The sequence below is a fragment of the Elaeis guineensis genome, chromosome 13 (assembly GCF_000442705.2).
Source record: "Elaeis guineensis isolate ETL-2024a chromosome 13, EG11, whole genome shotgun sequence".
In the NCBI taxonomy this organism is placed as follows: domain Eukaryota; kingdom Viridiplantae; phylum Streptophyta; class Magnoliopsida; order Arecales; family Arecaceae; genus Elaeis; species Elaeis guineensis.
In genome coordinates, this window is record NC_026005.2 from 14,201,813 (window position 1) to 14,344,172 (window position 142,360).

The 142,360-nt window shown below is 38.4% G+C and overlaps 11 protein-coding genes and 3 non-coding genes across 20 annotated transcripts in view; 7 read left to right on the forward strand and 7 right to left on the reverse strand.

Moving 5' to 3' along the window:
• The first annotated feature begins 2,519 nt into the window (after positions 1-2,519).
• On the forward strand, positions 2,520-9,796 carry LOC105056451 (peroxisome biogenesis factor 10). Its single transcript, XM_010938651.4, has 11 exons — positions 2,520-2,759; positions 2,856-2,887; positions 4,651-4,740; positions 6,326-6,420; positions 6,593-6,797; positions 7,005-7,074; positions 7,249-7,327; positions 7,600-7,733; positions 8,509-8,606; positions 8,916-9,007; positions 9,370-9,796. The coding sequence occupies exons 1-11, from the start codon at positions 2,570-2,572 to the stop codon at positions 9,470-9,472; spliced, it is 1,188 nt and encodes a 395-aa protein (XP_010936953.1). The 5' UTR covers positions 2,520-2,569; the 3' UTR covers positions 9,473-9,796.
• Positions 9,797-10,614: 818 nt separating this feature from the next.
• LOC105056453 (uncharacterized protein At5g02240) lies at positions 10,615-15,917 on the reverse strand. Of its 5 annotated transcripts, none has more exons than XR_012136324.1 (10): positions 15,612-15,917; positions 14,295-14,378; positions 14,144-14,202; positions 13,389-13,484; positions 13,158-13,238; positions 12,087-12,149; positions 11,809-11,982; positions 11,492-11,609; positions 11,310-11,405; positions 10,615-11,175 (listed from the first exon to the last, which is right to left on the reverse strand). XR_012136324.1 is itself a non-coding variant. In XM_010938657.3 (9 exons), exons 1-9 carry the CDS (start codon positions 15,787-15,789, stop codon positions 11,380-11,382), a joined length of 879 nt encoding a protein of 292 aa, XP_010936959.2. In that variant the 5' UTR covers positions 15,790-15,917; the 3' UTR covers positions 10,615-11,379. The 5 variants fall into 5 exon arrangements, 3 of the variants coding, with proteins under 3 accessions (XP_010936959.2, XP_010936956.1, XP_073103913.1); XR_833850.4 differs by lacking the exon at positions 11,492-11,609 and having other exon boundaries at positions 10,615-10,879; positions 10,948-11,175; positions 15,612-15,908; XM_010938657.3 differs by having other exon boundaries at positions 10,615-11,405.
• Positions 15,918-15,926: 9 nt separating this feature from the next.
• On the forward strand, positions 15,927-21,511 carry LOC105056452 (probable small nuclear ribonucleoprotein G). Its single transcript, XM_010938652.3, has 4 exons — positions 15,927-16,137; positions 16,250-16,272; positions 19,067-19,188; positions 21,280-21,511. The coding sequence occupies exons 1-4, from the start codon at positions 16,103-16,105 to the stop codon at positions 21,337-21,339; spliced, it is 240 nt and encodes a 79-aa protein (XP_010936954.1). The 5' UTR covers positions 15,927-16,102; the 3' UTR covers positions 21,340-21,511.
• Positions 21,512-23,010: 1,499 nt separating this feature from the next.
• On the forward strand, positions 23,011-29,184 carry LOC105056456 (small ribosomal subunit protein uS3x). Its single transcript, XM_010938661.4, has 6 exons — positions 23,011-23,170; positions 23,271-23,418; positions 23,517-23,688; positions 26,917-26,971; positions 27,045-27,176; positions 28,744-29,184. The coding sequence occupies exons 1-6, from the start codon at positions 23,141-23,143 to the stop codon at positions 28,912-28,914; spliced, it is 708 nt and encodes a 235-aa protein (XP_010936963.1). The 5' UTR covers positions 23,011-23,140; the 3' UTR covers positions 28,915-29,184.
• Positions 29,185-31,949: 2,765 nt separating this feature from the next.
• On the forward strand, positions 31,950-32,097 carry LOC114914766 (small nucleolar RNA snoR135). Its single transcript, XR_003802435.1, has one exon. It is a non-coding gene; the product is annotated as a small nucleolar RNA snoR135 (small nucleolar RNA).
• Positions 32,098-32,391: 294 nt separating this feature from the next.
• On the forward strand, positions 32,392-32,543 carry LOC114914767 (small nucleolar RNA snoR135). Its single transcript, XR_003802436.1, has one exon. It is a non-coding gene; the product is annotated as a small nucleolar RNA snoR135 (small nucleolar RNA).
• Positions 32,544-34,566: 2,023 nt separating this feature from the next.
• LOC105056457 (uncharacterized) lies at positions 34,567-35,295 on the reverse strand. Its single transcript, XM_010938662.4, has one exon. The coding sequence runs from the start codon at positions 35,096-35,098 to the stop codon at positions 34,736-34,738; it is 363 nt and encodes a 120-aa protein (XP_010936964.1). The 5' UTR covers positions 35,099-35,295; the 3' UTR covers positions 34,567-34,735.
• A 1,033-nt stretch (positions 35,296-36,328) lies between these two features.
• Positions 36,329-42,584, reverse strand: LOC105056458 (transcription initiation factor IIE subunit beta). The gene is made up of 5 exons (XM_073247814.1): positions 42,417-42,584; positions 41,153-41,413; positions 38,493-38,624; positions 37,650-37,766; positions 36,329-36,819 (listed from the first exon to the last, which is right to left on the reverse strand). Exons 2-5 carry the CDS (start codon positions 41,411-41,413, stop codon positions 36,475-36,477), a joined length of 855 nt encoding a protein of 284 aa, XP_073103915.1. The 5' UTR covers positions 42,417-42,584; the 3' UTR covers positions 36,329-36,474.
• Positions 42,585-63,754: 21,170 nt separating this feature from the next.
• Positions 63,755-63,827, reverse strand: TRNAA-AGC (transfer RNA alanine (anticodon AGC)). Its single transcript has one exon. It is a non-coding gene; the product is annotated as a tRNA-Ala (tRNA).
• A 15,489-nt stretch (positions 63,828-79,316) lies between these two features.
• On the forward strand, positions 79,317-80,772 carry LOC105056459 (protein BIG GRAIN 1-like). Its single transcript, XM_010938664.4, has one exon. The coding sequence runs from the start codon at positions 79,514-79,516 to the stop codon at positions 80,612-80,614; it is 1,101 nt and encodes a 366-aa protein (XP_010936966.1). The 5' UTR covers positions 79,317-79,513; the 3' UTR covers positions 80,615-80,772.
• Positions 80,773-93,187: 12,415 nt separating this feature from the next.
• On the reverse strand, positions 93,188-103,025 carry LOC105056460 (omega-amidase, chloroplastic). Its single transcript, XM_010938665.2, has 10 exons — positions 102,708-103,025; positions 102,512-102,628; positions 99,990-100,214; positions 99,448-99,541; positions 97,810-97,884; positions 95,842-95,920; positions 94,685-94,700; positions 94,122-94,202; positions 93,835-93,917; positions 93,188-93,509 (listed from the first exon to the last, which is right to left on the reverse strand). The coding sequence occupies exons 1-10, from the start codon at positions 102,960-102,962 to the stop codon at positions 93,431-93,433; spliced, it is 1,104 nt and encodes a 367-aa protein (XP_010936967.1). The 5' UTR covers positions 102,963-103,025; the 3' UTR covers positions 93,188-93,430.
• An 824-nt stretch (positions 103,026-103,849) lies between these two features.
• On the reverse strand, positions 103,850-106,377 carry LOC105056499 (uncharacterized). 2 transcript variants are annotated; one of them, XM_019854464.3, is made up of 4 exons: positions 105,912-106,377; positions 105,097-105,359; positions 104,714-104,899; positions 103,850-104,532 (listed from the first exon to the last, which is right to left on the reverse strand). In XM_019854464.3, exons 1-4 carry the CDS (start codon positions 106,324-106,326, stop codon positions 104,167-104,169), a joined length of 1,230 nt encoding a protein of 409 aa, XP_019710023.1. In that variant the 5' UTR covers positions 106,327-106,377; the 3' UTR covers positions 103,850-104,166. The 2 variants fall into 2 exon arrangements, with proteins under 2 accessions (XP_019710023.1, XP_010937019.2); XM_010938717.4 differs by having other exon boundaries at positions 104,714-104,905; positions 105,912-106,376.
• A 7,901-nt stretch (positions 106,378-114,278) lies between these two features.
• Positions 114,279-116,432, reverse strand: LOC140853087 (uncharacterized). Its single transcript, XM_073247191.1, has 3 exons — positions 116,016-116,432; positions 114,884-115,383; positions 114,279-114,825 (listed from the first exon to the last, which is right to left on the reverse strand). Exons 1-3 carry the CDS (start codon positions 116,430-116,432, stop codon positions 114,279-114,281), a joined length of 1,464 nt encoding a protein of 487 aa, XP_073103292.1.
• A 21,669-nt stretch (positions 116,433-138,101) lies between these two features.
• Positions 138,102-142,360, forward strand: part of LOC105056461 (uncharacterized) — a 12,603-nt gene continuing 8,344 nt past the window's right edge. The window contains exons 1-4 of one of the 2 annotated variants that reach the window (XM_010938666.4): positions 138,102-138,468; positions 140,665-140,708; positions 141,472-141,604; positions 141,711-141,843. In XM_010938666.4, the coding sequence (XP_010936968.1) occupies positions 138,294-138,468; positions 140,665-140,708; positions 141,472-141,604; positions 141,711-141,843 (485 nt within the window). In that variant the 5' untranslated portion in view covers positions 138,102-138,293. The remainder of the gene's footprint in view (positions 138,469-140,664; positions 140,709-141,471; positions 141,605-141,710; positions 141,844-142,360) is intronic. The other variant, XM_010938668.4, reaches the window with a different exon arrangement.

Consider the following 142,360-nt stretch of genomic DNA (forward strand, 5'->3'; position numbering starts at 1 on the left):
TCGGTGGGGGGTGACAGAGGTATTCCTCTCCCTCAATCTTCATCTGAATCTATATACAGGGAATAGAAAGAGAAGTGTAGGAGTCATATCTGCTGCCGTAATTACTCGACTTTGGACTCCGTTAGCAAGATGAAGCTCCTTTGTTGGTTGTTGGCCGACTCGATTCAGTCGGAGCTCCATTTTTTCTTTGTTTTTTTTTCTAACCTTTTCTTTCTATTTGATGCCAGTCAGTAGCATCTTCATCTGTGCGAATATATTTATACATGCACTCCAGAAGTTCTGCATAAGTCTGAGAGCGAGTCTTATCCAGAGAGGAAAAAAATTCGGATCTTCTCAGATTTTCTTTCATGGCTGAGATGGTCATATCCTCATTAAGGTCCCGGATCTCAAGTGTGGTGGTGTTGAAATGTGTCACAAAGTCTCTCAATGTCTCTTCTTCATCCTGCTTGATGGAGAAGAGACTGTCGGATGTTTGTAGCATCTTTCGGTTGGTGCTAAAATGGGTCACAAATGACTGTTCGAGCTGCTCAAAGAAGTTTATGCTCTCCGATTGGAGTCCGAAATATGAGGCTCGAGCAACCTTCCGAATGTTAGCCGAAAACTCAATACAGAAGAAGGTGTCGGTTGCTCCCTGGATCATCATTAGAGCCTTGTAGCTCTCTATATGGTCAATCGAATCGGTGGAGCTATCATATGGCTCAATTTGTGGCATATTGAATCAAGATGGAATCGGCTCATCTAAGATATGTTGAGAAAGAGGCTGAATGATATGGAAGCCAAGGTCATTGGAGGACTCTTAGCCATCCACTTGAAGTTAGACGAGTTGGCGGTCGATTTTCTTAAACTTGTGCTCATAGTCATCGAGTCGTTGTTGCTGTGAGAACCCAGAGGTAGAGTCCTCTGAAGAACTCGAAGATCGGGAAGTTGAGGGTGCGCATGGCCTTTTCCCCTTCTTAATGCTATGTCGGCGTGAAAGAGAAGGAAATCGCTATGAATGGCGGACGACATGATGAGAGTGCCAGAAAGGTGCTGGCTCGACATGGTGAGAGTGTCAAGACGGTCGTCATTTAAATGATGGAGAAAAAGATCATCGTAGAGTACGACGACTGTGTGCCTAATGGCACTGTATGCGCTACTAGCTCCTCTGCCACCGGTTGTTGCTACTACTGTTGTGTCTGATGCTGTTGGAGGCTGTGGACTACTTCTGTCAGCATTTTCATCTACTGCATTAATGCAGCAAGTTGTTGAGTTTGGACATTCGTAATGATGATTGGATGCGAAGAACTGGGCTCTGCCACTGATGGTGGAGGAAGATCTTTTCGACAGGAAGACTGCCTGGCGGAGCTTATGAAATTTTGAGCTCTTGTCTTTGCCATTGTTGGATTTGATATTTTTTCCTTCCTGACGTACTAATCTGTTGCGGTCAATCTCCTGTTGCATCTAGCTCCGACGAAGAGCAACCTACAAAAGAAGTCCATAGACCAAAATTGTGTTCGATGGGGACCTTCCGATGCTTAAGTCAATGAAAAATAGTAAACAACAGATAAAATATTCAAAGTGACAGAGTGTTAGCCCAAAAGTATCTTTTCAAAGCTGTTTCTTTACCTCCATTTTATAGATAATCTATTGGTAAATAATTATAACAGTTAGACGCGTGGATCCCACTTATTCTGGTACTATATGATCATGGGATGGACAGTTAAGATCCTCTGATGATCATGGTATATGGCCATTATGCACTTTTCGTGCTGGCGGTTTCTGATATATCGATTTTATGTCGGTAGTCTGAATGCGCCAACTGTATGTCGACAATTGTAGAAATCCGAATGACCATCAGTTGGTGATTTTGATATACCGACTTACCATCGATTATGAAGTCGGTTGAGTCGTTATATTTGAATTATATCTGTCAGAGAAGTTGATTGAGAGTTGTCGACTGTCAGTCAGCTTACTGATTGATAGTCAGTGCTCTGTATCTATTAGACCGATTGAAAATCAGATGATGTATTGTAATTGAATAAGAACTCATCTTGCAGTATAGCTTTGATGGTCCCTCATTTATAACCAGATAGATAGTCGGTTGATCGGCTATGAATCCAAAAAGTAGATTCAATTGTCCTAACATATATTATTCATAGTGAGGAAAGGTTGGAGTCCAACCATTAATAATTGGTCCTCAAACTCAATAGTGTTGCCCCTTGCGTGCAGAAGGATGAAAAAGAAAATAAATTTATTCATCCCTTTTTTTGTACGCATGACGACGACGACGACGACGACAAGGGGGATAAAAAAAAAATGATAAATAAAAAATAATGGAAAAAGAGAGCGCGAGAAAAGCGCACACCCATCACATGTGAGGAATTACCATGGGACCGGATGACTGAACCGGTTCGTTAACCGGCACCGACTGTCCGGTTCATTTGGGCCCATCGAGCAAATCGCTTACGCCGGTCCGGTTCATAGACGGTGAGTCGGTGACCCAATCTCCTGCACCCAAGAAGCCTATTTCCTTCCCCTGGACTCGCGGCGACCAACCCAAGAGGCCACAAAGCGCGAGGGGGCAGAGACCATGAAGACAGCGCCCAGCGAAGGTGGCGCCGACGGCGAGGCGGGCCCCAGCTCCCGGCCACCCCCTCCGGTGGCGGAGAGGCGGTTCCCTGCCGCGGCGCAGCCCGAGATCATGAGGGCCGCAGAGAAGGACGATCACTACGCCGCCTTTGTCCATGACGCCTGCCGTGACGCCTTCCGACACCTTTTTGGTCAGTGTACACCACCCCAAAGTTTCCAATTTTACGTCTTCTTTTCTAAATTTATGAGTTGTTGATGCTGAACTCTCTGGTTGCTGTCTTATATAGGTACCAGGATGGCTGTTGCTTACCAGAGTGAGGTTAGTTTCCTGAAGTATACCCTATTTTTGTCTTTTTTTAACAAATTGGATTCAATAATTTTAGTAATTAATTGCATATAAGAGGAGAAGGCAAGAGAAATGCAGGATCGAGTAAACGCTGCAAAATCCAGTCGAGGAACATTGTAAAAGATCGTTTTTCCATCGTATTTATTCGTTTTCTTTTAATTAGATCGGTTTGGATATTTTCTTGCACCAATATGGCATTTTTACTGGAAAAAAGATTTTTTTTTTTTTTTTGGTTAGTTGGACCATTCAGTATTGATTTAAACCATTTGGAAGGGTTGAGATCTTTTGTGACTTTCTTCAAATGGTTGAATTGCGCGGACAGAAGCTCCATTTGGGGTAGTAAATGATATCAGGTTCAAGTTTGTGAATTAAACTGGATAAAATAATTTCATAGCAGTAAGAAGTGTTATATGTTGATTGTCCTGGAAATCATCTTTGAAGGGCTTTATTAGAATTGTCTTTTAAATTGAGCTGCCAAAGCATGTTGGGACCTGCAGGAGTAGTTGCATGGTCATGAATGCCTATATTGTCAGCTCATCTGGAGGTCCAACAGGGTGGTGACACTGTGCAGGCTTATTATCTTCTTTAATATTAATATAAGTCTGTGTAGTAGCTTGATTGCTACTTGTTCTAAGAGATCTTTCAGGAGATCCTTTTGGGTGACAACATTGTCCTAATCAACTGTTAATTTCAGTTCATCTGCCCCTTTATAGCTGTAGTGACAGCCATCCTCAACCTCCATCCTCATTCTCCAAGTTGTACACTTGCTCAGAAATTTCCGAGTAATAATAATGGTTATCTCACTTAAGTTAACACTGGTCTTCCTACTTTGGCATATGGTTTTTCAACTCACGAGGTAAATTTGCCGACTTAATGCCATTGAGCTTATGTGCACCAGTTTGTGCTGGCTTTGCTAGCTAGGTTTGATCAAGCTTCAAGCCCATGCCATGTTTACAAAGATCTGCTTAGGTGTTGAGTGACTCTTGCTCCATGTTGTTGATATTAGGCCTGGATTTCTTGTACCTCTCCAATGCTTTTCCAATGAATTTTTAGCTATTTACCTTCAGATTTCATGATTACATATGAGAGGTCATTCTTCTTATTATCAGCTCTTTATCTTATGTTGAACCTCTTGACACATCAATGAAAAGAATAATGTAGAGCTACGCCATTCTAGGGGAGTCAGTAGATAACAAATCTCTGCAACACTATAGTTCCTGTTTGTTCCACGTGCCTAATACTTCATATAGTTTCAAATTTTTTCAGAATTCTGTAGAGTAGTACTCTAGCAAGCTGTTGATCTTTCTTGGCCTTCCCAGGCTCTTCATCTCTCTCATACCTCAGATAAAGCTTCATTCTTTGATGTTGTTTATATGCATTTATGTAAGCCTTGCACTCAGCCAAGCTATGACACTTGAAAAGTTATTGAGTTGCTTTAAAGCTCATAATATGCTAACTTATCTAGCTTGCGTTGAAAGAAAAATGTCCCCATATTAGTACTTATGAATGCCTTCCATTTTCTATAGGCTTGGTGCTTACATTAGTAAACTTCTTTCAACCAATGAAAGTTAATTTCTTGAAGTGTGTAGATTTTTTTTGCTGATCATGATATTTTCTTTATTTTTTCATTTCTTTTCCTGATTTCATGAATCTTCTGTTCCCCCTTGTCATTTGTATTTTGTTTTTTGTTGTCATCGTTTTATGTGATGCTAATATTAGTCGTTAATGTATTGCAGATAAAGCTGTTAGGCCAGACACTTTATTATCTACTAACAACGGGTGCAGGGCAGCAAACTCTGGGAGAAGAATATTGTGATATATCTCAGGTTTATGACCAGCTTCCTGCTATTTATAATCATTGGACCCTTTTTTTGAGCTACATTATGACAAGGAAATTGGACAAATCACTTCTAGTTCTAATTCCACTTGGTTGTAAAAGTTCAACCATATGATTGGTCTACTTTTTTCTTTTAGCAGTGTCATTATGAAAGAAATTCTCTAAACTTGAAGGCCTTGGTGTGCTCTGTGTCTGTCAGTCTTTCTGTTTTTAGTAGTCTATCAATTTCATAATTATCTAGGTTTACCTTTAATTGATAATAGAAAGGGCAACTGGACTCAGCCAACTTGATGATGCAGGAGCAACTTCTTATTGGGGTTCTAGAATTCTGCTACTTTGAGTACAACTAAGGTTCTTTATGTCTTGGATTAGAGTTAATTTTATTAGAATTATTTCCTAGAATTTTTATGGTTCAAAGGATTCAACCAGAGTCATTTTTTGAAATTTAATTTCAACTAAGCCTAAGATGTGTAAGAAGTTCTAGACATTGTTGCATTTTCTTTTAAAGTAGCTGAATGACAGGTTCAGGAGTTCCCCAATTCATCTTAGTGACATATATTGACTTAGTTTGATGGAATTACTGCATGGGACTGAGAGGTGCAATTATTTATTTATTTTTTTTAAAACTTTATCATTGTGTCTTGTTGGATGGTTGAGTTTCTTTCTTTCTTTTTTTTAGTTGTTGGTTTTACTTGTTGTAAGGATAAGAACTCTTCATAAAACTCCACAAAAGCGTGATTTGCACATTCAATAGATGATCTTGAAAGAGTTGTCAAGTTTACTGGTCAGACTTCATTTGCTTGGTTAGTGTTGGTCTGGCCATATTCTCAGTTTCATCAAGGCATTACTAAAAGAATGGCACAACTCTGATTCTTGTAGAGGAAGGGGGATGCAAAACCTTTTTTTGATTTTTCTGTCAATTTAGTATTTAACATCAGATAACAATATTGTTCCAATCTTGGAAAGAGTTCTCTGTAGCTATCGTGATGAACAAATGAGTATCATATCAAAGTGTCTAAATTTAAGATTGGATTACAATAATCCATGATAATAGTTCGTCTAATTTGAAAAACCCTTTTACATTACATTATCTCTTGAATTTTTTTTGAAGTTATCCATGATGATTGGAAATGCCTTCAGTCTTTTGTGCGAAAAAAAGCATTAATGTCTAAGACCATGAAGGTGCGAAATAGGATAAATAAGATGGATATCATTAAAAGACTCCAAAGCTTATTTTAAGTTTTTTTTATTATTCTTGTTTGATTATAATTAGGATTATTTAGGTACTAGATTAGACGTAAGGTGTATGTAAAGGGTTTGAATAGGTTCAGATAAAAATTTAGTTTTTTTTGTCAAATCAATTTTTGGTTTTTGTTAAGGTTAGAAAGGTTTATTCTTGCACTTTATTATCCAAATACCAAACAGAGCTCATTGTAATATTGTAAAATATATACTATTTACTTAAGACAAAAGCAGGTGTCAAAAAAAATATTAGCTGTTGCTCTCACAAAAAGATCCATCTGTGGATTATGTTTTTGATGTTATTTATATTCTGAAATAATTGGGTCATTCAGGTTGCAAGTTCACATGGGCTTCCACCAACACCTGCAAGACGTGCCCTTTTCATTGTATATGAGACCATAATTCCTTATCTTGCAGAAAGAATCAGGTTTGCTGTTCTCCTCTTACATAGTTTTAAATATCCATTGTACTTGGATGAGTATGGCATCCTTGATGCTGTTAAGCTTTCTGGATTGTACGTTACTCTTGAGTATGGTGTCCTTCGTGCTGTCAAGCTTTCTGGCAAACATGTTTTCCACTAATGCATTACTACTTAGCAGTTCAAGGATGGCTGCTCGTGGTATTATCCTCGCTGACTCTCAGTTTGGGGAGTTGTATGGAAGTGACCATCCTAGAAGGAACCAAGTCCAATCTTCTGATGCTGCTGAGAGCTCTAATTCCACAAGTGTATCTATATCTGCTCTGTCAAAGTTCAGAGAGAGGCTCCATGGTTTGTGGTTGCAGGCTGTTCAGAAATGGCCTACGGTATTTGAGTTTTTTCTCTGAATATTCTGCTGATATTCATATGCCATTTGCATCTTTAGTGCAAAGTCCACTTGGTTTTCCATTAGGCTAAATTTCATTTTTTTTTTAACTTTATTTGCATAGTTTTCTGTTTTTCTTTAACTATGGCTGTAGATTCACTTAAGTATTCTACCATAAGCTCAGTTCTCGTGCTTTGATGTTACCTAGGTTCTTCCATATGCTCGTGAGATTTTACAATTGGCTTTCCGCACCAACCTTATGTTCTTTTACTTTGAAGGTGATATTACAATTACTCTGCCTAATTAAATTCAGTTTTTATGAACGTAAAGTTCTTTCAATATAATAGCACTTGACCTGTTTATCTGATTTTAAGTCTACTATATGCTCTTATCATATGTTTTATGTAGAACAACTTTCACATGGTTAATTATATAAGTGCATTGTATTGCAGGGTTGTATTATCATATATCAAAACGTGCAGCAGGCATCCGTTATGTATTTATTGGAAAGCCGTTAAATCAAAGGCCTCGGTATTCAGACATAATTTTCTGCATCATATCTTTTACTATACAAGAAACATTGGCAATTTGGAATAACTTTGTGAGCTTAAGAGACTAGTTGGCCTTTGTTGGGCGTTAGAAGTCCTTGCTTGGTTTTTTATTTGTTATCTACTGTGTTAGTTTAAAGTAGGCAAATCATGTCTTTTCCTTGTGAATTTCCTTATAACAGAGTTGGAATTTTTGAATAAATGCTACTGGTTAAGTTGTATGTATCACATTATTTTCTCACCTTGCCTCTGCAGATACCAAATTTTGGGTGTGTTCCTTTTGATCCAGCTTTGTATACTTGGTGCTGAAGGACTGCGCAGAAGTAATTTATCTTCAATAACTAGTTCTGTTCATCAGACATCACCTGGGGGCCACCATTCTTCTACAGGTTCTACAATTGTACACACTACTTACATATTTTGCTCAAGTAGCTCAGTTTGTGAGTATAATGAATTGAAAGGGGAACCAGCCTGGTGTCTTGAGGGTTTGCGTCAATTTAATTAAATTGATGTTTAGAAGATAGTGCAAAATAATGCCTTAAAAATGAGGTTTCATCAGTGCATCAAGGGATGAAGAATGTACTTGATGACAATAATGGTAAGTACTTGGGGGAATGTGGTCATGTGGATCTGAATATTGCTTAAGAAAACATCATTTAATTAATATTGTCCAGCAGAGACATGGAAAGAGATTTAGAGGCTTTCTAAAGCATGGTAGGTTTATCGAGGGTCTGATGCAACAGCTGGAAAATTTGGAAGATCGAGGGCTAGAACGGGAACAGGCAAAAGCCATTTTTGTTTGTTCTGCAGTAGTGAAGCAAGCATGTCCTAGAGTTTGGGTTCACTTGTAGCTTCTGTTAAACTACATTTTTTTCTGTGAGAAATCTATGAACCATTTTTTTTCTTTTGGTTATTAAGCCCTCGATAACTGCTTGTTCTTCATGTCTTCAAAACTATTGAGTGGTTATTTCTCCTGTAATGAACACTCCATTCTTCATGCTCTATGGGATATCAAAAGCCTGGTATTCTATCAATGTTGGTTGAAGGATAATAAAACTATCAATAGACAGAATAAATTAGCAAGTTGAGGCTCATTACCTTTTTTTCTTGTTGATTTTATGTGATAGCTTATTGCTGCCTTTTCTCCATATTCATGGTCTGCAGGTCGAGGCATGCCTGTTTTAAATGAAGATGGCAACCCAGTTACTAATTATAGCCCTGATAAAGGCAGTTGGGCTGCTGATTCCTTGGCTGTACCTGAGGTAGTGTTTTCTCCAGCCAACTTTATTGCATCTTTTTTGTGTGTGTGTGTTTCTTCTTGGTAGCCATTTCTTGCAGACTGGAACTCAGAATAACAAAAATTTAAGCATCTAGCTGCCCCCTTAAGTGTTATCCTTTGAGCCATAACCCAGAGGATCATCCACATGTTTTGACATGTGGCTTAGATCTTCTAAGTACTGTAAAAAGTTTGTCAATAATATTTCTTTTCAACATAATTTATGCATCTGATGGCATAAAGGCATAATAGAAAACAAAGCCAATGACTGCAATTCCTTATTTTCTGGTTTCAGCCCCAAGGTTCGGGTGGCATGAGCAAATGTACCCTCTGTCTCAGTACTCGTCAGCATCCCACAGCCACACCATGCGGTCATGTCTTCTGCTGGTATAGCCTACTATACCTCAAGATAATTAATATGAGACACACTGGCACATCTTTTATATGTTTTCTTCGTTACTAGTTATATACATAATTACAATAACGTCCACACATTTCTTTACCATAAATAATGAACACATCCTTTTAGTTGAATATTGTTTTTATGACCATGCATAATCATCACATAACATCACATCAGACAGGCATACTATTTATATGTATAATTCATCAGGAATTACTTTGTATGTAGACCACTTGACCTGATATGCCCATAGTCCTATTTTCAGTTGTTAGCTATACAGCTGATACATGTCAGATGGTTCACACTCAGTATATTCCTTGATTTGTATTTTATGATCAACCTGCAGGAACTGCATTATGGAATGGTGCAATGAAAAGCCTGAATGCCCTCTCTGCCGTACTCCCATAACTCATTCAAGTTTAGTTTGTATATATCATGCTGATTTCTAGCATTCTGGTTTGATTTTTTATACGGAAACAATGGGGGAAGATATGAATCTGCACCATGACAGTTGATAAGTAAGATCGTGACCTCTTCAAACTACGTATTTCTAGAAGAAAATGTCGTAAAGCCTACTTCCATGTGAATCGATTCAAGAAACATGTAGAGAAGTCTCTTTTTGTTTTAGCTCATTGACTGAATAAAAAGAATGAGTTTTATTCAAGCTTGAAACTAAATAGCAAGGTGGCATGCATGGATAGGGAATGTTGTATTGTTTATAATCTGTTTATTTTGTTTGTATAATTGGAATGGCTGATGATAATTTTCTGACAGTGAAGTGCCCCAAGCAATTTTCGACATTATTGCACATCTAAAACATCTCAGAATTACATACCAATTAACTTGTTACGGCACAAACACCAAAAGTTAAGAAGCTCAACATCATAGAATTAGCTATCACTCTAAGGGGTTCCAGTCACATGGTGGACATGGCATATTGGCTGGGGAAGGAACCAGTGGTAACTCTTGCAGTAATTAGTGGAAAATGGCTTTAGATAATCATTTGTAGCCCCTTGATCTGCCTGTTGGTTTAGCAAAAGAAACGAGGGTATTTTCACCCTCCTGAAAAATAAAAATGTTTGGATGATGGTCAACTGACTCGACAAGTTTAAATTGATGCTGTTTGGTCTTCCAACTTCCTTCTTGTGAGAGAGAAATCATCATTCGTTCAAGACCTCATTGTCTGTAAAAGAGTATGATTAAGTCGGAATCAAGCAACATTTCTAAAATTTTGGTGGGCACATGTCAATCAACCTATCACAAGGGAAGAAAAAAGGGCTAAAAATGTTCCTACGAAGAACAGTGTGCCCAGGCATTATTTATTTATCAGTCCAGTCCGAAAAAACTAATCCAATTATAAACATTATCTTCCAGACTCAGTATTTTTATTATCATCAAGTATCCCGTGGCGTTCCTCAAGTCAAAATATTTATTTCAAGTAGAGATGGTTTACCGTTGACCTCGTACTTGCATGGGACCTTATTTAATACTGTTACATGGTTTTAAGATAAAAGAAAGTAAAAACCAAAACAAATTTGAAAGAAAAGTATGAACCATCATGTAATTATAATTGGATTCGATGAATGATCAATTGGCCTTCAAAAGCATCTGTCACTACTTTCATTCCTATCACAAATAAAACTGATAGTCATACCACTTATTTACATCAGAATGATCAATTCCGAAAAAATATTCAACCTTACACCAATCAGCTGGTACCAGACGTGATCTCAAAGATGAGAAGTCCTGAATTATACAGAGAGAAACTTTGGCGAGATAAATGTTGATCCCCATGGTTCCATGGAAGAACAAGCAATCTATTTGTCATCATCCAGCTTCTTTTCGCATGGGTCTATCTGTAAAGGATATGTTTTCTTGAAACATAAAGTTAACAGGAGTTACTAAATTAGTCTAGCAATATTACCATTTGCTGTCTTGATTTTCAGAGATATCATACAATGGCCTCGTAAAGCAAAGTCACATCACTTCTTAAATGAACAATTTGCACTTGGTTGAGAACCTGCAGGTGCCAAGGCTGAGAAAGAATGCCTTATGGATTCATGTTGGGTGGTCATTGTAACTCTTCAGTGCTCTTAATCAGTGCTGCAAACCATTCTTTCCAGTCTGGAACCTTTTCTTCCCCATTTACCACCTATACATGTAAACAGTATACACATTAGTTGAGAATTAACCTTGTATTTAATGCGAGTGTCCATGTTTTGACTTCTTTGACAGTTCCACTTGGTATTTTTACAGGAAATGCTTGTGCAGTCTAATCCAGCGGACCTCAAAAACTAGTCCTCTCTGAGGAACTGCATCAAGTGCCTCCACGCAAATAACTGCTGCATCCTCTTTACTAAGTTTTCCTTTTGCTGCCACACCCTGAACAGTATAAAACACAAAAGAAAATATCCAATATCAAAAAAGAGAAATGACTTATTCCTATGAGAATATCAAACTGTGGCTACCTGTCTCATTAATCCACTGTGTCAAAATAAAATCAGAAGTATCCTGTAGTGATGACTTCTCTCTCTCTCTCTCTCTTTGTGGGGGGGTGGGGAGGGCACATGCATTGGATGAAAATAACTGAAAATAATTAAACATGTTGACTATGTATTATCTATTTCATAATTGCATAGCTTTGTAACGAAGGCAATCATATGTTTTACACGCTGTTCAAGTGCTGTCAATTCCACACCAATAATAAAACAGGTATACTTTCCTATCTTCTTGATTTCCTTGAACTGTTCTAGTTATGCATGTAGTTATCTTAAATTTCTAGTACCTCTCCGAAGCTGAAACCTTGCATGCCACCCGGAGTATTTTGCAGCAAGCCAGCTCTTATTATAGTGTATGGGATGCCTGATGCAATCACCATTTCTTCATCCTTCTCTGCCAACTTCCTGAGCTTGCCATTCATGATAGCTTGAAGTCCACTACTACCTCTATATACAGCCAACTGCAACCTAATTAAAACTCATATAGCAAGATGGATGTTGCCGCCAACCATGAATAGGCCCATCTTTCGCATGGAATGAATAGAAGCATGGGAAAAGTAAGCACCTGAGATAGAAGCACGATGTGCTGCACACCCTTCATTTGCCCTATGTCAGAAAAGAAGCCATCCTGTGGAAACATAAACAGAATATAGTTGACTTCACAAATTTTAGTGGTATTCCTAGAGATGCATCAAGAATACGTTTTATTGATTTTTTTTGTTTCTCTAGCTCGCAGATACCATTAAATTACCCCTTATACCACAAGCACATTTTATGTTTGATAAGATAGAATAGAGTTTTGCAAAATGGTTAGAGAAAATTCTTATATAAAACCCCGATCAAGAACCTGTTAGTATAATAATGGCTGAATTAAGCAATCTGCAAACATACTAGCAACGAAGAGTGAATATAATGTTAAAAGAAATGCATGGCAGCCAAGATTTGAAGAACTGTTGAATCGGCTGGTTCAGGATGTACTGACCAAACTGGTCAGTTACTGACACGATTTATCCATCAATTCGATACTAATTCCTACCACGATGTTCGAAGCTCCTTTGGCTTTATCTCTCCCCTCATGATGCATTTGAGGCTTTGTTTGACACTTCTCTCTTGCTCTTTACTGGATTGGAAGCTTGAAGCCCTCTCTCTTCCTCTCTCACCACCTCCTCCAACCTCTTTGAAGTGTTGTTCGATGCTCCATCCCCATTCAAAACCCTAAGTCCCTGTTGCAGGGGTGGTGGAAGATCTAGGTAAATCTCTCCCTCCCTCCCTCTTGGCCCCCATCACTGGATCCGGAGCTCTCAAAGCTCTCCATAGGCCTCGACCTCTCTCTCTCCCCCTCACTCTTGTCCTCCTTCTCCTTCTTCCTCTTCCCCCCCTCCCTCTCCCTCTCTCTCTTCCCCTTTCCTTCTTCTCCCTCTCTCTCTCTCACTCTCTCTCCACCTATTTCAATATATTGGGAATGGCATGGTATGGACCTGTACCATACTAAACTGGTCGGCGACCAGTAGAGCCCCACTACCAATTCGGTAGACCTTTTATGGCAGAAATGCCCAAGAAAGTGAACAAATTACCATATTAATCATGTGAGAAGAACAGTGCAAGATCAATATCATATGGAGTTGAACATACATACATTTGAAGGGCAAATTATGGCACGAACACCTCTCAAAGCTTTTGTAAGAAAGGACCGATCATTTATATCCCCAGCCATTGGCTACATGTATATGAAGCAGAACAAAGTTTGAAGACTGAAGTTAGGTAACATGAAACACATTTAACAATGATAGAACAAGCCTGTAACACAAGTGACATTGGACAATTTTCATACAATATATTCAGGTATCATGAGGCAGGGGCTGCTCACCTCTACATAACCTCCGAATGCATCTACTGCAGCTTGCTTATCCTTGACTAATGCTTTTACCCGGGCCCGCTTAAGAATCAGTGATAATATTACCATCTGTATGAGGCATACAGTAAGTCTAAGGCTTCATCATTTATTAGTAGGAGGACAAAAGGCTAGATATTCATAATATGATACATTCCTAATGGTTCTGAAATTTGATAATGCTAAACTACACATAATTTAAAGAGTAATCAAATTAAATTATCACCAAGGAAAAAACTGATGTGCTCATCAAATTTCAACTGTTTTAATCTTATAAGTTCCAAGAAGGATTTGTAGAATCTGTTATGAGAGTCATCAAATGGCCAAGAACTAAATATGCAATCGAGGTGTGGATTAGTTGTATTAAAGATAGTGGTCATATGAAATTTATCAATGGGAGAGAGATCTAAATGCTTCTTTCGACAAATGAGATGCTAATATGAAGATGCTAACTTTTAAAAGTGCTATCCTAGGTATTACTATCACTCCAATGTTTGACATGCTCCCTATGGCTGTTGGATGGTGATGTGAAATATAAAACAATTTGACATACTGTCAAAGAACAAGCTCAATAGTCTAAGGATTTCTAAAAGCTAATCCAGATCAAAAACTACTTCAGATTTGTTTTCTTTTCAGTGAGAGTGAGAAGCATCTCTCAAGTCATAAGGATAGTGAGATGTATCATCACAGAGATGCAGAGACAAAATTTCAGTTGAAGTCGACTTACCTACCTGGCCAATTTCGCTTTCTCCATCAGTCACCAGAACTGCATCTCGGACTTCTTCAATTTCTGTTCTTCAGCAAGGGGAAAAACAAGAAGGAATCATCAGAACTCTTTGAGTGACAAAAGGGTGTCCCTGATACCCGTGATTGTAGTATTACCTGAAGATTCATTCTCAACTTCGAGACCTCCATCTTTTGGAAGTCGATCAGGTGCTCCATACCATTTCCTCAATTTAGGCCCACCTACATATTAAGGTCCCTAATTCAATGTAGTCTTTTGAGATTATAGGCACTTGTGTCTCATCTTGAAAGGAAAACTAAACATTAAACACCAAACTTGAAGTCAGTGTAAATGTATCTGGATAATTAAAGCGGTTGGTTGTATATTAGCAAAACAACGTAATATATTGTTTAGTACAATGCAAACCTTAATAAAGCACATGAATGAACAAGTAGAGCTATATAGATTAAAGTAAGGTTTAAAACATTGCAACATCTCTGGGGCCGAAATGGGGATTTGTGGTAGAATTTAAGCCATGATAATAACTAAAACGTCCCATCATGGATCAGAAAAGCAGAATGTACCCTCTTATTTCCTTAATGACATGGTTAATGGGCTTTCCCATCTTTTAGAATCCAAAAGAAGCAAAATTGCATGCACTCGAAATTATCAGAAGATGGCCTGCTTGCCATTCCAGCACACCCACAAATACAACTGATGGTGATAGCATTCACAAACTTTTGGATGCATCCATCTAGTGAGCAATCGTCTTCTAAATATCGTCTACCTAGTTTAGCAAAATCACCTATAACCACTTCATTAAGGGCTTGGTTGGCATCATTTTGTTATTATTTTTTTGTTTCTCTACAAACGAGCGAAATATCACATGGAGATTGATGTTTAAGATAGCATTTGTAAACGCTTCTGCTATCCGTTTCTTTTATTTCCACACTTTTTTGAAAGCAACAGACCTTTGCTTCCAAAAGCTCTGAAGATTTTACAGAAAAGTTGGAAAAACCAAAAGGGCTTCATCACACAAGTTGTTCAGCCTAATTCATTTTTCTTCTAGGGATTTTGAAAACGAAAACAGGAAATAAAATCGACATCAAATGGGCCCTAAAGATTTCACACTAGAAAGAAACTCTTTTGATATCATCACCGCTACATATCATCCCTGTGCAGCTTATGAGCATAACCATTCATGATTAAATAAGTAATTAAGGCGATCCATCCACAGTACGTGTAGCAAACATTCACTGTGCCAAGAATTGATCCTCAATTAAGCAAAAAAGAGACTTTTCTTTTGATAAAAACAAAGAAAAGAGACCTAATAGCAAGAAAGGTTGTCATTTTGGAGACCACTAATGTAACTCAACAAAGTTGTTAATCTTATTGCCCTAAAACACGGTTAAACAACGATTCGCCTACTCAAAAAATACCTAAGATCTGAATCAGAAGCAGAGCTGTTTGCTTACCTTCAATGTAGTCGAGGATTCGATCGGTGAAGCTGGTCTCCTTCTTCTTGGAGGAGTAACAGCGGACGAGAGGCCTCCGAATCGAGAAGAAGAGGCGCCCGGCTTCTAAGCGAGACGGAGATAGGGAAGGGGGAAGAGAGAGGGCGGCGAGAGGAGCCGAAGAGAGGCGAAGAGCCATCGGAAGTGGTGGAGAACAGAGAGCGCGTTGTGGAATAGATAGGAGATTGGATTCTTCCCGGGGATAAGGCGGGGACGTGGAGAGAGAATAGTTTAATTGATGTTCCTAAATTGCCTCTACCTTCCGGTCTAAGCCGGTTCAGGTAAGAACCTGAGCGGACTCGAGGGGTTCTGCCCCCCCCCGCCTCTATATTAGGGATGTGAGCTGGTTAGCGCCGAGTTTTGCTAGGGTTTAGGTACAGTGAGAGAGAGGTCGGAGATCTTTCCGAAACCTTAGACGATTCCAGCTCCTTTCTCTCTGAAATCCCGCCGACATGAGTAGATCTGGCCAGCCTCCTGATCTCAAGAAGTGAGTCTCTCGCTCTGTTTGGGTTTTCCTTTTCCTCTTTCTTTGATCTGTTTTCCCCTTGTATCAATTTTGATGTTCCTTTTTTTTTTTTGATTCTTGAACGGGATGACAGGTATATGGACAAGAAGCTTCAGAGTGAGTTATTTAATGGATCAATGCTTCTTTTTTAGAGTTTTTTTCAGCTTCTAATGCATGATTACTTATTCTTTCTTTTTTCGTTTTACTATGTCATGTTTTATCTATACTTATGGGCCTTCAACTAGCATGGATTTGTTTTTCTTTAAAATATAAAGTGGGTGATGTAGCTTGAATCTCTACAATCAGTATATTTGTGGAAGATATTGTTTTTGTTAGGCAAAATAGCTTTTGTATTCTCATTTTCGCTTGTATGTGATTGGATTCTTGTTTCTTAAAGTTTTAACATAGGGGATTGGAACTTGAATTGCCATATGCACTGAAACAGGTTGATATGCACTAGTTTTTCTGCATAAGGATGTCCTTAGGAGAAAGTGCATCTGTATTTATGGTAAAGAATACCAGTATGCAAGATGGATTCCTTGTCTGTGAGTTAGTGTTGAATGCCCATTGCAAGAAGTGGTGATTGGTCTGCCCATTTTTGACTAATTTAACTGGTTTGGTATATGAACCAACAACACTGCCTGTGATTATGATCAGTTGATCTTAATTGTGTTATCTCTTAGTTGTTTTAATTAAGAGAAGAAGGAAATGGCAATTACGAGAACCTTGGCAGCTTGTTGGACATCAGCAAGTTTACGATTATATCAACAAGCTCATGATTGAGCTACTTGCGCATGCTGTGTGTAATATTGTTGTTTAATTTACTATGTTTTTTTTTTAAATTGTCTATTGGGAATAGTGGCCCTAGATGAAGAATACCTCTTAAAAGCTATGGATTGATATCCAAATGAAGTTTTAGTCATAGTTACTCTGATAGGGCTTTTCCCTTGCTCTGTTTTGTGATGTTAAACATAGTATGTTTATTTCTAGATGAACTTACTAAAATTTCTTAATAAATAGTGACATGCAAAAGCTTTTGCCTCTGGAGTACGATTCAGTGGGCTATAAGGTTGCTTGGTGATAATTAATTTTTGTTTTTTCAAAGTGCTTATGACTCTATTTTTAGTTTTGCTTGCTCTTTCCTTTTCCTGTTTCATTTTGACCATTGAAAACGGTGGCCCTAAATGAGGAATCTTCTTAAAAGCTATGGATTATGTCCAAATGAAGCTGTTGTCATAGTTACTCCGATAGGGCTTTTTTCTCTGTTTTTTCTCTTTTTATGTTAAAAGTGGGATGCTCATTTCTACATAAACTAAAGTGTAATTTCTGACAGATTTTCTTTCATTCAAGAACTTTTGCCTCTGGAATATGGTTGATTGTGCTAGAGTTGTTAATTGATTCGCAATGTGGTCATGGTTCTATAGTTGATATCCACTCGATGCTGTCTTTCATTTTTTTTTTTTTGAAGTTCAATATGGGAAAGAGTGACCCTAGATGAGGAATACCTCTTGAAAGCTATGGATTTATTTCCAAATGAAGCTTTTGTCATAGTTACTCTGATAGGCTCTCTTTCTTTTCTTTTCTTTTTTTCGTTTTTTTTTTTTTTTTGGGGGGGGGGGGTTGTTTGATCTTCATTTAATGATAAAAATAATTTCTAAAATTTTTCTCAATGTTTTTGTTCCATGCAAAAATCATTGCCGCGGAGTACTATATTGATTGGGCCAAGAGTTGTTTATTGATAATTAATTTTTAATTGCCATGCTTTTTTCTCCTGCCTCTTCTGACTTGTGGCTGAAGAAAGCTAGGAATTAGTATATTTCTGTGTCTCAAATAAGAGCAGGATGTGAAGTAATGAAACAATAATGGGGAGAGTAAGAATTTCCTATCTGTATGGGTGATTGCTGCATGGAAATAACTGATGCTATTACTGTCTGTGCATCTGTGCATTTGCATCTTGTTTCTGTTTTCTTTTCCCCACATTGAAACCCACAAAAAACTACCTTATGTATGTGTTGGTTATGATCCATTGTGATTGCATTTATTCCTCTTCCAATTGGTTTTGATTCCTCCTTTTACTATATTAGTTGGCTTTTCAATTTGGTGGTGGATAAGATTGTCGACCTCAAGAAATTGCAAGCCCTTATAAAGAAAAGATAAAATTAATTGATTGTGTGGTGTTGTCTTTCACTTTATCAAATGTTGCTTAAGGTACGATGGATGCAATTTAAAAGCATTAGACTTCTAGAAAGATTGATGTTTTTTCTTGGTTGTAGTGGAAGCAGGTGAAGGTAAATGAGGGAGGGGCTGGATGTATATTTTTCAGCCTATGTAGCAACTTAGCATGGTCCACCCTCTCTGTCATTTTGTCATTTCTGGTTTTTCTGGGATTTGCAGTATCCGTATAGAGAATTACCAACTATCTGATGTTTGATTTCATGGAAGCATGCAGATGTGTATCTGTATGTTATCTATTGTACTTCATCCAGTCTGTGATAGTTTTAAACTGATTTGTGTTTCTTAGAGTCTCCAACTCTCGGAACACATCTGCATATGTAGTTTTCCATGTGCTTTGCCAGAACACGCACTTTTCTTATTCTTTTCATTTTTTTGTTCTTTAACTGTAGAATCATAATTATAATTGTTCCTTTGGTTCAAGCTAATAGTCAGATTTGCTAGAGATAGTGTCACACTGTTCTTTTCTCTCTTCATCTATGTGGCCTTGTATGGTTTTTGCATCCAGTTGTGAGGTACAATATGATGCATCTCTCTGACTGTTCATATAACTAGAACTTCTGAGTGTTCTGAAAAATGGAACTGAACATTGACCAGTAATTTGCACTGTTAGCCATCGCTCTCCACTTTACATGCCAGAATTTGTTATAACTTGAATTTGTTGAAACCATTTTTGCAGTCAAGCTGAATGCAAACCGGGTTGTTGTTGGCACGCTCCGTGGATTTGACCAATTCATGAATCTGGTGGTTGACAATACTGTGGAGGTTAATGGCAGTGAGAAGAATGATATTGGGATGGTGGTAAGTTTCTCTGTGAATCAGTCCTTAGTAGTATTTCTTATTAGAATTTAGAATAAATTACAAAAGACCCCCCTGAGAATAGGTCAAAAATACAGGTACATCTAGTAGTTTCCAGAATCTACAATTACATCTTTAATGTTTTAGTCAATCCTATAGTCTAACCCATGCCGTTAGACAGTCCGTTAGTGTTAGATGGAACCTCATTGCCACGTCATTATATATTTTTGAAATGACCAAAATAGCTTTAAATAAAAGATTAAAAAAATTCTTCCAACTTCCTCCGCCTCCTCGGCCCCCTCCGTCCTTTTTGCCTGTAGCGCCGCCACCAGCCCTCCCTCGCTCGGCCCAACTTGCTCTAGATGAGGAACGAGTGTGCCGCCAACCGCATCCACCTCTGAGTTCCTCCATGGGCACAGCGCCGTCTATGCCGACATGATCCCCTTCTTCACGATGGGCCACATGATCCCCTTGGTGGATATTGCCCGACTTTTCACCACCCGTGGTGTCAACTCCACTGTCCTCACCCTGGCCAATGCGACCCTCGTCTAGCCCACCATTGATTGTGTTGATCGTGCTGCCGCTGTCGGTCTCCCCCTCCTCTACCCCTTCCCTCTCGTCGCCTTGGGCCTCCCCCTGCCCCCCTCGAGCATCAAGAACATTAGCGCCCTCCCCCCTCCGAATGCAACAAAATTGGTGGCGCTTCTCTTCTCACCCGCCCTGATCACGATTGCCTCAGCCTCCATCAGCCTGACGCCGTCATCGCGGACACCCACTTGTCCTGGACCACTCCCATCGAACGCGACCTCGCTGTTCCCTGCCTCTCCTTCCACACCATTGGCCTCTTCTTCGTCTGCGTCATGGGTGCCCTCCACCACCTCCCCCACTTTGCCGTCGCTGCCATCATGCACAACCTCGCCGATCCTCGCCATCGGCCTCTTTCCCGTTTGCATCATGGGTGCCCTCTTCCACCACCTCCCCCACCTCGTTGTCACCTGTGACAGTGATGCCTTTCTTGAGGCAATGGTGATGGTCAGCTTTTGGCCAGTGGAGCAATGGCCGTTGACACCGTAGATGTAATAGTGGGCGCTAGAAGAGGTGATGGTGAAGGTGGCATGGCCTGTGGACAGGGTGGAGCCAATTTGGTTCTTGGTGGAGCAGGTGTCGTAGCTGGGTGGGTTATTTTGAAAAGGAAGGAAGATGTATCAAAAAAAAAAAAAAAGAAATAGAAAAAAAAGACTATTGGGGTTTTGGGATCTCACAATCCATTTGGAAGTCTCTCTCTTTTTAATTTTTCTGCTCACCTTCTTCTTTGCTCCTTCAAACCCATATCCTCACAGCCCAAGCTTACTGTAGTGGAGAAGAGAGGGAAGGAGAGTGTACCCACCCTTCAAAGCTCTTTCTTTCTTGCGGGCAGGGGTGTCTCTTTGAGCTTTTTTTTTTAGAAGGACTTTCTGCAGCTTTGAAATTAAAGATAAGAGATCATCTCTCTCTCTCTCTCTCTCTCTCTCTCTCTGCTTTTTCTCTTTCCCCCTCCCTCTCTGTTTGCTCTTAGATGAAGCCATAGCAGTTGAAGGCAATTGCAGGGGTTTGGATGGATACTGTTTTTATAATGAATGGTAAATTGGTCATTTTATATTTTTAAAATGGTTTGAATAACGCCGTTATATTTCAGGGGGTTAAATGTAGGTTTTGGGATACTTTTTTATAATGAATGGTAAATTGGTCATTTTATATTTCGGAAATGGTTTGAATAACGCCGTTATATTTTCAGGGTTTAAGTGTAGGTTTTAAAAACTAGTGGGTGGAACTGTAATAAATACAAATCTCAGGAGGTTTTTGTAGTTTATTCTAGAATTTAATAGTATTCTGCCTTGTTCTCCTGGTCATGCAACTTAACCTCAAAGGGGCACAAGGTGAATTCAGACTAATCGTTCTTGAAGAAAAGAAAAGAAAAGAAAAAAAGAGAACAAAAAGGATTCAAGGTGACATGCCCCTGTCGAGGTCCAGTGGCTTGCCTCTGCTGTGAGGTTATTCAAACTCTTAACCTGGTCTAGTGGTTTGATGATATGAACTTTCTCAAATTTTCTACAGGTTATCAGGGGAAATAGTGTGGTCATGATTGAAGCATTGGAGCCAGTCAGCAAAACATAATAACTGCGTATTGCTAATGGTTCCATATTTTGAACCAAATGGCCGAGGAATTTACGGTTTATGTACTTTAATGACTTGATGACTGTTGTCTTGTCTATTTCTATTCTGTATATTTATGCTAAAATGATCTAAATTTTACTCAATTGATATGGAAAGATGGAATTGCTGTCGATGACTAGATGCTTGTGAATGTTTGATCAGAGTTTTTGAAAACTAAATGAATGGATGGTTCTGTAAATATACAGGCGCTTTGGAGGGTTGTTTCAGGTAGCAGCCTAGTTTTCAGCATGTAGTGGATCAATTTGCTCCGCTATAACATGGCTTCATACCCAGTAAAAGGTGGACAGTTTGATCAAGGGTGGCCAAACAAAACAGGAATCAGCAAAAGGTTGATTTACTTTGTCCACGGCACATCATCTTAAACTTATGTGGGACTATCATACATTCCAAATGCCATAATGGGGTTATTTGTTTTTTCCGTTGGCACCATGACCAAGTTACAGCATCAAGTGTACATGAAATTATTTTATCTAATATACAAAAGGCAATGTTATTTTTATACAAGACTGTCCGTCCCAAACCTATGAGTTTTCCATTGTGGCTGTGTTGTAGACAAGCTACCCAAGATGTCCTCTTATTGCTCATGGTATACTTTTTCAATATGTATTTCATTGGAAGCACCTTTTTATGTCATGTGAGGATCCTTTTGCAAAATTTGTTAGAACAGAGGTGTAAATTTATATCACATTAGCCTTTCAAGTATCCTCTGATTTTCAGGTGCTTCGTTAATTGATATTTGTTTTAAGAAAAACGATCATTGAAAAGTGAGCACAAATACAACAAAGTGAACAGTTTTTTAAGGTTGTGTTTGGTTGAGGAATTAATTAGGGAAAATAGAGGAAATTTATTGGGGCAAGTTTGCAGTAACAAGGCTATCCCATGGAAGGTGAAGCTGTGAAGCAGTAAAGTTGCTGCTCCATTGTATCCTAAAGACCATAGGTTCGAAATATGTATTTTTTTTCTGGTTATAACATGAAGATCATGGGTTTAAAATATGAAAGCTACCTCTTCGCATATAGGGGTTAGGTTGCAAACATTTGGTTGGGGAGTTGGATTTTGAAATGACAATGGAAATGAGTGGTTGGTTATTATGGCTATGCCAATTCCCTTTCTATTCATTTTAATTTCAAATCCAATTCTAATTCTGATTGCGAATCAACACACCCTAAGATCTTGTATTGATGGGAGTCTTGTGCATCCAATGGTCTTTTATTTGGTTGGAAGAATAAATGGAGGAAATAAGTCACGAATTCTTGTTGGGCCGGCAAAGTTATCTTCCCCTTGTAAATATCATCAAACATAAGGTACTTATAGGTTGGTGTAATATAGCATGAGGTTTTATATGTAAAAATGTTTATATCAATAATCCTAGCATGCGGCGTGCCGGGGCGTTGTTAAACTTTAGACAAGAACGTTACAGAATTTTTATATTCTGTAGGGTTTGGTATGTAAATATATTTTTATTAATTTATCCGCAAAAAGCATTCTGGGCCTACTTAACATAGACAACTTTACTTATTAGCCCACGAGCGTATTTATTGCACATAAGTTCATTCGATAAATTATTTCGCATAATCCTGGCACATGCTATGCACGTGACCTTGTTGTTGTGATAAAAGAGTATACAGAAATTTTAGGGGGACGAACTAAGCTAGGGCTTCTGAAGAACCGAAGCCGAAGGAAGAAGCAGCCACCGATCTTAACCCGCGCCCTTTCTGTCTCTCCCCCTTGATCGGAAATCATGGCGACTCAGATGAGCAAGAAGCGAAAGGTTCTCACTTATTCTGATCGAATCCTTTCCTCTCGTTCTCGCAATCTCGAATTCCTCACCATTTTTCGATTTTTTTTTTTTTCGATTTTTCTTGTTGTAGTTCGTGGCTGATGGAGTATTCTTCGCGGAGTTGAACGAGGTGCTCACCAGAGAGCTCGCGGAGGATGGCTACTCCGGCGTCGAGGTTAGGGTCACCCCCATGAGAACCGAGATCATCATCCGGGCTACTCGGACCCAGAACGTACTCGGTAATCTTCTTTTCTTCTTGTTTTCCATTGATTTGGATTCTTTTGAGCACGAATCTAGGGTTTCCAGTTGGTAACTGGGGTTTTGGTTTGGGGTTTAGGTGAGAAGGGGAGAAGGATTAGGGAATTGACTTCAGTGGTCCAGAAAAGATTCCGTTTTCCCGAGAACAGCGTCGAGCTGTATGCTGAGAAGGTTAACAATCGGGGACTCTGTGCTATTGCGCAGGCTGAGTCGCTCCGGTACAAGCTCCTTGGAGGCCTCGCTGTTCGGAGGTCTGTGGGTCTTTTAACTTTAAAATGCACATTCTGTTGTACTTGTTTTTCGTTATTGATTAAGAAAATACATGCGTTTTCTTGTTGGTTTGGAGCTCTTTGATTCTTTGTCTTGCAATGCTTGCGGATTTATTGGATTTTGCTTGAAGTTGAACGTTGTTATTGTTAGTCATCTTTACGGCAGATCGGTTCCTTGTAGTGATGTCGTGTCTGAGGATGACTAAACTTTTGTGTTGCCCTTCCTAGTAATTTCATGTAATAAATATACTATTGTTATTCTATTGCTTTGTGCTTTGAAGAGAAATTTCTCCGAAGGTGCAATGATATGCTATCGTGGGTATGGTTTTAATGGCAACCTAAATTATCTGTGGAAAAAGACCAAACGAAATATTGTAATTGTCTTATTATCAGAAATCAAAATTAGTTCTTAGTCTTGGTTAATTTTTCAAGGACTGAAACATTAATTTCGGCATTATTGTTATTGTTGGAAGTTTGAAACCTGGCTTTTAGTTTCAGGCACTAACATTAGGACCAGGTGTCTGAAACTTATAATGAAGTGTGTACTCAGTCTTGATATTATTGAAAATTTAAATTTCAAATATGCACGTAAAGGAGAAAAAAAGCACACTTTCTGTTATTACCGTCCACATCTCCTCCAAGAATATAAAACTTTGAATTTCATGCTATTTGGAAAATCTATTTTGATTCTATTTTGTTACCAAACTAGTATGGTGATGTCAGAGATCTATGTCATCATAAGAGATCATTTGTTTGTGAAAGTTTAAGTACAATTTTCTTGCAGGTTCATAAGTATGTCTATGAGACTGATGCTGTAGAATTCTTTAAAGATTCTAGTTGCCTTTTTTCTTTATCTTTATCTTTTTTTTTTCTTTTCTTGACTTGTATAGCTTACATTGTACAATATTTTCTGGATTTATCAGAGTTTGCTTGAACTTAAAATTTGTTATTTTTTGTCATCTTTACAGCAGATCGGTTCCTTGTATTCATATTGTGTCTGAGGATGACTACATTTCTTTTGTTGCCCTTCCAAGTAACTTTATGCAATAAGTATATTCTTGATATTCCATTGCTTTGTGCTTTGAAGGGAAATTTCTCAAGAGGTGCAATGATATGCTATTGTGACGGCATTTTAATGAAAACCTGCTCATCTGTGGAAAGAGAGACCAAATGAAATGATGTTGAAGTTTATACACAAAAAAAAAAAAAAAATGCTGCTATGCTAGTGCATGGATTGTCTTATTATCAGAAGTCAAAAATTAGTTCTTTGTCTTGGTTAATTTTTCAACAGCTGGAACTATTAATGTTGCCATTATTGTTATCGTTGGAAGTTGGGAACCTGGCTTTTAGTTTGACCACTAACATTAGGACCAGGTCTTTGGAACTTAACTATAATAATGAAGTGCGGACTCATAGTCTTGATATTATTGAAAATTTAAAGTTCAAATATGCACAAGAAAAAAAAAAGGAGAAAAAGCAGGCCTTTTGTTATTGCTGTCCACAGTCCCAGCGAATTTGATACTCTTAGTCTGACTCATTTGGGAAAATATATCTTGCTTCTATTCTGTTACCAAACTAGCACGGTGATGTCAGAGATCTATTTCATTACAAGGGATGATTTGTTTGTGAAACTTTAAGTACAATTTTCTTGCATGTTTGCAAGTATGTCTATGAGTGATACTGTAGAATTCTTTAAAGATTCTAGTTGCCTTTTTTTTTTTTAATAAAAAACTTATATAGGTTTCCTGTACAATATTAGCCTGTTGGTTTATTGGAGTTTGCTTCTAAGTGTAGCTTGTTATTTTTTTGTAATCTTTACAGCAGATCAGTTCCTTGTACCGATGTTGTGTCTGAGGATGACTACATTTTTTTGTTGCCCTTCCAAGTAATTTTGTGCAATAAATATATTCTTGTTATTCTATTGCTTTGTGCTTTGGAGGGAAATTTTTCAAAAGGTGTGATCAAATGCTGTTGTGGGGTTATCTTAATGAACACCCACATTATCTGTGGAAAAAATTCTAACAGAATTTTGTGAAGCTTATACTAAAGAAAAACTGCTGCTGTGCTAGTACAAGGGTTTTCTTATTGTTAGAAGTTGAAATTAGTTCTCAGTCTTGGTTAATTTTTCAAGGACTTGGAACCAATATTGTTTGACATTATTGCTATTGTGGGAAGTTCGAAACGTTACTTTAACTTTCAAGCGGTAATGGTGGGACCAGATTTTTTGAGAACCATAATAATGAAGTGTATACTCGCAGTCTTGATATTGTTGAAAATTTAAAGTTCAAAAATGTAAGAAAAGAAATGAAAAATGCACAATTTTTGTTATTTCTATCCACGCTCCCCAGAGAATCAAATCTCTTAGTCTGACTCTACTGGGAAAATCTATTTTGTTTATATTCTGTTACCGAACTAGCATGGTGATGTCAGAGATCTATTTCGTCATGAGATAATTTGTTTGGGAAAGTTTTACGTGCAATGTTCTTGCATGTTAGTAATTATGCCTATGAAACCGATGGTGTACAATTTTTGAAGATTCTAGTTGCTTTTTTCTTGGTGCTTTGTTTTTTTTTTTTTTTTTAACTTGTATAGGTTAGCTTGTAAAATATTAGCTTTTTTTTTTTTTTTCAAAAAGAAAGTTCTATACATATATAGTGGAATGAGCTTTAATTTATATGACTGTGTGTATCATTCTTTATTATTTATTTTGTATGATGTCCCATATTCTTTATTCTTGAAAATTCTTGTGTTTCATTTTACAATTGCTGTTTGGGGCATTTTCATGTATTTCTGCTTTGCACATTTCATTATTTTACTGGTTCACTTTCATGTGTCAGTTACTCTAGGTTTACCATCCATTCGGATGGTTGAGGGTTTGTCATCTATAAAGCACATAGGTTATTCAATACCAGCTTTGTGTCAGAAGATGACGACATCAACATTGCCTTGCATACTAACAGTGCTAGCTTCATGGAATAAAACTAGCTAGCTTTCATGTGATAAGTCTGTTTTGGCAACGTGGTTACTGGTTTCTCAAGTTCTCCCCTTTCTTAAAACTTTTGTCCCATTTATCATTAACTTTTACTCTGCATTTTTTTTATCCTGTTTTTCCCATGCTCCTAACGTGGATTAGTTGTCTCAGTTGGATGGTCTTAATAATTTAGCAATAGGATTAGACTATTTTGTTTCTAATCTCCTTTTTGGTTTCAGGGCATGCTATGGTGTTCTGAGGTTTATCATGGAAAGTGGTGCCAAGGGATGTGAGGTATGTCATTATCCTTGCAAATGATTTCACTTTTTCATGAAGTTCTATGCATTAATACCTATGATTTTTCTAGGTGATTGTAAGTGGAAAGCTTAGGGCACAACGTGCTAAATCCATGAAGTTCAAGGATGGATATATGATTTCTTCTGGTCAGCCTGTTAATGAGTACATCGACTCAGCAGTGAGACATGTTCTTCTGAGACAGGTTAGCCGCTTATCTGCAAATTGTTTTCAGCCCTTTAGTTATTGGCTTAAGATTTCTCTTTACTATTTTCCCTTTTTCCAAACTGAGCAGTTCTTTGGGTTCTTTGATTGAAGATACCTAATGTTGGATGATTGGAGTTGGCATTGCTATAGATTAACATTTACCCCTGGCTTGTATCACGCTCACCTGAAAAATATTGAAGGCGGTTGGATATTCTAAACTGGTAGCATACCCAAGATTGGGGTTTTGTTGATGTTTAGGGGCCATTTGGTTGGGGGTAATCTGATATGGGAAAATAATTTTTATGCCAGATTATCATGTTTGGTATGAAAAAGGGAAGAAAGAGATAGTAAAAAAGTTGGTGGGCCCTATGCTTATTTTTCGGAGAGAGAAGATAAAACAAATACCATGGAAGGATTGGTATTTGATAAATTTCTAAGTGGCAGTAATCCATACTTGACAAAAATGTAATTAATAATATATTTGATAAATTTATATGTAATTATTAAATTTGTTCTAATGTTTTTTCAAATTCATTCAATAAAGTACTTTGGTAAAAAAATTAAGATGGAAATTGTATTATGTAATGGGTTATGTAATTATAGTCATTAAATAAAAACTAATTGGAGATGACAATGCTATCTTAGTATGAAAAAATTATTTGTTCAAGGGTATATTTGTAAATTTGATCATATTCTTCTATAGATTTACCTCCAACCAAACATAATAATTTTTTTTAATATTATTTTTTGGAGCAATTTTTCTGCCAACCAAACATAGTAAAAATTTTTTTCTTCCGCAATCATTTTCTCAGATAAAGGATTCCCAGGACTTATCAAATTACTCTGTAATCTGACATACTCCAACCAAACGGACCCTTAGTTTAATTCTTGACTTAAAACTTTCTTGAGCCCTTTTTTTACAAAGCTCTTAAATATGGAAGGTTTAGGTTGTTTCATTGTGGAGGTGGCTATAGGCTCATAACTGACTTTGGGTTTTCTTACCAAGAAGTGGACATTTCGATATTGCCAGCCTGCTGTGATCATCATGCGCGATCTCATTCTAATAATGATCATGGGCTGTTACATTTCATTATTTACTTCTGATAATAATAATTACCAACATTAATATAACCAAACGTCCTCACCCATCTGCAGCTTTCTGCTATATTGATCACCGGTTTGCACATCCCCCCCCAAAAAAAAAACACAATTTTGTCTAGTATTATATGATTTTGAGACTCTTAGGTTTATCCAATGCCTATATTTGAGTTCATAAGGCAGCTGATTCACGTAAGGGTTCTTTTTCAATGGATTTATGCCATTTAGGATTGAAGTTTACATGTTTGCTTTGTATATGCATTCTTGTGCCTAGCGTTCTACTCTTATAGCATGTGGTGGTGGTTTTTTTGCTGCGTCTTTTGGTTTGTGGCTTATGATCTCACTCAATTTGTGCTTAAAGCAATAATTTGGTAAATTATAATTCTATTGAAATTGAGAGGGAAGTTTTATCTAAGGTCTTGACTTTCGTATCTAACTTGTGGGATTCATTGATCTTCTTTTATTAGGGTGTTCTTGGGATCAAGGTCAAGATTATGCTGGACTGGGATCCAAAGGGCAAGCAGGGCCCTACAACACCTCTGCCAGATTTGGTCACCATTCACACTCCAAAGGATGAGGATGAGTATTTGAGGCCACCTGTAATGATGGCCACAGATATAGATGTCCCGGTGGCTTAAATTAGCTGTCCTATATATGGGAGCATCGGGTTTTAACTGGTCTATAAATAGTGTTTTCCTTTTTCCAAGAAGAGTTTGCATGTACTGTTAAACAGTGAGGTATAATTTCTTTCATATGTAGCAAAGGTTTTGCTTGTTTGATCTGAATTTGATCAAAGTCTCTTGTTCCACATTTTTCTAAATCTTTAGTTCAACTACAATAGCTTTTGTGGAACATTTTTCTTAAAGATTATCAGAAGAAATTGATCAGTGGCATCTATTTCCAGTTCATAGTATATCCCTTGTGATGTTCATCTCGGTTGCCCTACCATGTTTTCTGACGCTTCAGTGTCTTTGTTTGATGATGAACATTTTGCAATCAGCTGAAATATTAGTGGATTGATTGAATAATCATGATTCTGCAGTCAAATAAGGAATGATTTAATCTTATGGGAAGGACATAAAGTTCGACAATTGGTGAGGTTGAACCGTACTTAGGTGGTTAATTCTTGATTTAAAGATTTGTTTGCCATATCTCATGCTTTGTGGTCGTATCTTTGGCCCATGTCTGCTTTTTGCGACCTTTAATGCTTCAGATCAAACCATGTTAAGTTCAACAATTGGTAAGGTTGAACCGTGCTTAGGTGGTTAATTCTTGTTTTCAATATTTGTTTGTCATATCTCATGCTTTGTGTTCGTATCTTTGGCCCATGTCTGCTTTTTGTCACCTTTAATGCTTCAGATCAAACCATGTTTTAGAAGTGAAGGCATAAGCTGGATTACTGTTCTTAGACTGAGCCGATGACTTTTTCAATTTACATTGTGTGTTGGAACCTCTTACCATGACGTCAATTTGAGAACTAATACCCGGACTTCCAAGTAGTGTTGACTTACTCTTCTCAGCAAGAGGTCACTAGTTCAGTCACGTGAGTGGGGATGACCTTATTTTTCTCTTTCCTTTGTATGTTGATTTTTAGCTTCTCAGTCATATCCTTTATGCAACTTAAAAAGGTCAGAGACATTATTTTCCCTACTTTGCAAGTTCCTACAAATCTCACAGATTTCCATCTCTTTTGATGCTCAGATCATGCTTTGTGATTGCAATTAGCATCGAGGGAGTCTTCATGCCATGTACATCATAATTCTATATCATCAAAGAAGCATCAATGTTACAGTCAAAGACTCATAGCTTAGATGGTCTGTCACATGTGGTAAGCATCAATCAATGTTATAGTTAAAGGCTTATAGCTTAGGTAGGTCGGTCTTCACTACTGCATGCGTGAGATATTGTTTGTTTCAATCTGACTGTTATGGTATGAGGTCTCATATTTTTATCTTTTTAAAAGGCGCTTCATAGGAGAGAGAATGTTCCATTGCATGTAAGTTAGAGTTCTTCTTAACTCATAATCAATATGGGACTAATGATTCTCTCCTTTCTATACTATAATAGATAAAATTTGCAAAAATGCAATAGTGCCATTTGTTTAAGCACCTTTTGGCAATTTATATTGTTCAATCATTGTGTTTACGAACATTTAGCCTTATTGTTCAAGCATCATATAATTGTGAGCAACTAAATTGTTCGGTCATCATATGTTTGTGAATAACTCGATGGCATGGAGAATTTTTTTGTAGGCAATTACTTTCAATAATAGAAATTAGTTAAATTATCTTGCCGAAGCTGTTCCAATCTGATAAAACCATTTGACTTTCGCTATGGTCTTTTTTGTTTTAGCATAAATAGATGGTGTGGGAGCATACTTTATCCAAGTGGTAAGGCTGAACAGATTAAAGCAGTTCGAATCCATCATTCTTAATGAAGAAAAAATGTATCATTTTATTGGATTGAGCCGCATAGCATAATTAATAACGAAACAGATATTTAATATAGTTCAGATTTATTTAAAAAAAAAATTCTTCATAAAAATATCGATTCTTTTTAAGACGTCATCTTTTATTCTATTTTATTCATACTTGATCAGAATGTGATAGATAATGATATGATATTTTTTATATTTTATAAATAATTATTAAAAATAATATTATTGATATAGGATATCATATTAGACTTGAGTTACGATTTCTATTTACGGGCAATGAAACTGACCTCATAGTTTTAACCAAAAGCCTTACCACCATATGATGAAAAGAGAGACATCTGGGGTATTTATAAAATATCTTCCATATGGTAAGGAGGAAAGTTTACATACAACTATTGCTTTTGGAAAAATACTTTGAATTTGAGTTGCTTTGTACATTACATTTTCTCCTTTCATTTGATCTGAGAGATGTTTTTTTTTTTCCTATCAAAGAAAGACACAAAAGAAATATTTCGGAAATAGAGAAATGTCACACGAAATTGTTACCCAACAAATATGCAAACGTTCCTGGTGATGGAGAACTATGAAGAGCTCCTGGATTTTTTTTTTTTTCTTCTTTTTAGAAAGTTCAAGGACGTTCCGTTTGAATTTACCCAATGCCGTTCCTGTTCCTTCTCTTCCAGACTCGGGTCTCCAGAGTGAATTCTAAACCGGTCCGGCCCGCTTCCATGACGGCTTGGGAGTTGCGACAAGCCGGTTCGAGCAGTAGGGTCGGCCCCCTCTCCTAGCCGCGGCTCTATATATCGTCCTCCAATGGGCCGCTGGGGAACTAGGGTTTTGGATTGCAACCTTGTTTCCTCTCATGTCCTCGGTGGATGGCGGCGGAAACCTCGAATCGATGTAACGGCTGTAATCGAGTCGATTCATCGTTTACGATCGGATTCTGAGGTGACAAATTCTTCGAATGCATTATCTCCCATTTCTGATCCGATTTTTTGAAAAAAAAAATTCTCGATTTTTTTTTTTATCGCACAAATAGAATTCCAGCAACCTAATACCATTGGGAGCGAATGGATCTTTGTTTTTTTGTTTCTAATCGAATAACAATATGGTTTCTGTTTTTAGGGCTTTGGTCTTTTCTCATGAATCTTGAAAAAGAACAGTTTTTTTTGAAAAAAAACAAAAAGAAAATTCTTCCTTTCACTTCCATTCGAATCAGAATGAAAACCTCGGATTATTGCAGGATAGTGTGTATCGGTGTTATGCCCTCCTAAGATGGATTTCTTGCCGAAAGTGTTTCCTGCTACAGTAATTTCGGGGAAAATGGGCAGTTGAGTTAAACCCTAGTCTATTGGGTATCTCAACAATCATTTTCCTCATACTTTTCTTCACTGAAAAGGCTTTGAGGATAAATTTTTCCTCCCTTATTTGGCGGATTCCTTGCTTAATCGCATTTCGAGGATTTTGCTGTATTAAGTTCTATGTAGGCATACAAAGACATCTTGTTCTTTGGACAACCAAATGAGTGACCGATAAAAAAAAATGTCTATGGGATCAAACATATAGTCGAAAAGATGGAAATGAAGTTAATATTGGTGTTTATCCTATTTTTCTCTCTGCTTCCTTCTGTGGTTTTGGGACATTAATTGGACTTCGATGGATCCTCTTCGTTAGCAAAAGTGCAGGATAGTGTGTATCGGTGTTATGCTCTTCTACCATGCATTTCTTGCCGAAAGTGTTTCCTGCTACATTAAGTTTGGAGAAAATGGGCAGTTGGGTTGCGCCCTGATCCTTTTATTGGGTATCTCGACAATCATTTTCCCCATATTCTTTTTGGGAAAGGGAAGTTCAATGTCCATGTTATGAACTTTTTATCATTTTTCTTGATCTGAGTTTTCATATGAAAAAATTATCTCCAGTCCACAGTGAGCTTGATGAAATAATTATTGTGGAGATGGAATAGATTGCTTTCATGAATGTATCCTCTATATCCTCTTGCTCTTTCTTCTTCATCAGGTCAAAATTTTTTACTTAATGAAGATTCTTCATAGATTGTCTTTGATAGGCCTTTCTTAACATTAACTTTCATGTGTCAGCTACTCCTGACAATATAATTCCTTGCTGAAATGCTGCTAACTGCAAGGTTGTGTATAGGAATGCCTTCCTCTGCTAACAAGCAGTTACATTCAGCCAAAGTGCTTTCTGCTACATTTTAGAAAGATGGGCAGTTTTTTATGTTTAAGTCATGGATTCATGCAAAGGTGGTGTTTTTTCCTTTTTAAAAAAAAAGCTTGAAGTGTGCTGTAAATTCTCTGAATCAATATCAGGTGATTTTTGCAAGCTTGATGTTGTCATCAAGCATAATATTCCCACTTTGGCATTCTACCTTGATTCTCCAAGATGGAAGCATACGGTACTCAATGCTGCTTTGAGGTTGAATGAGGTTTTAAGGTTATGTTTGTGGGTTTCTGGTTAAGGTGATACTTGTAGTATGAAGTTGCTTTGTTTTTGATTCTTGCGGTAACATTTTTGCACTTAGGTTGAAATCCATGTGATTCTAGTGTGATTCTAGCTAACAATAAGCCAAAAATGTTGTTAGAAATGAAATGTGAAGTCACAAGAAACCACTGCCACATCCATGAAGAAGTTAAGGTGAGCGATGATTGATAACTGGGATCATATGATTTTGATGGAAAAGGATGGTCAGAATTTGTTCCATCTATCTGTCATACAATCTACATATTGTAGAATGTTGAAGATGTTGAAGTTGCTAATTTGTGGTGAAATCCTTGCTTTCTTTTCCCTTTTGCTGGTGGAGTACTGCTGCTCAGCAATGTCCGACTGTTTTATTTAACTTTCTTGCGGGAATCGTTATTTTGTTAGGCATTTAGGGCATTGAGCCGCTTCTGAGTCTGAACTCTGAATTGACCCAAAATTAATACGGTCCAAAGACTCCAAACAGAACTAACTGAAAGTTAACTGGCTTGGGCTTGGATTGGAAAATATGACCTGTTTGTATGGATTGGATTTGGATTTTTAGATTTTCAATCCGAATCCAAGTAGACCTTCAAAACTAGTATGCTATATATTTCGCATGCCTTCTTGAATACAAGGATTTAATTATTGTCTCATGATATATTTTGTGAATAATTCATATAGATAACGATTTCTGAACTTTAGATCTTTGATAAATTGAGGCACGATCTTTGTTTTATTGAAGTGTGGTCTTTCAAAAAATGAACTTTTTGCGGATCCTCATAGACATTCAGACTTCCAAAGCCCAGTCATTAGTTCTTGGTGGGAGGAATTTATGTGGATAACTTGATTCTTTGATTAAGAATGTTACAGTCAAAATGTAAGTATAGATCATAATCCAAGTTTATTATATTGATACAACCAATAAATGTCATGGATCAAAGGGTGTGCATTTCATCTAATAATGGACCGGTCCGATAAGAGTTCACCGCTCAAAGGGTTCGGCTTGTATCTTTCGTGTTACTCCATCAAAAGTGGACATTTCTACGAGCTTTCCTTAAGAACCCTCGACAGATACTGCTACAAATCCGGTCCCCGACGCGAAGTCTAGAATAAAATTTTCATTTACGAGTCATGCAATTGGCTGGCTACTTGCCTGCTTGGTCGGAAAAACTTTGAAAAGCGGCCTTCGCGGTCAACATTTCACGACTTGCAAAATACCCTCTCTTTTCTATATAAAAAACACTAATAAAAATAAAAACCAAAAAAAAAAATAAATGATAAAACCAAAGCAAGCTAAAAACACTTGATGTGCATCGAGAGCGACGGCTGAGAATTTCAAGGAAATAAAAGAAATTTTTAAAAAAAAGGAAGAATCTAAGAGATGAGAAACGTTAGCATTCCAATGTTCTACAAGGGCACGAAATTACAAACGGTAAAGCTCATAACGCAATGGCTTGTTCACCAGCGTTAAGAACAAACAAGAAACTGGTGATATCGCATACAATTATAATATGATTCATTTTTCGTAGCACTGTTTTTCTATTTCAGCTCCGTTTCACAGGGTCGAAGTTAGCGACGCCGATGACTGCTCCGACGAGGATGCCGAGCACAACTCCACCAGCCACAATGCTGAGCAGGAAGTTCTTGAGTGATGGTGAGACCCCTGGCTGGGCTGCCTCTGCCACGTCCGGTATCACCGTGGCTGCCGCCACCACCGCCGCTGTCAGACCGGCCACTGCCTTTTCCTTCACCGATGACGCCCGGACGCTCGCTCTAATCTTAGAAGCTGCAGCCCGGGCAGGGAGCCTCTTGAGTGGGTGGAAGAAGGCGTTGGAGCCGACAAGTGGCTTCCGGTGGTCCGCCGACGTTTGCGGTATCGCCACGGTGGCGGCGGAAATTGATGCCATCAGGAAGAGATTGCTACCTTTGTGTTATGGAAGGATGGTGAAGGAATTGGGTGTTTGATGCTTCGGTGCTGCCGATGGAGAGAGGAGAATGGAGATAGAAGGGAAGAAAGATAGGTGGGTGAAGGAGTTGAGAGCCGGGTGTCCTAGATACGACCCTACGTGGACGCATTTGGTTGTAGCTGCGGTGGATAAGGTTATCTTTATCTTGGGGAAGTGCTCGATTATTCTGTGGAATGAATCGGTTGTGAGACCCATGTTTGTGATCCATTGCATTACGTGGTTCTTTTCTTTATATGAATTTGATATTTTTTAACCTACTCCTTGTTTGTATTCTGACGATCCTTTATCGGGGGTGCATGTTTCTTTTTAAGTCCGTTTAATTAGAGTAATTTTTGAAAATTATTTATTTAAAAAAATAATTATAAAACAAATAATTTTTATTATATTTGATTGATAAAAAAATTATTCTAAAAAATAATATTAAAAGAAATTATCGATTGGAGATAAATCTATACAGAAATATAATTAAATTTATAAATATATTTTTAGATATAAAATAATTTTTTAATATTAAAATAATACTATCATCTTTAATTAATTTTTATATATTAACTATAATTACATAATTTTTTACGTAATATCATCTTTATCTTAATTTCTTTACAAAAAATATTTTTTTAATAAATTTAAAAAAATATAAAAATAAATTTAATAATTATTTATCTAATTTTATTAAAAATATTTTGTCAAGTATGGATTATTATCACTTCAAAATTTATTAAATATCAATAATATCAATACATCTTTAATATTTATTTTATCTTTTCTCTTCAAAAAATAAACATAAAATTCATCAATTTTTTTACTATCTTTTCTTTTTATTTATCAGAGATCAAACATGATAATCATCCCTCTCTTTCATTTTTCAGACCAGACATGGTAACCAAACAGACCCCTAAGAAATTTGGATGCATCGCAACTATGCAAGGCTCTAAAGGGAACACATCAGCCCTTTTTTTCTCCAGGATTTGATGCTTTGTTCTGCTGTAGTGTTTATAGGAATCAACCGTGTCATAGCCTTACTAATTTGTCTTTCTGAATTGTATAACAGCAATCAGCAACATTGGCGGTGAAAGCGATCATTAATTCCAGACAGCACAGAAACAAGGACCAGCGTATCTGATGTTCTTCACGACCAAAATAGCTGGTTTGATACCAAAGCATCAAATATATGCACCCGAGTGCAATATCACAACTCATCATTTTCAACATTCTTGTAATTACATAACCTGGTTCTTATACAAATAATAGCAGGGTCACGTGACAAGAACTTGATGGAAAAGTAAGAAGAAACTCCAAAGGAACAAATTCCTCTTTCAAGAGTCCGGAACATTCAGCTTCTCAAAGAGCTCAGGGAGATGTGCGTTGGTCAGCTTGGTCCTTCGGCTAATCTCGCGTCTCTTCTTAGGTTTGGGCTTCGAGGTGATGCCATGGACTTGGGCCATGGCCCGTCTCTTGGCTGTATTGGTCGCAGGCTTCATGCCATTCTTCTGCAGCTCCTTCTCAATATCAACCATGTCACGTGGTAATTCAATCCCCCGGAACAGCTGCTTCAGATCATCATCCACCTTTATCGTCACCTTTGGGTCATTAGGGTATACAATGTCCTCCTGCGAGTCCATGTTGGACAAAAGCCAAACTTGACCCGCTGCCTTCAAGGCCTGTAGATAGCTAAATCTTAGTTATTCTTTGAAGTTTAAAGAATCATCGCTTATCGGAACATTCTTCTGAATATTATGAGAGGTTGAACCTAATCCTGCTCAGAGGCACTGTCCAATTCAAAGAGGCGCAGCAAAAATTTCTTTTAGTACGTTGTCTCATTTAGTTACTCATCATAGAGGACAAAGTGTAACAAGGCCGGACGCTTCTTCTATTTATCTTTATGGTGAATTTCGCATAAGTTTCTGATACTAGTCAGGTTCTCAAACATCAAAATAACCAGGTTCACTAATTTGTATACCTGAGGAAATATAGAACTTGGAGAAACAAACATAAGCATAACATATGTTTCAGATGACAAAAGAAAGAAAACAATATAAAATAAAACCAAACAAGCAAAGTAAAACTGGAACAGAATTGAGATCAAGTTAACCACAGGTTGCAATATCTTCTCAATCTTTCCATACAGCTTTCTCATCTAGGAGTTCTGCTCTATAGCCAACCCATATTTGATGAAATTGCTTGGATAACAATGATGACAAAGGACTCATCCTTCTTTAGATCATCCAAATAAATAAGGACACGTAGTTTCAATCAGCACTTGAGCAAAACGATCAAAACCATAGATCATTTATTGCTTTTGTTGTCCTCAGATTTAAGCCATATTTATATGCCAAATCTCAAACAATTTGTTATCGTTCAGTATTTACAAGGAAAGGCCACTGAGCATAAGATTTGTGATGTAGAATTCACATAAAGGAAATAGAATGCTGCGCTTATTAGGGGCACATGCATCGATATCATATACAAGCAGCAGGGTTTAAAAAATTACCTGGAGATCCTCCATCACAGACGGGTATGCATCCTTGACATCCACAACAGGAAGGCCTTCAGGAAACTTCCTTATCAGAGAAAGCAATTGGTCTTTTCCTTTCAGATCATGTTTAGACTGTACAAGATTAAAAGAGAAATTATATCGGTTCACGGAAGCTCCTCAAGTTTATTAATAATGAATTTATGTAACAAGAACACAAAGGAACAACCAATCTGCATGCACATTGCATTTTGTTTAGTTCAGAATGTAATGCACTCTACAACTGTTCTCCCACAGGATCCTGAAATGCAACAGTAGGTAGAGGTAGGCACAATATAGCATATAGTTATTGCATAAATGAAAATAAATTCTGGTGGTATGACACTGGTATGTCACCAGCATATGATATCAAGCCATTTAAGAGTTCAGACAGTTATTATGCAAAGCATAAGATCAAGCCACCTGAACAATTCTTCTAAGCCATTACCGGTTCATTTTTAAGCATTTTAATATAAACGAAAGAACTATATATTTATAAGATTAGCTACTCATAAGAGAATCACTTAGCAATTTGACGAGGCCTGTGAATTAGGCTGTAATCTATCGGATGGTCCAGATCACTGGACCATGGCACGATCAGACTCCATGATGGAAAACTAAGCCTAAATGCAGCACTATTCTCAAATTCATGGACATGAGCATGCAATATGCCAAAAACAAAAAAAAAGGAAAAGAAAAGAAAAAAATAAAAATAAGAAAAAAGAAGAGAGGGGGTGGAGAATTCAGTGCTGAAAAGGTCTCAAGAAAACAATAAGAATCTATTCGTACACACAGATTGGGAATCTAGTGCAAGAAGGCAACCTTGTAAGCAAAACGCTTCCCATCATAATTCACTTTATGATTATTCCTCAAACTGTCAAAGACTGCCTTATTTGCATTTATGTCAACATAGCATGCTTCATTTATCTCTTCTGGCGTGAGGGCTTGTCTTGTCTGCAAAAGTCGAAAGAGAATGTATATATATTAGTACATGCAAGAGAGAGAAAATCAAGAATTGATATAACAAATGTTCTAACAACAACCCCTAACATGAAAAGATGATATCAATGTCACTGGTGTTTCATTGTTCCAGCTACTGTTACAATCAGAAGCAAGGAATATTCCAAGTTGGCCCAACTGAAGCTTTAAAGCAGAAGCAGGCAGCCCATTTCATGTTTCCTAAAAGAAATCTAATTTGCTATTTTTTCTTTATTCAACTTTAAAACCTTTAGTATGTCATAGATTTACAACAAAAAAAAAAAAAGAGGCTATGCTTTAAGTCCCTCGCAAGATATATGTCATACTGTTGCAGGCAGCCATCTTGGTGCTTAGATAAGAAATAAGCTGCCTAAGAATTGACCACCAGATTAGACTAAGCAGCCCTTTGGATGTTCAAAAAGGATAAATTAAGAAAGATTTAGCATTATAATTATAAAATTGACTATTAATTAAGACATGACATTAGTTTTTAACTGTGTATTATCATAGCTCATGTATTAAACCATGACTAATGCACTTGACAATAGTAATGGATGCATACTTGCATAGGTACATGTGTGAATAATATTATATGTTTGAGTAATACAAATATCTAACAACAATACGATATACAGCAGGGTATGGCTTTCATCTTTCTATTCTTCTACCACTTCTTCCTTTCAGTAGTTAAAATTTTTGCCTCTCCTTTTCTTTTCTTCTTCACCACCTTCTGATTTCCTCTTGCTTTTCTCATTTCTTCTCTTCTCAGTTTCCTTTTTGCCTCTTACTTCTGTTCCTCTTCATCATTCCTTTTTCTTTCTTTCTTTATTTCTTCTCTACAATTAGAACAAACATGCACTTTCTCCCATTTGGGGATTTTCTATTTGTTTTATCCTTCTAACTCTTCTCCCTCACCTTCATCCTATGAATTTTTCTTTTCAAATTTCCCCTTTACTTTGCTCTTTAGTTTCTTCTCCTTTCCACCCTACATCACGGTCTTCTTCCACATATTGCTTATTGCCTTTCTTCCTCTCCTATTTTATCTCTTGTTTCCATATGATGATTATGCTTGTTGCGCATAAACTCAATAAATGTGTAATTTTTGCCTTCATCAATTTGAGTTACTATAGTGAACAAAATTCATTTATCAAAATAAAAAAATAATGACAGTACAGGTTTTATGCAGCTATTTTCCCTTGTTAAGATTTATGAGGTTTAGAATAAACTTTAAGTAGATAATCAATTAATAAAGCACCATTTAGTAAAATTCAATGTGTGTGGTTTTGTCTCCGATCGCTCCATAATCATGATATCTAATTGTTGCATAGGAAGTAACAATACTTAAATTCTTAGAAAGTCATAAATGTGAGTTCTCTCTTGAATTTCTTGGTGGACCATGTGTCATAGTTAATAGGCCCTAAACAAGCAAGCCAAGTTGCCAAAGTGGCACAGCACAGCTCATAGTACGAAGGGCCCCAACTCATTGTATGAAAGGTGTATCCAGGCTGAGCCCAAGCTCGACAGTAGATGTTTCAGCCTGGTTGTTAAAGTGAGCTCAAATGACCTCGTCATCCAGCCAAGCCCAAGCGAACATTTATGTTGCAAGCTCCAAGTGTTAAGGCTTGGGTCATTTATAAGTTTCAATGAAGTTCAAGCTCGGGTTGTTTCCTAATTCAACAAGCTCAATCAAGACTATTATCAAGCCAAGCTCCAGCTGTTCATGAACATCTAGATATGTTTGCAGCCCTGGTACTCAAAGTATTCTATCTTCCACAACAGTGTATGACAAGAAGATATTTTGTGTTGACCTATAAGCGTATTATTTCACCTTTATCTTGTACAAATATCTTCTTGATGGAAGTTGATGTAGTGTAATGATCAAGATATACATTTACTTAGTTTTCATTTTATTCAATCACGGACACAGAAGCTTGTTTCAGTAGGCACTCTACAGAGGTGCCTTGCTTCAAAGGTCCCTTTGGCTTAGTGACCATATAAGCAATTAAATTATGTGGGCAGCCTAGTGCGTAATGCTTTCACCATTCCAAGTCTATGGAGAGTCAGATGTATGCAGCTTTACCCTCACATAAATTGAGGCTATTTCTATATTTCTACAACCTCCAGATCACAATGGAGCAACTTTACCGCCGTGCCAAAGCTCATCCTCATCTAAAACTATTTTTTGCATTGTCTTTGTCATCAAAGTTTCTTATTCAACCCAGTCTACATTTCAATCACATTATGCATAAATTTTATCAGCTATTTTTCCTTTTATTATAGTAAACTTTGGGATACTGAAGTCACCATAGTTTCATGATACCTGTGTTGAACCATTAATAAGTTCATGAACGGATGCATTGATAAAAAGAAAGCAAGATCTTCAACAGATTTCCATGACTTTCAAAAGTATGCTTTTTATGGAACTAGCAGGTAAATGCATAAAACTGAATAGCTGACCAGCTGGCAGTCTATCTCTGCATGTCAAGATAGTGTCAGGCCCATACCTCTAAAAGTAGATCAATAACACGTTTAATTTGTGCACCAACAGGTGACTTTCTAATGGCATTGATGTGCTGCAGCCTTTCTGTGTCATTTGAAAATTTAATTGCAGTAGGTGCTTTTGAAGGAGCTGAAGAACTTGAAGGTGCTGTTTTCTGTGGTTGGGGGGGTTTTGAAGATTGTGCTCGGGCTGCTATGTTGGTGAGAGTCGACTGACATTTCTCTTGCTGTTGCTTAAATTTATTCAAGCTTTCCTGCAATGACATCTGGGAAATCGGCAAACATAAACTCAGTTGACAAGAAACTAGGGGGAAAAAATTATAAGCATCTTAACTCAGAAAGAAGATTTTCATTTTCCAATTCTTTGCTTCCAAAGAAATTACAATATTATTATCCATTGGGTATACAACAACAAATTCAGTGGAAACTATATGCAAATCATCTCGATTTTCTTCTCTAAAACGAGTTAGGAGATGCTTTCCATCACCTAGAACAGCCATAGCATAATGAACCACCAAATCCAGCAATCCTGATACTATAGATAGCTGAACTTGTTTTAGTTCAATGCAACTCACTTAAGCCTTAATCCCAAACTAGTTGGGGTCACCTAAATGAATCCTTTTACTTCATTCTGCTCAGCTTAGGGCCAAACTTTCTAAAAGATGTAAACACAGGTCCTTCCTTACCACTTCATCCCATGTGATTTTCAGCTAAACTTGTTCCGGTTACATCCTATAAATCTAAACAGCTTCATAGCATAAAATGATAGCATCTTTTCATCAATTTTGATATGAACCCCGCGAGATTCAAGAACCTGGGTTCCATTATCAGATGAATTTCCCTTCATTTCCCATATTTACTGGATTCAGAACATTGGAAAAGCACTATCAAGAGAAAAGTGCAATCACTTTAGCATTATCCCCGAATATTATGTATAAAAGCTAAACAGTAGTATTAAATTCCAAAAGAATTGCAGTTCTTCGATGACTAGGAATGGAATTCTGGGATAAAGGATCAATGGAGGCAAAAGATCTGCTGCGATCCAAAAGAAAACAAAACCACATCCCTCTACCTCTTCTCCTCCCCCTCCTATGATTCTCCGCCCTCCGCCCGTTCTCATCCACAGAGGCAGGGATGGACGGTGGTGGTGGTGGTCTGGCGGCGGCGGAGAGGAACGAGAAGGGAGAACGAGGGGATGAGACGTCCCATGCCCGAGAGAGAGAGAGAGAGAGAGAGAGAGAGAGAGAGAGAGGTAGGGAGAGGGATTACCGGTGTTCGAAAGAAGGGTGGCCGACGGTGGCGGGGAGGAGGGAGAGCGGTCAGGGACGGCGAGGGTAGGCGGTGATGATGGAGGTTCTCTCCCGTGCCCTAGTAGAAGAAATTCGAGGAAAAGAACCGGAGAAAAGAGGGGGAGAGCGAATTAGAGACCTCGGGCGGATACCGATAACAAAACATAAATATATATATATATATATATATAAAGAAAATAAAAACGCAGGGGAGTTTCTAAATCATATTACGATCATGCCACCACGCAGATAATCTTATAAATGGACGGCTCTCACTTTTTTACTTTATATATATATATATATAATAAAAAATTTAATAAAAAAATCTCTCTATAATTAATCAATTATATATATATATATATATATATATTAAATTTTTTTATTTTTTTATTTTTTAGGAGAAGGCAACCACTGGTGTAGAGGATTGGCCGCCACTGCTGGTTTGGCAATTGAATGTTTTTCTGGATAACAAGCAAGTTAATCTTTCCATGATTGAGACCCTAATAAGATGAGGATTTGAGAAGGATTTTACTTGTAACACTAGACATGAAGCAGTATTTATGTGACATGTATAAATTATTATTAGAAATTATATAATTTAAATATTTAAATATGATTAAATAGATGAAGGTAGAGATTTTATAAATGATTTGTATTATGACATTCAATGTAGTTGAGTTTGATTCCTGCAATTAGATTTAAACCAACCAATCTCGCTGCAGCTATGTGGATTACATAGGCCCTTGACTTCATTGGGTTTTCTTCCTTTTTTTTTTTTTTTTTTGATAAAGAAAATTCAAATACAATTGTTGTGGGTGTGCTCCCACAGGTGCCTTTTGGCTCCCAAAAATTTCTGGAAGGCGGGATTTAGAAACTCTGACATAATTATCTAAGTTTACTAGGTTGGTAAGAAACTTTTAACTCCAAATGGGTTGGATGTTCTAAAAATCCAACAGCCTTCAATCTAATGAACTCAACCAACATATATCTTAAATCAACTTTTGGTTATAAAATTAGATCTTTTCCACCACAACACCCTGTATGAAGATTGTGATGCAATTTTATAAAATAGTATTGATATACACAAATTCTATGCCTGAAATTTATTCAGATTGTATGACATACTCGTATGAAGCTCTATATGACCAGAATGGTTTTGAACCACATCTCAGAATACGCAAAATTTTATAGAGCCAACACGTTCGGGGGATTAATAATGCATCCAATGGGGAATTCCTGAACGTGGATAAGAAAAGAGAATGCATCTTTGCAATCCAGGATAAATTTAAACTTCCTACCTGCTAAATTCATCCTTTAATTTTCTTAGAAGTTGGCCTCTATTCCTTTTTTGAGTCATGTCTACCATGAAGCAGATCTTCTATTTTGAACATGTGTGCAAATCTTCCTATTGGATGAGGAAGCATGAATCATGACAACTTTGTAATAATGGATTTCTGCAATCAATTACGATAATCCAAATTCACTAAGGAAGGTTAGAGAATTATGGTAATAAAGACTTGATACTTAAAACATCAGAATTGAAGATAAAACATGCTAATATTTTAAAAAAGATCCCACTAGTAAAGAAAATAGGAAGATAAGTGAATTATAAGAAATCAAATGATACATTCTTCAAAATTGGACCCAAAGATGAAAGCAACAAACTATAAGAAATCAAATAATGATATATATTATTGCTACCAATTTTTTTGTCGTCTATTTGCTGGAAACGAGCATCTGTAAAATAAAATCCGCACCGCCGAAGTTGTCTCCGACGGAGATCCTCCGATGCTTAAGCCAGAAAGGAAATTAATCCCCATATATTACACCACGGTATCAGTGGAATAATCATCCGTGACGGTTATGATATATTTGAATGAGTCGGTCGACTGTGCATCGAAAGTCGGTTGTCGGTTAGTAACTCTGAAATACCGACGGTCGAAGTAGTTTATTGTCTGTAGAGTCCGAACATCGGTCGCTTATCGATCTTGATTCGATGAGGGGTGTTTGGTTGGTCGGTCGAGAGTAGCGTCAGCCTGCTCAGCCGACATATAGTCGGTAATCGCTTCCAGGATTGTCTTTTCGTTTGGTGGGTCAGAGTCGGGTATCGGTCGATGTGTGCCAGAGATCGGTCAGTTTATGAAAGTCGGTCGGTTTACTCCAACAGTTGCCCCCCCACTCCCAAGTCCGATGGTGAATCATCGCGTGCGTCGTCATGTGGTTAATTGCCTTGGACGAAAAGAGTTGTTGTCTGTCATGTCGAATCCCGGCTCTGACACCATTTTTGTTGGAGTACGGTCGAACAGTCATTTTGTCGCTTTCGAATCGTCGTATTGGCAGGAGAATCTGGTGTCAAGCGTCGCGGGATTTAATTCTGGCATGTAGATTTTCGCCATGTGTCAGGGTGCTATTGGGTCGGAGGCGTTCACACAGATAGGGATGGCATGGTTCAATCTGGGGCAAGTGCGCCGAACCGTCGTCTGGTGATGGGTCCAGATACTACCACATATCGTCATCCAGTGTGTTCTCGATCTAACCACTTTCATCTGGGCCGTCAGGCATTCCTATATAAAGGGGCTACTGTCAGCCAGACACTCATCCCTCATTTCGTCCTTTCTGATGGGAAAGCTTTGTCAGAGAGCCGCTCTCGAGTAAAACTATTCCTTGTCATTTTTCAGAGCCTCCCAAATGGTTTTGATGGGTGAGGTTATTGCAGGGGGTGGTTGGTTAGAGATTCCGACCGATGGCTCCCTATCGGATCCGAAGATTTTTCTGCTATGTGGTTCGATTGTAAGTCCGTTTCGGAAGTGGAATTGTGCTTCGAACTGACGTCAGCTTTTCACCTCTGGTGCCGATGGTGGGGTCGACGATCCATTATCGTGTATTTCTCATCCCCATCTCAGCTACATGATCAAAGTCATTTTCGTCGGTGGATGAAAATCTGAAGCCCACTTCTAGCTCCAGTTGCCGATCGGGCTTCAGCAAGGAGGATGCGGTCGCTGATCGTATTTTTCATATAGAAGTGGATCAGGCTATTGGCGTGGTTGGTCGGGCGGTATGATCGGCCAACCATCTTCGTAGTCTGATCCGATTCGTATCATTCCCGAGTTGGAAGGCAAAGTTTGTTGGAGAAGCTGATTCAACAATTCTTCAGCGGAATGAAAGGCGGCGACGAAGATTAGTCGGTGTATCTCTTTTTTTTTTTTGTAAAGAAAGTTATAATCGGACTTCGATCTAATTTTGTACTTTCTTTTCTGATAATGAATGAAAATATTTTTCTTTAAGATATAGAATTTTTGTTTGCTGAAATGTCTGTGATGTTCGTTGGTGGAGTAATCTCCGAATGTAGATCATAGATCCGACCATTCCGTAGATTGTAAGGTCTACTGGTCGTATAGTTTCTAATGTATTTAGTTAGGATAACGATAGTAAGTCGTATATCCATTATCTGGATCTTGATCGGGTTCATACGTCGTGTTATCTGATCAATGGTGGCAAGATGAATATCTCTCGACTGGCCGTGGCCATGTTGGTATAATTCCAATCCGACCTTGATCATTTTGATATTTTGCCTTTCTTAGTTGGTATCAAGTCGACAAATTAGCCAGCCATTTGTACAGAAAGCTGACTATGGGGGCGGCACGGCTTTTGTGGAGGAAATCTACGTGACCGGCGCTAGCCTCCCGTTGAAGTAGATAGGTTGGTTTTGCAGTGGAATTGGGATGCAGTCGGTGGTCAGGCTGAAGGTTTCTGACTTCTTTGGAAAATCAGACTCCAAGCCGTGACATCGATGATCCGACCTCCACAACGAGGACCGGTATTTCATTAGAAGTCTGGTTTACGATTCTGAATCAAAACTGTATTTTCAAGTGCGTACAAGGATTACTGATAGTACAACTTTAGATTGTCGATGTTCCATGTTCGGAGAATAGCCGAACCTTCCAAGGTTTCGAGCCGATAGGCACCCGGTCTGTTTGTCTCTGATATCCTGTAGGGTCCTTCCCAGTTCGGAGATAGCTTTCCCTAATCTAGAGGTTTTAAAATTTCTGCTTTTTTCAGAAACAAGTCTCCTGGTCGAAAAACTTTCGGCTTGACTTTGACAATATAGTACCGAGCTATCTTCTGCCGGTACATGGCCATGCAAAGTTGAGCTTCGTGTCGGAGTTCTGGTAAGAGATCTAAGTCAGCCCTCTGACACTCGGAGTTATTCGATTCATTGTATTGCTCAACTCTTGTCGATGGTAACCCGATCTCGAGTGGGATCATTGCCTCCATTCCGTCGGCTAAGTTGAAAGGAGACTCTCCAGTCGGTATACAGAGAGTTGTCCGATACGTCCATAAGACTGGATATAGCTCTTCGATCCAAAGATCTTTAGCCTCATTCAATTGGGTCTTTAACCCGTGCAAGATTGTTCGGTTGGTCACCTCAACCTCTCCGTTTGATTGCGGGTGCCCGACTGATGTAAGCTTATGTATAATATAGAACTTCATACAGAATTCTCTGAAGTCCTGATTGTCGAATTATCATCCGTTGTCGATGATGATGGTATGCGACAGTCCAAATCTGTAGATGATGGATTTCTGGATGAAGTCTTTCATTTTATGTTCGGTGATTTGGGCCAGGGGTTTGGCTTCTACCCACTTGGTGAAATAGTCGATTGCGACCACTATGAATTTTCTTTGGCCAAACATCGGGGGAAAAGAACCAAATATATCGATTCCCCACTGAGCGAAAGGCCAGGGTTCAACGATGGACGTTAGCTGATTGGCGGGTTGATGCTGTATATTGGCATACTTCTAACATGGTTCGCACCTCCGGACCAAGTCAGCCGCATCCTTTTTTATGGTGGGTCAATAGTAACCTTGTCGCAAAATATTGTAGGCTAGGGACTTGCCCCCCAAGTGGCTTCCACAAATTCCTTCATGTACTTCTCTAAGTGCATAGTCGGCATCGTCGGTCCTAGGCACTTCAGTAAAGGAAGGGAGAATGATATTTTGTAGAGACAACCATCCATCATCACATACTGGGAAGCTGTCCATTGGGTTCGTTTTGCTTTCGCAGGGTCTTCAAGGAGGACTCCATCGGACAGATACCGGATGATCGGATCAATCCAACTAGGTTTGGCTGTTAGCTGCAACACTTTTTAATTCTTGTCGATGCTCGGTTGCTCAAGACACTCCAGAATGTTCGATCCAGCGAACTGTAAGCAGTCATTGCCAGTCTGAAAAGTGCATCAGCTCGAGCATTTTTGGTCCTAGGTATGTGGAATATCTCGAAGTATCTTAAATTCATCATGAGGTCTTTCACCTTTTGAAGGTATATTGTCTTGATCGGGTCCCGAGCTTTGAATTCGCTTTTGACTTGTCCCACAATCAGTTGAGAGTCGGTGAAGACTGTCAATCTTGAGCTCCTTAGCCATTTTCAAACCAGCTAAAGAGCTTTGTATTCGGCTTGGTTGTTTGAAGCTTTGAAGTCGAACCGAAGGGCGTACTCGATGACTATCCCTTTTGAGTTGGTGAGGATGAGGCCAGCTCTACTGCCTTGAGCATTCGATACCCCGTCGATATGCAGCACCTAGGTTGACCTTAGATCGGGCTCGGGGGTTGCACCCTCCTTCGTAGTTGCATCTTCCGACTCATTGTCGGTTATTGTACATTCTGCGATGAAGTCGGCTAGAACTTGTGTTTTCATGGACGGTCATGGTTGGTATTGTATGTCGAATTCGCCTAGCTTCACCTCCACTTCACCATTCATCCTGATGTATCAGGACGGTGCAAGATTGCTTTTAATGGTTGATCGATAAGGACCACAATGGAGTGTGCCTGGAAGTAAGGGCGAAGCCATTGCACCAATATAATCAGGGCGTAGATCATTTTCTTCGCTCTTGAATATCGGACTTCGACATTGTGAAGTACTTTGTTGGTGTAGTAGATGGGTCGGTGAATTCGATTTTCATCTTTTCGAACGAGTACCGAGCTAACCGCCTCTGTCGATGTCGTCAAGTAGAGATATAGTATTTCTACGATCTTTAGTTTTATGAGTAAAGGTGGAGAAGCCAAGTACTTCTTCAAGTCTTCGAAGACTTGTCGGCATTCATCTGATCAGAAGAAGTCTTTCGTTTGCCTCAAAATCTTGAAGAATGGTAGACACCTTTCAGCCAACCTAGAGATAAATCGGTTGAGTGCGACGATTCTACCATTCAGTTGTTATATCTTCTTCTTCATATTTGGATACTTCATGTCGATGATGGCTTTTATTTTCTTAGAGTTGGCTTCGATCCCTCGTTGCGAAACAAGAAATCCAAAAAATTTCTCCGAGATCACTCCGAACGCACATTGGGTCGGATTTAACCTCATTTGGTGTCGTCGGAGCATGTTGAAAGCTTCTTCTAAATCTCGAATTTGGTTCGAAGTTTGGGTGCTTTTCACCAGCATGTCGTCCACATATATTTTCATATTTCATCCGATTTGTGCTTTGAAGATTTTATTGATGAGTCGTTGATAGGTAGCTCTAGCATTTTTTAGACCAAAAGGCATTACTTTGTAGTAGTATAAGCCCTTATCGGTCACGAAAGCTATGTGTTCCTCATCCTTTGGTACCATGCGGATTTGATTATATCCAGTAAAGACATCCATGAAGCTCAGTAGTCGATGACCCGATGTTGCATCTACCAGCTGGTCGATTTTTGACAGTGGGAAGCTATCTTTCGGACAAGCTCGATTCAGGTCAGTGTAGTCGATGCAGATCCTTTATTTTTTGTTGACCTTTTTCACCATGACTACATTGGCGAGCCAGTTTGGATATGTGGCTTCTCTGATGAAGCTCGCTGTGAGTAGTTTATCGACTTTCTCATCGATGACTTTTATCTTTTCGGAGCAAAAAATCACTTTTTCTGTCTCACTGGCTTGATGTTTAGACTGATGTTGAGTCGATGGATCATTATTTTCGGGAGAATGCCGGGCATATCCATGGTCGACCAAGCAAAGATGTCAACGTTGGCTTTGAGCAATTTGATTAGTTGTTGTCGCTCCAAGTCAGACAATTGTGTCCCGATTCGGAATGTTTGCTTGGGATTTTCTGTTATCGGGATGGAAGTCAATTATTCGGCTGGCTCACCCTTTTCCTGGTTCTCTCTTTGGTCTAATTTATCGGCCGACAGGGAGTCCTCAAGTTTATTATTCTGAGCAGAGATCGTGAAACAGCATCGGGTGAGTTGTTGATCCCCACACATTTCTCCAATACTGTTTTTGGTCGGGAATCGGACCAACAGGTGGTATGTTGAGACTGTCGCTCTCAGGACATTTAGTCCGGATCTTTCAAGTATGGCGTTGTAGGCCGAAGGTACTCAGATGATCGTAAAGCTTATGAAAATGGTGCTTTGTTGTGGTTCAATCCCAGTGGTTAGGGGGAGGGTGATTTCTCCTTCCACTGTGACCGCATCTCCAGTGAAGCCGACTAACGGTGTCGAGATTTTCTTGAGTCGGTCAATTGGCAATTTCATTCAGAAGAAGGTCGAGTAAAACAGAATGTCGGTTGAGCTTTCATTATCAATAAATATCCTTTTTACATCATAATTCGCTATTGTTGCTGAAACAACAACAGCGTCATCGTGGGGAGTTTGAATTTTTCGAGCATCTTCCTCTGAGAAGGTTATTACATCATGGAGTCTTGGTCGCTTCGTTGACTCCTTGTCGGAAGTTGCCCCCCAGTCCAGCCGTCTGGTGATCATGTTGATGACTCCTGCGGTTAGTTGGTTATTCACAGCTTCCGCAGTCATTTGGGGTCATCGATCGAGAGGGGGTTGAGTCGGCGGCTCCCTCCTATATTTTTTGAGGTAGCCACATCGTATCAGAACTTCTATTTCATTCTTAAGCTAGATGCATTATTCGGTGTTGTGGCCATGGTCTCGATGGAATCGGCAATACTTCCTTCGATCACGGTTCCTCGCTTTCATCGACGGAGGGTGTTGTAGATATTCTGCCCCTTCGATCTCCATGAGTATCTATGCACGAGGAGCAGAGAGAGGGGTATAGAAATTATACCTGTTATGTGTCGGCCTCGGACTCCGTCGTCGAGGTGAGGCTTGCTTATTGGATGGAGACCTACTTGTTTCGGCTGGAGCCCCACTCTTCTTTTACTTTTTTTCTGACCTTTATTTTCTGTCTGGCGCCGATCAGAAGCTCCTTCGTCCACGCGCATGTATTTGTACGCACGTTCTAAGAGTTCAGCATATGTCCGAGAAAGAATTTTATCCAATGAGTACGTGAATTGGGATCCCCTCAGACCTCTTTTCATGGCCGATATGGCCATGTCTTCATTGAGGTCTCTGACCTCAAGCGTAGTCGCATTGAATCGAGCCACGAAATCTCAGAGTGTTTCGATCTCTCCTTGTTTGATTGAAAAGAGACTATCTAAGGTTCGTGGCGGCCTTCGGCGGGTACTGAAATGGGCCATGAAGGAATATTCCAGCTGTCCGAATGAGTGGATGCTTCCCTACCGAAGCCCAGAGTACCAGGCCCGAGCAGCTTTCCGAAGTGTAGCCGGAAAGCCAATGCACAGGAGGACGTCGGTTGCTCCCTAGATTGTCATGAGAGCCTTGTAGCTCTCGAAGTGATCAATTGGGTTGATGGAACCGTCACAGGGCTCCACATGCGGCATCTTGAACCGAGTCGGGATCGGTTCATTCAAAATAAGTTGGGAGAGAGGCTGTATGGAAATCGAAGTCATTTGACGATTTCTGACCATCTGTCTAGAGCTGGGTGAGTCGGCGATCGATTTCTTCGAACTTACGTTCGTAGTCTTCAAGCCGTCGGTGGTGAGAAACTCTGGAGTTGATCCTCCTGATGAATTAGAGGCAGACGGTGTTCGCGGTCGCTTCTCCTTCCTTGCTCGGTCTAGTTGGGAAGGAGAGGGGTGCCGTGAATGGTGGGTGGAGCATCGAGATTGCCGCGAGTGCCGCTGTTCATCCCGTTGAGAGAGCCGAGATCGCTGCTCTGATGGAGGAGACGGGGATCGTCGCGGATGACGGCGTCTATGCTTGCAAAGCGCTGAATGTGCCACTGACTGCTCCGTCGGTGGTTGTGGTGGTTAGGTTTGCTGTTGTTGGAGGCTTTTGACTGCCTCTGTGAGGACGTTCATTTGTTGTACAATCACAGCAATCTGAGCATCTGTGGTAACCACGGGACGTGAAAAACTGGGCTCTGCTACCGGAGGCAGGGGAGGGGCCTCTTCCCGATGGGAAGAGTGTCTCGCCGAGCCGGTCGCCATTGATCGTTGAGCTTTGATTCTCATCATTGCGAGTTTCTTCTTGTCGCTATTTTTTCCCTACCTGGCGTGCCAATCTGTTGCTGCCAATCCCTTCATCGTCTGTTCGTCGGAAACGAGCATCTGTAAAATGAAGTCCGCACTGATCGGAGCTATCTCCGGCGGGGACTCTCCGATGCTTAAGTCAGAAAGGGATTGGATAACAGTAGAATGAGAACGGAGACAGAGCTCAGTGTATCAAAATTAACTTACCGAAATTTGTTGCCTTATCCTCTTTTTATAGAGTAGATCATCGTAACTGTCGGATATGGTCCCGCATTTAGCGACATAGAATCATAAGGCGGTAATCTCGTAGTGGGTTATTAATCCCCATGGATTACAACGCGGTATCAGTGGAATAACCGTCCGTGATGGTTATGATATATTTGAATGAGTCGGTCGACTGTGTCGGGAGTCGGTTGTCGGTTAGTAACTCTGAAATACCGACGGCTGAAGTAGTTTATTGTCTGTAAAGTCCAAACATCGGTCGCCTAACGATCTTGATTCGGTGAGGGGTGTTCGATTGGTCGGTCGAAAGTAACGTCAGCTTGCTCAGCCGATATATAGTCGGTAAGCACTTCCAGGATTGTTTATCCGTTTGGTGGGTCAGAGTCGGATGTCGGTCGGTGTGAGACAGAGATAGATCGGTTTATGAAGGTCAATTGATTTACTCTAACTCTCTCTCTCTCTCTCTCTCTCTATATATATATATATATATATAGACACGCGTACGTGTGCGCGCGCGCGCATGAACTCTTCTGATCTGCCAGGTTTAAAATAATATCTCAGACAAAAACCGGCAACCTAAGGGTATCAGTTTAGAATAGATAACTACCCTCCTCCAATTGACCAACGAAGGGAAGGTTGGCTCTGATAATTTTTTTTTTTTTTTTGGGTAGAAAGCTCTGATAAATATATTTATCATACATAATCTATCCTCTCAACGGATAAAAGACTTGTTTTCATTATTAGTTGGCTAGAAAATATGACTTGAAATCTATAAAAACTTGCTGTGATCAAGCTCGCATGCAACTGGTGGGGCTCAATACTGCAATAGACTAAGAAAGCATATCTCCAATGAATGTGATTTGCTAGGGTTGAGTTTTTTATGGAGAGATTTGTTGATCTCAGAAGAATAACTTGCAACCAGTTTAGGTTGTATAGTATGATCCTGCAATATTTCCTTCAATGTGAAACATATAATTGTGAAGGGAGTCCCATGTTAAAAAGAAACAAAACTACTGAGACCTAAACTTGGAGGGTGTTTTTCAGATCAGCCCAAATGCATGTGGGCTTAATAGAGTAGATAGAATGGGCTCGTGCATATTGTGAATCTGAGACCATGGTCTTTTTCTGCAATTTTGCAAATGTGTTAAAAATATCAAGAAAATAATGAGGCATTCAGATATCTCACTATCAAAGATAAAATGTAAGAAAAGACGATAGAAACTTGTGATGAAGGATTATTACTACGTAGACAGGAGGAGAAAAAGCCGATCAATATGTCGGGAAAGACTCGTACAAGATCAATGGAATGACATGGAATTATCTTATTGTACTGGATACATTGAAGCAGGGAAGTGGGCAGGTGATTGGTTCCACTAAGATCCAACTTGAGCTCTCCAGTGGAATGAGGGTCCAGCCAAATCATCTCCATGGTTGCTTCCATTGGACAGAGAGCACTGAGATTAAAATGCCTTCCAGGCTTTTGAGCTGTTCGTTTGGTGGAGGTGTTACTCGGAAGGGCAGCCTTTTGCTTCATGGCTTAGTCACGTTTCGATGATCGAAAGTGGGTAATTATCACCGTCTCCTATCAGTTCCTGGTCTATCCCAAGAGCTTGATTTGAAATTGCCTTGTAACAATCAAGTATTGCGGTAGAGATGGCCACTGGCATTAAGTGATACAATACCTAACTACCACTTAAGTTGTCATTTAAAGAATGGGTAGTTTAGGTCCTAATTTTCGTGATTTATAATCTAGACCACCCATTTTCATCTGGCCATCATCACATAACCTTTTGTCTTTTTTTTTTTTTTTTTTTGTTCCCTTCCCCCCCGTGATGAAGTACATGAATTACTACTGAAGTTATGATCTTTAAGATATAGTAAACAAGGGTGGCATAGTGACTGTGTGGCTATGAACTTATAGTCCACTTACGGGGTGCCGGTCGGTAGTTGGATAGCCATTCTCGAATTCCCATTATCATGGGATCCACTCAATTTAGTTGAAATATTAGGCTATCATGTACTCTCTTATATCGAAAGAATAGCAAGATGAGATTGGATGATGTGGATACACAACAACCTGATGTCATTCCATAAAATTCTCTTTAATAATTAGTGGGTTGCTTCTCACTGACTGAAATAGGGATTCACTCTTTGAGATACATGAATGCACCAAAGGAGATTACTTAGGAGACCACTTCCTTTTTTTTTGCCATGCATCCACATTGTATAGTGGAAACTAGAGGGGCAAGGTGGAATGGGACTCCTCGTACCGAGTCCATCGGTCCTGTATCTTCCTTACGAAAAAAGGGGTAACAAATGAAGCATCTTCACACCGTCCGTCCCAAACAATCTGTTTATGAGGCCACCCGTCCCATGGTTCTTCCTCGTGGAGTTGTCCATCCTTTGCTATATATCCATTCACAAGATCTTTCTCTTCGTCACCGAGTTTCTTTCTTCTCCTCCATTTTGATGACTTATTGGCCAAGTATACATCACATAATCATGGACTGTCTACCAATGAACGCTATGCTTTAGACACTATATATTGATTTGCTTGGAGGTGCGCATTGATTGATTTGCCAAGTATATATCATGTGGCTATGAGCTATACGTGTATTTATAAATACTATTGTTATGGTTTTAATAATGTGAAGAGTATCAATAGTTTCACATCGGTTGTGAGTCAAGGAGAACTCATGTTTATAAGGAGAAAAAAATCCTTTCCATGTGAGGCATCTTTTTAAAAATAAAACCGTGAGACCTATAGATCAGAACGGATAATACCTCACGTGACGAACCGAGTCTTTATCCGTAACAATAACACACCAAAAGGGTCGAGATCCGTCTCGATTCCTTGGGGCTGAAGTCCGCTTCGGCTGACTGTGGGACTCTTATCCACACAATGACGCACCAAAAAAGGATCGAGATCCGTCTCGATTCTTTGGGGCTGAGGTTCATCTCGACTGACTATGGGGCTCCTCAGACTGTACACATCGGAGTCTCTCTTAACTGGAGGGCTCTATTGTGGTTCTAATAATGTGGAGGACATCAATAGTCCCATATCGATTGTGAGTCAAGAAGGACTCGCGCTTATAAGGAGAAAAAAATCTTTCCATCGATTGTGAGTCAAGAGGGACTCGCACTTATAAAGATGAAAAAATCCTTTCCACGTGAGGCGCCTTTTAAAAGTATAAAATCGTGAGGCCCATAGGCCAAAACAGACAATACCTCACATGACGGATCGAGTCCTTGTCCACAACAATGGCGCATTAGGTAGGGGTCGAGGTCTGCCTCGATTCTTTGGGGGATTGAGGTCTGCTTCGGCTGACTGTAGGGCTCCTCGGACTGTACACATCGATCCTCCTTGACTAAGGGGCTCTGTTATGGTTCTAATAATATGGAGAGCACCAATAGTCCCACATCAGTTGTGAGTCAAGGGAGACTCGCGCTTATAAGGAGAGAAAAATTCTTTCTACGTGAAGTGCCTTTTAAAGAACAAAATCGTAAAGCCCATGGACCAGAATGGATAATACCTCACGTGATGGGCCGATTCCTTATCCGCAACAATGATGCACCAAGAAGGGGTCGAGATCCGCCTTGATTCTCTAGGGCTGAGGTCTGTCTTGACTGACTGTGGGGTTCATCGGACTGTACACATCAGAGTCCTCCTTGATTGGAGGGCTCTGTTGTGGTTCTAATAATGTGGAGGGCACCAATAGTCCCATATCGGTTGTGAGTCAAGGGGGACTCGCGCTTATAAGGAGAAAAAAATCCTTCCCATGTGAGGCATCTTTTAAAGGGCAAAATCGTGAGGCCTATGGGTCAGAGCAGACAATATCTTACGTGACGAACCGAGCTCTTGTCTGCAACAATGGCGCACCAGATAGGGGTCAAGGTCCGCTTCGATTCTTTGGGACTGAGATCCGTCTCGGCTGACTGTGGGACTCCTCGGACTGTATACATCGGAGTCTCCTTGACTGGAGGCTTTTTTATGGTTCTAATAATGTGGAGGGCACTTATAGTCCCACATCGGTTGTGAGTCAAGGGGGACTCGCACTTATAAAGAGAAAAAAATTCTTCCCACGTGAGATGCCTTTTAAAGGGTAAAATCGTGAGGTCCATAGATCAGAGCGGACAATACCTCACGTGATCGGTCGAATCCTTGTCCGCAACAACTATATATGTTTTGAAAACTATAGATCTATTTGATTGGAGGTATATATTAGATCGTTAAATGACGAATTTGCTAACTATATATCACGTGATTATGGATCGAAAATTAATGAACATCATATTTTGATAATTGTGTATATGGATTTGCTTAGAGATATGCTAGATAACTTATTTGCCAAATGTATATTACGGGATCATGGATGGTGTACTAGTGGAAGGAGGAAGGAATCACGGACGAACAGCTTGACAAGAAAAAAGAGCTACGGGATGCACATGTGAGGATGCTTTACATATTTCCTTCTAAGTTTTGGGATAGATGTATTCCATTAGCAAGTGTCCTATCCTGCCTCACCTTTTCGGTTTTTCATTTTAAGATCAGTGTCATGACATACATGACAAAATAATAACAATAATAATAAATAAATAAATGAAGCAATCCCCAAGACACCAGTGGATTTTTACTTGAGATATAGGAAAACAAAGCTCAAGATGACTCACAAAAATATCCATTGGTGAGGAAAACTTGATGATGAGAATTATGAACAGGGTGGAGTGTAGGAAGATTCCGGTCCCACATTCTTGGGTGTTTGTCGTCGAGATCCATGCATGGCCCAATGAATCACAACTCGACAACTAAAGAGTTAAAGTGACACATTTGCACAGTGCCACACTATTGAAGCGTCTACTCCATGGTCTATCATGAGTCACAGCTCATCTTTATCTTTGATAATGGCCTTCCGGTGGACCAACGCTAGATGGTAAATGGTTCAATAAATATTTTTAGTAAATCAATCTTGCATTCATCTGTGTTTCGATAACTAGACATGACAAATATTGGCACTGCACTGCTATAGTGCTATCTGTCTAGTGTACTGGATAACAATAATTGCCTCCTTTTCTCTCGAGTATTTGCATTACAATATTATAGTTGTTATCAAGATTGGAGGTAATTGGATCTCTTTTATATATGATGCTATAGAAGTCGCTAACCTTGTTGGTACTGCTGTGCTGACAAAAAATGATTCACTACAACATTGTTCGATTTCATGAAACCCTAGACCCCTTGCCTAAGTGACAAGAGATTATACCATCCGAACTGAAGTTCGATGCATGGCATAGCTCATTCATGACACAGATTTAGTTTCTGGAACATTAGAAAATCTACAGGAAAAAAATGAAATTGCGAATCAGGTTGCAACATTAGCAGAGAGACAAAGAATGTTAGATAATTTAATTCCTTTATATCTGAATTGTGCTATGATATTTATACAAAAATCAAAATCATAAATAAATCATACCTTACGTCATCGTCTCGCCAATACAATGATCACGTAGCCCGTAGAGCGTCTGGTCTTCCTTCGCAGGTGGCTAATCTTTTCTCTCCTCATCCTTCTTCTTAACGCGGACGATCGATGGGAATCGTCACATCCGCTTGAGAGTTAGAAAAAAGGGACCAGGCCACCTTTATTTATACCTGCACTTGTTTTGTCCCATCAAAAGACTTAATCTTAATTAGGGTTGAATTTCTAATCTAAGCCTTATAAAAAATAGGACTTTAATTAATTGGGCTCACTGTAATTAATGCAGAACATGTAGCTGACCCAAAAAGTTAAACCTAATTAAGTAATAATTAGGTCATATTATGAGTCAAATCCAATATTTTCCTACTTGCCCTATATCATCACTTAAAAATAATTTTTTAATTTTTTTAAATATTTTATTTTAAAAAATATTTTAATTTTCAAAAATAATTGTCTTAAATCAAAATTTTGAAATCGATCCGACGAGTGCGCACTCATTTTTAAAATTTGCTCAATTATCTATTCCTTGAAAGATTCTTTATACTTTGATTAAGTAAAAATCATTAATACAAATCATGACAGTTATACATCTCAATTGACATATTTCCTTCCATATATTATGACATCAATAATTCTCACTTAACCTAATCTTATATACTGGAATACATAGGCTATCAAAAACCATAATGCCTATGATAATGGTCCCACTATTATGTTATATGAATGATACTTCTGTTTATTTTAATTTTTGATAAAAGTCAACCATAATATATACAAACAATAATTAAACAGAAGTAATAGCTGTGATCAAACCATTAAGAGATCTCAAAATAAGTGTCTATTACAAATTAAATATTTCAATGACAAATGCCCATAACTTTTACATGCTTTTTGAAAACTTTGGGCACTAAACCTTTCGTCAAAGGGTCGCTATTATACAAGCAGTATCACTAAAATCAATAGACATCTGATGACTACTAATTCTCTCATTCACAGTAAGAAAACATAACATCAATGTGCTTGTTTGCATTGGTTATCTTGCTATTCTTAGAGAAAAAAATTACAGCAGAATTGTCGCAATAAATTCTTAGTGGCTTAGAAATAGAATCCATAACTCCGAGCCCTAAGATGAATTTTCTCAACCATAGAGTATGTGAGGAAGCCTCGTAACAACTTATATATTCATCTTCCATAGTAGAGCAGGTAATAATGCGTTGTTTTATGTTCCTCTATGAAATTGCTCCACCACCCAATAGGAAGATGTAACCTGATATAGACTTTCTACTATCGAGGCAACCAGCATAATCTGCACCTGAATAATCGATCACCTCCAACAAATCAGTCATCTTATAAGTGAGCATGTAGTCTTTAGTTCCTTTAAGATACCGCATCACCTTCTTGGCAGCTTTTTAGTGATCCATATGTGGATCACACTGATATCTACTAAGCACTCCTAAAGCAAAATTGATATCAAGATGAGTAGATAGTTGAGCATACATCAAACTATCCACTACAAATGCATAGGGTATATCCTTCATTTGATTTCTTTCAATCTCATTTTTGAGATATTGAAATTTACTAAATTTATTATCCTTAACAATTGGCACTTCACTTGATGAGCAGCTTGACATTCCAAAACTTTTTACAATCCTAGTAATATAATTTCTCTGAGATAAACCAAGTAATGTCTTATTCCTATCACGATGGATTTCTATAACAAGAACATAATAAATATCTTTAATATCTTTTATATCAAAATATTTGAAATTTTTTTTTTTTAGTTTCATGCAAGAGACCCAAATCACTGCTGGCTAGTAAGATATCATCTACATATAGAATCAAAAATATGAACTTACTCCCACTCTCCTTCATATATATATATATTGATCAACAATATTTTTCTTAAATCTGAAGGAAGCAATAATATATATGATTAAACTTTAAGTACCATTACTTGAAAGCTTATTTAAAATCATATATAATTTTTTTTAATTTATATATTAGTTTTTTATTTTGTTGCACTAAAAATCTTCAAGCTGTTCCATATACATCTTTTCATTTAAATCCTTATTCAAGAACACAGTCTTGACATCCATTTGATATAGCTTTAAATCAAAATAAGCTACTAATGCCATAATAATTATGAATGAATCTTTTCTAGAAACAGGAGAAAAAATTTCATGATAATCAATGTCTTCCTTTTAAGTGAATCTCTTTGCTATAAGTTTAGCTTTATATCTTTCGATATTACCTTTGGAATCATGTTTGGTCTTAAAAATTTATTTACAACCTATAGGCTTAAATTCTTCAGATAATTCGATAAATTTTCAGACTTGATTTTAATCATAGATTCTATCTCATCTTTCATGGTATCTAACCAAAGTTCAGAATCATCGCTATTCATGGCATCTTTAAATGAGACTGAATCATCCTTCATCCTAATATCATAATCACATTCTTGTAAGTAAACAACATAATCATCTGAAATAGCCGATCTTCTAATTCTAGCAGATCTCCGTAATATTTCAGATTCAGTATCATTATTATGATTATTTTCAATCGGATCAGGTTCATTGACGGTCTATTCAGAAAGTGGTGTATCAATCACCTGTTGATGTTCCACAATTTCATGTTGAATAGGTTCATGTGAAAAATCTTTAGGTATTACTGTAATAGAAAGAGATTCTCTTATTTTTTGTAATATCGCATTACGCAATTCACCACTCCCACTGTTTTTACCATCCTTAATGAATCTAGCAGTTCTAGTTTCAACAATTCTAATGGTGTGTGATGGACAATAAAATCTAAAGCGCTGTGACCTTTTTGGATATCCTATAAAATAACAACTAGCATTTTTGGAATCCAATTTCTTTTCTTATGGATTATATAGTCAAGTCTCTGCAGGACAACGTGTAAATACCCTAAACTTAGTTTCCTAGTCGTCCATAACTCAAAAAGAGTTTTAGGAACGGCCTTACTAGGTACCCAATTTAGGATATACATAGCGATTTTCAAGGCTTCTCCCTATAACTTCAAGGATAATAAGGAATTACCAATCAAAGTGCGATTACGCCTTTCAACCACACTATTTTGTTGGAGATTTTTTGATATAGTATACTATATTATAATGTCATACTGTTCAAAAAATTTGGCAAAAGATCCAAAATTATGATTAGATTCATCATATCTATTATAGTATTCACCATCCCTATTAGATACCACAACCTTAATTTTTCTATCCAATTGATTTTTTATTTCAGCTTTGTACACCTTAAAGGCTTTTAGAGCTTCAAACTTTTCATGCAACAGAAAAATATAATTATAACGTGAGAGATTATCAATAAAGATGATGAAATATTTTTGCCCTCCAAAATAAAGTATAAAATATCCACAAATATCGGTATGTATCAATTCTAAGAGTCCTTGACTTCTAACGATATTCTTTTTATGTCTTTTAAGTTATTTTTCTTTAATGCAATCGATGCACATATCAAAATCATTAAATTAGATTTGATAAAACACCTTCCTTAACCAATTTAATCATCCTTTCTTTTGATATGCGACCTAATCGCCTATGCCACAATATTGAAAAACTTTCATTGACAATATCATGTTTCATTCCGACATTGATATTCAAAACAAGTAAAGGTTGTTCAAAAGAAGAATCCAAATTCATTTTATATAATCAATTGCACAATGTTCTAATACCAACCAAAATAAAATTTTTTATTAATTTAAAATTTGAATTTACAAAAGCAAATGAAAAACTTTCTAAATGAAGTATTGATAAATAAATTAAAATTTTAAATACTGAAAGAACATAAAAGACATCATGCAGATCTAATTGAAATTTGGTATCTGTAATAAGTCTGTAGGTCCCAACTGAAATGATCTTAGACTTCATCCAATTTTTCATAGAGATCTACCGCTCTCTATCATTTGACTTCCGGTTTGAAAGAAATTTCTACAATAAATTGAAAATATGAATTGCAGCATCCGAATCAATCCACCAAATATTAGAAGGAATATCAATGGAATTAGTTTCAAAACAAACAAGTAATAAGGAAATATCTTTCTTTTCGAACTATTTCTTTTTTTCTTACAATTCTTCTTGATATGTCCCTCTTTATTACAGAAGAAATATTTCAATTTGTGAGAACTTTTTTCGTAGATTGTTGGATCCTTTATTTTATTTCTTTACTTTCTTTCTTTTAGGACGCTCCTGTGAAATCACATGAACAACTGGGATCCCTTTCTGTTTCAATCTCTTTTCCTCTTGCACACACTATTAGCCCTCGATGACTCAGCTATCAAAAATCCATAGAGTGCTCTAGACCATTTGCGGCTACGCGAAAATACACTTGAATATTGCAATAGTAAATAAAATTATCAAATAAATAATATATAAATTATTTAAATATTCTATTATGCATGGGAATAGAATCAAAATATTTTTCAAACCATCATGAGTCCAATGGTTCAAAAAATGCTCAAATCGATATAAAACAAATAAGATACAGCGATTTTATCAAAAAGCTTAATATTAGAGGACTCAATCATAAATCCCAGACAAGAAAGGGGCTTTCCTGTGAAACAGTTATTTTAAAATAAGTCAAAACTACAGGGATCTTTCTGTAATAAACTATTTTTAGGGGTTTATTTGTAAAATAATTTTAAATAAAGCTCAAATTAACGTGTTTGGATCTGATCCAAAACCCTAATGGATCAAACCCAAAAATCTGAAACCTGATAGGCCATTATGAGTTCGTATCTGGATCTGTTAAGACTCGAAACCTGATAACCCAAACTCTCTTTTGCCACCCGTGATTGCAAGAAGCCCTAAGGGCTTCTTCTGCACCATACGGGTAGCCAAGCGCCGCCCTTATCCACCCCAGCCACTGGAGACAAGAAGCAGGGAGGGAGGCAGACTGCCGCCCTCATCGAAGTGCTACGGAAGACCTGCAGCCACAACAAAAACTGCAATTTTTTGCGACCGCACGGAGATATCGTGTGCGGCGGTGGCTCTCGCCGCCACTGGGAGCAGGAGCTCCCCCTTCACCCTCGACGAGCCATCGTCGCCGGCACGGCAGCGGCCATGGTCGCTACCCCATTTGTCGGACCGCACATGTGGGTCTCTATGGCCATCACAAATTTTTTTTTTTTATTTTTTAAAAAATTTAAAAAATATTATTTAATTTTTTAAATCTTGTTTTATTTTAAAAAATATAAAAATATAATTTTAATATTTTAAAAATAATCCATAAATTTTTACATGAATATGAAGCATGAAACCGGAGCTCTGATACCATATGTTAAATAATTAATTCTTTTATACCTGAATCGTGCTTCGATATTCGTATAAAAATCAAAATAATAAATAAATCATATCTTGCGCCATCGTCTCGCCAATACGATGATTACGTAGTCCGCAGAGCATCTGATTTTTTTCGCAAATGGCTAGTTTTTTCTCTCCTCATCCTCCTTCTTAACATGAACGATCGATGGAAATTATCATGTCCTCCTGAGAGTTGAAGAAAAGGATTTAGGCCACCTCTATTTATATCTACACTTGTCTTGTCAGAGATATGACTCTTTAATTAATTGAGTTCACTGTAATTGATTCAGGACATATGATTGATCCAAAGAGTTAAATCTGATTAGGTGATAATTAAATCATGTCAGTAATCAAATCCAACAAAGAATTTGTTGGGCCACAATTTTTGGTTCTCGAGGCTACGGGGGCTTATACAAAGGAAATAGTATTCTCTTTGTGGACAGTGATTGTTATAATGTATATATCACCAGCAAGCTTTTAGGAAAATTTGGGTGTCACTTGTCCATAATGTCTTCTAGATACCACTGCTTGGAGTTGTATTTAAACGGAAACCAATTCCACCTGCTACTTGTCGACATGCAGATTTTTAAAGAAGAGTCATGAAACTTTCTGCTTACATTTAAAAAAAAAAAAAAAAAATGCTGGCCAAAATGTTGGGGGGAAATCAGTTGAGATTGGAGGATTCGGCTGTATCTTAGCTTTTGCTACCCCTCCTTCAAGGGGTATGTGGCTTAAAGAGGGGGCTAGAGTAGAAAGAAGAATGCTGCTGTTTATTGAAGACAAGTTAAATTCCATCACTCCAGTCCAACTGGGAAGCTTAAGAGTTTAAGAGTAAAGTTGCGATGTAGAGTAGAATTATCCATGTTCTTCCCTTCTTATATTCCTGTTGTTAACAGTCATGCAGTTATTAACAATCATGTCAATGAAGCTAAAAATAGGAACGAGTGAAGTAAAACAGAAAAAAAATTAAAAAAATATGGAGATGCGGGGTATCGATCCCCGTACCTCTCGCATGCTAAGCGAGCGCTCTACCATCTGAGCTACATCCCCTTCCATAACAACTCTCTAAATAAACTTCTACTTTCAACACCCATAGTTGTCATATCCAAACATAATCTAAACAGTATTTGCTTCTATGTCACCACAACTTGCTCCCATTTTCCTGGTAGGTTAGTTTACTTATTCCGATCTTTAAATTGGAAAGCATGTTGAAATAATTGTTAATTATGGCCACTGAAGCTCAATAACCTTTCTAAGCAAACCAAGACAATGAGAATGATCATCTTGATATTATGAATTTCAAAACAACAGACCAACATTTTGTTTAAAGGCAATTGCTATAAAAGGATCTGAAAAAGTGATAATAATGGAGGTTTTTTTTTTTTTTTAAGAATTAAATCCAGAGTGGAAAAGTGGGTTTTATATAGACTTAAGTAGTAATAGTGGGAGCTCCATTAAAGATGAATGGGAAGGATTAATATGGCTAATTAACCCGAGCAAGCCATTAAGAAGTATTGTCCCAAAAAAAAAAAAAGAAAGGCCATTAAGAAGTAATTTAGCTGCTAGAAGAGGAAGCTTCAATATGGTATGCTTTGCATCAAAAAATCTGTGTTTATCTTTAGCCATATGCATCGATAATTTTTTGAAGTGATTGGATCCCCAGATTTACTACCTGAAGATGCCTTGAGAGTCCCATAGATTAACAATGAGAAGAGAAGATCTGGGCCCTGTCTTCTGAAACATAGTGGCCTTAAGCTCACATGGTGATTGGCCCAACAAGGAAAAAGATCTTGTAATTTTGTAGATAATCTAGCAACAATATCATGTCAGGGCCACTAGAGAACAGCGTTTGTTCAGTACATTAATTAGCCTTGGTTGCAGGAAGACAGCTCGTTCCCGTCGTTCTCGTGGACGTACAGGACCCATGCACGACGTTCGTGGCCCAACTAATTAGAACGGCAAAGCTTCTTCTCAGACAGGTTAACTCATGTCGAGGCTGTTTTAATGAAAGAAAATCGTGTCAAGGCTCGCTGGTTGGTAAGAGCGCCAAAGCCTCATCAGATGTGTCGCATCAAGTAGAACTTTAGAGTACATAGCCCACCTGATACGGCTTCGTGCTTTAAATGCAATGATTTCTATTATGGCGTAAAGTCATTTTCTTTCTTTCTTTTCTTTTTTTTTCTTTTTTTTTAATGTTTTGAGGGGGGAGGGGGTGGAAGGAATCTTAAAATGATAGGTAAAGAATCAATAATATATATCAAGCTCCTTAATCCTTTTATTTTTAGATATTCTAAATTATACTTCCTTAGTGCTGTGCTAAATATATATATATATATATAATATTCAAAAATATAATATTATTTAGATATTTTAAAATTATAAATAATATTTTATAAAGATATATATATAAAGAGATAAACTAACCTCCAGTCAATCGTATTTAACTCCAAACCCAATCAAATTTTTTACGATCTATATAGATCTCCATACAATAAATCAAAAAACTAATGACTATTTTTTATTTATTTAAATTAAAAAATATAAAAATATAGATCATTAATATGAATGTGATGGACACCCATGCATCATTAATATAGATGAGATGGAAGCTCATATACGTAAAAAATTGGGAGTCGAGTTTGTGTTTATTTTAAAATATTTTTATTTATTCTATAAATATTTATTATAAAGTATTTATATTTATTTTAAATTTATTTATATTTATTTAAGAAAGATTTATATTTATTTTGAAAAAATTTATATTTATTTTATCTAAAATTTATGTTTATCTTTCCTATAATTTTTATTTATTATAGAAAGACGTAACATGACTTGTCCTCCATCCATATTAATAATGGATCAAATCTTTAGAATAAATATAAACTATAGAGGATAAACATAAACTTTGGATGGGACCGATTACTTGATATCTCTCCCGCAACAAATACAAATAATAGAGGATAAATATAAATTTCGAATGGGATAGACACAAAATTTTATAGGATAAACACAAATCTTTGAAAAATAAACACAAATGAATTCGAAATAAATAAAAAGAGAATAAATAGAAGTGTCTCAGAATAAATGCAAACTATGTGGCAATAAATAAAAAAATTTTAGAATAAACACAAAATCGATCCTACTATTTAGCGCAAGTGAGCTTCCATATCCCATCCTATCGACATCAATAGCCTATTTTATTTTTTTAAAAAATCAAAATAGATGAAAAAGTGGCCATTAATTTTTTTGGTTTATTGCATAGCGATCGGTGCAGGTTGGATAGTAACTTGATCGGATTTGGAGCCAAATCCGATCGATCCGAACCTAATTTATGCATACATACATACACACATGCAAATAAATCTACTATTTATATATAATATGTTTGCCAAGTATGTGTTTTTGAATTTCTTTATCCAATATAAGAGTCCATATATATTAGCCAGCAATGGTTTCAGGGCATCACAATTAGGTGTAACTTGCTGCAAGTTAACCCCAAGTTCTTGCACATCAGCCCATCTACTTAGACATTTGCGTTTAATGGGAGGATAATCTGAAGAAGTATAGATCATCATCATGAGTGATCATAATAGAAGTATAGATGGCTGCTGATTAAAGAAGGTGGCGGTGCGAAATGAGGCAGCTGGTATGAACAACTGCAGCTGGGATTCAGAAGCAAATTAAACCTGCCCCAAAGCTACATAAAATGATAAAGAAGAATAATGCACCATTCGGGTTCTAAACTCTATAGATCCAAATCAACGACTCAAATGCTAAACTAAAGCATGCAACGAAGGACACAGACGGGGAGAGAGAATAAAGGGAAGCGAAGTGCACGTGGAGTAAGTTCACGCGTGGCAGGCAGTGTCAGACATCGCAAAGTTTAATGCAAATAATAATACGTTCACAATTGGATTGGAATGGAAAATATATGAGTACTTAGGAAAGAGATGGATGACCAACGTACAGCACCTGGTGGGTTGGTGTCTCGGATCCGTTTCCCGTCCATTTCCTTGTCTACTACTCGCTATGCTTTCGGAGCTCTGCGAACAGAACAAAAGTAAAGAAGAAGGATAAAAGAAGAGGGAGGCCAGGAGGGGAACTCTTTTTCCAGCTTTGCCTTCTCATTATTCCTCGGGATCGCCCATCTGCTCCTCTGTCTGCCTCTCCTGCTTCTTTGTCACCCCTCCTCTTTCTTTCTCTTTCCCTTTCTCTGCTCCCAAAACAGTACACTTTAGTTTAAGGAAAAGAAAGCCAGAGAGAGCCGAGAAAGAGAGAGAGGGAGAGGGAGGTGTCCCTTTCCATCACTTCTTTATCCACGTCTCTCTCTTCTGCCAATAAAGCTAGCTAGAACAGATGGGTCCGGTTGGATTGAGAGCACCCACCGGCCAGGAATACTGACCTAAGACTAAGGGGTTGGGCCTAGTGGTACCACACGTGTGTCCCATGGCTCTGCATGTCACGTGGAAGAGCGGGTGCCGCACCATGCATGGATCGAGAGGTGGTGGGTCGAGGCTTCCGGAGCATTCTTGGGTACATGATCTTCCTTTTGTCCACCCACTGGAACATTTAGATTTGCGTAAAAGATAATTAAGTTGCTTAGTTATCATTCTTGGGGCACCGATGTTTAAAAAGTTAGGGTTGCAAATAAGCCGAGGTTGATTGAGCTATAGACTGGATGAGCTTGGCTCGTCATTTGAGGGGTACCTTCAAACGTGTGTCAAGATTCATTGCACACATTCAAGAGTAAGATGTGCCTGAGTTGTTGAGTCACCCGGTTCATTTGGAGATATGTACGTGATCAGCTACATATATCATGACCATATAGTTATATATACAGCATTAAAATGTCACAAAAGCCATAGGCACATCTTTGAAACTATTTTGGATCATTACAAAATTATTAGATAAAAATTATGTGGATTTTCTTTGAGGTAAGACATTTAAGTTATTCTGTCATTGTGTTCGTAATGGTTAGAATATATTATCTTTCGAATACAAAGATAGAATTAACAACATTAGTTTGAGAGATAAACACTAACAACATTAATGTCTGTTTTAGATTTCAACAATGCCTTTTAGTATTTGAGTATAACTTTATAGGTGAACTTTATATAATATAACAATAGTATTTCTTGTTTTAGAAATTGTACCCGACCCAAATCCTTCTTCTCGGATCGCCCTAGTATGATAGATTGAGGGGGTATGCTGCTACCCGGTCAGAGGAATTCGACATAATTACTACTAAAAAGTAATGAAATTAATATCTCAAACTATGCCAATGTTTAATCATAGCTATGTTTGTGTTACGCTTGTTGCATAGCATAGTTATATTCATTTTCTTTTATCTTTCGATTGGGCTAATCGTAGATAGAATGCAATGCCTATACAGTTTTTCTCCTCCCTTCCTAGCCCTTTCTTCCTTGGCCATGCAACGACAGGCACATGCATGCATGCATGAATGCATAGATAAATATTTTGATGAAATAAATCTAATTTCGCCAACCTAACTCACTTTGATTTTGGGGACCATGTGTTTCCATCTGATTAGTCGTAAAAAGCTTGCATCCCTGCATGGCCTACTAAGAAAAGAGAATGCATGAAGGAATTGGCTCTATCATAGGCTTTAACCATTAGGTCTAGCTGGTCGTTTCAAGTCCCCATTGACAAGACGAATGTTGGATGGTATGCCCCATCACAAGTGGCTACTTAGTGTTCAGTTTAGATGGTCCAATATATGAATGTGATAACGTAGGGTCATGTTAGAAAGAGTAAACAGTTTCACAGCATAAGAAGCGGGGAACCAAGCTAGTGGGGATAGAATTTGCTAAATTAAACAGTGTATAAATTTAAACTCAACAGATTTTGCAAAAAAGTTTAGAAAATAATTAGCCAAATCAAAAATCAAGCTTTGGAGCAAATATGACCTTTTGGGAGAGTTACGAAGAAATCGCTAGCTGTCCTAAAGACGTGATGGTCTCCCTACATGCGAGTACTAATGGCCTACTATGACTCTAAAATAAAACCCCAAATAGCTCTCAGCGTCGCCTCTAGCTATGTGCACGTCCACAGGGAGACTTAGGGCTGAGCAAATAATCAAAATTCGAAGAAATCCACCCAATCCAGCCTGTATGAAATCGAATTTGAATCAAAATTCATAAAAAATTCGATTAATTACAGTCGGATTCGGTTTCTACATTTTTAACCCGTATAAAATCGAACTCAACCAACCGATATAGTATTTTTAATACTTAAACTATTTGAAGAATTGAAAATTGATAATTATGACATATTATGTACTAACTTATAGATGTTATGAAATTGTTATATCCTAATTTCTATATGAATTGATCGGTGCATTGGTTTATGATTTTTAAAATCAATATTGGATCAACATTGAAGTTCAAACTGACACAACCCATCCAAATCCGCTACAAATCATTAACTTCGGTTTCAAATGGTTTATATTCGATAAACAGTCGGCAGCGAGTTGGATTTTCTTCAATCTGATTGGGTTTGATCGGATCAAATTTTTCTCTCAATCCGTCCCGACCCGATCCGATCTGTGTTTAACACTAGAGAGATTAGATAGATCAAGACCCATCTTTGTGCCCTCAACATAAAAAGTGAGTATACTAGTATGGTTTTTAATTTCTTGAAAGATAAATGATTGTAATTCTAACAAAATAGCTCCTTATATAGGTAGTAAAAGCCTTTGTTATTATTATTATGTAACCATAAAATATTTATGATTCTTATAATATGCAATTAAATAAAATGAAATTGAAATCATAAATCAAATATAACTGAAAATTTATTAAGAAATTTGAAACTTTGAACTTTAAGTTACAACAGAATTTTGGTATGATTTTGTTTCTACAGTAAAAATATAAACTAATTATGGTCAAATAGCCCCATGGTATGTACATCTGCTCATCAAATAATATAAAATTTAAGATTTAGTCTCGTCGATCGGTGAGTTAGATAGATGGATAAATGAAGAGTCTTACAACATAAAAGACCATATATATATATATATGGCAACCACATACCAAACATATACCATAGTCCGTGGGTGTAGTGAATTTTGTGGTCCATCCAAATTCAGTTGCGCGATGCATCTTCTGCAACATGAACCATTGGATCATACTTTATACAATTTTAAAACCACAATGTTTACTTCGTGATCTATGTTGATAGATGGAAAGAAGAGGTTGGCGGGCTTTCAAAATTATGCAAATTGCAATCCAATGGTTGAAGTTACGAAAAAAAAACAAAAAACATGAAAGATAAGACCGGAACCCTTCAGGTTCTCAGAGGGCCATTAGCTCGTCGACCTTGACCATCTTAGCTCCAAGTCCAACTGCCGGTTCACAATTTTTATTTGGGAGCCTGTGGACTTTGATACGGAGGAGAGAAATTTAAACTTTGATCGCGTTAATTCATCTATGCCTATTACATTGTTATCGATCACTGGCGGTATATATACTGCAGGATTAGTGGTCCACAACACACCATCTGCTGTTGCATCCTAGCCTACACCAATTTCCTACTGGCTGCCAAGGAACCCACAAGCAATCAGCCATATGCACATTTGCTCAAACCCATCCTAGTTAACGTCAACTTGGTTATCTTTTCTTCCCCTCTGTTTTTTTTCCCTTTTTCCCGTTAATAATCATCATTACCTACCGCATGATCTGACAAAATATGAAGAGAAAATGATTCAGATTCAGATTAAAGTTTTGCTAATGCTTCTCTAGCGTCTTTAATTTATTTTTCTTCCTTTTTAAACATCTGAACTTTAGCTTTAGTACTCTCTAAAATGCTATGTGAGACCTATGTATTCTTTTGCTCAGAAAGCCTGTGTATTCTTGGTAAAAAGCACTTCAAAGTGGAAACATAAATTATCTCGCCCTACAAATTTTTACTGCAGTCTCATGAATCAATCAAAACCAAATCAAACTATGAAATTTTGGAAACTTTTCCATTTATCTTTTTTTTTTAATCTTTTTTTTTCCAACACAAATGTCTTACTTCGCTCAATGTCAACGATAGGTGTACGATATTCCTTCTTATAGGGTGGTTCAGATCCTTGTGGCTTAAAACTTCAAAATCCACTCGACGTGCACGGCCTCCCCACTACATGGAGCCAAAAGCATGAAGCAAGGGGGCTCGATGTGTTCCCACCCACCACTCACTCTACCACTGTTGCCAAAATGATCGAGATCTTCCAAAGATTCTAAGTGGGCCTTTTGGGATACGTTAGAGGGCTGCATAGTGATGATAAGTCCAAATGACTTAATGAAATTACCTCAGGCTTTATCCGTCTTTTTCAAGGCAATGTGGAACCCTACCTTAAGAAAAACACCTTGCTTAGGTATTGATCCATAATTACATTAGTAAAGCTCACGGGCCAATCAAGACAGGAAAATTTATAAATCAAAATGACCGAGAACGTCCCGTGCAAGATGATAAAGCAGGAAAAAATAGACCGTGCATGAATCTGATCCATGGATTGTGTTGTTTTTAGTATGATCAGTTTATATATTTGGATAACATGGCGAATCAAATAATACTTAAGAGGTTTCTGGTGTCCTAAATTTCATATTATGTAAATAGAAGTAATAAGGTATATTTGGTTGAAGGAAGTTGAGCTTTGGAATACAATTATGAATGATTTTCATTCTAGCCGTTTGATTGGAAATGATCCTATCCCTATTGAGGGAATAAAAGTATTCCAACCCCTTATAAACCAATCCCGACTATCTTTTAATATTCAAATCTTGTTCCGATTTTAATCACAAATCAAACACATCATGGGATGTGACCGTTTCAATCCATTCTGATTTTTATTTTCACCTATTTCGATTCTGATCACAAACTAAATACATCCTAAATGTCAAAGTGATGAGTTTTGTGACCGAAGTGAGCTAAACGATCTGTCACTAAATTTTCAATACCCTCTTATAATCATCTCGTAGTATATTCCGGAACTTCTTTCGTGCCACTGATCATCTTCATGAACTGTACTAGAATTGGAACGCAAAACAAAACTCTCCACTTCATTTTTAAAGAAATATTGCATGCTTAATATTGTAACCAAACTAGAAGGCCTGTCTTATGTATTCCCAAATCTCATGGGGTCAGAGCACATGTCAATGACATGACCTTCATTATCTAATCCAAGCACCGCATCCTCCATAGGTTCTTTCTTCATCTCAAGAAGCGCCATATCTACAACTGGGTTTTTCTAATTTTTCTTCCTTACACTGATTCATTTCTTCACAAGGAGCATGATACGTGACCTCCAATGAAGAAGATCAATGCAGCAAGAAAGACACTATGGATTTCTAAACTCATCAAATTGTGGTACTGAAGAACCTTTTCTTATAAATCACATTCTTCAAAAGTCCTGCTCCTGGATAGAAACTACTCTCCTTTTTTTTTTTTTTTTTAAAAAAGCTTCAAAGGAAGAACAGGCCAACCATTACCACGCTTTTGTGGACAAGAATTTGAAGTAACTTGGCGGTGAGAACAGAAGGGGAACAGTACCCACTGGCTCTGCTTTTCTTTTCCGTAGCTTTCCTTTCTTCTGTTGCTTTAATCTCACACATTCCTCTCTCCCATGTCTTATTATTTATTAAATCTAGTGAGGACAGAGCATGCTTCCTAGGCTTCGGAAACTTCCTTGGCTCCAATTTAAAATCTCAGAGGACCACCCTACTCTCCAAAAGCCTAGAAGGAGGAGCCACGAGGGCAAATGATTAGTGCATCACCTACCATATTTCTCTGACCCGTCTAAGGCCATGTCACCTTTTTGCCCCCATGTGTGATCCCTTAAACTAGTCACACGCAAGCAAAAGCTTCCCGCTAAATCAGCAATCCAACTAGACATGGTTGCTTAACAGTTGCAAGCAACCAAATGGACACTTCCAAAACCAGACAACAATAAAGATTAAAGAACTAATAATTATTAAGTGGAATAATTGTTTAGCTAATTCTGCCATATGATCTAGAACTAGTCTTGATATCGTGAGGAACATGATAATATTGATTCGGCGATCGATATCAGCACTGCTAAGAAATAAGATATGTGTTATTTTTTGAGAAATATGAGATACGTACGTATCCTTTTTAAAAGAAGAAAAAATTAGGATGAACAAAATGTGTCATTTCTACTAGGTAATTTATTATCATTAATAAGCTTTTATATTAGTATCTTAAGTTACAGTCATTGAGTAATATAACTGTTCGGACAACCTGAGCCGGCTCATAGGTAACATGATTCTAATATATCACTAGTTTGACACTCAAGAGATTAATTACATTCTATGTTGATCTGATCAGTCATTCTTTCTCTCCTTGGAGACTTTGATGGTTGATATTATCAGGCACATTTCAATGACATCGAAGCTTTCAGAGGCTTTCACACATCTCATAAGATAAAATTTAATTACAACTAAGCATCTCTTCATGTCAATGGTTTCACTATTCTAAAACCAAAGCAAATATTCTAGTTTAAAACTAATTGCCACCCAACTAATTGAGTTAAAAGCCACAGATTATAAGAGCAAAAATAACTTGCGAGTGGAGCACCTTGTTCATCAAATTTTGCCTTTAGCAAGGTTTGGGAGGTTAAAGATACTAGATGGAAACTGCACATTCATCTAGCGATCTAGCATTAAAAAATCATATTTATATATTAAAAAAAATATTGATATTTAGAAATATCATATAAGTAAATCATTAAAATTTTCAAGCTGTGATTGCTAATTATTTCAACACATGCATTAAATGTATATCATGATGTTGGGATATACCGACCGACGACCCCGACGGACGACCCCGACCCCGACGGACGACCGACTCCGACGGACGACCCCGACGGACGACCCCGACCGACTCCGACGGACGACCCCGACGGACGACCCCGACAGACTCCGACGGACGACCCCGACAGACTCCGACCGACGACCCCGACGGACCACTCCGACGGACGACCCCGACCGACCCCGCTCGTGCCAACTTATAATCGGACCGACCGGCCTACCGACTGGCCGACCGACCGACCGGCCGACTGGCCGACCGACCGACTGGCCGACCGACCGATCGACCGAACGCCATCACCGACCGATTAACGGCCCTTTACCGACGGAGAATATGTCGGTCGGACAGACCTTTTCCACTCTCCCGACCGACTGAACCAGGAAGTCTGATGGCCGACTCTCGCAACATGCCCGGCTGACCATCGGAGGGGCCCGAATCTCCACCCGGCGCCACACAGCTGGCCACCGACCTAGGGTCGGTCGACTCCTCCGATCGCCGTACAGCCGTCAGAGCCTGTCAGCCCTCACAGCGACATGCGGCACGGCCACCTAGGAGCATTGTCCCGCCTAGGGCGTTGTCAACCCTAGTGATTTGACAGCCCCACGGCGACATGACACTTTTACGGCGACTCTGACAGTCTACAGTGAGTTGACAATTCCTCAATTGTCCGCGCCATTAATGACGGCGCCATACCGTGCTCCACTATATAAATCGGGGAAGGCAACAGTGCAAGGGATCTCTCCACTTCTCGACTTCGAATCCACAGGCTCTCTCTCTCTCTCTCTCTCTCGATTGAGCTCTCTGTCTTCATTTCACTGTTGCCCAGTCACCTCTCTGACTTGACCGTCGGAGGGTCCCCGCCGGAGCCGCCTCCGGTCAGTGTGGACTTCCCTTTTTGCAGGTGCTCGTTCTCGACGACCAGACGACGAGGCGATTGGCCGCAACAGATTGGCGCGCCAGGTAGGGGGGATGCGATGACGAAGACAAGAGCCCAACGATCGAGGGTCACCGGGTCGGCAAGGCGCTCTTCCCGCCGGGAAGAGGCCTCCCCGCCACCCTCAGCGGCGGAGCCCAGCTCTCCACACCCCGCGGTAACCACGGAGGCGCAGATCGCGACCATCGTACGGCAGATGACTGTACTGACGGACGTGGTCAAGAGCCTCCAGCAACAACCGGCGGCCCGTCCGATACCCTCCAGGAGCAGCCGCCGACGCCCGCGTCGATCCCCGTCGGCTCCGTGCGAGCGCCCGCAACAGTGCTCCCACGGAGAGGAGGAGGGACGGCCATGGCGCGATGACCGACGGTCCCAGCAGCCCTCTCCTTTCCTGCTGGAACGGGCGAGGAAGGAGAAGCGACCGCGAACGCCGTCCGCCTCCCTGTCGGAATCTTCCGGAGACTCCACTCCTGGGGTTTCCCAGCACCGACGGACAGACGACTACGAGCGCAGGTTCGAGGAAATCGACCGTCGGCTTGCGCAGTTGCAGGTGGACGGGCAGAAGTCTTCAAACGACGTCGACTTCCAGACCGCCCAACCTCTCTCCCGACTCATCCTCGACGAACCGATCCCCAGTCGGTTCAAGATGTCGCACGTGGAGTCTTACGACGGCTCCACCGACCCAATCGACCATCTGGAAAGCTACAAAGCTCTCATGACGATTCAAGGGGCAACCGACGCTCTCCTTTGCATCGGCTTCCCCGCCACACTCCGCAAGGCTGCCAGGGCCTGGTACTCCGGTCTCCGATCGAAAAGTATCCACTCCTTCGGGCAGCTCGAGCACTCCTTCGTGGTCCATTTCAGCACCAGCCGGAAGCCGCCGCGAACGTCGGACAGCCTTTTCTCCCTTAAACAGGGAAAAAATGAGACGCTCCGACACTTCGAGGCATGATTCAACATGGCCACGCTTGAGGTCCGAGACCTCAACGAAGACATGGCTATCTCAGTCATGAAGCGGGGGCTGAGGGCATCCCGGTTCACCTACTCCCTGGACAAAACCCTCCTCCGAACATACGCCGAACTGCTGGAGCGCGCGTACAAGTACATGCGCGCGGACGAAGGAGCTTCCGACCGGCGCCTGACTTAAGGCACGGGCCGAAAAGAAAAATGGAAGAAAGGTCGGGCCCATGCTGAACCCAGCAGGCCCTCCACCGATAGATGGGTCTTGCCCCGACAATGGAGTCCGAGACCGATGCATCGCAGGTATGACTCCTACACCCCTCTCCCCGCTCCTCGTGCGCAGATCCTGATAGAGATCGAAGGAGCGGAGAATCTACGACGACCTCGGCCTCTGAAGGCAAAAGGCCCCGACCAACACGGTCGATCGTCGATCGCCGAATCAACGGCTCGATCACCGATCGTCGAACCGACGGCCTCGGCCTCTGAAGGCAAAAGGCCCTGACCAACATGACTCGATCATCGATCGTCGAACCGATGGCCCCGACCAACATGACTTGATCATCGATCGTTGAACCGACGACCTCGACCTCTGAAGGCAAAAGGCCCCGACCAACATGACCGATCGTCGATCGCCGAATCAACGGCTCGATCACCGATCGCCGAAATTGACGGCCTCAGCCTTTGAAGGCAAAAGGCCCCGACCAACATGGCTCGATTGTCGATCGCTGAATCAACGGCTCGATCGTCGATCGCCGAATCAACGGCTCGATCATCGATCGTCGAAATCGATGGCCTCAGCCTTTGAAGGCAAAAGGCCCCGACCAACATGGCTCGATTGTCGATCGTCGAATCAACGGCTCGATCGTCGATCGTCGAATCAACGGCTCGATCGTCGATCGTCGAATCAACGGCTCGATCATCGATCGCCGAAATCGACGGCCTCAGCCTTTGAAGGCAAAAGGCCCCGACCAACATGGCTCGATTGCCGATCGCCGAATCAACGGCTCGATCATCGATCGCCGAATCAACGGCTCGATCACCGATCGTCGAAATCGACAGCCTCAGCCTTTGAAGGCAAAAGGCCCCGACCAACATGGCTCGATTGCCGATCGCCGAATCTATGACTCCGTCGTCGGTCTGATCGACGAATCGTCGAACCAATTGCTCAATCTACGTCTCGATCGTCGAGGACATATCGAATTCTACGATGAAGATCGAAGGAGCGGAATATCTACGACGGCCCCCACCTCTGAAGGCAAAGGGTTTCGATTAATGCGGCTGGCTAACTTGCCGACTTAGCTTCAACTAAGAAAGGCAAAATGCCAAGACGACCGCAGTCGTATTCGCGACATACCGATCTGGTCACGACCGATCGAAGGATATTCGGCTTGCCACCGTTTATCATACATCCCGACGCATACGTCCGACCAAGGGCCGGACAATGGATATTTGACTTGCCATCGTTATCCTATCCGAATACGTCGGATGCTACTCGACTATCAGATTCTGCGGAATGATCGTGTCGACGAGCAACGTTCGGAGGTTGGCCGACCTCCGACCCGACGTGCATGCTCGACCTACAGTCGGGACGACCGATATTGGATCGTTCGTTGATGTGATCGCCAGAGTCGGGGCAAGAAAAGACGAAAAATTACTCCTTTCGTCCGAAGCCGTCGCCCACGTGTTCACGCGAGCCAACACGACATCGGGCTCAGGAGTGGGGGGGGCAACTGTTGGGATATACCGACCGACGACCCCGACGGACGACCCCGACCCCGACGGACGACCGACTCCGACGGACGACCCCGACCGACTCCGACGGACGACCCCGACCGACTCCGACGGACGACTCCGACGGACGACCCCGACCGACCCCGCTCGTGCCGACTTATAATCGGACCGACCGGCCTACCGACTGGCCGACCGACCGACCGACCGGCCGACTGGCCGACCGACCGACCGACCGACCGACTGGCCGACCGATCGACCGACTGGCCGACCGACCGACCGACTGGCCGACCGACCGACCGACCGACTGGCCGACCGACCGATCGATCGAACGCCATCACCGACCGATTAACGGCCCTTTACCGACGGAGGATATGTCGGTCGGACAGACCTTTTCCACTCCTCCGACCGACTGAACCAGGAAGTCTGATGGCCGACTCTCGCAACATGCCCGGCTGACCATCGGAGGGGCCCGAATCTCCACCCGGCGCCACACAGCTGGCCACCGATCTAGGGTCGGTCGACTCCTCCGATCGCCGTACAGCCGCCAGAGCCTGTCAGCCCTGACAGCGACATGCGGCACGGCCATCTAGGAGCATTGTCCCGCCTAGGACGTTGTCAACCCTAGTGATTTGACAGCCCCACGGTGACATGACACTTTTACGGTGACTCTGACAGTCTACAGTGAGTTGACAATTCCTCAATTGTCCGCGCCATTAATGACGGCGCCATACCGTGCTCCACTATATAAATCGGGGAAGGCAACAGTGCAAGGGATCTCTCCACTTTTCGACTTCGAATCCACAGGCTCTCTCTCTCTCGATTGAGCTCTCTGTCTTCATTTCACTGTTGCCCAGTCACCTCTCTGATTTGACCGTCGGAGGGTCCCCGCCGGAGCCGCCTCCGATCAGTGTGGACTTCTCTTTTTGCAGATGCTCGTTTCCGACGATCAGACGATGAGGCGATTGACCGCAATACATGAAAAATTATTTCCTACAATGCATATATCACGTGATCATGTACAGCTTGTTTTTATAAACTCTATTTATTAAGCATGCATCACTACAAAAATGAGTGATAGGATCAGCATGTAATGTAGGAAATAATTTCTCCTACATGATAGAGATTTCATGGTACCAATTTTGTTTGCATTTATTGGCGCATTGAAAACTTCCATTTTCCAATTTATACCAAACTCAAAACCCACATTCTCCATCATACCACTTCCACATAAATAAGCAAAATTGGAGACAGAATCGAAGCCACCAGCACGGGGGCACGAGCATTCCTTGCTTGAAAAGGACAGCTGGGCATCCATACTTAACCATAATAAAAGCAAAGCTTGGAATCCCCGTGCGCCTGCGCTCCCCCCTCCACCAACTCACTTGCCCCTTTCTCTCTCTTTTTTCTCTCTCTAACCGTGTACAATGGTCCCAGTGGTAAATATTACTTAAAATACTCCCCCTCGTTATCATATTCCCCAAAAGCTTGCAAAAAATCGTGGAAATAGCAAAAGAACCTCCTCCCCCCTCCCTTTCCATTTGGGTACGCTTCTTTCCTTCTAAAATTCCCGTTATTTTATTGGGATACGTAGAAAAATAGCAGGTAGGGTCATTCGAGGAATGAACTTTGTGCCTCCCCGTCTCACGACCCCCCAAAGTCCCGTCTGTATCAACCCACCTTTTAATTTTTATCACCAAATTCCTTTCCAAATTCACCCTACGGTGACCGGATCCATATACGTACGCCACGCCTAAATTGACGGCCGTCATTGATGTTGTAGTTACTAAAATAATTGATAACAATTATCTTACGATTGGGATAAATACCGACCGTCAGTTCTGTTACGGAGTATGATAACAGTGAAGGGATGAAGCGTACCTGAGGTAGGGAGGGCGACAATCCGAGACGAGCCGCATGATGGAAGGGACCCACAGGAACACCCACACCGCCATCAGCCGCAGATCCGAGACAATCAGACGGACGACATCATCCGGGGCCCACCACGTAAAGAACAGCAAGAAATGCCACATCAGCGTCCAGCCTCGCGCGTGAGAGCTAAAAAGGGAGACCAACCCCCTCCACCTCCTCCACATTCCCCTCTCTCTTTCTCTCTCTCTCTCTCTCGTTCCTGCTCGCTCTCCAAACTCTCCTTCTGCTCTCCTCTTCGCTCCTGCCAGAAAAAAAAAAATCTAATTTCTCTAATTTTCTTGGAGGTAATAGAGAAATAAACAGTCAAAAAAACCATTTTTCCTTTTTTATCGTGTTTTTCTGTTTTTTCGTGGGAATGGAGAGGTGGGCGAAGCCGCCAGTGCGGCGCGGTAACGACCACCCGTCCTTCTCCTCCACTCTCCTCGACGCCATCTACCGGTCCATCGACGAGGCCGACAGCGGAGCCGCGAGGGAGCACCGCACCGGCGGAGCACTCGACCGCCGAGACGGCCCCGTCCTGGCCGCAGCAAAGAAGCAGCAGAGCTTCACCGACCAGTGGCCCGCGGAAAGGAGAAGGTCCGCGGCGGTGAGCGAAAGGGCGGTGACCCGACTTCGCAAGCCCGAGAACCGCCCCGGCTTCCCGGTGAACTCGACTTCCAGCTCCTCCGACTGCTCCAGTTACGGCGGGTTCTCGTCCTCCGAGGCCGAGTCGGTGCCTCGCCCTGCCGGGCTCCGGCCGATCCGGACCGGCGGTCTTCTTTACCGGTCCGAGAGGGCCCGCTCGAACCCCCCGCCTCCCCAGCCGCCAGCAGTGGGGTCGCCCTCGGCTCACCACCACCAGGAGAAGAAGAAGTCGAGCTCGATCCGGAGCAAGTTTCGGGATCTGAGGAAGGCCAAGGCGCCGGCATCCCCTGGAGCGCGCCTCGCCAGCTTCCTCAACTCCCTCTTCACCGCCACCGGCAACTCGAGGAAGTCAAAATCCGCCGCCACCGTGGCCGCTTACGGCGGCGTCGGCGTAAGAGGAGGGGAGGAGTCGGCGTGCTCGACGGCGACATCGTACTCGCGGTCGTGCCTGAGCAAGACGCCGTCGTCGAGGGGGCGGCCGCCGCTGGCGGCCGGGGAGGGTGTGAAGAGGTCCGTGAGGTTCTACCCGGTGAGCGTGATCGTGGACGAGGACTGCCGGCCGTGCGGGCAGAAGTGCCTGTACGACGGCGATTCGGCGGCGGTGGCACGGCGGCCGCCGGAGGCGGCAGCGATGGCGAAGAAGAGGGTGGAGGAGCTTCTCCGAGGGTTCGAGGAAGAGGAGGACGAGGAGGGGAGCGATTCGAGCTCAGATCTGTTCGAGTTGGAGAATCTGACGGCGATCGGAGGGCGAGGGTACAGGGATGAACTTCCGGTGTACGAGACCACTCATCTTGGCACCAATCGCGCCATTTCCCACGGTTTCTTCTTGTAATTATTTTTAAAAAAAAAAGAAAAAAGAAAAAAAATGTGATGGAGGGACAAAAAGAGGCATGTAATTTTCCTGGGGAAATTAAGTGTTTTTCTTTTGGTGTTAATTACTGGTTCTGCGGTTAAACAGGAAAAAAAATAAAGACGAGCGTGTTTATATTTCGGGGGTGGGGGTTAGGAATGATTTCTTTTGCATCTATTTTCTTATTTATATATTTATTTTTGGTGGAGGGAATTAGAAGGGAGATTAATGCTAATGAGGGAGAAAGCTTAAGCAAGGCATCTGGAGATAGATACTAAAGAAAGGGAGAGTCGCACGCGCTTTGTTGTCTTGCTGCTTGGATGAAAAGAATGATTAAAGAAAACACTTGGAAGAAAGGGATGTGATTCTTTTACTGTTCCAAAGCTTAACACTGGTTCTCTATGGGTGGGTACTGGTTAACTTCAATTCCTCACTGGAGAGTAGACCTGAAACTGCTGATGGAAGGATTGAAAGCTAAAAGAAAGAGAGTGGTTTTAGTGCACACGAGTCTCATGTGCATAATATAACACACAGGTTGGAATAGGTTTACCAGATGATTAGTGCGGGCCTTGCACCATAGAATAGAATGTGCGATGCGCGGATCTTGTAGGTGCTCTGTTTTTGTCCATGCATGTACCTTTACCATCGTCTTCAAGGGTTAAGTTGAGATAGCTACTTGTAGTCGCTACCTGTTAGATGATCCTTGAAAAGCAATGGCGATAAGGATGGAAAATGATGGTTCTTGTCGCTTAGCTCAGTAAGAAGAATTCTCAGTCCAGTGAGGTATCGTGGAGAAAAATTTTACCTTGCAAGATTGTTACCAAGACTAGCAAAATGTAATCTCACTTGGAAGTTGAGAGGGACCCATGGTCAATCATCACTTTTTGTTGTTTGTGTAAATTGTTGATAGAAAAAAATTGCTCAAAAATTTGCAACTACTAAGCACGTGGTAACTAAGATAACATTTAGGGTTGTTTGGAATCTTGCAGGTGATCTTGAATTACAGCTCAAATTATACTAGAACTTGGGTTGCATTGCTGTCCGCATCCCTTATTTGGTTGAACAATGAGGAGTTATGGAGGGGAGACTTATCGACTCCCTCCATTAGCCCTTACCACCCAAAAGATCGATGTTAGCAAAATCCACGGTGATTCACCCTCGACTATGTCAAAATTTTACTGATTTAAGAAGATCAAGATGGAGGTAGAATTATTAAGATCCATGCAGACATACAATTAGTTTCACATTGATTATGTATTGGATACATCTTAAATACATATACAAAATCAGAAAACTTAAATAATACTTTTCATCTAACTTTTTTGTGTAAGGTCATAGATTGTGATACTTAGGATCTGAACGAATTTGGCTCAGGATCTATGTGAACGAAAGGACACTAGAGTATATGTTTGTTTGGACTACTCATAATATTTATTATTAAATTTGTGGTACTCATAGTTAGATTTGAGTGGATTTAGATCTTTAGTCGGATAAGAACGCTTAAATTGGAAGGGTATGTTAGGGATTGTCCAAACGTGTATTCAGTCTCATACCGACTATTCTGGATAGGTTCTGGGCACTCATAGGAACCAAGGAACTCAATCTAGCTAGTTTGTCAAAGTAAGGTCCCAGGTAGTAGCAGGGTTTTGAGTCAAGCAATCTAGGTCAAAGTACAGGGTCGAAGTCGAGAGATCAAAGCCAAGGTGGGGGTAGGAGTTTAGGGAGTGAGGATGTGGAGGCAGCAATGGCCTAGGGGTGGGCATGGCTTGCAGGGTGAGTGGGCGGGAAGGGGGAGATGGTGGTGATGTTGGTGGGGGAGCCAAGCGAGGGAGGAGGAAATGTCATGGCACGGAGGGGGCCTCGATCAAAAGGGTCTCGAGTGCTTGCAGTATGAGCCGCAACAAAAATGGTCCAAGCTTGCAGGGGTCTGCAGCTCGTCCTGCCGCCTATTGTCCGGTTGCAGGCTACCAAACAAGTGCACCCTCGTGCACTCTCATGTCTCAAGTAGAATTATCCACTTCAAAATTAGCTCTCTGCATCTCACGGTTAGAAACTCGGATTGGTAACTTCTCTCCAACTACAACTACCATCATTCATCATTGCCTCTGCTTAGATTATATTCTCCTGTATCTGAGGTGCTAACCAAAATCTTTAGTGAAAGCATAGCTCTTAGGCTTCAAGGCAGCATGATCATTATCCCCTAAAATGGTAGCCAGCACAACTTCATGTCATGGCTAACATAAAAGGGAGAAAACTTTACTTGTAACTCCCTGCTTTTCTCAACATTGGGAGCCATAGCCCCAGTTAAAATGTTAAAAAAAATGATTTCCAATTGCAATTGAGACTACCAGAAATCACACTTAAGATGCCTGTTCTCATGAAAGTAGTCCACAGAGACCCTTGAAACAAAACAAAACAAAAAGAGAACCAAAAGGCAACCAAGGAACCAAAATAAATCAAGCTTCAACTCCTGACTGCATCTGTTATGGCTGTGATTGGCAGGGTAAGCTGCATTGACCAAAGAGTCCAGTGGGATGAGCTGCCAATAGGTAAACCTCTTATTTTTTACTTCTCTTTGTACATGGGCCCTTGCTAATGGCATGGCGTCACAGTCATCATTGTGATATTATACACAAAATCCAAAGTTTATCCTCTTTTTATGTGAACCCATCCGAGTCTAATTTATATGAAGAGATAATCTCTTTTCTTCTCCCTTTGCAGCTTTTGTGACCTTCAGTCAAAAAGAAGGAGATAGCTCAATCCAACCTGGGCAACGAAATCCAGTCATCCCATCAATTGATTCCAGTGCTTTTAGCAAGGGGTGTAAAAATAAAAAATAAAAGCATGGAAGTTGATGGCTAACATCATGCTTCGTTCTTTGGTTTATTTGGTCAGAATGGTTCTATAAAGTGGATCAAACCCAAAAACTTGACCTATATATCAACAAGATTTCGCTTCTATGTCTCACCAAGCAGAAGCCAAGCTAACCAGCTAAAGAAAAGTGTGGTTAATGACCAAAAATAAGAAGAAAACTGTGGCTGTGATATAGAGAACAAATCTGACCAAGAATAGTTTAAATATAGACCTTGATGAACCAAATATATATATATATATAGAGAGAGAGAGAGAGAGAGACCTTGCACTTATACAAGCCGTTGTGTTTTTATTAGGTTATTGGTACAAGATGTGTGCTCATAATCAACTCAGATTCTGGTCCATACGGGGCTTATACTAACCCTTTTTGTAAGATACTTTGCACCTTTTGAGTGAATGGTGTAACAAATTATTTAGTAAATGCTTGTGCTGAAAATGTAGAACTGAAATTGATCAAATGTTTATAAGCAAGATACAAACCATAGAATGATGGTAAGCAAAATATCTCGAACATAAACAAAAACATAGACTCAAACTACATTTATTAGAAACTACATCCATTTTTTTCTTATGGTAGATTTATTAGAATAATTTACATACAAGTATACAACCCTCATTGTTGTTTTTCTCTATTGGGACAACATAGACTCAAACTCGAGCTTCTTTTGATGCCAATTCATTATTTTGTCATGGGATGAGTAAAATCGTAACAAAAAAGAAACCAAAATGAGTTCATAACACTCGACCTAGATTAACCGCGCAACTTGTTTCGAACCACTTGTCATACATACAGTGGACATGTAAATGAAAATGATGCAATTATAAGCATGGGATGAATGTGAAATATTAAGACTCAACCGAAGCATCATGTTGAAAATTCTCTCTTCTCTTCAGTATTGGTCTCAAGGGCCCCTGCCCTGAACCTAATAAAATTGGCATTTGGCAATTGGGATGTGGACTTGAGATGGAGATGGCCAAATACAAGTGAGGATTAATTGATGCAAATAAGTTGAACAATGGAATGACCCAAATACACAACAAGAAGTATATGCACCCTCTATTCATTATAATATTGCTTGCCGTCCTCCAAATCTTTAAATGAGAATCTATCCCTACTTGTCTATCTATTGACATAAATATCATGGTTAAGGTTCTTAAAGAGGAAAAAGGGAATATGGTCCCCCCACATGAAAAGGTTCTTTCATGAGATTAATTTTATGTGTTATGCTCTCTAGCCCACGTACGGTACTGGTGAAGTGGGGAACTTGCATTCAATAATATAAATTTAAGGCACTGGTTGGCATCAGTACTGAAAGTCTTACTGCATTGGCTAAGAAAATTTTTACTGACCCACTTCTCTATCTTGTATGATTACTCCTAAAATAACCTATAAACACTACATTAGGAGGGCCTTTTGGGGGTATTAATAGCTATAGACTCTTCTTTAGCTATTAATATATGATAACTACATGTCGAACTATGTCCCGTTATCGAATAATTTACTCTAAAGAATGATTAATATATAATTATGTTCATAAGTACGAAAGAGACATGGAATAAAGTGGTATCTACTTCTTAAACATAGTTATTGGAGGATTAGGGACTTGCTACAGGGCCCAAGCCATCACTGCCTCGACCAAAAGTATGAGAGCTAGTTGTGATAAGACCAAGAAAGACTACTAGTAGTCAAACTGACGACAGTAAAGTTAACCTATATCAGCTGACAGGAGCCAATGCTAACTGGACCTACTCTCACAGCTTCCAACCTCTTGAAGCCCATACGCCTTGGGGTACTCATCCAACGGGCGGCATGACATCTCACTTAAGCTAATGCCTCAGCCTAGTCTGAGTTTATCACTAGAATAGCCATAGTTGGTAATCATATGTTCACAATTAACTAGGCTTGAATAAAACATATTGCCAATCAACACTGCCATAACCACATGCTATCATCCATGGTAATAAGTTGATTTTTTTTTTTTTTTTCATCTTCCACAATTTCATATGTTTTGAAAACTAGATGATAGGCCATGGCAAACACTAGTCAATACCCTAGTGTGGGCTTTTCCTTGATTTCTTGAAAAGAAAGGGAAATCCACTTGATTCACTGGAACAATGAAAACTATTATAAGGTAAATCAAAGTTTTTATGGTTTGTCCTTGCCTATGCTCAAATATCGCTGCAAACAAAATTAGTTTAAATATTTAAAACATCGATCATGGAATTGAATGATAAAGCATATGGAAGGAAAAGCTTATGGAGAGAATAATACAACTTGAAAAGAATATGCAAAAAGCAATCCATTCTATACCAAAGGTGAGAATGGACTAGGTAATATTCATCTAATTCCTATTTAGTATTTGAATCTATCCGAATATGGATATAAATTATAAAATCTGAACAATATCTCCCTCCATATTCGCAGTCATTAATGAAAAGTGGATATGAATATGGACAAATAACATTCTGATCATATTTATAATTACATTTAATTTTATATATTTTTTTTATTTTAAAGAAAAATAAATAATAGTGTTGACACTTCTATAAGTTAATTTATCTTTTATATATTGTTATTTCTGATCTAATGATTTATAAACTTTAATTTTTTTTTAAATTTATATCTATATTTATATTCATATTGTCCGTACTAGATCTTTTTCTGTATTTGTATCTATCAACCAAAAGCGATATGGATATGGTACTTGATTTACTATTGTCAAGTTCAAATAACTATTTTTTGCTGGAATGGCATATTAGGGAAATGGGATTATATGGTGGCTATAAACATTGAGCCTAATCTAAAGAGCATTGATTATTTTAGTTGTTTGGAGTTTTTTTTTTTTTTAATAGCACATGATATGCAATAAATTTTTTGCCCAAACAAAGCTCCTCGCTGCCAATTATATTTCATGTTCAGCAAATTGCCTGACCCAAGTTCACCGCACCGAATGAAGAATAGAGGAAGATGATAGATGTGGTTCGGGCCTAGTTAACCCTAACGTGCAATTAAACCCATAATAAGATTGAGTTTGGATCCAACTTTTTGATCTGAGATAGCCTTGGCCTATTCAAAGATGCTGGTCCGACTGATTCAATTACAACACTAGTCTTACAATATAATTAATTATTATCCTTAATTAATGATAGGCTAGCTATAGGTGACACCACATTCCCTTTGTCTATGAAAATATGAAGCTACTTGTTAGATCTAATGCAAAACGCAAAAGCCTGTGAAGTCCATTTAGGGTATCTATTTTGCTTCAAAAAAAATTTTTTTTTTTTTTTTGGTTAAACGAAAGTTCTCTTTTCATTATATAGACTTTGTGGTTTAATCAAACTAGTATTTTGCATGTGCGAAATCCTATTCATTATTTTTAATTTGGGTAATACGTTCGAGATTGCTTTTAGAGAGGATGTTATTTTTAAGAGTGAGGTTGGGTGAAGATTCTTTGAGAGAAAGGAAGAATAATGACTTATGGAATTGAAGAAACAAAATGGTGCATATAATCCACCTTTTGGTGATTTTCTGGTAATAATTGAATAAAAAACTAGTTTTTAAAGTTCAGCTACACAAAAAGAAAAGGCCAGTTCCAACTTAGAACCTGGTTTCAAAGCCTTTGTCATTTAAAATATTAGAGTAGAGATGGATGTACATGGTCCCCATATTAGAGCTTGGATAGCATCTCCAAGCTTTCTTTTATTAGTAGCAAGGACAGGAAACAATGTTTCATTACACTTATTCCGTATTTCCTACCTTTGATTTAAATCATTTCTTTCTCATTACCTTTAATTAAAGAATTAACAAAAAAAAATTAATATAACAAAAGCCATTGTACTTGTATAGTCTTTAGGGCGGTGATAATGATATGCTCTAAAGCTTTTCTTAGAAATATTATATCCTGCACGTTACGTACCATATTAGTGGTATACCACGAGCAAACCAAAATGAGATGGCAGTGGAGTAATCTAACATGAGAGTATGATACATGATTGATGTAATGCACCACCATGTGATATATACGATACATGATATAATATCTCTCTTACAAATCATCATCGAAAATAAAATAAATAAATTTATTCAAAATCACTTCTCGAGTCTATTGTAGGATACTCCAGCAAACAATCAAATTTTTTTTTACCACATAACGATTTTACCTGAAAACATCTAGACGCCGTTATTGATGCAAAAAAGCGACTAATCATTTAGCAAAGAAGGCACGGCGCATGCATGAGATTGTGGCACAATTGGTCAAACCATAGCTGCATTAGCATCATGCTTGCACATGGTGGCATTGCATGGGATTTGAACTGCTTTGTCACAACGTTCACATTATGTCTCCAAACCCTCCTGACTTCTTCCCACATGCCATATTCAAAATGGTTAAATTGAGGCATGCAAGTTGGCCATGCTAGCTAAGCATCTTACAAAGTTGTCTCGGACTTATTGTGTAACCAAACATCATAGTTCTTTTTTTTTTTCATCAGAATGGACAAAAATTAACAAAACTAAAAGCATTTAGGAGTAATGCAATCAATCATCTATAGATCATGTCAAACTGAATACAAATTAGATCGAATACAAGGTGAAGAGATCAAAAATTGATTAATCTGAATCTAATTCTTTTCTTAAATTGATCAAAAATTTCAATCCAAAATCAACAATTTATCAATCAATTGGATCAAGTTAAATATTGCTCGGTCTTTTTTTTACTGCTCAAATCATTACATTCGATAAATTGTGCGATGATGTGGCAGGTGATCTTTAATATTTTCGAGCGCTATGTTAGGAGATGAAACATTGAGCCAATAGCATAGGCATGGTATTTAATAAATTAAGCGGCAACTCTAGGGGGTAGGTGTGACAGGGATTTGGTTGGTACGAGCGGCGCTGGTGGCCGGACCCCCGCGTGGTCCGCGATGCCGTCGTCCACGTCCACGGGTGGCACGTGAGCACGTACGACGTGGTTTTCCAGCAGCATCACGCCGCGTCCAGCAGCGAGCGTCTGATGGTCCCACCGTCCTTTTGTTTCGTCCATTCCCCCAGTGACCCTAAATGGCTGAGATCAGTGGAGGACCAAAGGATGGGGTTGGAATATATTTGCATATTCTTATGGGAGTAAGTTGTAACTCAGAAAAAAAAAAAAAAAAAAAAAAACTTTGTCTCTTGACCCTTGAGCTGTTTCCTGACACATAGAGGTTTCACTTTCAGTGACATAAAAAGGTGTCACCAAAGTAGTTATCAACTCCTTGTGAAGTGGTTGTTTTTTATGTTTATTTTTATTTTTTTTATTTCCGTTGCGGCCATTTTTAAATAAATTAATCTAAAATAAATATATCTATTTGTATTTAAAAATAAAACATTTAATAGTAGATTTCATGTAATCAACAACATATACAACTATCCAATATGCAGGATGTATTTGAAAAAGAAAATAATAAAGTTTTTTTGCTTAAGATTACTTAGTAAGTGTATAAATTTTTCCTAGATAATCTGGAGTTTTGATATTAAAATATATTATATTTTTTTTTGGATGATAAAATATTAATAATGGTTGTAGCCTTTATTATATGGGGATAATATTTAAATTTTCAAAATACGATACCTTTTTTGGTAAAATGAATAAATTACAGTATTCGAGTGTAAATACATCCTTGGGGATCAATAAATAAAATATTAAATAATCGGTTCAGAAAAATTGTTGTAGAATTCTACAAGATAGATCTTGTTATTCAGTCAACTTTATTATTATTATTATTATTGTTATTGAAGATACGAACAATCTTAATAAAATACAATGCTTACGCCTTAACAATTCTGTTGAAAATAATGGGAACTAATTTCAACACGCAGCCGATACTTTTTATTAAATAATAATGCCATTATAACAAGATCCTTTTGAAACTATTATGATGGCCATTGTAATATAATATATAGCAACTTGTAATTTAAACCTTGCAACGTCAACTATGTCATGCATGGTACAAAGAAGCATCTAGGATGGATACGGGCTGTTGGTGTCTTCATGTGCTAGGGCTTTTATATATCTTTTCCTTTCTTGTTAACATTTAATATCGTGATTTGTAAACGAAATGAGGGTGATTTGCTCATTGTTTATCTTAAAAATGGCAAAGACTGCATTATTTAGAGGGTGCAATTCTAGGACAGGACAGCACGTCGCTCAAAATATCTTGTAGCCCATGTAAAATTTTTCCCAGAAGCATGCTAGTTTTTCAAAGAAGAAACAGTGATCAGACTACCACCACTTAGAATTATTCTTATCGAACTCTGTGCAACTGCTCTCTCCCCCTCTCTTCTGCCAAAAAGAAATTGCACTTCCTCTCAGAATTCGAACACAAAAACTCTTAAAAACAGAACAAAAAAGTTCACGGACTAGAAAGCTCAACCTACCAAACCTAGGGCTAGACATTGAGCAGCCAATGTAGGATGTTGTCCAAATTTCTAAGTGCATCATCCACATCAGCATGTCACAACCCAAGAGCTAGAGTCAAAGATTAGCTGATGAAGTGAGAGGCCTAGAAGGACGTGTTCTTTTTTTGTGCTCCACGAAGCTGACATCTAATTGGACTTCATCATCTAAGTACCAAAGCTAGGGAAGTAACCAGGCAATGCAGGCTGAGAAATGTCAGATGGAAACACTCAGAAGTTGTTAGAATGAAACGTGCAGAGATGTACTACAAGACTTTTTTCTTTTTTTTGGTGGAAATAAAATAAGAAAAACAGAGTTTGGTATATTATGATAAGAGAGCAATCAATCATCTCTGTCATATTTGATGATAAGAGTTATTTAGACTGCTGGCTTAGCATGTGCATGCGGTCTATATTGCAAAGAAAAAAGCTTTGGCGTTCTCGCTAGCTCCACTCTACCCGCATACGTAGTTGCATCATATGGTGCTTGCAAAATGGTAGAACTGCATCAGAGTTTTCCCTTGACATCGATCTCCGACTGCAATGATTAATGACAGGATAATTTGATGATGACTCTGATATCTATGGATATCTTTTTTTATTTTTTTCTTTAGTAATTATATATATATATTTTTTGAGAAAATACAAAGAAATATAAATTAGATCAGAACTATATTTATCAAACATAAAGCTTGCTTATACATTTGTATATGTTACAAAAAATGATTGTAAAGATTATTAATCATCAAATTAATGGAATTATATAGTTATTTATTAAATATTCATTACTCTTGAAATATTCATGTAGCTTACATGAGTATAGTTCTTAATTACAAGATAGGTTTTTACACTACATAGTCGAACCATAAGAGCTATCGTCCATGAACTTAAAATTGCATAATTTGAGAGAACTTGTTGTTTCATACTGCAATTAGCACTCGATGCAATAGTCATCATCATTGCAACATATAAATTGTATTTTGTGCAGATGAGCATGTACAACATTGATCCTGCCATTTGTTTTTGTTAAAGAAAAAAAATTTTGAATAAAATAATTACCAAAGTACTCTGCAATATGATTCCTTATGCAAAACTCAAGAAATGAATTTTCTTCGCAAGAACTTAACAAGAACGATGCTAAGCCAATAAAACAACGGGCTAACAGCATAAAGAATCAGGATTAATATCTTGAAACTTTTACATCTAAGGAGATCCACTACCCATGCATCATCAAAACAAGCAGGTAATCCTAATATTTTTATCATTATTCATCTCATATTTCCCCATGATCATATCTACAACATTATTTTGGGTCACCCATACGGACTTGTCCGTCTACTTAAATTCTAGCATATCCATATACAAAATCAAAGTCTAGCTAACATTCCATTGAACCCAGCCTCAAGTAAGTTTGTTCGATATGTCTTACTAATAAATTTATCGGTCCTATATGATTGTAAAGTTCACCATCATACTTGATTTAACACAAAGAACTTGAGATGACTATATTAACATGCTATACACTTGCTAAATTGTAGTCTAGCATACATATAAAGTTTCATGGCAGAGGAAGACACGTGGAATGAAGGCGAGGAAGAGAGGAAAAGAAAAGAAAAGAAAATATAAAGAAAAAAAAGTGCATGAGGTGACAAAAGCCACAGAATAAGACAGGAATTGGCGATCCCGAGGAAGAAAAAAAAAAGAGAGAGATGGGAGGAGAAGTTTTGCTTCTTTTGTTTCCAGTCCTGCCTTTCTTTTCTTTTCTTGCGACCGAAACACCATCAAAGGTGGGAAAGGAAAGAAGCCGGAAGGAAAGGATCGGGGATCGGATCCGATACACCTGCGGTGAGAGTGACTTGTCATGTTCCCCAACTCATAACACGTACTTTAACATTACCCAAACCAAAAAAAAAAAAAAAAAAATCTCATTGCCACAAGGACAGTGTCTGCAATCCCTCTGACACTGTCTGCCACGCGTGAGCTCACCCACGTGCATCTCACCACGCTTTAACTCATCCATTACTCTCTCTATTCTCTCTCTACTTTACTTCAACTGGGTTTAGAGGTGCAAAAATCCCGTGAAGTGAGTCCCCGGTTTGTAAACTGCGTCACAAAATAAAGTGTTGTTCCATTGCTTGTAGGTCTCTCTGCTGTGCTTTAAATGGGATTCTCTCCTATGTGATGTTTTCACAAGGAAGTGGTTTGTTGGGTGGATGGCTTTTTGGATTACTATTTCTCTTGTATGCCGATCTGGAGGCAAAGCTACATGAGGGTGGCAGAGGATGTGGCTCGAACTGCTCCTTTTCTCACATGCTTGGCTTGCTAGCCAACCATAACGTTCAGATATGTCTTTCAAATCATTAGCAACTCAGTCTATGGGCATCTTATTTCTCGGAAACTTATATACCTTTTAGGAGAGACAGGTGTCAGGGCTTTGGTTCTCATGATGATACGTTTCACCCTGCAATTGATTCATGTTACCAAGATGAACAGCAGAACCATCTAAACTATTTCGAGAACTGAAAAGGATTCAGGCTTGGGTCCAGCGAGCACTCTAATCCTACGTCTTGACATAGATTGTGAATCCCCTGAGAAGTGGGCAGGGACGTTTAGAGTGAAATGGCCATCAGATTTGATATGCCTACCGCCTAGGTTTCAATAACAGAGATATGCAACTTAACTGTTGGCACGTTACAACCTCCATGGCTGCAAACAGAGTGGCTGTCTGTGCTCCTCTCACCAACAAGAGCCCATTTAGCCCAACCCATGCAAAGTCACGTCTTGCGTTGAATCTGAATCCGGACTCCAATAGTATTCACAGGCTTGGACAGGTGCGGTGGGGGTGGAGGGATGAAGAAATTGAGATCACTTGAGAACAGTATGATACATGGGGGGTGGTGTTGGATCCTAACTAAACCGCTAAATAAGTAGTGTTCAGCTAATAAGTAGTGTTCTCCCTTGTCGATCTCACAAAAACTATTTCAGATTCTACTGCCCTTCCTTTTGAGAATTACTCCTTGATACAAGGCTCCTGTTATTGTAAGATCTGAGAAGAGTCGGACGCATACAGTGCATCATGGAGAAAGAGAAAGAGAGAGAGACTATTTTCATGTTTCGAACTTATAGCTTTGAGATCATAATGGAGCAATCTTATCACTATGCCAAGACTCAATCTCATAATGGACCATACGGACATTTTCCTGCGATAATGAAAATCTACAGGTATCATCGTGATAAAGACACTACCATTTAGTAAAGAAATTGCTCAATGATCGCAACATTATTGAATACAGTGTTGAATACAACATCGATCCATGGACAGATAAGCCTTCCAGATTCTAGGTATGAAAGGGCACTAGATATTTTATAGGATCCATTAAATGCCCTCACAAAAGTCCAAACAGACAGCTCATCTGATTGAAGCATTTCTCAGCATTGACAAGGACATGGTGAGTAATTCACCAGTGAAACAGCCATGCCCACCTTTTTGTCTACTCAGAATTCAGCCTCTGGACATCTACCAACTGATACAGATCCCCACGACGTTGCTTTTCAAGTGGAAGGTTTGACCTGCATTGAGTATAAGATATAAAACAGCATATGAGGAGGCATAACTTTCAAAGCTATCGCAAGGTGCCTGAAAGTTAAAAGATTGTCTAAAAAGAAATGCCAGAGAGTAATCGTTGTTAACTTGTGTTTGGTTGATTTGTGAATGCAAGTTAAATAATTCACATTAATGAAACTCAAATTATTTTATGCTTCAATCTAATTCACCTTGATAAAATCTGAACTCTCTCATGCTTTAATCAGGTTAGGGACAAAATCTGAATAGTAAATCTTATGATTCTGATAACCATCACTTAAAAAATAATAAACATCTCAGAGAATCAACTACCTTCTAAGCTCAATTAATGAATAATCAATCTCATCAACAATGATTGCCTCCTCATGCTCGGTGGTTGCAATCACTTCTCCGAACTGTCAGCCGAATGGGAAAAAGACAAGCAACAATGTGTTAGTTTCAAACCTTTTGACAATTTAGGCACGGTAGATTCTGATATTTTGGAAGAAAAAGACAACTCCAAAAGATCAAAGATGTCAAGCGTGATCCGCTGAACATCAATAGCAATGGACTTCAACAAGTACTTTCAAAATGTATTTCAACTTTGGGTTTCCACTTACCGGTCCAACAAGTGTGGAATGACCCCAAGCAACGTAACTAGAACTACTATCGCGAGCAGGTGAACAAGTAGCCACAAATAACTGAAAGAAAAACCAGAGCAATTCTTTAATGTGCTTGGTTATTTAGAAAATTTGCCACAAACAAAAAGTCTCCATTAATTTTATGTAATATGTTAAAAGAAAATATCATAGAGTCCATTCAGGTTATTCATATTTAAAATTAGAGCAATGCTGTAGTATTGATAGGCATATTTAGTCATTTACAATTTTGTCAAAAAATAGTCATTAAAAAACGGATAAATTTCCACATATTTTTATAAAATGCATATGATGTACTTTTGTCAGACGTAAATATAAATCCGTCACCATCTGGACAGATTACAAGGACAGGTTCTTCCAACAGTAGAGTCTACTTTGCCAAATAAAGATGGATGGTGAAGCAAACACAGATGAATGGAAAACAAACTAGATATAAAGTAATGAACCCAATTCCAAAAATCTTTGCAGTAGGATGGCGATTAACGGTGACTTCTCCAACATGCAAGCCAAAGAGATTCATGTACCTGATTATCAGCAGCCCTGGAATGAAAATAGAAACTCATCAGCGATCTTAGGAATGTAAACAGAAGAATAGAAATATCTACTAGATTTAATTTATGCATGAGCTGCAATAATACATGCTTGCACACCATAGCATGCTGAAAATCTAGGAAGGATACAGGCCTTGTAGGTTATCGGCAGGCATCTTTATGACTGAAGATGCCTTGGCTAGGAATGTATGATTCACTTTCTGGCTGTTAACTGGTGAGAAATAATTTCCCAAAGTCCAATAAATTGTACCTAGCTACGCACAGATGGTAAGTATATGCTGCTTAAGGTATATATGCTCAAGCACATGCGCTATGCCCTCTCAAATGACTTCATAGTCTTAACTCTAAGTTTTGTTTCCATGATAATCAGCACAAATTATATTTCATGCATGTTTCACTATACGCTTCCATACTGTCTTGTACTGTCATATTGTACCCTACAGGTAAGGTACTAGTACAGTATTGAGGTTCAATACGGCACAAGAGTTGTACCAGCATGTCTCGAGCAGAACGGACCAGCTACATATGGTTTCATGTTGTACCAACCCATAGTGCCCGGTTTCGAGTGGAACTGTGGCTGAGCATGAGGAAAAGATCCTAACCTTGTGCCAGTATAAGGGTTGTACCATTCTATACCAGCTGTATGCCTGTATGATAACGTATCAGGTAAGGTACTAGTATGGTACTCAGAACCGGTATAGCAAACCTTATTAACATGTTCTTGGCTTCTTGCACATGAGTTCCAGATTCCTATTTAACTAATCACACTCAAAAGCACCACATAACCATGGATCAAAAAATCCTAATAACAAGGCAAGTGATTCATACACAAATGAGCATATATATGCAGGGATATATTTACATGCTTTCTTTTCTTCTTCTCCCCCTTGCACATGCATGTGCGGTGGGCGGTTTGGGGGTAGCCCTGGTTGGTATTTTGCTTGATGTCTAACTCTAAAAATCTTCTGATTATAGTTGTCGCAACAAATGGTTTAAGATATAAAACAGTAATGGCTCATGGTGGTCACAACCTCCCAACAAAATTATTGCAAAAGCAAGAAAAAGAAAAATTGAAATCAAAGAATACTGATGTAAAACACTGGTTCAAGTCCAGAAAGATGGAGCATTACCTTGCCCTTTGTAGCAATTCCCAATGCAGGGGACCAGTAGTCATATTAAATGCCCCAGGATAGCACAGCAAATGAGCACCTAAAGTCAAAAGTGCCATTTATCCAAATATCAGTAAATGCTTGAAATGTGAGACTATTGAGCATGAAAAAAAAATATCAGGCAATTTAAGGCGTGATACTCGTGATCAAAAGAAATTTAATTATATGAGAATGAACAGAGAGCAAACACAGGAAAATTGCATGACAATGCAGTAATATTATAAATAATGTGGATAACCATTGTGTCAGAGTATCTAACCTTTAACCTTTTCAGAAAGCAGAAAGTTTCTTACACTAAAAGAAGCATTATTAGCCAGAAATAAAGGAGAACTCCAAGGAGTACTAGATACATTACTAACAAAGCATGTTAAGACCAAGAAACAACAAATACATATTAACAGCTAACATAAATAGGTAAAAGTTTAGCAAATCAACGGAAGACTGCCCTAGCATTACCGTGACCAATTGATGCACATTAATCTAAAGCAGATTAATGCCACATATCAAGCCTCATTAGATGGGAAAAGGCTTGTTGGAAGTGTTTTTACAAATATAACAGCAATGCAAAAGGATCTGAATTACATCCTCATTAAAACTACTAATAACTGGTTGGCTATGTTCGTCACAACCCAGAAATTTAGGGGTAGAGGGATATTTTGACATACAGATACCTTAGCAGCTGTCAGCCGATCCAAGAAAATAAAGTAAAAAGCTTGAAGAATCTATTCCGTATCCATTAGTATGAAAATTCTGCATCCTAATATAGATGGGGCCCAAGATAAATCCATGAATTTAACAAAACTGTTAACCACATTGCTTTTACTAAGCAAAAACCTCTAGTGGATAATCCTGTCTACATCCAGAAAGATTAGTGGCACTTACGATGCACAAATTGGGAAAAGCTAGCTAAGAAATTCATTAAGGGACACTGTTTTCAAATTTGAAGCATTGAAGTTCACAAAGAACATGAACAAAATAATATGAAGCCACTGGTTCCAATAGAAAGTGAAGGCTGGCATTGCTATAAAATCTAAGATCTGATTTTCATGTAAAGTTCACAATTATCCACCATAGAAAGGATAATGGAAAATGTTCCCCCATATAAATAAATAAATATATATATATATATATATATATATATAGAGAGAGAGAGAGAGAGAGAGAGAGAGAGAGAGAGAGACTTGGCAACATTCGAGTGGATCTCTACTTAGATTTGGTCAAATCTAGATTGGACGATGGAGATCCCATATCGATGATCCGAGTCATTGAATGTGATCTACTATTTTTAAACTGCTTACACATAAAAAATCATAGGATTTGGAGATATCTAGCATTTCCATCAAGTGGTGAAAAATTAGACAATCTAAATAATTTGAAACAATATATGTTTTTTCTTTTTTTGACCATTTGATGAACAGGCAAGGGTCTCCAAATCATATAATTTTAGTGTGTAAGCAGTTTAGAGGTAGTAGATCATATCCAACGACTCAAATCATTAATGTGGAATTCTATCATCTGATCTAGATCTAATCGGATCTGAGTGGAGATCCACTTGAGTGCAGCCAAATCCGATCTATATATGTATATGTATATGAATTGATGCTTATTGATTAACTCATGAATCACAAATTCAAATTTTAAGCCAAGTTATGATTTTTTTTTTTTTCAAAGATGTTTCCAAGGAGTTCCAAAGTTATGGAAGAACAAAATCAAATCAGCATTTCCAATAACTTATGTTAGAAATGACTAAAAATTGTAACTTGTGTTTTCCTAAAATGCCAATAACTTGATAATTACTTATTTTCTACACATAGTACTTCCAGAAATTCAAAATACAAAAAAAGCACATTGATTCGTTTATTTGGATGAGGAAATCAAGATACAAATTGAAAGCACATAACACATTGCAAATATATGAATAGAAAATACCTCTTGCTGCATATAACATTGCTAGTTCCTGAAAACGGATGTCATAACAAATACCTATGCCAATACGTCCTACATCTGCAACCATGAATCAGATGCATACATATTTAGAAGATACCATTTCTTACTAAAAAAGGAAATAAAGGAAAAAGAGAAAAGGAAGACTACAGAATTAAAACTTATGATTCAGAATATCAAATTATTAGAACCTCTCAATATATTGAACAGTACATATTAAAGGAATTAAAAAAGGTAACAAACAATTCTATGCAAATATAATAGTACAGAATACCCAAAACAAGGTAAAATTTGCTTCAACAATCATGTGGGTGTTAATGTGAAAGACTGAAGATACCCAAATGGGGCAGTACAAACCTTGTAGAATTTCCATCAAGCTTGTGCTAGGTGAATAGTATTTGAATTCTAAAAGTTCTAGGGTTTTCTATTTGCATTGTCTAGCAAATGCTATAAACTGAGAACTTGAGATAGCAACAGGTTAAACGGCCAAGTTTCATGCAGCTTTAACATTTAAAAAAAAGGCTCAATGACTACTAGCTTATAATTTGATTATGCAGGTGATAGTAATCAATGTGGGAAAAATTGACAGGGTGACTTGATTTGGTTGACTTGTGCAGTTCATTGCTCCAGAGAAGGCATTCCTTATGATCTTAAAATTATTATTATATTCATTAAAAGTAGATTAGAAGTTGTTAGAGCAAGACAGTTAAGCTTGTGATGTGAAGACACCACACGCTGCTAGAGTTACTTCTTGTACCATTGCTCATTATCCCTCAGCAATCCAGTATAATGCATCAAATCACAGATCATACCAGAAATGCTTCTAGCAATGAAGTAATTGCTGGAGATTAGAATAATCATTCACAATAGCATGAAAATGCATGAAGAAGAGGGAAAAAGAATAATCCCACAAATAAGCTAAAATCCATTCAACCACATTTGTATTTTTGACAAGACACTTTCCACCTTAGCAAAGCTATGGGCCTAAGTAAATGAAGACTTGTATTTGGGTAGAATAGTCAAAACAAGTTCAGCAAAGAGACAGGAAAAAGGAATTCGATGAAAATTCTGATGAAAGATCAATATCACAAGCATCCTGTTACAGAACCAAATCTCAAGACATAAATTGATAAGGCCAAACCCATATGCAAGAAATGTCTTTTTGGTTGGATTATAATGAGTGACTGCATAAGATTTTATGTACAATGATGCACTGTCTACTATCATATATACTGTAGAGGTTCAAAATTCACTCTCATCATTTGCAATGCAAATCAAGAATTATCAGAGCTATCTATGTTGAGCTCCTTTAATCATGGTTCACACTAAAACTCTTCGACACATGAACTTAACTATTTGAACAGATTGCTAAACTTCTTCCCGTTATACAGACAGCATAAAGAACTCTTGCAGGTTACCGCAAGCACCTGATATGCAACAACATGCTTCAGGATTCTGACTAGTGGGATGAAATCACATAAATACTTCAAATATAGTAACTATATATGAGTGGTATACTAGTTGGTGGCATTAGAATATGACATTTTGATCTTGGGACGCATCCCTCGTGCAAGATGTGGACTCCTTATCAAATTGGTAATAATGCACCACATAATTTCAAACCTGTATCTACAATGGTAGGATGCTGCCCAGCAGTAAGAGTCTTTGATTCCTTGAAGGTAATCTTTCCTGGAATATCAATGTCAAAAAGATGTATCTGTGTTTCATAAAATGCATTTCATTAGATATGAGTTCATAAAATTTCATCATGGAGGATATTTTTGCAGGAGCAACAAGAGATAATGAAACAAATGCTCAATATGAAGCATACATATCTTTGAAAATGAAAAACAATGCAAATTCTACAATGTCGTTAATATAGAATTGGCATTTAATAAATTCTTATTTGCATCAAAATTAATAAATTACTTCATTTACTCAAGACGTCCCAGCATAGAACAGATATAGATGTTCACAGAGACAGATATAGCTTGTTGAAGAACCCTAAAGAAATCACAAACTTATCTTATGCTTTGTATACTAAAATTAAAAGCAAAATCTATAACTTCACTTTCAGAGCTATAAGAATTTTTTTGTCTACAACATAGCAAACTAATCGACTTATATGAGATGCAGCCAACATCAAAACTGTTCATGTATTGCACCTTCCTGTGTTTGCCCTTGAGCTTCCCATCTGCACCAAAGACACAGCATGTGTTGTACAAACAATCACCCGAGCGTTCTGGTATAGATCCACCAACAATTGTAATCTGCAGATTCCGAGCAACTTCCGACAGCATTGAAAAAGAGGGAGCTGCATCACCACCAGCTTCAATATCCTCAGCATACACTGGAAAGCTATCATTGGAGTAGGGACTATTCCATATTTCCTGACATAAATGATACCAAACGATGTTATAAGGAAAAATTCTCACCACAAGCTGAGGGAATTTTTTTGCAATGATGAAAAGACATGCAGACTAAAGTCGATAATCATGATGAGCAAAAACAAGGGACAATAACTTTTCCATTACATACAGCTGTCAAAATAAACTTTCCACACTAGAACAAATATTATGCATATCCTAGGTCACCCATAAGTCTTTCTAATTTTAATGATCTTAAAGTTGACAAGAATTTTTATAATTAAAAAGAATCAAAATCAAGAAACTCCACAAATTAAAGAATTTTTTTGTCTATCAAAATGGAAAAGGAACAAGCTTACAACTGAATTTGACAGGGCTTTCTGAAGTAGGTTCTCTGTAGGTTTGGAGATCTCTTGGATTATGACATGTCCATCAAGTTCTATCTCTTGTTGCCAGCCATTTGTGTGGAACTTTTCTCATTTCTTCATTTGTGATAAATTTCCAAAGCATTTTGTCAAGACTGACAGGTTAAACTCAAATTTTGCCATTTTGAGAAAATGCTGGAGAATTGCAGCACTGAATTTCATATTAATTCAGATGAGCCAAATTTTTGCATAGGTTTCACCATGCTAGAAGACATTTAGATTGTCATATGTTTAAGTTGTTAAGTAAAAAATTAATTTATATTTACACTCAAAACAACATGAAGAATGATTTAGATCTTTGATCTATCTATCATCTATCTACATAATTTTCATTGGTGCTGATTTTACCAAGCATTTTGTCACGGCTGACAAGTTAAACTCAGATTTTGCCATTTGGAGAAAATTCTGGAGAATTGCAGCACCGGATTTCATAGTAATTCAGATGGCCAAATTTTTGCATAGGTTTCTCCATGTTAGAAGACATTTAGATTGTTATATGTTTAAGTTGTTGAGTGAAAAATAAATTGACATTTACACAGAAGTATGATTTAGATCTTTGATCTATCTATCTATATAATATATAATTTTCTCATTTCTTCATTTGTGCTGAATCTGAAAAGCATTATATCAAGACTAACATGTTTAACTCAGATTTTGCCATTTTGAAAAAATTCTGGAGAATTGCAGCACTGAATTCCATAGTAATTCAGATGAGCTAAATTTTTGGCATAGGTTTCACCATCCTAGAAGACATTTATATTATCATATGTTTAAGTCATCTAACGAAAAATAAAGTATCTAGACTCAAAACAATGTGAAGATATATCTATCTATCTGAACCAAGGATTCAGGTTCCGGTGGGACGTCCCACAGGACACCGAAATTAGGTACCATCCCATGCATCGGGACAGAACAATCCTCCCATCATCCCAATCGGGACGTCTTGAGACATCCCCTATCCCAAGTGTCAAGACGGGCTAGGATGGTGGCGCATCCCCTTCCATGAGAAAACCGAGACATTCCCATCCCACAAGATTTAAAACCTTGATCTAAACCACCAAAATGGTATGCATAAAGGTCCAAAACAATAAAATGCACTTTCAAAATAATGTCATTATATTATTTGAACCTATTTTTCTGCACCGTTTTTCATTTTTTTTCTATTTTGCGGTTTAAATTGAAACTAGAGTTGACACTTCCAAAATCACCAAAACTGGCAAAACCAAAACTCTTTTGGCTTAACTAAAACTAAAAATGACTTCCCCCTTCTTTATTGGTCCAACAGGTATTGCAAATGCACGCACAAAACCTTTTTTGTTTTTTTGGCTGATCATGTTCCATGAGGATTTTAGTGTTTGAAATGCTAAATTTATAACTCTAAGACAAAGGCATCAGTTGAAGTACCAAACTTCAGTTTAAAAAGTTAAGTGACACTTCAAATGCTGAATTCATTGTCTTGACATTGCCGAGACATCTAAAATGCAAACTACAGTTTAAAACTTTGAACTCCATGTTTTCATAGATGGACTTTTGTGGCATTGAGATTTCATGTAACATGTCTGCACAGCTTATGCTGACTTCGCGTACTTCTCCTCGATCTAGCAGCTTGTAAGTTGCAAGGTGCCAGACAAAAAGGCAGCAATACAAAAGTCACAAATCAGCTTTGCAGCTTTTTTCGCACAAGCATCACACTGAGTTCAAGACACTAGAACTGGCATTCCAAAACTGAGTTATTATATTGTTGTTTCTGATAAAGAAATGGTTTTTTTTTTTTTTTTTTCAAAAAAAAAGTGTGAGTAAATGTTATTATCACCAGAACAGAAGACCAGACAAAAAGATTTATTTTTTAAAGAAAAATCTATTACAAGGATCTGGAAACAGATTAATTGAACCTACAGGCAAGAGGACGAGCTTTGCCCCCTTTCCAGCGGCCTCCTCGATCGCCTTGCGAGCATGGGCGATGTTCCTCTCCTTGTCCGCAGTCACCGCCAATTGGCAAAGAGCGATCTTAAACTGCCAAAAAGAGGGGGAAGGTCAAACTTTGGATCAAAATCAGAGCGGAAATCGAGGAGGCGGAAGACAAGGAGCGCACCTTGGAGACGGGCGGAGTGAGAAGCTGGAGGGCAGGCGGAACCCTAGCTTCCTTGGGCTTGGAGGCGGACGCCATGGCGGAGAAGGCAGCGGTGAGGGGCCGGCGAGTCGGCGGTGGCGGCGGCGTCTTCACCGCGATCCGATTAGGATTGGTGGAGGGGAAGAGGATTGGTTTGAGAGGGAGGTGAGAAGAGGGGAAGAGATCAGCGGTAAGGAAACCGGCGGATGAGGAGAGGAAGCCGACTCCTGCTCTCATCGCTCGAAGAGAAGTGAGGGAGAGGAAGAGAAATAGGGCGGGGGTGGCGTGAAGCAGCGAAGGCGACGTGTGGTGAGAGTACCGCCGAGGAATTTAAGTTTTAAATAAGATTTGGACGTATCTACATAGCAGCCCAGCCCAATATGGCTTGGGCCTCCTGGTGCGTTGCATTTTCAAATAATTTATAATTTTATGATGGTTGATTGGTAATTGTTTTAAAAAACAGCAGCTGTTACCTGTTTTTTACCAATATTTTATTCTATAAATAATAACGCTATTTTTTTTTTTTTTGGTTACCTTTTTTTTTTTGTTATAATAGCAAATATTAACCATTATGACTTTTATCCCTTATGTCCAAAAAATATGCAGTCACAGGTTAAAGTTGAATTGGAAAAATGATAATGGAGTAATGAGAAATAATAATCTTAGAGGCATATGTGTTGAAAATTTCGGATTGATTTCTTGATGTGGCTTTGAGAATATTCAATTTGCGGTGAAGAGACCAGTGCTTGGTGGCAGTAAATCATATGTCCATAATTAGTTGGATTTTATGATTTTAAGAGCTTTGCTAATTCTTTTTCAAAAAAACAAAATAAAAATAAATAAAAATGTTCGAAGACTCATCAGAACGAGCTTTGCAAGTGTAGCCAAGTGCAAATTAGCCTAATTTTTCATTATTCACAGCATTAGTATCTCTTCACTACTTTTTGCCTTAATTTATTCTTCTTCTTTTTTTTTTTTTTTTGGAACCTGCTCCTTGACAATAAACACTCTGCATACTGAGTAATTATCATTGGACCTTAATTTCACTCAAGAAGCTCAAATTCCTTGTGGCTTCAGCATTTTCGCCAGAGTTCTCAAATTTCTACCATCCCACGATACCATTGAAGAAGCTGATTTTATTAATAGATTGCAGAAACTTTCTGTGGACAAAATGATGGCATGACGTTCTTGCATGAACTCATGGGAACCTTCTGCCATTCTAGATCTCGGGACAAGTTTAAATTGGTCACAGAGAAAGAGCATCGTTCTATATATGAGAGAAAACATACGTGGGACTTAAATTTTTACGTGTCCCATGCATGCAAGGCGCATATATAACAAGGAAGCTAGCTTTACATAACACATATATCAGAAAGGTCCAATACCCATCATAGTTCAAGTTGCCAGCATGGTCATGATCATGATACATATTATTTGATCATCAGGAGCTCTCGTCCGGTTCATTGCTAGATGCCGTCCGAGATTTTCTGGTGGAAGGAGGCAGAAGAGTTGAAGGACCCATGGTGGTAGGAATGGAAGTCGAAGATTTTTGGTCAGGCCAGGCCATGATGTGAAGATGAACCTCCTCCATCTGCTCCATGGCAGCTGCAAGCCTCTCCTTGATATCGTTGTGATCGCAACAGTGGATAAGCCCCTTGGCCGAGACCTCTGATGGAATTAGGCTTCTTCCATCCAGCCGAGAGATTAAAACAAGATGGCCGGCCTTGCTCGCCTCCCTATAGAGCTTTCGAACCCCGGCACGGTCAGCTGCTAGCCCTCTTGTCACTGAATTGATGCAGATGAATCCCTATCCATATATAGTAGTATGAATATTAGTTCTTACTTGAATAATATGAGCTTTTTTTTCTTCTTTTCTTTTTTTTTTTAAAGATGGATCATTCATACAAGTCTTGTGTGAAATGATGCACTATTTTCATTGATTAAATTTGTTGCAGTGATGGATTGTTTTTCATAGCACATCACGTTACCTCCTCGGTCCGTTTAATGTCCATTCCAAAACGGGTTTCGCCCAAATTGAGTTCCAAGATCACTGGCACCTCTGCAATACCCGGCAGAAACCACAACCGAATTCCTTGCACCATCTCAATGTTTGGTTTTGAACTTTGTTGTTTGTACCAGCTTATGTAACACTGACCTTCAGAAGATGATGCAGTCTGATCCTTAGTTGTCGCAAATTAACCGAACAACATACGCAAGGAAGAGTAAATCAGACTTAGCTATTCGATACCATTCATGAATCATCAATATGAAGCCTGATCGAAATTTGCTACATGATCTTAATGACTTCATCATATTCTATGTAATCAAAATATTTATGTGGATTGAAAGAGTATGAGAGAAGATTATATACTGAGACAATGATTTGCTCGGTTTGAATGTTGACAAAGATGAGTGGAGCACCGGAGGAGACGGCAGCAGAGAACCAGGCCATGGACCTCGTCATGACGGCCTCGACTTTGTGCTCGTCAGGCAAGGGCATGAATAGGATGGAGCTGATGACTGTCGACTGCCGGTCGGGCAAATAGGTGCCCACCTTCTTCTTCCAATCATATTTGATCCCCTTCTTCATGGAGAAAGCACCAAAATCTATATTGACCACCTTTCTGCTCATTTCTGCATGCAACAAATACATGCTTAAGACGTAGCTTTAGATATCCCCACAGTGTGCTACTAATTGTGAATGGATAGCTGTTTCTATAGTATAAGAAAGTGAAACTTGTTATGATAAATAAAGGAAGAGAGGAATATTTATATAATTTCACACGAGAGATGAAGAAAGTAGATCTATAGCTGTTAATAAAAAAAAACTTTTAATTAACTTTATTTTAAATTTTAACTCTCTTGATGCAGAATAGCTTAAGTACATCCCTTTAAATAAAGGATCTTATAACCTTTCAACTATTTTCTATACAAAATACTAAGAGCCATATTTCTAATTTTTATATAAGTGGTTGGTTTTATACATATAGAGAAATTCTAAATGAATTTTATAAAAAATATGAAAAGATATTATTAATAGCAAGGCAATATTAATTTGATTTACAAATTCTAACATAACTTGTGTAACAACCTCTCATTAAAATTCTAATGTGCGTGCTAACTTTGATGGTCGTATTGCCATGTTCTATTTATGATCAAATTCGTTAAGAGTTTGGTTTTTTTCACCCTGCAGCTCGGCGCAGCGGTCCATGGTGAGGTCAGCGAGCATGGCGACATGGCGGTCGTCCCGGTCGGCGCAGAGGGTGTATCGGCGGTGGAGCGTCGAGCTTCGGTGTGGTGCAACGCGGGCACGGAGGAGGAACCCCGCATCCCCCCGCCGGACCTTCACCCAGACAGACCCAGACTGGCGTCCGAGACGGCCGAGCAGCGAGCTGAGCTCAGACCGGCCCTTGGCTGACGTGAAGGTGGCGGAGTCCTCGTCGGCGTCGGCGACCACGGGGGCGACGCCCTCGATGATGTCGCCGGGGAGGAGCATGGACTCGTCCCACTCCTCCTCTGGCATTCCCTCTTTCACCCGCTTCACGCCCACCACCTTCGCCTTGCCACCCATCTCCGACGACCAACTAAGCCCCAGGGGCATCGACGGTTCTCCCACAGAGAGAGAGAGAGTGAGGCCTTGGGACCTTGGCTTTGGATTTATCTTCCTCTCTAGATGTGTCTATATCGATAAATATATCTTTGTAAGCAAAGAAAGAGGATGCGATGATAGCAAGGAAGGGATTCTTGTCTATTGCGAAGCTTAATTTGTTCTTGTTCCTGGAGATCTTCGATACTAACACGAGGTGGGGCTGTCTTTCCTTGTTCTTGTTTTGGAGAAAATCTTTCCTGGTTCCCCGTTGAGGCCGCAGGGTGGATCCTCAGCTGTGTTTCCTAACACGAGGATGGCCCACTTGGTGCACCCTAAGCTACTCGGCCTACCCGACCCGCACTCATTTTGTATATCAGAAGTTGATACATACAACTCACGTGAGAAGAACGGATATATATATATGAATGTTAACCGAATTAAATGCATTTAAAAGAGAACTTATATTTATTGAAGTGTGATTGAAAGGTGAACTTATGGAATGATATGGTCCATTGGATCTCCAACCCAACAAATTCTTTTAAGGTGAATGAGGTGAATGCGACCATATGGAGAGCAGACACATTCCGAGTCATATATTCTTAAGTTGTTTTTGCATTGCTACAATCATTCATCACATAGAGATGACCAAGGATGCGATTCAGGTGAGTTGGGTTGAGTTGAGGGTGAACCCTGACCAATCCAATCTTTAGATCTCACGGTCTAACTTGCTCTTGCGCTGGAACCTAACCATATCTTAAACTAAAATCAGATTGCGCTAGGTTAGTCGACTTGGTCTAGGTTAATATCAATCAAGTTAGTAGTTGAGCAAGAATTTTGAGAGAAGAATTTGGAACATAGTTGTTGGATTAGTATTGGCTAGATGGAGGCACATCCATTCATCAATTTTAACAGTGGACCTAGACATAATTTAGTTTTATGTATAAATTATTTATTTATCTAGATATCATAATTTGTTAGATTAAGTTAGGTTGGGTAGGATGAGGGTTGAGTTTGGATTGGGATAAAGATTAATCCTAAATTAATCCTATTCGAGATCAAGTTGAGCCTTTGCATCTAATCCCGATCCAAATTTAAAACTCTCAAGCAGACTCCACCTAATGAGTTGGATAAGCGGACTCATTTGTGTTAAACCTAACCTAACTATACCCACAGAGATGATAATAAATATTATTTTTAATCTTCATATAAATTATTTAATTACTTATTAAGTTTAACTCAAATACCAAGAGAAAATTTCTAAACAAAATATCAGTATGCATCGACCTTGGGGAATGAAGTAGTTCACTTAAGTATTGATCATCATAATTAGATTGGCAATCTATGGTGCTTTAGGAAGTGGGAGTGGCCTAAACTGACCAGAGAAAATTTACATATAAATATGTATTTGCACATGATGTGATATGCATGTTAACGCTAGCTCAATTTTGGCATAAGAAACCTTAGGTATTATTGATTTACTATAGGATATTTGTGCCAGGATTTTTGGTAGAATTATCATTAATCTATTTATAGATGGGGGTTGGTGGGTTGTGAGTCATTCGGATGAGCCATTTTTTGCCAACAAAGATATTTTGACTTGAAACCAAAATGAACTGAACCACATTATAGGTCCGATCAAAAGAAAAATAGCGTAAGCCTACAACCCCGGATGCTAGCTAACCTTATGACTAAATGGATGTCGATCTAGTGAATGTCAACTCCAGCTCATCAAAAACCGATCCGAATATCGGATAATGTTGTCTTGAGGATTATGACCTCATATGCATTCGATCAATCTTGGATTCATATCGAGGCAGCACTCCAATGTCATGCAGATCTCAAGCCACGGGCCATCTCGACAACAAGGCCAACTTATTAGAATCTTCCAGCAATTCCTAAAATATGGATGGAATTTGTTGGAGTGTGAGTCATTTAGGTGAGTTATTTTTTGCCAACATGGTTACTTCGGCTTGTAACCAAGATGAATTGAACCATATTATAGGTCTGGCCCAAGAGAAAATAGCATGTCTGCAGCCCTGGATACTAGCCAACCTCATCACTAAATGGATGCTGTTGTGATTTGTTTCGGTTCCTAGATCCTCAGGATTTGAATATTTATAAAGAAAATGGCTGTATAACTATTTTTGGTAGATAGACTGACCAAATCTAATGTAGTTATTTAGTTGTGATTCTCAAAATCAAACAGTTATACCTGAAAGATTTTCAAGATCAGACGGTTACGTCTATATAGCATTGACAGCTATAGCCAGATAGCGTTGACAGCTATGGCTAGTTGGCACTTGTGTTTTGGTTCTGAGCTCGATTAATCATTTTTCGAGGAGAGATCAGAGAGTGTGGCATGCTGACTAAGAATTGGACCAAACCTTTTTCATCCAAGAATTTGGATCCAGAACATATCGACGAGAGATTGAACAGAATAGCCTCCAACCAAAGGTCAGGACAGATACTTGTCGATCAGAGATCGGACAAACTGCAATAATTGGACCGCTTAAAAGGCGCTGATATGGACCCAATGGGTCATAATGGACTTGAATCTTCATACATTGTCGGTTTATTCTAAATTACTCCTAACATATACCCCCTCCTCTCTGGTTCGAACTCTGGTCAGGCTATGGGAGTATTTATCTCGCCATTTTTGAATGGCCAAAGAGGTGAAAAGCTCTTTTTAAATCAAATATCTGTACGCGATTTTTTAGACAAAAAAGTTGCCGAACTAATAATGAAATTTTTGAAATCTACGTGGACGCCACTCTTCTCTGCTGAGACGTATTGAATGTGAAGACCATCGGTCAACTTGAGCTAATGAAGACGTAACGTATGGTCTGTTTCAGAAATTCATACCGACTTAGCGTCCTCTGAGAGACATGCATCCTTCTATTTAAAGAGACAGCTTCCTTTGTTTTATTTTCTCCTTCTGCTGATTTTGGTAAAAATCTTTTTCTTCCTTTGTCATTTTTCTTGCTCCAAAACTCTTACAAACATATTTTTTTCTTTCTTCACTATGCGAAGAGCCCTCGAAAGATAGTTATTTCCTTTAGATTTCTTACTTGAAGGTAAGTCCCTCTTACCTTCTTGATTTCTTTTTCCTTTTACTTTCCTTTAGGTTTCTGTTTTCATGGTGGGTTCTGAAAACTCTGGAAGCGAGTGTCCCGTGTGAAAGAAAGTAAAGGATTCGAAAAGCCCTAGGTCTAAAACCAACTCTTCGGTCAGATCTGGAGAGATCCAAACCAAGCTGATCTTGGGGGACTTGGAGTTGCTCCGAATCCAATACTACATTCTGGAGGAGTTTCATCTTGAACTTTTTGGTTCCAATGCTCGAGTCCATAATTCACCTCTAGGTCGATTACTAGTGTATGAGAAAAATTTCGGACAGGCTTTAGATTTTCTATTTTTTCCTTCATCTTTGAGCTTTTCAGGTTCTATGAAATTGCTTTCTGTGTTGTGTCCCTAAACTCCTTTAGATACATCATAGAATTTCTTGTACTTTACTCTCAGATGGGAGTCCGACCTTCAATTCCTCTTTTCTAAGCCCTCTTCATATTAAAGAAACACCCATACGTCGATTGGCTGTATGTTTCCTCCCAGAAGGGTGTCTCTCCTCTGGTCTCTAGTACTCCTTCATCCATTCATGGATGGAAGAGTCTTTTTTTTTTTGTTTCTTGTACTTTGATGGACGACTGGGGGCTTTCGGACTAGGGTCGGATCGAAGCTTCATCTTTGAAGCCTGTAGAATTGAATGCTGAGGAAAAAAAGGACTTAGAGATCTCTTGGATCGTAATACTCCTCATCTGAATGAGCTTTTATCTGGTGAATCCCTTTTCTCGACTGGGCTCTCCTCTAACGACCCTAGGAGTGAGTAGGGTCGTTCATGCTTTCTTCCTTCTTCTTTTTCTTTATATATATATATAGCTTTCTAACCCGATATTTCTTGAGTAATTGTAGAAATGGAACCCTTGGCAAAGGGTATTATGAAATTGAAGACCTCTCTTCCGTAAAAGAAGAAGACTCAGGCCGTAGGGATTGAAAGAAAGAAAAAGTCAAAATCTACCGAACTCAGTCAAGAGCCTGTCATTGTCGACCAAACAGTTTCTTCCAAGGCCGGAGTAATTTTGGCTATATCTGCACTTACTCCGATCCTGACCACCGACTCATGAGAAGAAATCATCAAGCGGCCTTGGCCTTTCAAGATCTCTACTCGAGTCAAGTCTTCTAAAGAGATTGACAATGATGAGGCTCTTCCTGACGACATTCCGAAGGATCTATTTTTTCAAGATTGAAAGGCTGTCTGGGAAACTGTTGAGAATTCCATAATTCCAGCAGAGTTGGAGCAGATGGACAGGATGAGTATTTTCAATCTGTGGAAACTATCTTTAACTATGGGTCACCAGGTGCAGCACTTATCCTGTCAACCCTCCTCCCTTTTAAACTTTCTCTAACTTAGTTGATTTGAGATGCAACTGCTCCATGTTCTCATTAATTTATCAGACCGCTTGGCCAAAGAGGCACAGGTGCGAGAGGCTGAGGAGAAAGTTGAGATAGAGGTCCAGATAGCTCGGACAAAAATTAAAGAGCTAGAGGTTAAAGCCAAAAATCTCCAGGAGGCCCTTGGGCAGGTGGAGACCGATCTCGCCCTCACCCTGGAGAGGGAGAAAGAGGCAGAGAGAAGGGCTGAGGAGCACATTCAAGATACCAAGCATTCTTCAATCGAGAAATTCAAGGCATTATCTGTCTTCGCTAAGGAGATGACTTGAGCAGTGGAGGCATTTACGGCATTTGAAGAATATCGAAATAGTCATATGACCTTCAGTGAAAAAATTTTTCATCAGGCTCACAAAAAAGGTTGGGTTGACTGTCGAAAGTCAATAGAGGAGGAGCATCTGGAGCTTGATCTCATCTTTTTAAACTATGAAGATGAAGATAAAGATGATGAGAAAATTTTCACCGCCTCCGAGCTCCCCATCTACAAGAAGGAGAACGTTGCTGAACCGCTCTCCTCTTCAACTGCTGATGCAGGTCTCTTTGAGCCTCTTTCAGATACAACTCCCCAAGAGAAGGTCAGAGATTGAATGTTTCTACTTTTTGCCCCTTTCTCTCTTTTTTTATCTCTATAAAAAAAAACTTTCATTTTCATTTAATGAAATAAAATTACGAGCTTTTTGAATTTATCATTTTTAATTATTTGTATAGTCGGTAGATGATGCTTATGATGTCGGTTCGATAGCTGCTACTCCTTTACTAGCCACTCCTCTTTCTCCGATGACAGTGGTTAATATTAAAGCTCATATTAAGGGCATAGAGGAGAAACTTAAAGTCTTCGAAGGAGAGACCGCCGATCGAGAAAAAAAGCTTCAAAAAGCTCAGAAGAAACTTGACGAGGCCGAGAAAGAAGTCAATAGACTTCAACAAGAAGTTCGATGAGAAGTTGTGGTACACAGTGCCGAAAAGGCATAATTGACAGAAGAGATACAGAGGATATCCGACGCAGTGGGAATGAAGTCTTGGGGCGTGATGGTGAAATTGATAGTATATCGTCGTCAACTTGACTCTACCCATGAAGAAATCCATACCTTGGAGTCCCTGATCAAGTATAGAAAACTTTGGATGGGTGAGGTCTGTGCAGATGTTGTGACTTCAAGACGAACTCTATAATGTCGGAGAGAAAATTTTGAAGTTGCAAAGGACATTGAGTGGCAAGAAGACCGTTGCTGCTCTCAAAGACGTACAACAGTGAGGCATCCAAGTGACTGCTCCTATTGTTGATGTTGGCTCGAAAGAGCTTCTCTCGATCTCCCATAACGAAAGATCTTGGTCAAAAGAGTGAGAACCAAAAAGCCGATCTCCGACAGGAGGAGAAGAAACTTCTTCTCAATCTCATGAGCAGCTAATGGATAGTTCCCAAATGACGATCCATACGATATTTGCTATCGGCCGCCATTTCGGTTATAGCTTCTATCAGAATGCACTTCGAATTTTATACCCACAACTTGATTGGTCCGAGCTGCCTGACCTCAAGATGGACATGGAAAATGCTTTGATGTAGCTACGCGAAAAGTGAGTGAATACTTACATATTTTTTGAATTCATGATTTTTCACAGAGTGTGATGCGTCAAAGAGGTGTAGCCAACTGACGATGCCCCGCTAGCCAATAGCTAACTTTTTCTTTTCTTCATTTTATTTTTTCTCCATCTTGTAATGCCAGACAAAGCTGAGCATACTAACAAATGCTTCCTGTTGGAATAATGTTACTTTTCTAACCATGCGTTCATGTATGTATTTTTATTATATTTTTTATTTGTATATTTTTTTTATATTATCATTTTTTGAATCATACTGACTCCACATGGTCATCATAAAACGTAAAGGCTTTAATATCTCAAGGTCGATTAAAGATCGAGTTCAAATATAAGCTGATTTGAAGCTTGGGACATCTTGAGGTCGATCAAAGATCGAGTTTCAAATATAAGCCGATCTAAGACTTTTAACATTTTGAAGCCGATCAAAGGTCGAGATTCAAATATAAGCCGATCAAAGGCTTTTAACATCTCGAGGCCGATCAAAGATCGAGTTTCAAATATAAGTCGATTTGAGACTTTTAACATCTCGAAGCTGATCAAAGGTCGAGTTTCAAATATAAACCGATCAAAAACTTTTAACATCTCAAGGCTGATCAAAGATCAAGTTTTAAATATAAACCGATCTGAGACTTTTAACATCTCGAGGTCGATCAAAGGTCGAGTTTCAAATATAAGTCGATCTGAGGCTTTTAATTTCTCGAAGCCGATTTGACGTTGAGTTTCAAATATAAGCCGATCAAAAATTTTTAACATCTCAAGGCTAATCAAAGATCGAGTTTCAAATATAAACCGATCAAAGACTTTTAACATCTCGAGGTCGATCAAAGATTGAGTTTAGATATAAGTCGATTAAAGGCTTTTAACTTCTCGAGATTGATCAAAGGTCGAGTTTAGATATAAATTGATTTGAAACTTTTAATATCTCGAGGCTGATCAAGGGTCGAGTTCAAATATAACTCGTACTCATACGTGGATGGACCGCCATTGATAAATTTAAGTGTTCATTCATGCAGATACTTTAGTAAAATTATAATATCATTGATAATATATGCAGAGATTAGCTGAGTTCTATGATCTTTGGAGTAGAGTTCCATCAAGCTATTTTAATTTATAAGTTTCGAGGCATAGTATCTTATCTACCTGATAAGGACCTTCCCAATTAGACGATAGCTTTCCTTGCTCCATAGGTTGTGAGACTTCGACACATCGTAGCACCAGATCACCAAATCATAATTTCTTAAACTTGACTCGAAAATTATAGTACTTGACCATCCTTTGTTGGTAGGATGCCATTCGCACAGCAGCTCGTTCCCTGTTCTCTTCAACAAAATCAAGATTGGTTCGTAATTATTCAGAATTGGTATCCTCATTGTACTCCTCGACTCTGAAGAAAATCTGATCTAAATCGGTATAAATGCCTCAGTTCCGAATGTAAGATTGAATGGAGTTTCTTTAGTCAGAATTTTTTAAGTTGTTCGATATGTCCACAACACATGATACAACTCATCCACCCAGAACCCCTCAGTCCGATTAAGTCGAGCTTTTAGATCTTGCAAGAGGTCCTGTTTGTTACTTCGGCTTCCCTATTTGCCTGTGGGTATTCGACTGAGATAGTGTTGTTCAATTTCAAGGTCTTCATAGAATTCTCAGAGCTGTGAGCTACTAAATTGCCTGCCATTGTCAGTTATCAGCACCCTTGGAAGACCATAGCGGTAAATAATGGATTTTCAGATGAAGTCTTTAACTCTAATCTCTGTTATTCAGGCCAGGTGCTCGACCTCCACCCACTTTGTAAAATAATCAATGACCATCAAGAGAAATTTGTGCTATTCTGAGGTTTGAGAAAAAAGATCCAGAATATCTATTTTTCACTGAGCAAAAAGCCATAGAGCGGTGATAGAAGTAAGGGGCACCGTTGGTTGATGCTGAACATTAGAAGTTCTCTGGCAGCGATCACACCTTCTGATAAAATCAAAGGTATCTTTTTGCATCGAGGACCAATAATAGCCTTGCCAGAGGATTTTATAAGAAAGAGTCTTTGTGCCCAAATGATTTCCACAAATCTCCTCGTGGACCTCTCTTAGTGCATAGTCTGCTTCGGATGGTCGCAGACACCTCAAAAGCGGGAGAGAGAAGGATCGCTTATACAATTTATCATCATAAAGCACATAGCAGGCAACCTGCTTGTGGATTTTTCGAGCTTTCTGACTGTCAGATGGTAATTCATTCGATCTAAGATACTTCAGCAAGAGGTCAATCCAGCAGGACTCTTCTTCAATCTGTTGAACAGCAAGAGATTCTTCTAGGCTTGAGTTCTCTAATACCTCGATGTAAGTTTCATTTTGGACTTCGGACGGTTGAGAGGCTGTTAGCTTTGATAGCGCATCCACCCGTGTATTTTTATGTTCGAGATACCTGTTGGATATCAAAGCTTAGAAAAGATGTAGTTAGATCTTTTATCTTTTCGAGGTACCTCTTTATGTTCTCCTCCTGAGCTTCATATTTTCCCTTGACTTGCTCCGTCACCGGTTGAGAGTCACTGAAGACCTTCAAGTGTTTGACTCTCATATCCTTTGCAAGTCTAAGTCCGACAATTAAAATCTCATACTCTGCCTCATTATTGGTGGCTGAAAATTCAAACCACAGAGCATACTCCATCACATCACCTTTCGATCCGATTAAGATGACCCCGACCCCTGATCCTGATGAATTGAAAGATCCATCTACATAAAAAATCCACTGGTCTTCAGGATTAGAGTCCATATTTATTTGTTCCTCTAGCACTATTGAGCTGCTCCCTGTAGCCTCTGAGCCCTCCTCATCGGGGATGGTGCACTCAAGGATGAAGTCCGTCAAGACTTGAGCTTTGATTAAAGATCTTGGACAGAATTTAATATCGAACTCAAAGAGTAGCAAGGCCCATTTTGCAACACGTCCCGACATATCCAGATAGTGGAGGACTGCCTTGATTGGCTGATCCGTAAGCAGCATACTTGTATGAGCTTAAAAGTAGGATCGGAGCTTCTTTGCCGTGATGACCCAAGTAAATATCAATTTTTCAACTTTGTGTACCTAATCTCAGCATCCTGAAGGACCTTACTTGAGTAATACACTAATTTTTGGATTCATCCTTCTTCCCAGATAAGAACTGAACTAATTGCTGATAGAGACATGGTAAGATAGAGTAATAATTTTTTTCCAAGTTGGGACTTTATAAGTAATGGTACCAAGCAAAGGTATTGCTTCAACTCCTTAAATACTTTCTGACACTCAATCATCCATTAAAAGTCCCTTGACTGCTTGAGAGTTTGAAAAAAAGGCAAACATGTCTCAGCCAATCAGGAGACAAAATAATTGAGTGAGGTAATCCTTCCAGTGAGGTGCTGGATTTTCTTTATATTTCTTGATGAGGACATCTCTAGAATTGCCTTAATCTTCTCTGGGTTCGCCTCGATTTCTCATCAGAGAATCATAAATCTGAAGAACTTTCCAGAGCTAACTCCGAAGGTATATTTTGTGGGGTTCAATCGCATCTGGAATCGACGTAGGGTGTTGAAGGTTTCTTGGAGGTCGGCTATATGATCTGGGGTGGCTCGACTTTTTACCAACATGTCATTCACATAGACCTCTATATTGTGATCAATTTGATTTTTGAATATCTTATTCACCAGTCGCTGATATGTTGCCTCGATATTCTTTAGTCCAAAGGACATCATCTTGTAACAATAGAGCTCAGAGTCAGTAATAAAGACTATTTTCTTCTCATCTTCAGGTGCCATCCAGATTTGGTTATAACCGAAGAAGGCATCCATGAAAGTAAAGAGCTCGTGCTCAGAAGTGGCGTCCACTAATTGATCTATTTGAGAGAGAGGATAGCTGTCTTTGGGGTAGGCTTTATTTAGATCAGTGAAGTCAATGCACATATGCCATTTTTCATTCGCCTTCTTGACTAGCACCACGTTAGTGAGCCAGTCAGGATACATCGCTTCTCGGATGAAGCCGATCTTGACCGGCTTGTCCATCTCCTCAGCAATTGCTTTCTGGCGCTCTAGGTCAAAGCTTCTCTTCTTTTACTTTATGGGATGGAAGGTCGGATCTACTCCCAAGTGATGAGTCATCACATCTGCATTTATACCAGGCATATCCACTGCTCTCCAAGCAAACAGGTCCATATTTTTCTGTAAAAGAGCAGTTAGCCGAGCTTTGGTTATCTGATCTATGAATGATCCTATTTTCACAGTTTGGTGAAGATTTTTCTTCCTCAGGGGAACCTCCACTAGATCCTCGGATGGCCAAGCATGCTCTCCAACTAGATCATCGGGAGCATTCAAACCTATTGGAAGTTCGGGTTGGAACGCCGCTGGCTATTCCTTCGTCTGCAACTTAGTAGCATAACACTATTGGGCCATGACCTGATTGCCTCGAACTTGCCCCACTCCAATTTTCATCGAAAACTTCATCATCAAGTGGTAGCTCGACACCACTGTCTTCAATTCTCCTAGACTTGATCGGTCAAGTATTGTATTGTAGGCTGACAGCAGGTTAAGCACAAGAAAATCAATATGAACAGTCGTCTGCCTGGGTTTAGTTCCTAAGATAAGGGGCAGTCTGATTGTCCTCTCTGGAATTACCAAACTTTCGAAAAAACTTTGGATTGGAGTACTGAATTTATTCAACTATTCGGAAATAAATCCCATTGCAGTGAAAGCAGCAAAATACAAAATGTCAATAGAAATTCCATTATCGATGAAAATATAGTGTATATTGTAATCAACTATATTAGTAGTAATAACCACCGTATCATTGTACGGAGTTTGTACACCTTCAGTATCTTGTTCTATGAAGTTCATTGGCTCTTTGAGTCGAGGCCTCTTCGTCGCATGCGGCTCCACCGACTCAGACGACCCCCCAATTATCATATAAATTTCACACTCTAGGGATAGATCTTCTACTACCATCTGCCCCTTCTCTCGTAGTTGTGCTGGAGCTGGGTGAGGTTGAGGCTGAAGAGACTGACGTTGTCGCTACTGAAGCGCGGGATGTCTCCGCTGCTGTTGCCTGACTCTTGGAGGATATTGACGTGGAGGATCTTACCGTCGGATGAATCGATCCAGTCTTCCCTCCTGGATCAAATGATCAATTTCCTCCATAAGTTGGTAACAATCTTCAGTATCGTGATCGTGGTCACAATGGTAGAGGCAATACTTGTCTGGATCATAGCATCTCGAATTTGTCCGCATCTTAGGAGGTGAAGGCAACTCGGCTCGCACCTCCATTAAGATCTCTTCCTAGAAGTATTTAAAGGAGTGATATCATCCATTCACCTCGGAGGTGAATGATTCCTTCTTGACGAAATATGCCTTCTTCTCGATGAAAATCTCGAACGATGGTGATTTTCACCATTTTGCCTGGAAGAGCGAGCTCCGCTCTGCTCTTGATTCTCTACAGTTGGGGTTATTCGGATGGTTTCTTTCATCAGAGAGTCTTTCAATCGGACATATTTCTCTGTCCGAGCCAGTATTTTCGAAAAATCCAGAGGAAAGATCTTTAATAGCGACTTTTTAAAGTCGCCTATCAACAATCCACCCTTCAGGACAGATATTGCGATTAAGTGATCTAGATCGCGAACTTCCAATATAGCCCTGTTGAACCGAGCTACGTAAGATCGAATGAACTCGTCCTCTTTTTGTTTGATGGTCTGGAGGTACTCCGAGTGCTTCTGTTGTCGTCGGCTGGTGATGAAGTAGGCAACAAAGACTTGGCTCAGCTACTGAAAAGAGTGAATAGAAGTCGGCTTTAGACTGGAGTATTAATGTCGGACTGCCCCCTTCAAATAAAGGGGAAGGCTCGGCACAGGATAGCATTGGAGGCTTCTTAAAGGAGCATGACTGCTCGAAAGCTGTTGACATGATTGTTGGGGTTTGTGATCCTGTCATAGCTCTCCAGCTGAGGAACCTTGAAGTTTGATGGGATAGGTTCCTGGAGGATGCTCGCCATGAAAGGCGGTTCAAAATCGAATCCGTCGAATAAGACTGATGGGTTGTTATAAATCTGCTAGATCTTTCGATCTATTTTTTAAATCCTTCGCTCAACTTTCACATCTCAATGGGTATGCACTTCAGAGCGTGGAGGAGATCGTCGGTCGGAAGTTGAATCATGCCCTGACCAAGGATTCAGAGACCACCGTCTCCCTGGCTCTTGGATATGATCCGCTGCCAATCGCTAGGTTTGATTCACCGACTGTGATGCTGGCGGAGGCTGGATCGCTGTCTGAATGACAGCTGTTAATTACTGCACCTGCTGGAAAAGCAGGTTGAATTGCTCCACGGTCACCACCGTGGGTTGCTGCACTGATGTAGGAACCTCCACCGTCATCGGAGGCATGGGAGCAAAGTGATTTATTTCATTCTGCACCTGCTGGAAGGTGGAGGTATTGGTTCGTCGGGAGAAAGTTCTGTATGGAGCCATCTTTTAGAGTTTCTAACTTGTCTACTTCTTTCTACAGGACCTGAGATTCGGCCCTTTCTCTATCTATTACAGGTTGTTTCTGGTTGATGTCAGAAAATCGAGAAGCACAGCACTGGAGCAACCTGCAAAAAAATCTGGGTCGGAAGATTATGCTCCATCGAGGATCCTCCGATGCTTAAGTCAGAATGCATAAACAGAAAACCAGAGTTTTAGATTTCTAAGATGGATTACTTATCTGAATCCTCAGGAATTGAGTATTTATAGAGAAAATGATTGTGTAATCATTTTTTATAGACAGGCTGGTCAAATCTAGTGCGGTTATTTGGTTGTGATTCTCAAAATCAGATGGTTATACCTGAAAGATTTCTAAGATCAAACGATTACGCTCATATAGCATTGACAGCTATGGTCAGATAGCATTGACAGCTATGGCCAGTTGGTGCTTGCTTTTCGGATCTGAGCCCGATCAATCTATTTTTGAGGAGAGATCAGAGAGTGTGGCGTGCCAACCAAGGGTCGGACCAAATTTTTTCGTCCAAGAGTTCGGATCAAGAATATATCGATGAGAGATCAGACAGAATAACCTCTGATCAAGGGTCGAGACAGATACTTGCCAACCAGAGATCAGACAAATCGCAACAATTAGGCCGTTTGAAAGGCGTTGATATGGATCCGATGGATCACAATGGACTTGAATCTTCATACATTATCGATCCATTCTAAATTACTTCTAACAGGTGTCAATCCGATGAATATCAACTTCAACTCATCAAAAATAGATCCAGATATAGGGTAACGTCACCTAAAGGATTATGACTTCATATGCATTCCACCAACCTTGAATTCATACCAAGGCAACACTCTGGTGCAATGTTGATCTCAAGCCATAAGCCATTTCGACGGCAAAGCCAACTCGTTTGAACCTTCCAGCAATTTCTAGAATGTGGATGGAATCCATAATTGACATTTATGACTAATAATCTTGATTTGCAGGTTAATAGATAGATTTTCTATCCTAACGGTCTACTAGATCAAGGTCTAACAATCTAGTGGACTAGGGCCTAATGACTTACCAAATTTAGACATAACAATCTATAACTCCATCTTCATATAAATAGGTAACCAAGGAGATCCCAAGATAAATGAATAAGCACACCTATAAAGAATAACTCACACTCTCTCACTCTCCCATCTCTTTCTTTCTTTCTTTCATGTTCTCAAGCTCTAGCTAATTTAAACATCGGAGGATTTTCCATCAGAACATCTTCAGTGTGTGTAGATTTTTATTGTAAAATCCTTCAAGAAAAAATACTCCTTCAACCAGACTCAAACTCTATATCAGTAGATGACTGACATCCATCTGAAGACTTGTAGTAATATAAGTGAAATTGACCTCTCCAATATTTTCTTGAATAAACTTGCAATCTGCTTTGCTATTATACTAGTCCTACCGTTAGTGTTCCTTGACTAAATTTTATCTAAGAGTTATTAAAACCAGAAAAAAGATGTTTAAAAAAAAAATCGTTGGAGTTAGTTGAAATGCAGATAAATCAAGGACTTTGCCTGCTTGCATTGTACTTAAACATGAAGCTAGATATTGTATGCAGCGAAGAAGTATTTACTAGTTTACATTCTTCCTCGAGCCGAACCATGGGGCGCAAAGGGTGGTCACCATAGGGAAGTAATTTAACCATTTCAATATTTATTTGCAGAGGGATTCTAAAGTAGTGATTACAATATGGATTAATGATCAGCCGGTCAGTACTCTGACAGGCAACCTACTTTTTCTATGATGTCAATCAGATCAACAACTCTGCGATAGCTTTCTTTACCATCTGTATTTTTGTTCGACGTCTCCAATGCCAATACGATTTTATATAATAATTAGTCATCACCATATGTCTTCTATAATTGCTAATGCTAATATTTATTATTGTACCTTTTCAATCTTTTTACCCTTCCCATGAAGAGAGTGAGTGAAGACAGACCTTTCCTAGTTTCTCCCTCATTCCTCCTGCCGGCTCGCCCTACCATTCCAACACTACTAAAAAAATAGATAATAGATATTTGATTTATGTATGATTAAGAAAATCCAAGAGACTTTTGCGCGTACTGATAAGCCAACTTAAGAGCCTATATTTTTATAGATAAATATTATAAAATAATTAATTAATTTTTTTATCCATCAAATTATTTATATTCTCATATTTTTTAAAATATATAAATTATTTTTTTAAAATAATATTTATCTAAAAATTAAAAAAAATTTATCCATCTAGAAGTAACTAAATCATTTTTCCATCAATCAAAAAATTAACACTTCTCATTCATTTTTAATATATCTTTAACTTTATAATAATATAATATATAATAATATTATAATATAATAATATTTATAATATATTATATTATATTATTATATATAATAATATTATATTATACTAATATAAGATATTGATATAATATAATATTATAATAAATATATAATAATAAAATAATATAGTATATTAATATTTTATATAATAATATATTATATTAATATAACATATTAATATAATATTATAATAATATAGTATAATATAATATAATGATATATGATAATATATTATAATAGTACAATACTAAAATAATATAATATATTTTATATATAACAGTATATATTAATATAATATAATATAATATTATATTATATTATTATGTATAATAATATTTATATAATAAAGAATATTATAGAAAATATGTGTAATACAAAAGAACATTAATAATAGATTCTCGAATCATTTTTCAGTATATAAAAGTACATAAATAAATTATTTTCTTATTTAAATATTATTTAAAAAATATTTATTCAAAAAATATAGTTTTTTTGATAAATTTTTTATCTATAAAAAAATAGGCTCTAAAGAGATTAATTAATATGTAAATGCGATGTCTAGAAACTCTACTGTATAGTTATGAATAAGTAGAAGGACCAAACACAATATATCCTACATGCAGCAAGTACTTTCCTTCCTGACTCCTAACGTTTCACCAATCCCAGCGAGAAGGAGGAAATGGCTTAAAATTGATAGTTATATTGCTATCTCGTGAAATTCCGTGACAAACAAAATATTGCGTCAAAGCCCGTGATCATGCGTTCATGAGGTGCTAGATGAAGATATCCTTTTAAGATAAAAGCAAAACCATCCAAGCGGTATATATTACGTACTCTTGGATTAGAACCCTAATCCCAGGCAGTGGACTCCATTTTTTGCATTTCGCAGGCTAGAAACATAATTTATGCAAAGATCCAATGCAAGCTAAATATCCAGTCATATTGGATATCTATCCTATATATTAAAGTATATCCCTGCACTCTCTCCATGCACCACATGGCATACCCACCGATGTGTCCAGTTGGAGCTAATTGTGCATATATGTCTAATGAGATGGTCTGCTGTAGTATCGCAACATTCCGAGGTACTTGAAAAAAAATTGAAAATAAGAGAGGAGAGCAGGGTATGGTAGAGGGACAGAACTACTGTGCACATGGTTGATTAGGTCTTTAGCATAGATTTAGGAGGTAATTAAAAGAAAGAATGGTCATTGACATGTTGCTATGCTGTTTAGTACTGGAAGAGGAAAAAAAAAGTATTGTAGAAGCTGCAGATGACAACTGTGGACGGTGGGAGGATATGGGAATGGCTCCAGAGAGGGAGAAGCTCAAGGGAGAGAGATGTTGGAGTTCTAGATGATCAGCATGCATATTTTTCATCTCATGAAATATGCAGCAAAAAGATAGAATTAAAACTATTTTAATTTTAATTATGCTTGGATCTAGGGTTGTTACCAAGCCGAGCCGAGCCGAGCTCGAGCCAGTCAAAACTCGATTCGGCTCGGTTCTCTTTTGAGCCGGCTCGAAGCTCGGCTCGGGCTCTACGAGCCTGTAAGAATTTGACTCGAGCTTGGCTCAAGAGTGTAATAGGGTGGCTTGAGCTCGGCTTGGGCTCAGCTCAGTTCAAGAAACTGAGTCGAGCCAAGTTGAGCCTGCTCAGAATAATTAATATTTAAAAAATAAAAAAAAAAACAGCATAGAAAAAATAATAGCATTACAAATTATAGTCAAAAATCAAAAATTCTAAATTAATTACATTGGAAAGTGTCTCAAATCTCGAATACATCGATATTTGACAGAAAAGAACATCAATGTTTGATGGAAAATAAAAAAAAAACAAGATACACGTCATTTCATCAGCTTGATGGAAAAAAAAAGCAAGATACACATCATTTCATCAGTCTTTATGAAAGTTTAATTCCTCCAGGTTCCTTATCAATCTACAAAATAAAAAAAAAATCTATTTAGTTCAACAATATACTGCCACAACTCTAATTAGAATTTAATATCAAAGTAAAAAATCACATATACTAATAATATTACATCACAAGGATGCAGTCTTCATGGAAGATTAACGACAATAGGGAGAGGGACGACGGTAGTGCAGCTGGGACGAGCGACGACATGATGGGGTCGGGGCGACGTCACAGTGGAGGGTGGGTTGAGGAGTTGCGGGCTGAGATCCTATCATCTTGAGGATGAGGAGGGAGGCAGGGGAAGAGAAGAGGAAGGCTACCACTGCGGATTGAAATGAAAAAGGGGGAAAGGATACTGAAGATTTTAGGGTTGCAATCGAGCCACCGAGCCGAGTCGAGCCTTCCGAGCTTCAATCTTACCGGCTTGGGTTTGACTCGTTAGCCTAAGCCAAATTTTTAATGAGCTGAGCCTGAGTCGAGTCCGAGCTGGCTCGTTTGTTAACCACTCCTACTTGGATCTAATTCTACAATCATCTAGAGATCTTTTTAAGCATGCTATAAAATAAATATTTCAGATCAAATTTGAAAATAAATTAGAAAAGAAGAATGATTATCTTAATCACTATCTTTTTTTCTTACTCAGATTGGATCCGTTGGATGTCCGAAATTTCTATCATAGCCGTGCAAACATCTGACCTCTACTGATATTCATACAGAGACGATCTAATCAAAGCACCGAGGCCATCAGAGTGCTAGGACCTTGCAGGCCTCACTCTTTGACTTGGTATTCATATAGAGACGATTTAATCGAAGCACCAAGATCATTGGAGTGCTAAGACCTTGCAGGCCTCACTCCTTGACTTGAATCTTGACTCTTCTTTTAGATCTCGAAGAAGAGGATTGCAGCACAAACCCTTTGCGTTGATCTGACATGATCTGAATAGGACACTAAGAAGAGATGAAGAAATCTTTTTCTTCTTTTCTTTCTCTCTCTCTCTAAACTCTCTCTAGATCACATCTATGGATGACGTGAGGCATGGAGATGGAAGAAGGGAAGGCAGAAGGGGGTCTGATAAAGAAGTCATGCGGCAAGGAACGCCCCAATTATTTTTCACGCACATCTTCACGCCTTCTTTTATTTTTGTTGAACAAAATACAACTCCCAACGCCCCTTTCCAAATTAGGATAACCCTATTTGAATCAAATTCAAATAGGGATAAAGTCCTGGATGAGAGAGAGTCCCAGATAGGAGGGGAGGTGCCAACTTGCATCTCCTTATTCTTTCACGCACATAAAAAGAAAGGGGGCGTGAAGATCAACACCCCTCTCCCTCTTAGTTGGCCGATTAGAGAGAGAAGCCTAGTAAATCTAGGCTCAGACAACCTATTTTAATTGGATTCAATTTGGGATCAATTCGAATCTAATTCGAATCTTATTTGAATCAAATTTGGAAAGGCTGTTAATCCTGATTTAATCAGGATGGATAACCCAAATCTAACTTGAATAATTAAACTCAATTAGCCTTAAATTAAATCAAAACTAATTTAATTAAATCTGATTTAAATTAATTAAAACTTAATCTATAATTTAATTAAGCCCAATTATATTGTAACACTTGCAATTAGGTCCATTTGCTAACAATTAGAAGTTGCTAAATATGTAACCCTTATATACTTAGCAGTTTCTAAATTTGTAACTCTTACAAATTGATTCAAATTATCAATCCAATTGATAATCTGATTATGATTCAAGCTATTGATCAGGTCGTACTCTTTTTGTATGTAATCCTTCAGATTCTATTCTATCTGGTAGTGAGATATATGATCTCTATCATGGTATCATGAAAATTTCTTTCAATAGACTGGAACGATTCCAACTCATCTCAATAAGGATCATTAATCCGAAAACTATCCTAGTAAGTTCTAACAATCCCCCGATGATGTCTAACATCATGCAGTGATAATTCAATAGAACAGAAAGATGAACCTTTAGATGTAGTTACCGTATAATCAAGTTCTTCTATCGAGAGTCCAGACATAATGCAGGTCATAGAAACTCATCAAATCCTAAGTATCCATTATATGCAAGATTTAATTAGCTTGAATTCAATCGTGAATCTCATAGAAACTCTTTTTCATTATCATGCTGCTGTAGCCACAGATTTAAGGATTCAGCCTCTTAGGTCGCATAGGACTACTCAAGTATTAAGATCGATGGATCCCTTATAAGTGTACATCCTACTCCTACAACGAACCTACTACAGCCAATGAACACTGCAAGGCTCCGGATGGCTAGAAACTATATTTATCTATTGTCAAACTACAGCAATCCTATTGTGAGCAGTCAAGGCACTACAGCTCAAAAAACTACTCACATAATTACAGCATCGAGAAAATCACTGACGAGTGAGTAGACATCCAAGTGACTTCACATTCTCAGCACTGTTATTCTCTAACAATCATCTGCACTTTCACTCCAATGTTTCCATACTGTAGACTCAAGATTCATCTATTCAAAAGAAAATGATCCGTGCAATAATCTTAATGGATCAATCACCATCCACATGATAATTCAATGATCAGTTGTAATTCATGAGTTAATCTATAACGATACATGTATCAAATTTTTAATTCTTGAGAATATGTGTCATTAACCATTAACTCTTTGAACGATTCTAGGACACATTACTTTAGAATAAAAATAATTATCTATTTTATTAATTTTAATAAATCAAGTATAAAAATATATCTTAGAATTAATATAATGTGTCAGCCAATAATTAGCTTTTCAGATCATATATCTAACAATCTTCTACTTGATCTAAAGTCAATTGTTTGCAAACCTAAGTCCCATCTTCTCAAGATGGACTTCAATTTTTAGCTGGTTAAATAGTTTAGTTAGTAGATCTACCACATTATCCGTAGGGTCTACTCTCTTTATCTTGACATCTTCTATATCGAGGTAGTCACGTATTATCTAAAGTCATCTTTCCATGTGTTTGGTATTCTGGTAAGACCCAGGCTCCATTAGCTAAAGATTATGGTGCCGATATTATCGCTATGATGACATCTCATGACATTAAATTGTAATAAAGTTATTTGGACCAGAAGATTTTACCTAGCACCTTTGAAAATAGTGACTAACTTAGCTTTCAGAGGACCTGCAATGATTGGTTATTTGAGACTCTTTCAGTCTACCAATTTTTATATTGCACACATCCTGATGTAGACTTTTTATCATCAGTGTCAGATGCAAAATCTGAGTCAGTGTATCCTTAAACTCCATAACTCAAATCTTCCTCTAAAAACTAATTCTTAGTGCTTCTCAAGTACTTAAGAATATTCTTCACAGCTATCTAGTATCATATACCTGGATTCGACTGAAATCTGCTCATGACACTCACGTCAAGATTACATCAAGTCGAGTACATAGTATGGTATTCATGAGGTCCTCTATAGCAGAAGCATAAAGGATCTAGCTCATGAGCTAAATCTTCTCAGATGTGTTGGGACACATCTTCCTGTAGAGATACATGCCTTACTTAAGGGGTAAAAATCTCCTTTTTGGAGTTTTCATGCTGAACCTCTTTAGCACCTCCTTTATGTACTTCTGTGAAAAGCCTAGCATCTTTTCAGATATGTCTTCACATACCTTTATCCTAAAAATATAGAATGATTCTCTAGATTTTTCATAAAGAATTCTTTAGACAATCATATTTTAACCGAAGTCAATATGGAAATATCTTTTCCAATTAGGAGAATCTCATCCTCCCACTGATCCTCTTATAAACACATGGGTCTTTTCGTTTCTGATGAAATTAAATACTTTGATCACATCAAATATTCCAACTTCGAGATGCTTATTCAGTCTATTACAGCTTGCTTATCTTGTAATCTTCATCACTCGAAGTGAAACCCAAAAGACTGCCTCATATAGATATCTTCCTCAAAATATCCATTCAGGGAGGCAATTTTCATGTCCATTACAAGATTCATAACATGGTATGCCGCAAAATTAAGCATTCTTTGAATGAATTTTAGCATGGCTACAGGCAAAAAATCTTTTAACAGTCAATGCTTTCGCGTTGACTATAATTTTTTTCCATTAGCCTCGCTCATAGATCTCTATCTATTCATCTGAACCTATCTTCTTTTTGTAGATCCTTAAGCATCCAATAGGTACTATACCTTTTGGGGGATCTATTGAGGTCAGACTTGGTTAGAATGCATCAAATTAACTTTTGACTTTATTGCTTCCTTCCATTTTTTGGAATCGATATCTAACATCGCCTCATTATAGATTTTGGGATTATCTTCTTATTTCCTATATCTCATGAGAAATATTTTCTCCACTTTCTTTGTCAGAATACCTTAAGTATCTTTCAAGAGAATGAAAAATCTTACTCGATCAGTGATGTGGAAGAAGTCTTACACTAACTGGTTCAGATTGTATGGGTTCAGCCAGATCTTGAGCTCGTTGCTCTTAAGAGATTTTCTCTTCGAGCTCAATTTTCTTCCACTACCACCATCTTGGGTAAACTATTTTTTAAGAATATGATATGATAGATCACAATCATATTATGATCTATTGGAAAGTACAATTAGTACTCTAATAACTCTTTATGATACCTTATAAAACAAGTCTTTATAGACCTAGCCGTTAACTTGTCTGTCTATTATCTTTCAATATGGGTTGACAATCCCAAATCTTGAGATGATCAATATTTGATTTCTCACCATGCCACATCTCATATGGTGTAGTAGGAACAGATTTAGAGAGAATCTCATTCAATAGATTAAACTGTCCCTAAAAAAATAAAGGTTAGTGAGTGAGTGAATCTCATCATGGACCGGACCATATCAATAAGATCCAATTTCACCTATACCCATACCCAATTAGTACCTGAAGGAGTTCAATGTGAGACTATATTATTTGTATGAGATAATTCTGAAATTTTCACTAAGATATTCACCTTTTCGATCCAATTGAAGAACTTTAAGAGATTTTTGAATTTATTTTCTACTTCAAGTCTACATTCTTTGAATTTTTCAAAAACTTTAGACTTATATCCCATACCATTAATAATCATTAATAAAAATAATGGAGTAAAAATTATCATCCCTAGCCTGTACATCAAATAAGCCACACGCATCAGTATGTTTCAAGATAAGTATATCTGTGGTCCTCTCCCCATATCTCACAAAGAGTAGTTTGATCATTTTTTCTTAAAGACAGGATCCACAAACTGGATATGATTCAAAATTTACTGAGTTTAGAAGATGATCCATTTTTCAGTTTGTATCTCCTGTCTTCTCTTAAATGAGCTAACCTAAGGTACCACATATACTTATAGTTTATCTCATTTCTAGATTTCTCAGATCCTATGGCACTCACTATTTGCTCGAATACATCAATATGCAAACAAACAGATCTGACATATCTTCACAAGATGTGTCAACATTTTTCTTTAGACTATCTTGGTAAAAGGATAATTTCTCTCTGAGTGACCGTCAATACTGCAGTGAAAATACTTTTCCTTGCTTGACATCTTTTTCTTAAGAAAATCTTTCTTTGACCTCTTGCTCTCTTTTGGAACCAAATGCCATTCTGCAGCAAGAACATAGCCCCTTGAACTTTTCAAGGTCCCCTAAGTGATCACTAATATGTTCAGCAATTTTTGTAATGTGCTATCATTCTTGTTGATATGGTAGTTTACAATAAATTGATCAAATGAGCTACTAAGGAAATGCAGCATCAAATGCACTTGCAGCTCTTTATGCATAGTCATCTCGAACTTCTCAAGCTCTTTCAAATCCTTAATTATTGACAAACAATGATCATGGAAGAACTGTCCAAATACAGTCTGGCTCTACTCATCATACAACTCTTACATATAAGTTATCATAACTCTAAAATCTTGATGTCCTTATACTGGGATTTGAGGTTAAGATATAGCACCTAACCTAATTGCCATCCTCCATCCATTTATCAAGCGCTGAATGTTTCAGCGGTTGGATGGTTTGATAACATAGGAGAATCCTGGTCTAGAATATATCCTAATCTTTTTTGAGTTCAGAACTATTCTAAAATTTCTAAGCCAGTCATTTGTAGTTCATTTGGTTAATCGATTGAACCCTATAATTCGGACTAAAGAGTTTGAAACTGAGTTACAAACTGAAGAGAGAAGAAGATTTTAATTAGATGTTTGTACTTAATCACTATTTGTTATAGGAACTTTAAGAAATAAATAAAAGCTTCCACTATTTTTTTAGATCTCTCACACTCTTCGTGGAGATGTAGAATCCCTACGCGACTTGAATTTTTAGTGAATACTATAGTCCCGTCGATATGCGCACACCTTACCGTGCCTAGTTACTGAGCCACACTATATCGATGGGTGGACAACTATTGTCCAATGCTTCTTAAGCATGTTACAGTGATTGGTCTCTAAGTCATGAAGCCTCAACGTGCCCATTTATTGGTCCAATCCTTAGTTAGATCAGACCCATCATTCAATGCATAAATAAAGCCATTATTGGGTCCCTTATCATGCTCGATTATTGGGCCCAACTCTATATTAATAGGATGGTTGCATCTTTTCAGTGCAACTGAATTACTGTAATCAGTCGAGAACAATCAACATCAGTAGGACGTTCACACTCCTATAATAGTGAAAAATCTTGGACTTAATATTTGTGGAGAGACTTTAATTTAGATTTCTTCTATGTAGTCACATATATCTCATGTAAATCACTAGTCTGGTTCAGGTCAGTACATCTCATATCTAACTAACTTGGTTTAGGTCAGCAAATCTAATGTTTGACTCACCTAATTTAGGTCAGCACATCTCATATCTGATTAATCTGATTTAGTTTAGCACATCTTATGTCTGATTAATCTGATTTAGTTTAGCACATCTCATGTCTGATTAACTTGATTTAGATCTGTACATCTCATATCTGATTAACCTGATTTAGGTTGGCACAATCTCATGTTTGATCAACCTAGTCGGCATGATGAACATAAATGACTAAGCAATCTTATTCAAAATTTAATTGATCAAGTTGGTTAGATAAGTAAGATCGGTGGGAGGATCCACCAATGTTTGTCTTAGACACCATCAAAATTATCAGATAAGCATACTTTCAATTAAAAATCATCGATCGAGACTTGTTTTAGATACTAATTGGTCAATTAGAATTGAATAGGTCGGTCTAGCTACTCGAGCTCAATCCACTGAGCTAAATTAGATCTTAAGTTAATCAACTCATATCAAATATAAATCGATGCGATCAACTACAATTAAACTCGATATTAAGCCTCATTGATCTAATCTTAATCAACTATTGATTAGGTTCAATCAACTACTCAAAATCGATAAGGATTCTAACATGATCTAATCAAAAATTCTAATTACAGTCCAATCATTAGACCTAATTGTTCAACCAATATCCTCATGCTTAACTTAAAAATCAGATTCTAAAAATAATTTTTAGATTATATTTAAGTGCATGAATTAATGGCTTATGATCTTGAAACAATTTCAGATCTAAGCTTAATGTCATATATCACATATATAATTATTTTAGATCAAAAAATTAACTATCATATATTACATATATAAAAAATCAGATCTAAAACTAACTAAACATACGTGCAAATTAGATCTAAATTAATGATTAAAATAATTAAAAAATACTTTTTAAAAACTCTGTTTATATCATATTCGGATAATCTTTACAGTATAAGGGGTAAACCTTATACTAGGACAACCTTATATCTGTCCGATATGAATTTAAATCATTTTAATTTTAGATCTAATAAGGAACAAGACATATCTTATATATCAATTTTTAGATCTCAAGTTTATTAATTAACTTATTTCAAAAGTTATTTTTAAAATCGATCAATCTTATGCTAGGACAGCCTTTACAGTATAAGGGATAAACCTTATACCAGAAAAATCTTATTTCAACATAAAGTTGATTTTCATCAATTTTACTTTCAAATCTGTAAGAAAATAAGATCTGAAACTTATTTCATGTATGCTAGAAATCTGTGGCTTTGATACCACTATTGGAGTTCTAGATGATCAGCGTGAAGATTTTTCATCTCATGAAATACGTAATGACAAAGTAAAATTAAAATTATTTTAATTTTAATCATGCTTGGATCTAATCCTATAATTACCTAAGAATCTTTCTAAGCATACTATGAAATAAATATTTTAGATCAGATCTGAAAATAAATAAAAAAAAAAGAATGATTACCTTAATCACTATATATCCTTTCTTCTTATTCGGATCGGATCCATCGGATGCCCGAGGTTTCTATCATAGTCGGACAAATGTCTAACTTCTACTGGTATCTATATGGAGATGATCTGATCGAAGCACTGAAGCTACCAGAGTGCTAGCACCTTATAGACCTCGCTTCTTGATTTGAATATGGACTCTTCTTCTAGATCTCCAAGAAGAAGGCTACAGCACGAACCTTTTGCGCTGATCTAACAAGATCTGATTGAACAGAACTCCAAGAAGAGATAAAAAAATTCTTTTCTTCTTCTCTTCCTCTTTTTCTAAATTCTCTCTAGATCACATCTATGGAAGAGCTGGGGTGTGGAGATGAAAGAAGAGAAGGGAGAAGGGGATGTGATAAAGAAGTCAAGCGATAAGGAATGCCCCAATTATTTTTCACACACATCTTCATGTCTTCTTTTATTTTTATCGCACAAAATACAACTCCCAATGCCCCTTTCCAAATTAGGATAATCCTATTTGAATCAAATTCAAATAGGGATAGAGTCCTGGATGAGAGAGAGTCCCAGATAGGAGGGGAGGTGCCAACTTATGCCTCCTCATTCTTTCATGCATGCAAAAAGAATGAGGGCATAAAGATCTGCGCCTCCTCATTCTTTCATGCATGCAAAAAGAATGGGGGCATAAAGATTAGCACCCCTCTCCCTCTTAGTCAGTTAGATTAGAGAGAGAAGCCCGATAAATCTGGACTCAGGCAATCTATTTAATTGGATTCAATTTGGATTTAATTTGAATCTAATTTGAGTCCGATTCAAATCAAATTCGAAAAGATTGTCAACTCTGATCTAATCAGGATTGATAATCCAAGTCTAACTTCGATAATTAAACATAATTAGTATTAAATTAAATCAAATCTAATTTAAATTAATTAAGACTTGATTCATAATTTAATTAAGGCCAATTATATTACAATACTTGCAATTAAGTCTTTTTACTAATAATTAGCATTTACTAAATATATAACTCTTACATAATTAGTAGTTTCTAAATTTATAACTCTTACAAACTGATTCAAATTATCAATCTAATTGATAATTTGATTATAGTTCAAGCTATTGATCAGATCATGCTCCTTTTGTGTGTGATCTCTTATATTCTATTCTATCTGATAGTAAGACATATCATGATCTCTATCATAGTATCATCAAAACTTTTTTCGATGGATTGGAATGATTCTAACTCATCCTAATAAGGATCGTTGATCCGAAAATGATTCTAGTGAGTTCTCACAATCCACTAGTGATATCTAACAGCATGTAGTGGCAACCCAACGAGCAGAAAAATGAACTCTTAGGTGTAGTTACCGTGTGATCGAGTTCTTCTATCAAGAGTTCTGATAGGATGTAGGTTATGAAAATTTATCAAACTCTAAGCATCCATCATATGTAAAATTTAATTAGCTTGAGTCCAATTGTGAATCCCATGAAAACTTCTTTCTATTATCATGCTGCTATTGTTGCAGACTTAAGGACTCAGTCTTTTAGGTTGTATAGGATTACGTCTCAAGTATTAAGATCAAAAAATCTCTTATAAATATACATCCTACTTTTACAGTGAACCTACTATAGCCAACGAATACTGCAAGGCTCCAGATAGCTAAGGATCGTGTTTATGTGTTGTCAAACTACAGCAATCCTAGTATGAGCAGTCGAGGTACTGTAAGTCAAAGAACTACTCACACAATTACATTATCGAGAAAGTCACTGACGAGTGAGTAGATATCCAAGTGACTTCTCATTCTTGATCACACTCAGTACTATTATTCTCTAACAACCACCTGCACTCTCGCTTCAGTGTCTCCATACTGTAGACTCAAAATCTATCTATCCAAAGAAAAACGATCCGTACATCAATCTTGACGAATCAATCACTTCTCCGTGATGATTCAACGATCGAGAGCAATTCAGGAGTTAATCTATAGCGACATATGTCTCAAATTCTTAACTCTTGAGAATATGTATCATTGACTATTAATTTTTTAGATGATTTTAAGACACATTACTCTAGAATAAAAATAATTATCTATTTTATTAATTTTAATAAATCAAGTATAAAAATATATCTTAGAATTAATATAATGTATCAGTCAATAATTGACTTTCCAGATCATACATCAAACAAAAAAGGCTTTAGAGAGGGGAGGGGGGAGGAGAAGTGTGGGACTGTTGTTTGGAGGTAATTAAAAAAAGAATGGTTACTGATGTGTTGCTATATTGTTCAACATTGGAAGAGGAAAAAAGATAGTGTAAATGCTACAGATGGCGGCTATGGACAGTGGGAGGATATGGGAATGGCTCCAGAGAGAAAGAGGCTCGAGGGATAGAGAGGCTTCAGAGAGGGAGAGGGTGGAGGAGAGGTATGGGACTGCTGTGCAAATGGTTGATTAGGTCTTTAGAGTAGGTTTGGGAGATGATTAAAAGAAGGAATCATCACTGACACGTCACTATAAAAAAAAAGGTACTATAGAAGCTATGGATTATGGCTATGCATGGTGGGAGGAATGGTGAGGAGGGTGGATTAGATGGGGTATTTATTTGTAGATAACAGAGGGCATGAAGAAATTTTGTTTAAGAAGGATTCTATTGGAGTTGCTAGCCCAGTTGCTCGGACTGAGGCTCCAAGGTGGGGTTTTCAGCTAGGGCTAGATTTTTTATTTATTTCTTCTTTTTTTTTGTTCATTACATATTTTGGTTTATTGTTAGGTGGAGAGTAAGAAAGGATCATTTGAGCAAGGATTGTTTGAGGGAAGGAGTTTATGATCATAGGAGGATCAGATAATTTTTTTTAAATTTTCATCAGTATTATGTAGTTTTTAGCATCATATGAGAAACCTAATTCGATTTCTCATTAGTTGTATAGGAGGATTGCTGTATTAGTAACAACAGTCTTTCGCTCCTTATCTTTTTATAAGATCATTTGAGGGGTGGGATGGTGAGAGGGTCTGGCTACAGTTGTTGCTACGGTGCAGTAGCATTACTATACGAAAAAAATTTCGAAGCACAGTTGCTACTGTGGTATAGCAGCCTTCCAATGCTCATAACTTGGATAGAGGTTGCTTCTAGAATTAGCGGCTATCCATCGTGTCTATTAAAAATTCTTAAATAAAGGGAGCTAAGCATGATTGTTGTTGTGGTGCAGCAGCCTTCTTGTACGAGGATAAAAAAAGAACCAGATTATGGAAGAGGATTTGCATGGAACAAAGAAAGGATAAAGGTGAAGTGCTCTAATGGATAAAGAGGAGATAGTTAATTGGGGATCAAGGTCAAGATCAAGGTTGTAGGCTAGGGTTAAGATTTTGGCCCAATGTGGAAAGAGATTAATTATGTTTGGGTTAGGGTTAAATATGAGGAGGTTAGGGTATTAGTGACTGGCTCAGATTAGGTCATGCTCAAGTTGGGTTATAGTTGGGGTGGGTTAATTGGGTTTGATTGGGTTAATTAGGTTATAGTTGGGTTGGGTCAGATCGGGTCGGGTCAACGATGAGTTGGGTCAGGATCAGGATTAGAAGAGGGTTTTTGATTGGGTTAGGGTATGTAAATGGGTTTAAAATACTGGTCCGGTAAAGGATCCAATTCATAAATGGGTTCAAATTTATGGACGGGTTCATATTGACAGGTGTGGGTTGGGTGGTTAGGACTAGGTTCTATTGAGAGTTAGGGTTAGGGTTAGGTTTTGCTGAGGGTAGGATTAAAAGTTGGGTTAGCATTGGGGCTCAGGTTTGGATTTAGATTTGGGTTAGGGTTCAGGGAGGGATGCAGAGAAATTTGGATCGGAGAAAAGAATCCAAAAAAATAAAAAAATAGAAATAAACAGTCAAAAAGAAAAAGGGAGAAATGCGGTTTGGATTGCAATAAAGAGGAAAAAAATAGAAACGAAAAAATAATAAGTGCAGAATTAAGGTTAGGGTAGAGATACAGAGAAGGTTTGATTGAAGAAGAAAACTAAAAAAAAATAGAAATAAATAGTTGAAAAGAAGAAGAGAGGAATATGGTTTGGATCGGAACAAAGAAGAAAAAAAATAGAAAAGAAAAAATAATAAGTATAGGATTAGGGTTAGAGAAGCATTGCAGAGAAAGTAAAATCGGAGAAGAGAATATAACAAAAATAGAAATAGATAATAGAGAAGATGAAGAGAGGGATGGGGTTTGGATTCGGAGTGAAGAGAAAAAAATAGAAAAAAAATAATAACTAATATAATCTGAAGATGGTTAGAGATAATAGATCATAGAAATGAGATTTACCTAAGCTTGCTTAGAAATGAGAATGTCGGCATGGGTTGGAAAAAGATGTAAAGCACTTTCACCGATCGCTGTAGGGTCGGGTTTTGGGACACCATTCTCCGCTGCATCATGTCCGAAGGGGAAAAGCAAAAAGAAACCCAAAGTCGGTGTGCGCCACTCTCTCCTCCATCTTCTGTGGTCATGAAAAGGTCACTGATGGAGAAAATCCGGTGAAGAAAGATTGATGGTGGTCGGTAGAACTTAGAGGAGTGGAAGAGGGTTTGGAAGTGGTAGCGGCGGCTGTGGGTAGGTTTGAGAGGGTTAGGTCAAAAGAAAGTTATATTAGACGCATAATAGTTTTATGGGTTTCTAAGGCATAGAAAAAAAATAAATATATGAGGACATCCTCATAAAAATTCTATAGAAAATTTATGTTTAAATCAATAGGGTGCATAAAAATTTTATGGGGGCGGTAGCATAAAAACTTTTTTAGATGTTTCTATGCAGATGGTCCTATAATTTTTCTATAAGTGAACTAAATAGATTTTTGACTTTTTCTCTTTACATATTTTTTAATTCAAATTTAGAAAAAAAAAGGAGCATATACAGTTTGATTCATTGCATCCTTAGCATTGTTCATTTTTTTGAATTTTTTCTCTTTTTTAAAAATTTTGTTGTTTAATTTCTCGCATCAGGCATAAAAATTTTATTTTTTTATTTAAGATTTTTTCTAATGAACATAAATTTATAATAAAAATTATAGATTAATTATTTCTTACCCTCTCTTTTATGAAGAATTTTTTATGAAAAAGTATTTCTTAAATTAACTAATCATGAGTATTCGACTTAGGGAATATCAATTAAAATGATATTTTTTGATTGTCTGGCAAATGTTTATGATTCATGAATCTGGATCTGAAAATTTAGAGGGAGCCTTTTCATCAATATATCCATCATAATTAATGGAAGAATCAATTTTTGTAACCCCCAAAAAACAAACCGAGCATGATTTATTTTATGGAAGTAGTCATTCAGAAAAATCTCCTAGCACAATTTGATAACATTTTTTTGTTAAACATTTTATAACATACATTTCTCTTATATTTGCAAAAATTATTACTATTTATTATGCATGAGATCATTCATCATGCCACCTTCCAAAAAATCAAAATTAAAGTGACATAATTTTTTCTAAAACTTCCGTATTATTTTAGATTTTCTTCGACTTATACAATAATAAATCATTTAAAAATAAATTTATAAGTTAGTGGTTAATTTTTTTTATTTTTTGTTCAATTTTAATAAAAAAACTTCAGCAGATGAAGATTAATAAAAATATTATTAATTTGTATGAAAAAAAATCTGCTACATAACGTCAGTCACACACTAGTATAGCAATAAGGTGTGTCAAGGGGGTGGTTGTCCATATATTAATTCATGATCATCAAAGTTTCTTCCTCTATGATCAAATCTATTGCTGAAAGAACCAACTCGTCCAAGGTGCCAAACTAGCTGATCTATTGAAGTGCTTAGACGATCAATTGCTCTGTCCACAGAGGTCGGCTGACGATCTTAATGTGTCTCAAAGGTGGTGATATGGCGGCTGTTACATTTGGATGGTGATAGCTCCAACCAAAATGGTGCTGGAAGGAGGAGACTGTGTTCAGACCTTACCTTTGACGTCAAATCTAACTAAAAACAGTAAAAATGAAGAAATTTTTTTGTTAGAAAGTATCCAACAGAGATATTTCGCCTAAATCATGTAGACACTCGGAAAACAATGGAGGTATTATGAGAGGAGTGGAGTGGCAGCGCAAGTACATAAGAAGGCCCAAAAGTACTTACCTCAAGGGTTCCAAAATGATTTATATAAACACGTCAATGCCCATCACCAAAGGGTTTAAGCATGTGGATCGGCCACTTTTGGTGACCGATCGTACGTCTCAAAGGTCACACGCAAGTGTTTCATCGGTGCATCATACTTCACGCACCTCGCTCGTTCATCACGTGGTCTTAGAAATTATTCGCAGTCATGTACCTCAACTAGGAGTAAGAATGGGAAATCTAAAGGATTCTTCATATGTCTTTTGATTGATTGGTTGAAAGGTTTATCACCATATCAACTGTAGTTGGTTCGGATGCGTATTAAAATCCCATCGCATGAATATGTCTCCGGTACAAAATGGTCTGTGGATGATGTGGCAGCAGGCCCAAAAATTGAAAAATCTTTTGGTATCGTCAAATTGCCAATCAAATTCCCTCCCTCCCTCATATTCCAAGGAGTCGCATTTTTACCAGAATAAAAATAAAAATAAAAATAACAATAAAAATATCGTGCCGTCAGAAGGCCGCATCTCTCTCTATTGGTCTTCGGCTTTTGAAAGCGGGTTCGCTTTCAAAACCCTCGCTGTTCCCCCAAAACCTTTGCCCCTCTCCCCGCCCCCACCGCCGCTTCCCACTACCCTCTCCTCTCTTCCTCACCCCCGCCTTGCCGCCTCTTCTCGTACGCTCTTCCCTCCTTCGTTGCCGATCTGCGATTTCTCTCCGACTGTTCTCCCCTTCCCCAACTCGTCCGATCTCGGGGGAGATGGTGTTGGCTTCGAGGCTCGACGGTGGGACTCAGACAATCTCCTTCCGCGTCCGGAAGACCATACAATCCATCAAGGAGATCGTTGGCAACCACTCCGATGCCGACATCTACGCCGTGCTCAGAGAGACCGGCATGGATCCCAACGAGACCGCGCAGAAATTGCTCAACCAAGGTCAGTTGGTACCGATTAGGGTTTTGGGAGGGGTGCATTGGGGCTTGCCTTGATGCTCTTTTTCTTCTTTAATGTGGAATGGACATCGGAGGGTAGTGATTAGGGTTTGACTTGGGTCGTCTTTCCAGTTACTTGCTTGGAGTTAGTTTGGTGATGCTTGAAGTGGTAAAGTTGTTATTTTCAAGGACTTGGAAGTTGCCTGCACTTTAAATTGGAGCCCTTCTGTAGGAAATCGTTAGAAAGCACTCTCTTTTTGGGTTGGGATACATGGAGAAAATTAATTAATGTTTGTTTACGATGTGTTGTTTCTGTCCCATCTTTGATTTAAAACGGCGATGTGATTATGTGAACGATAATGGCAAGAGATTAGTAGCATTAGTTTAGTTTATCCTTAACTACTTTCTCTCAATGTGGAACTACGTGGACGAATCTTTAGTTGATCTTAACGTAGTTGGATAGTTGTTTTAAAGATTTTTGTTTTTTAAACATTTATTCGCAACTAAAATAATTAGTTACTAAGATATATCAAAAAAGAAATCTGAAAAGGTCTCTGCATGTGAGCGTGCATGTCACGTGCAAGCTTCCACTGATGCATTTATTCGTGTGCACCCCCTTTGTGCATGCATTTGTTCCTGTGTAGATGAAAAGTTGCTCGATTTTCGTACACGCAATGCCTGCCTCAACCTGGAGTAATTATTTTTAATAAGAAAAATATGATACGGGACTGAATAGGGGATTTTGTATGAAGAGCAATGGTCGAGAAGCAGTATTGCATGCAGAGAAGCTTGGTCGTAAATACCTAAAAGTCAACCTAGGATGTACGTTCTGTATTAAGGATTGGCGAGAATGATACATGTGGCGTGTGATCATGTAAAAGGAGGGCAAAGAGGAGGTGGAAGCTATCATGTAAGGCCAAATATGTGCCTTATTATGATCTGTTTGAGAAATATTTGAACATAGAGGAGATGGGAGGGACATTGACAGTATACTACTTACCCTAGATGAGCGGAGAGGGAAACTAGTGAGAATGGTGCATAAAATATGAGGACAATGAGACTATTGGAAGCTGCTGAGATTAGGAAAATGTGGAGAGGATGTTTGTCAGAAGTATTTGAACTGGGATTATTATTGAGATAGGGTTTTGACACATTTTTTCTGAGGCGTATGTACTAGTGGCTCTGAATTCTGAAAGGAAGGGGTGGTTTGGTATAAAGCTGCAATGGAGCTAGTCCTAAGGGCCATCTGAGATACAAATGATACATTGCTTCTATTTGTTTTTCAATCTTGTGGAAGGGCTATACTTTGCTCATGGGACTTTAGCTGGGCAATGAAAAGGAATGTCAAAAATTGTCGTGTTTGATGCCCTGGAAAAAACCAAGAAGGCATCATGTCCTTTTCGTGTGGATGTGAAGTGGCTCGTTGTTTAAGTTTGAGGTTGAGCTTATCCTTAAATTCTTGAAGATTATTTGGGGTCCAGTTCTTGGTATGCAGATATAGAGGGAACCGTATATTTGAGTGTAAGATACTGAAATACTTTTCTTTGTTTGCTTGCTCCCCTTTTGCAATACTATGACATTTCCTCCTTAGGCTTTTTTAAAATGTTCTGCCATGAATTAAATGTCTTTCAGTTATTTAAAAAAAAAAAGAAAAACCCTTACAACTCTCTTTGCACGGACTAGTGGTAGGGGGCCCGACCGTCAAAAACCCTTCCTTTCGAACCCGCCCGTCTTCCAAATCAAGAAAAATAGGCTTGTTGGGAAATCTTCCCTTATTGTTCGCTATATCAGAGAAAGACATAGAATAGAGTAATTGACCCAACTCCCACAGGTGTAGCATCAAATTGAGGAGCTTTATCCGTTGACTCACACTAATGAATAATGAACTGTGGAATACCAGGATGTGGAATTCTTCACATTTAATATTCTAATATTCTTATTATCTCATAATTTATCTGTTTAGAACTCTGTTCACATGTAGAAGGAGCATTATTTATAGTTTCTTCTTGACTATTGAGTTGGTTTCATGGACAAATACCAGTAGATGTAATAACTTTTTTTCTGGCCAATAGTTTTAGGTATTGATGAAATTTCCTGCACAAATGCCTTTTTGTGAGTTCACACTTATATTTCAATGTATGTGCTTTGCACGCAACAACCTTTATACAATTTTATGCATGTTTTTAATTTTATGTTGCAGATCCATTTCATGAGGTCAAAAGGAAAAGGGACAGAAAGAAAGAGGTATGTTGTTGTTATTGTTGTTGTCGTTGTTGTTCTTATTATTATTTGATGTTGGTTATCAAAGCTGTGAAACTGGAGTTGGAACTATTAAAATTTTTGAAATGGGAACTCATTATGCCTGATTAATGCAGAGGCCAAAACTGGGTTGTGAACCTTGAGCAAGCGGTGAAAGGTAGCTCACGGAATTAAAGAGGGTGAATTGTTGCAAATAGAAACGAAGCTAGTTTTAGTTACTGGGATATTTAGTTTTGAAGAAAGTAATAATTCATTTTATTCATGCACTTGTTTCTCTGTTTTAACTGGAACAACAAAATTGCAAATTTGAGACAAGCGAGTTAATGGATGCTGGGAATTTCAGTGGTGAAAAGAAAAAAAATATAGGACAGATAAATGGGTAAGCATGTGAAAAAGGATAATCATGGAAACAAGAGTGCTTAGTGGTGATGTAGGACATGTAGGGGGTGACTGTATATGATACTGAAAGATATGCACTGTAAAAGTGAGATAAATATGTAACACCTTACCCAGTGCTCCATAAAGATGAGTTTAAACTAGTTACAAAGAAAACAAATTAAGCTGAGATTGTAGGAAATTAAATGAGTTGTTAAGAATTATAAAATCAGCATGTTTATTTATTTATTTTTTTTTGAGGAAAATCAGCATGTTTATGTTAAAACAGATCTTCAATGGTAGCTAAAGCTTATTATGTTTGTTTTGCAAGTTCTGTATGTTAAATTGTATTTGACATGTTGTTGATATGTAGCCTCAGAATACAGGTTACAGGGCTTCTGTTGATACAAGAATTCGAACAGTCCATAAGATACAAAAGGAAAAATCTCAAGCATCTTGGGGTCAAAATGCTAAAAGAGGGAGTTATCCTCGAAATCCTGTACCTGGTAATACAAAACCTGTTTATGTGAGAATTAGTTGCCAACGAGAGAGTTGATATTACTGCTGTATTATTTACATGTCTATTTGATGCATAAGATATGTCTAGTGCAGGACCCAACCGAGAATTCCGTATTGTGAGGGACAATAGAATGAATCAGAGGGGGAATGAGGATGTTAAACCTGAATCACTTCAGAATTCATCTTCTGGCAGTGAGCATGTGATTTCGAATGTTCCAGAGAAGGGGTATAGTTCATTTATTTGTAATCTGTAAAGTACTATTTCTTTGTAATAAAAACCTTCAATTGGTTTTATTTTCAAGCACTGTTGTTTAAATTAATCCAAGTTAAATTATTCTATTTCCCTTTAGTATCTTTCTGTTCTGTCAGAAGAGCACCTCTTCTTGAAATCTTTCTTAAACCACTAGCCTGTTGTTTGTTTTGCTGCACAGAAGTGCAGACCTTTGTGTTGCTGTTTTATTTTGGGGGTGATGGAGTTAAAATTCTGGCTGCAAAACTAACTCTAGATGTATCCTGAATTTACTATGAGTTGAACTCTCATGCCTCAAGATATCCTTCTCGCAAGTTTTAACTCCTTAAAATATTATATGTAGTAAACAGGATTGCCCTAGATGATAAGCCTTGGTGCAATTATATGGTTGCTCCATTGTGACCTAAAGGTCACATGCTTAAAACATGAAAACAACCTCTCCATGCGCAGGGGTAAGGTAGCATGCATCTAACCCTCTCCAGACCTCGTAATG

What these genes read in the sequence shown, in the direction of transcription:
- LOC105056451 (XM_010938651.4), top strand. Translation starts at nt 2,570, where the DNA reads ATGAAGACAGCGCCCAGCGAAGGTGGCGCCGACGGCGAGGCGGGCCCC. An exon ending in CTGTTCAGAAATGGCCTACG is followed by an intron (nt 6,798 to 7,004) that starts GTATTTGAGTTT and finishes GATGTTACCTAG; the next exon opens with GTTCTTCCATATGCTCGTGA. An exon ending in TATGTTCTTTTACTTTGAAG is followed by an intron (nt 7,075 to 7,248) that starts GTGATATTACAA and finishes ATTGTATTGCAG; the next exon opens with GGTTGTATTATCATATATCA.
- LOC105056453 (XM_010938654.4), bottom strand. Translation starts at nt 15,789, where the DNA reads ATGGCTCTTCGCCTCTCTTCGGCTCCTCTCGCCGCCCTCTCTCTTCCC. An exon ending in AATCCTCGACTACATTGAAG is followed by an intron (nt 14,379 to 15,611) that starts GTAAGCAAACAG and finishes CTTAATATGTAG; the next exon opens with GTGGGCCTAAATTGAGGAAA. An exon ending in AGTTGAGAATGAATCTTCAG is followed by an intron (nt 14,203 to 14,294) that starts GTAATACTACAA and finishes GCTGAAGAACAG; the next exon opens with AAATTGAAGAAGTCCGAGAT.
- LOC105056452 (XM_010938652.3), top strand. Translation starts at nt 16,103, where the DNA reads ATGAGTAGATCTGGCCAGCCTCCTGATCTCAAGAA. An exon ending in TATGGACAAGAAGCTTCAGA is followed by an intron (nt 16,273 to 19,066) that starts GTGAGTTATTTA and finishes CCATTTTTGCAG; the next exon opens with TCAAGCTGAATGCAAACCGG. An exon ending in AGAATGATATTGGGATGGTG is followed by an intron (nt 19,189 to 21,279) that starts GTAAGTTTCTCT and finishes AATTTTCTACAG; the next exon opens with GTTATCAGGGGAAATAGTGT.
- LOC105056456 (XM_010938661.4), top strand. Translation starts at nt 23,141, where the DNA reads ATGGCGACTCAGATGAGCAAGAAGCGAAAG. An exon ending in TCGGACCCAGAACGTACTCG is followed by an intron (nt 23,419 to 23,516) that starts GTAATCTTCTTT and finishes TTTGGGGTTTAG; the next exon opens with GTGAGAAGGGGAGAAGGATT. An exon ending in GGAGGCCTCGCTGTTCGGAG is followed by an intron (nt 23,689 to 26,916) that starts GTCTGTGGGTCT and finishes TTTTGGTTTCAG; the next exon opens with GGCATGCTATGGTGTTCTGA.
- LOC105056457 (XM_010938662.4), bottom strand. Translation starts at nt 35,098, where the DNA reads ATGGCATCAATTTCCGCCGCCACCGTGGCGATACCGCAAACGTCGGCG.
- LOC105056458 (XM_073247814.1), bottom strand. Translation starts at nt 41,413, where the DNA reads ATGTCATTGCAGGAAAGCTTGAATAAATTTAAGCAACAGCAAGAGAAA. An exon ending in TTATTGATCTACTTTTAGAG is followed by an intron (nt 38,625 to 41,152) that starts GTATGGGCCTGA and finishes CGACTTTTGCAG; the next exon opens with ACAAGACAAGCCCTCACGCC. An exon ending in GGAAGCGTTTTGCTTACAAG is followed by an intron (nt 37,767 to 38,492) that starts GTTGCCTTCTTG and finishes AATCTTGTACAG; the next exon opens with TCTAAACATGATCTGAAAGG.
- LOC105056459 (XM_010938664.4), top strand. Translation starts at nt 79,514, where the DNA reads ATGGAGAGGTGGGCGAAGCCGCCAGTGCGGCGCGGTAACGACCACCCG.
- LOC105056460 (XM_010938665.2), bottom strand. Translation starts at nt 102,962, where the DNA reads ATGAGAGCAGGAGTCGGCTTCCTCTCCTCATCCGCCGGTTTCCTTACC. An exon ending in ATTCCACACTTGTTGGACCG is followed by an intron (nt 93,918 to 94,121) that starts GTAAGTGGAAAC and finishes TTCGGCTGACAG; the next exon opens with TTCGGAGAAGTGATTGCAAC. An exon ending in TCATTAATTGAGCTTAGAAG is followed by an intron (nt 93,510 to 93,834) that starts GTAGTTGATTCT and finishes TACTCAATGCAG; the next exon opens with GTCAAACCTTCCACTTGAAA.
- LOC105056499 (XM_010938717.4), bottom strand. Translation starts at nt 106,326, where the DNA reads ATGCCCCTGGGGCTTAGTTGGTCGTCGGAGATGGGTGGCAAGGCGAAG. An exon ending in CCGAGCAAATCATTGTCTCA is followed by an intron (nt 104,906 to 105,096) that starts GTATATAATCTT and finishes GCGACAACTAAG; the next exon opens with GATCAGACTGCATCATCTTC. An exon ending in ACATTAAACGGACCGAGGAG is followed by an intron (nt 104,533 to 104,713) that starts GTAACGTGATGT and finishes ATATATGGATAG; the next exon opens with GGATTCATCTGCATCAATTC.
- LOC140853087 (XM_073247191.1), bottom strand. Translation starts at nt 116,432, where the DNA reads ATGGACAAGCCGGTCAAGATCGGCTTCATCCGAGAAGCGATGTATCCT. An exon ending in TCTATGTGAATGACATGTTG is followed by an intron (nt 115,384 to 116,015) that starts GTAAAAAGTCGA and finishes CTTACGGATCAG; the next exon opens with CCAATCAAGGCAGTCCTCCA. An exon ending in CAGGAGGAGAACATAAAGAG is followed by an intron (nt 114,826 to 114,883) that starts GTACCTCGAAAA and finishes GATATCCAACAG; the next exon opens with GTATCTCGAACATAAAAATA.